Source organism: Dasypus novemcinctus, chromosome 2 (genome assembly GCF_030445035.2).
Source record: "Dasypus novemcinctus isolate mDasNov1 chromosome 2, mDasNov1.1.hap2, whole genome shotgun sequence".
NCBI lineage: Eukaryota > Metazoa > Chordata > Mammalia > Cingulata > Dasypodidae > Dasypus > Dasypus novemcinctus.
The window spans coordinates 74,707,016-74,851,194 of record NC_080674.1 but is presented as its reverse complement, the minus strand read 5'-3'; the positions used below and the strand labels follow the sequence as shown (position 1 = coordinate 74,851,194).

General features: G+C 40.4%; 1 long non-coding RNA gene across 1 annotated transcript; it reads left to right on the top strand.

The window, feature by feature from the left end:
* Positions 1 to 81,003: 81,003 nt before the first annotated feature.
* On the top strand, positions 81,004 to 140,834 carry LOC139436666 (uncharacterized). The gene is made up of 4 exons (XR_011646012.1): positions 81,004 to 81,180; positions 134,607 to 134,901; positions 135,804 to 135,944; positions 137,292 to 140,834. It is a non-coding gene; the product is annotated as an uncharacterized lncRNA (long non-coding RNA).
* Positions 140,835 to 144,179: the final 3,345 nt, after the last annotated feature.

Below are 144,179 nucleotides of genomic sequence, written 5' to 3'. Positions count from 1 at the left end.
CATGCAAATGTGATTTCAGTTCACCTTCCACTTACCAGCTTGCCCTGAATTCTTCTATTGAAGCTTCAGCTTAAAGCTCTGAGTTCCGCTAAGATACAAGTACTCCTAAAAGGTGTAACACTTTTAAATATCCCTTGTGAGAAGCATTCTGCCAGGAAGAAGGGAGGAATCACAAAGGCCCAGAAGGCTAGAGACAATCAAAGCTTTTCAATTCTAGACCTTTGCTAGGAAGGTGTATGACCTCAGGAAAGTTGTTAAATAACACTTTGTAGGAATGAAGTTGCTCCATCTGACAGAGCATGGTAGTACTTCCCCCACATCTTATCCTCCTCCCAAGTTCACTGAGAGAATGGAATTGAATAACAGAAGGAAAGTATTCTGAAAAGCTGAAACTCTTCTATAAACAAGAGCTATTAATTTCTAAGGCAGTTTCCTTGTCTTGTGCAAGGTAGATCTTCTGACCCTTTAAGGATAGTCAGATACCCACCATTAAACTCCAAGTGACCGATAGGCTTTTAAAAAGAAGAGTGTTGTTTATAAGCATTCTTGGGAAGTCTTATCTTCTTTAAGATAACAACAAAGCACAGTGGTTAACTGTAGCCAGTGTTTGCAATAACAGGCTTTACGGGGAAGATACTTTATGACTCAACCACAGTAGGCCAAACCCACCCATTGGTAGCCTCTAGTTATTGTTTGTTTGGAACTTAGCTTTTATGCTGTCTTAACTGACTTCCCTTCCAGGCGTCACTGAGCGGCAAAAAGAGCATTTGTTTCAAATGGTTTATTGGATTATTTCAGGTATCAGAAACAGAGAAAGCCCTGGAAATGATAAAGATTAAAAAGAAAAGTCTTTGAACGTGTTAGCCCCTGATCCCCAGAGTTTGTGAGGATATGGGTTTATTAGGCTCCTAATCCCCTCTGATCAGACCGTGGATTATCTGCACAATCTGAGGACTGGGGATGAACAGTACAAGAAGCATGTCCAGCAGAAATATGTTTCCACCTAGAAAAATGGCTCAGTTCCAGCCCTATTCCTTGTGGATTTGTTAATTGGATTTGTTCTTACAGTTAAGACAAATCAGCATAAGGCTAGTTAGTGGTTTCAGGCACTGAAAAACTGGAATTCTGTTCAAGAAAAGGTTGGCCAAGAAATAAAAGCACTTTCTCGAGAAGTATAATCCTACTGGACTGAAAGAAAACTTACTTGTTAAGCAGAGCCAAAAAGGATAGAATGCAAGATTCAGATGCTGTGTATTTAAGCATTTCCAAAAAGGCATTGAAGCAGGTAGCTCTTTGGGGAGTAGATGCATACAAAGATGTGTGACCACACATCCAGCAGCTCATGCCACATCTGAACACTACAGTCACATAATAATAATCATAGATAAATCATAGCGCTGTCCTCCTTATTGGAAGATGGTGCTACTGGGATTGCCATCAGTGAGAGCAGGTGTGCCTAATGAGACCCTCGTAATGAAGAGCTCTTTCCACACTGGATGTTTGAAGATTGTTCCTCAACTTGCAGCTGCAGCTGTTATTGTACATCCAGTACAGCTGACAGAATTGAAGTGTGTCTGGGGTTGCCCATCCCTTGGGAGGAGTCACGTGCCCCAAGCAGGCTTGACAGGGCCTGGATAAGGTCCAGAAGAAAGAATGTTGAAGTGGGCAGCTTAGATCTGCTGCTCTAGACCAGGGATTGTAAACCCAAAAGTCCAGGGAGCTGTGTCGTTGCATAGAGGAATGAAATGGGCCAGGTTGGGACAGATGCAAACTGGGCCCCCATAGTCAGCCTAGAGAATTGCCACTGTTCTCTTTTAGCCAGTTGTTGCTATATAGAAATGCAGGCCCCAGTACTACAGATTTTCTCACTTTTCAAGAGAATCCCAGAACCTTTGTCTGTTTGTTTTGTTTGGGTGTGAGGGATATCCTGATTTTAAAATGATGGCTCAAAACTTTTAAAAACACTTAAGGGCCAAAGAAAATGCAGTTGCTCTGTGTGCAGCAAGTGACCCATGGATGTGACCTTTTTTCTGTACACCAGAGCAGTGAGTATACAAGAAAATCATCTAAGGAACTTTCAAAATGCAGATTCCTGGTATGAACTTTGAGATTTTGATTAGGTAGATTTAGGGTCAAACCCAGGAGTCTGCATTTTAAAAATGAATCCCAGACGATTCTGACACTGGAGATTCACAGATTCTACTCTGAGAAATATTGCTGTAAGGAGAAGGAAGTACTTTCCTTTCAGATTCTTCACTACATTTAATTCAATGCTTGTTCTTTGTTTCATCATCAGTGATACAACTTCAGGGTCAGTATTAAAATACAGATCTAGAAAGTCGCTAAAATTATTAATTTTTGGTTGTATATATGTTAGCAGAATAGATATGCACAACACAAAGTCAAACCTGCTGTAAACAATGGACTATAGTTAATAATGTAACAATAACAATACCGTTTCATCAGTTGTAATAAAGGTACCACACCAATGCACAATGCTAATAATAGAGAAAACTGCACGTGTGGGAAGGGTATATGGGAATATTGTACTTTCTCCATGATTTTTCTGTAAACCTACAACTACTCTAATAAAAAATAAGCAAAAAAATTAATGAATAAACTTTTTTCCAAAATCACACACATACACTTTGGAATAAAACTAAAATAATTAACTTGGGACTCACTTTATGAAAGTTAGACCAAGGTTTTAAAGAAGATATTTAATTTTTTCCAAAGATACAGAATATAAATCCAAAAGAAATTATGATTGTGTCTCAAAACTTAATGACTTTAAATACTGCTGTTCGTAATAATTACAGGTACTATGATTTTGTATATGTATGTTCATCCTGGACATAAATAAAACACATCCCTTTAGTTGCAGCTAAAAAATAAAGAAAGAGAACAATTTAGAACTACGATGTCTCACATGGTAGCCTCTAGCCACTGTGGCTACTGAGTGCTTAAAATGTGGTGCTGTAAAGGTCAAATAAAAATAGGGTTTCAAAGATTTAGTAGAAATAAAATAATGCAAAATATCTTAATAATTGCTTTATATTGATTATACCTTGAAATGATAATGCTTTGAATAGGCTGGGTTAAACAAAATTTCACCTGTTTCTCTTCACCTTTTTTAATGTGTCTACTAGGAAATTTAAAATGGATATGTGCCTCCCATTTGTGACTCCCATTTTATTTCAATTAGATAGCACTGGCCTAGAACCTCAGAGTTTTCCTCTCAGGGTATAAAGGTAGGAGTGCTTCATGTTTATACATCCGTAGTTCTGCCCAAATCACCAGACCAGGGAATTCACACTGCATTTGGGGACAGAGCTTGATGGAAAAGAGTGCTAATCATGCCTGAGCATCACCCGCAGGGATACTGGAGCTCCAGTAAGCAGCTGGCTTTTATACAGAGCATGGAAGGGGTGGGGTTAAGAAGCATTTGGTGCAAAAGGTTCAAGTTTTGGTTTCTCGGGGTTTGGGGGCTTTCCAGAAACTAGGTAAGCTTGAATACACACAGCCATGTCATTCTTGAATATACATACAGCCCCCATCATTCCCTGCTTTGATGCCTGCTTAAATTCGTTAAGCTTCGGCATCACTACTGTCAGAGTCCTCCTGGACTGGCTGGTATGTATATAGGGCCATGAGGTGGGCGGCTGTTTGTGTTTTTACCACACTATTTATTAGGGCATGTACCCTGTTTATGATGAGGGGGAGCAGACACAGGAGTATGGTGCCTCCTCCTACCAGGAAGGCAACTATCCCCACTAGAAGTATGTCGTTTTCTGCTATTGATGGTCACCCCTCGTGGAGACTACCCAGGTTCCAACCATTTCAAGTTTGCACAGGAACATGGGCATCCTTTACCATTTTGTTTGTAATCTCTTTGATAATTTTTCTAGTGCTGTCTAGTTTGAGGCAGCAGTTAGAGAGATTGAATTTTCCACAGACTCCTCCTTCATGTGCCAAAAAGAAGTCTAGGGCAAAGCAGTTTTGATAGAGGTGTTCCTGAATTTGGTTTGTTGCTGGGCTAGCAAGGTTAGAGCACAGGCGGTTTCATTAGTTATTGTTTCTACTACTGCTTGTAGTAAGTAGATGATATGGTTTAGCATGAAAATGGGGGCATGGTAGCTCCACATGCCATCCTCTGACCATGTGACCAGCCCGTAATATTGGATTGTACATTCGGGAGGCCATTTACTACCTGCCCAGGAAGTAACAGCTTTTTTTCCCCTTTTTATTTCCTGGTACACAGGTTGGCTTAACATTTCTCCCTCCTCTAAGGAAATTAGGAAGAAGGAAGGCTTTATTATACCAAGCATGCACATGCCACGCCAGTTTTGGGGACGCTCTCAGAGTGCAACCTTCCCACAAATCCGGTACAGACTATTTGGGGTGTTAAAGGGGCCTCTTGCAGAGGAGCTCCATACTGCAATTAATTTGGGAAAAGCACAGTTTATGAGAATGAGGTTAGATTCATTCCACTTTCCCCAGGGCTCCATTCTATTGGTGGTGTGATTTTGAAAATTTCCCCCCGTACATGTTAGGTTTCTGACAGGTATAATGGATTTTAGGCATACCCTTGAAGCACAGTATCTTCCTATGACAGAAGTTTGCAGAGGCCACACACCATCTCAAGGGACTACCAGGAGGCCAGTTTCCTTATGTGATTGGCTGTAGTCATACTCCCTGGTTTCCCAGGGCCATTGGTTTCCCATATTAGTGCCTCCATGTACGCAGCATGAGGAAACATTTAGAGTCGCTCCTATAGTTTCAGCGAAGCTTAGGAAGAGGATTTTTCCCACCTGCAGAATGGAAAAGGGCTTTTCTATCTCTTCATAGAAGGAGTGGAACACAGAGTGGGCTTTACTTGTGAGTGAGTGTTCCTGATACCCAACCCAGATGAAGACTCCTGGGTCTACTCCTTTACTGTAAATGAAGAGGCCCATCTGAATTCCTCCCTTGAATTCCGCAGAGGTTTTTAGGATGGTAAGGTTTAAGGGGTTATATTGTCCAAGGGGGCAGTTGGGTGGTCGTGTTCCTTTGCTGAGGATGGCTTTATGCCCTTTGCTGGGCACATACCAAACATCCCCATTTGGGTGCCAGGTTGCCAACATGACACAGGTCCAGTAAGGGCAATAGAACTGCCTTAGCATTTCACAAGTTTGTTTGATTTCTTGGGATTGGGCACTGTTTGGATGATACAAATACTTACCACTATAAGTATACTCTCGCTCCCAGCTGAGCCTTCCACAATGGCTCCATTTATTGAAGTTTACGGCTTGACAGGCACTGAATAGGAGGGACACTTGTTGGTTTGGGCTAGTGACTGGGGTAGAATTAACCACCTTCCTTTATCGATTAGACACCCTCATTTCCCACTGACGGGAGACTGCTGGGGCTTTGGGGTCAAAGCAGATTATTTGGCCAGATATGTTACAGACACTGTAGGAGACTCCCTGTAACTGGCAGGTGGTTGTATGACCCTTACAGGTGTAATGGCTATGGTATATTAACGTATATTGACACGGACCCCCATTCGCACCTGTTGGATACATGGCCCACACTGTTGTGCACACCCGGGACCAAGGGAGGGTCAGGGCCAGAATTAGGGGGAGTTGGCAATGGGGTATTTTTAATCAAAATTGGACTGGACTCCTGATTTTCAACTGTGTGTAGACCAATCAGCTTCCAGGACTCGGCATTTTGTCCTTTGGCAAGATGATTTTGGTTGAGTTGTGGGTATCCGGAATACAGGTCCAAGACTCTGGGCAGCTCATTCGACCCAGCTATGGTCAATCTATGGGGTGATTTCTGCCCCCTTAACTGCAATAGGGATAGATAGAATGACAAAATAGGGTCCTCGCCATTGAGGGGTTAGTGGGGCTGCTTTCCAGTCTTTGACCCAGACTGCATCTCCCGGTTGGTACAGGTGTACGAAGCTGCTTAGGTTAATGGGGGCCGTTTCTTGGACCCAGTGATGTAAGTTTTGTAGGGTTTTTCCTAAGCTGATCATTTGCTGAGCTATTTATAAGTTCCCTCTTTCTCTGAGGTTCCCTTCTATATTTTGGATTAAGGTGGGGGGGGGGGGCTCCCAAAGAGGATTTTATAAGGAGTTAGGCTTAGCTTTCGGCTTGGGCTGGCCTGAACTTGGAGGAGGGCACTTGGGGGCACTTGCACCTATGTTAGTCCAGTTTCTTGGCAGATTTTGGCAATATACATCTTTATTGTGCAGTTCATTCACTCTACTTTTCTCGAGCTTCAAGGGGTTTGCAGTTTCCATTGGATGCACAGTGCTTTGGCAATCTTTTGGGTGATCTCAGAGATGAAGGCGGCTCCGTTGTCAGAGCCAACTAAGAGCAAGGGATGATTTCCCTAAGCAGAACTTTGGCCACTTCCTCAGCCTTCTTGGTTCGAGTGGGGACTAGAAGGTATGTGTAGCCTCTGGATTGGGGCATTTTTTGTGAAATCAACTACTAGATCTTCGAGAGGCATATTGCCAACTCGCTGGATTCCAGGGGCTCCCCTAGGGCTTGGCGAGGATTATTTTTTGCCCATGTCATGCACCACTATACGGCATGGGTGATAGCAGCCAGACTTGGGATATAGAAGAATCTTTCTAATACTTCTCTAGGAAGAGTTTTTCCTAAGTGTGAGCCTTTATGGTACACTTGTACTACAGTTGCATCTAATATCTGAGGCATGACTATTCTGTGATTGGGAGTGTCTACCATCCATCCATTCCCTGGGATCTATTCTTGGAGAGCATCCATTCTTTTTCAGCTTGAGCGTCCTGTAGTTGCCGGTCATTCAGGGGTTGGGGAACAAGGGCAGGTTGTGTATACTGAAGGTTCTGGTAATTTAGAGGTTGGGGGATGAGGGCAGCAATTAGGCCTTCGGTTGGTCTCTCTTCACGTGCTGCTTTCTTTGTCTTGGCATCTGCTCTTCGGTTTGCTTGGGCCACCAGACCATGGCCTGTCTGGTGTCTCTACAGTGAATCATGGCCACCTCAGCAGGTTCCCAAGCTCCTTCCAACAATTAAGAGTTTGTGCGCTATGTTTAATGTCTTTACCTCCTGAGTTGATAAGTCCCTTTTGTTTATACAAGGTTCCATGCATGTGTAGGGTTAGGAAGGCATACTTGGAGTCTGTATAGATGTTGACCTTGGCTCCAGCTGCAAATTGTAAGGCCCGGGTGAGGGCAGTAAGTTTAGTCTTCTGCACGGAGGTGTTGCCTGGGAGACGCTGGGCTTCTACTGTAGACTTGGAGGTTACTACGGCATAGCCCACCCATTGGTCATTCCCCTGGACAAAGCTACTCCCAAATGTGAAGAATTCCATGTCAGGGTTGGATAATGGCTGGTTCTGAAGGTCCGGCCTGCTGGAATATACTTCTTGCAATGTTTCGAGACAGCTGTGGGTAGGAGTTCCCAGCTAGACAACAGGAGAGTAGCAGGGCTCTGGGTCTTCACAAGTTCCAGTAGAACAGATGGGTTTTCTCATAGTAAGGTTTGGTATTTGACCAGGTGGCTGTTGATGAGCCAGTGTGTTCCTTTGGTTTCTAAGATTGTAACCACTGCATGTGGAACTCAGTCATAGGTTGCCCAAGAATTAATTTCATGGCTTCCATTGTTAGCATTGTTGCAGCAGCTGAGCTTGTAGGCACAAGGCCCATTCTTGGGCTACAGTGTCCAATTGTTTGGACAGGTAGGCTACAGGTCTTTGCCAGGAACCCAGGTACTGAGTGAGTACCCCTACTGCTATAGCCTGGTGATTATGGACGTAGAGATAGAATGGTTTACTGAGATATGGAAACCCGAGGCTTTGTGCTCCCATTAAGGCCTGCTTGAGAGCAGTGAAAGGTATCAAGCTGAGGAGAGTGTAAGGGTAGGGGACCACTGGGTGTAGGGTCACTACCACTGAGTTGACTGCTTACAGGTCCTGGACTGGGTGGTAATCCCCGTCGGCCTTTTTAACTGGGCAGAGTGGAATATTCCATGGGGACTGGCATGGCCTCAGTATGCCTTCATTCAGCAATCTTTGAATATGTAACTGGATTCTTTCTTGCACTTCATACAGAATGGGATATTATTTAATGCTTACTGGGCTGGCAATGGACTTTATTTCAACAACAATTGGGGGAAAGGCATGTGCCATCCCCATTGGGTTGTCTTCTGCCCATATTTCAGGCACATCTTCAAAGGGGAGTGATACAAGCATGGATTGGCCAGCTTTGGTGAGGCAGAACAGTCTCCATTCTTCCTGCAGAGGGAGGGTTAGCATCATTGTTGGAGACTTTGGTGGTCCAAGTGTTAGTGTAGATTGGCCAGTCGTGTCAAAGGTCATCTGAGTTTGTAGTTTAGACAGCAGGTCCCAACCCAGGATGGGGACTGGGCCTTCCAATAAATACAGGAACTTGTGTGTGACTTCTTTACCCCCAATGATACAGGTTCTGGCTTGGAGGAAGGGTCACTGGGTGCTTTTACCAGCCTTCCCTACAATAATGGCCTGCTTTTTCAATAATGGCCCAACTGGCCTGGTCATCACAGTGTTGGGCTCTGGTGTCGACCATCATATGTATGGTGTGGCCCCCAATTCAGACTCCTACCATAGGCCCTGTGGGGCCAAGAGAGTAAAAGCCCAGTCTGTTCTAATCGTCCTCATCAGAGCCCTCTTTTCCTGCAAGTCTGATGAGTTGATTTGCAGGCTTTCCTTCTGAATTTCTATGAGTCCAGGGTTTAGTTTGCAGAACCTTGTTTGCTTTCCTGGTCAATGTTTTGGCCACCTTCTTGGAAGCAATGGGGTCAAGGAGTATGTTGGGGCACTCCTGCTTCCAGTGGCCTTCCTCCTTGCAGTCCACACATAGATTTCATCCTAGGGTGGGCGGCCTCTCCTTGGGTCAGGAGCATCCCGGTTCATACTCCTTGACATGGGGTTGCTTCCTTCGACTATTGCTGCTGCAAGAAGGTCTGCTTTCTTTTTCATTTTCTGGTTTTCCTTTCTCTTGGTCTCTACATTGCAGTTGATGTAAACCCATCAGTAATCCTCATCTGGATACTGTACAGGCATATTGGTCACTGATCAGGGTTCCTACAGGTGGGTGCTCTTTGAGCCAGGTTAGGGGTCCTTTTGTGACCTGCGTTCTCTCCTTGAAGTTGAGTAAGTTGTTTGCAGTTGGCCCAGGTGGATTTGTAGGTTTGTATGATGGACTGGAAGAGATCTGACATGGTCTGAGGCTTCTCTGAGTATGATAGGGTGTGACTATTCCAGTTAAAAAGGTCAGAGGTAGTGAAGGGTTGATACACAAATGTTCAGTTTCCTCTTTGGACCTGGCCATCAGCACTGTAATAAATTGGAACTTGGATTTCATGGAGAGGTAGCTGTAGGACGGCCCTCCTCCCTGCTATACCTGTTTCTGGGGCTCCCTGTGGTCTGAGTTATCATCTTTCAGGGGTTCCTTCCTTCCTGACTGTCAGCACTTATGCCTGGGAGGATGACATTATGCCACTGGGGACAAGATTGGTGGAGACTGTGGCTGCAAGGGTGATGAGACCACGCTACTTGGAGAAGGCATCTCATCCTCAGTCCTCAGCACTGGCATGGTAGGAGTGGCCACATAAGGCAGCAGGAGAGCATCTTTATCTGGCCCCTTCAGAATGGGTGGGTTGGGACTAGATTTCAAGCTCACATTTTCTAGACCTTTCGTAAGGTGCTTGTTTAACCCAGTCCCCTGGACAACAACCCTGGGTCTTTATATTAGGCAAATCTTGGCTTCTTCAGTCATACATTTCTTTAACCAGGGTGGGCTTTGACTCATAGTGTCCTGCCAGGCATCAATGTATGGGAACTGGTCAGGGTGCCCTGGTTTTCCAGTCACCACACCATAGACCTTACAGATGATCCGGGGGTTGAAGGTGCCCTCTGGGGGTCAGCCCATGCTGAAAGTCAGCCATTCTAGCTCACAAAGGGTTCTGAATCTTCCTGGTTAGAACCTTATGCCATATATGTCTTCGTGGAAGGCCTGGGGAAAGTTTTTCAGCATGCAACCTAACAGGGTCCTAATTCGTGTGTTTCCCATATTCCTGCCCTGTGTCAATGCTGTGCAACACACATTCAGCCTTTCGTTTCATCATCTCCGGCCACTCCCCCGCAGGGACTTAGAGTGCCTCTTAGTATGGTGGTACAGTATAAGCCCCTGTCTCAGATGAAGGGCACTTAACAGAGCTCTTCCACTCCCTCTCACCATATGAGGTCACTATGGAACCACGGATTGGGACTCCACACTCACCCTGCAAAGGTTCTTTGCGTCTCACACACTCTTCTCAATCACGAGCACACAACCACCCTCCTTCCCTTTCTTTCTTAGACCTGGAGAAGATGGTTTACTCCCCTCTTAGAGGTACTCAGGTCTTCCTGGGAGGTGATCAGGCTCCCCTTCTAACTTCCAGTGTCAGGCTTTCCCTACACTATACCCCTGGGGGACTTACCCATCTGGAGGGTGGAGTTCCTCTACTTTGTTCCCAGGATCATTTCCAGACCTTTCAGTGCCCCTGGTTCCCCGGGAGGACCTTGGTGGACTCCACTACCTTATATTGGACAAAGAGAATCCAGGGGCGCCTCAGGCAGGGGTTCACCTGGACCCTCCCAGTCTCTGCAGGGGATCTGAGAAGGGCAACTAAATGTTACCAGCTCTGACTTCCTTGGCAATCCCAGACGAGCCCCCAGAAATGTTGCAGCATCGAGGAGGATTCTATGATTGTGGTATTGGAAGCCAGGACTCAAGACCTTCATGGGAAGGAAATTCATTACAGCTAGCTTGACCCAGCAGACTTGAGTCCAAAAACTGAGCCCCAAGCCAGGCATTTAGTTTGCTTTTATACCGAGAGTATGGGAGGGATGGAGTTAAGAAGCATTTGGCATGAAAGGTTTAAATTTCAGTTTCTCAGGGCTTGGGGGCTTTCCAGAAACTAGGTCAATTTGAATACACATATAGTCCATATCAACATCAGAGGAAGATTCATTTAGTGAAGAAGAGATTCTAAAACATCGACAACGAGAGCCGATAGGAATCCTATCATGAAAATGACAAAATAGGATTAAGAGAATCCACTTTTGGTTTAGATTGAGCAGAACATCTCAAATTCAATTTTCCATCTCGTTAATTCATCAGGTCTCCAAACGCATTATGTCCACACTTTCTCTTCTTAATTTCTAAAAAACTTCTGTATGCTTCAAGAGAAATTTTATCCAGGTGTTTCTGATTCCTCTATACTTACCTCATCAAAATGCCATTTTGTAAGAACAATTTGACGTCCAAGATTACTCCTAAGCCCCATTCATAATCCTATTTTCTTTTGACCTAAAGGTCTTGTGTCTATACAAAAACCTTGTATTCTAAGGTTCTAATTCAGAACCCATGCAGTTCAAGTAGTTTCACAATTTGTCAAGATGAACTTTACTGATTCAGTTGTGAAGAGTTGGCCCAGAATCTACATCTACTTGCTCATGTTTTGGGGGATGGTTTTTTGGTCTCACCAGCCTTGGTCATGTGTTTTGATCTTTATTGGTTTTTGTTTTTGCTTTTGTTTTTCATAATATATAGCTATTCAGCATCACCTTCCCTTTGGCGATTTCTTCTTTCTTTCCTGTTTCAACCATTTTTCCCCCAACAATCTCCAGTCCCCCAATCCTAGCTTTTGGCTTCCAGAGCCCTCTTCACCCTCTGAGACTTTGCACGACCCACCTTTCATCAAATGCAGTATCCCTTTCAAGTCAAATCCCCACTTGTAAACTTATGCCTTAACCCCAGTGTGGCTTTCCCTCTGCCTTGTTTTGCTGCCCAAGGGTTTGCAAATGTTTTGGGGACTGTTCTCCCTTTTTCCCTTTCTGTTCTATTTGTACGCAGCTCAGGTCTGGAAAAGCTACAGAGGATCTATCTTTCTTGTCAGTAGTATCACAAACCTATAGCAATCAGCACCCCTGCAGAGAGGGCTGTATGTTATTAGAACCATAGTTGAGCCTGCACATGTGTCTACTAATCCAGGAGACCAGTCAGGACTCTTCAAAGCCAACTGACCCATCAGTGCCTTCTGATAGAAGTATTCATGTCTCCATCTCTTACTTGTGATTTTTTAATGAGCAGGAAAAAAATTAAGGTACCAATAATAAGCACACTTTTGATAGCTTTAAAATATAGGGGGGTTTCAGCAATCTTTTTTCCTAAAATAGAAGTATGCGTGGTCTATATATTCCAAGTCAGAGCTGAAAGTTTTAGCAAATACATGACTACAGATTTGTCTTTGTGCTTCCTTCCTCTCACCATATCAGTCTGTTCAGTTTCTCAGCCTCCCCATTCAGACATCAATTTTCTCAAGATGCTTAATATAGCCCCATCACAGCCTGCTGCTTGGACCCAGATTCCTCTAGGAGTTCCCAAACCCCATCAACATATATATGATTTGCTTCTTGCTCACTGAGAACCTTCCTTTGGCAGGATGGGAGCTACCTGAGCCTAGGAATCAATAAACCTGAGACCATGAGCCTTGTGTGCCTCTGTCGATTTATGCCCAGTACACTTTCCAGCTTAAAACTTTACAAAAAAAGACACACGCCTTATAACCATAAAATAAAATTCCTAGTCAAAGGCTACAAATTAGAAGGGAGAGGAAATAAACAAATCAGAGCCCGAAGCAAAGGAGAATTGCTACATCTGAGTATTAAATTGCTCTCTTAGCCTATAACAACCAAAGGAAAAGGGGAAATATGTTGAGTTTTATAGTTTTCAGTGTATGATATAAAGAAGCTTATGAGTTCTTTGGTAGGGATTTTTTTATCCTGGCAATAAATTCTTGGAGGTTTTTGTTGAATTGATTTTTATATAAATGGCAATATAGACCAAAAACTGTCTTACAGAAGATATAGAAATGATTTTCTTATGGCCATTTCTTACGCTGACCTGCAATAAACACTGAGGGCAAGCTGTTTATTAAATCGTAACTCAGCAAAGATATTTCTTTGGGGAGCTTGACTAATGTGGTCCAGACCCATAACTTTCTGGTGATTTATCTTGACATAGAGATAGAGCTCAGAGGGCCTAGTGGAATGGATGGTTAGCATGACTCAGAGATGCTCAGTCTGGAGAATTCGGTTCTGCTGGTCCTTAGCTGGAAATCGGTCCATGTGCTTGAAGGCAAAGTGAGCCATATGCTGTCATGTACAGGTGTCAACACTGACATTTTATCATGAGAAATAAACATTTCTTTCATCTTGAAGGGAGGATTATCCTGCCTTTCCTTGGTTCTAACGTAGAAATCTCACTAATATATATAGTCAAGGCTAGAATTTCAAGGATTTGAATAATTATCACACTGAATACTGATTTTCCTACATAAAGCAGGGGTTGGGACAAGTCTGACCCGGAAACTTTTTTGTAATCATAAAATAACCCGCCTACAGCACCTTCAAAGGCAAAATTTTGAGCTCTTCTTCCTTGGATAGGCTACAAAATGTACCTTCACCTTTTTTGGATGCATAGCAGAAATGCTAAGCACCATTTGGGAGTTTTCTGGAGAAAGCCATTCTGCATAGTTCAGGTAGAGAAGCTAAATGCCAAGAATCCACACCCAAAAATATATTTTCCAATGAAATTACAGGCCAGAAGGATGGATTAGCGAAAAAAAAAAAAATGGAGCTTTCTAGCTACTCTTCAACTCATAAAGATTCGAATCACCAAATAGCACTGTTGGGTTTTAGCCTGATACAGAGTGTTGGGTGTTAGCTCAGTGATGAGGTGAGTGTTGGTCTGCTGGCAGCATCTGTGCAGCATCCACTTCCTCGGCATGGATGTGTTGGGTGATCTCCTTACAGCTCATCAGCAAGCTGCATCCCAGGAGCCAGTCTCTGATAACGACAACCATCAGCCAGGTTCAGAAGAGAGGTGGCACCATAACCTCAATTCTCCAGTGTGAAACCTTGAGTCTGGTTACTTTTCTACCCAGCCTAATACAGGGAATGTATTAGGATACAGGGAAGTGAAGAACTGTGGAGTTAACAAATGGATGAATGACAATGGGCTTAAGGGGGATTGGAGCCAGTTCTCCCATCCTGTAATCATGCAGAGAGGACTGCAGCAGACTGGAAAGACAAAATGAGATTGGATTATGGATTCCCAGCACCTGAGAACCTTGAGGTGCTTTTGACAAGAAAGAAGTGGGAGCTAAGAGGACCAGAGTCCTTGGTAGGACACGTACGCAGGTCAGACGAGGTTAGGTTCTCTGGCCATAAGCCTGGGAAAAGCCAATGGCGTTTCTCCCCTTCCACCTTCTCTTTTCCCAGCAAGTCTTCCCAGGGTGCTCCCTTTGTCATACCTATTTTAAGCATTTTCCCCCTCCCACTCTCATCCATAGTTCAAGGGAACAAAGGGTGGCAAGTGGATGGTTCTCTAAGGCCAGCTGTTCTCAGAGTTTTAAAAAACACCAATGTCCTGTCCCCACCCCCAGAGATTCAGATTTAATTGATCTGGGACAAACTCCAGGCACTGGTATTTTTTACAAGCACCTCAGGTGATTCTGAAGAACAGTCAGTGGTGAGAGCCACTGTCCTCCTCAAACATTAAGCTCTCACTTCCCCAGGGATGACTTACCTGTTAATGCGAACAGTTGAGGTGTGCACAGGCTGGCTCGTTTCCCTCCCTTGAGAAACCTGAAGGGTTATATCCCCACATACCTACTCACTTTTCAGTACAGCAGAAGAGCTTATCCGGAGTGGCTGGGAGCTGACTTAATTATTAAGAATGGAGGATAGTTCTGGTGTTCTGATAGCATAACTTCAAAATAACACTTTTGATTTTAAAACTACGTTTTCAAGTAATATTTTTACATGAATGCAGTTTTTTTCTAAATTAAAATTTTTTTTTCTCCTCCCCACCCCCCATTGTCTGCTCTCTGTCCATTCACTGTGTGTTCTATGTCTGCTTGCATTCTTGCCAGCAGCACCGGGAATCTGTGTCTCTCTTTGTTGCATCATCTTGCTGTGTCAACTCTCCATTTGTGCAGAGCCATTCCTGGGCAGGCTGTGCTTTTTTCACATGGGGCGCCTCTCCTTGCAGGGTGCACTCCTTGCTCATGGGGCTTCTCTACGTGGGGGACACCCCTACATGGCATATCACTCCTTGCAGGCATCAGTACATGATTGCAAATTAATGCTGTAAACCAGTTATTACTCACCCAAAACATAAACAGCTAAATGTAATAAATAACAAAAAACTAGAAATAAAAAAATAAATAGTAAGAACTCACGATTTATCAGTGAGATTGTGGTGACACCTGCACCCGCACTGTGCATGGCATTGAATCATCCGTCATTGGCTTCAGTGTGTGATTTTTCAAAAAATGGATCATCATTTCAAAACGTTCTTTTAGAATAATTTTGTGATTTGGGTGTTTTAGGTATTCTGAGTTCCAAGGTGAGTTAAAGAAGTGAGGAGTGATGAGAAAAGGAATTGGGTCACTGATTCAGATGCTTGAAATTGTTGTTTTGTTTTGTGGTCATATTCCCATTCTGTCTTTGTTTTCCCTAAGTGACTGTCTCAGTCTTTTAGCCCATTAAAATCTCTCCAGTGTGCTTGTTATCCTTGAACATCTTTCCTCATTGTGCTCAAAAGCAGAGGATTGATGCTAGACTTTCTCAATTAACATTTGCAAACAATACAACCTAATTCTGAAAACACATCCAAAGTAAGAATGGGTAACCACTTTTGAGTCATGAAATCCTCTACCCAGGAAATTTTGGATGGGTTCATTCAAGAGATATAAGATGGAGAAAACATCATCTCCTTGTTAATAGCTTCAAGACCTGACAGCATTCCTGGGTGTGATATTTCTAGATGAGAAGTTTTAGTTCAGAGAAAGAACATCCCTCAACTTTATTCCATAAAAGCTGGGTGATCCATGGTTAATTTCTTGGCCTTGCCTGGCTCCAGCGTCTGCATCTGGTCTTTTCTCCTCACCCCCAGGAACAATGCATTTGCTCCTTTCCTGGTATCAACCCTGACTTTAGACAGGACACCGGTGGGCGGGCTAGCATCCCTCTTGCGACCTAATCAGAGTAACTGTCGTTCTGCCTTGTTCTCCTCTACTTGAGTGTGACAGAGACTTACTAGCTACCCTGTGCCTTTCTCTTCCTCCTGGACACACATGGAGATTTACTGAGTTAAAGTGGCCACATGATCAAGTTCTGACCAGTGAAATTTAGGCAGAAACGATGCATGCCTCCCTTAGGACTAGCCTATTAAAAATCACCCTTGTACAATCCTCTATGCATTTCCCTTTCATCAGTGACCTTCAAACTCACATTTAATGAGCCACGAGAAGGAAGGAGCCTGGGTCACTGAATCACCCCTTGGAACAGAGCTGCCTACCAATCAACAATACCTGTTTTGAAATTTATGTGAAAACTTTTATTGAGTTGACTCACTGAAATTTGGAGGTGAGAGTTGCCCTAACTAATATAGCATATTCTTTATTGGTAATCTACTTCGTTTTCTCCCTTGAGGACTGTGGCTTGCCTTGCTCTTACCACTCCTCCTTGTGGGCTTGGAGCCCTACTGTGAACCCCAGCTGGGCCACCTGAAACTTGATATCTACTATCTCAGGGCTAAATATCCATCTGGCCAGCCAAGAATCTCTTGTCCTTGGATTCTCTCATCACTGGGATATCTCAGTGCCCATTGCCCTTTTTTTTTTTTTCTGTCTTCTTTTTTATCTCATAGCCCCAGTGCCTCTCAGACTGCTTCATGCAGCCACTGATGGGCATCTCCTGCCCAAGCTCTGGGCCAGTGGTTCTTAAAGGGTGGAGCTTGAGTCAACAGCATCAGGATCACCTTGGAACTTGGTAGAAATGCAAATTCTCAAGCCCAACCCTAGGTCTACTGTATCAGAAAGTCTATGTGTGGGGTTGGGCAATCTGTGTTTTAAACAGGCCTCCAGGTAATTCTGACGAATGCTCAAGTTCAAGAACCAATGCGTTGTATCTGACCCTGGCCCTTAGTCCTGACCCCCAGGACATTTTGCAGTGGTCCATTGTGATTTACATATATGGAATTTACCTATATAATCCTGGCTGTAAATTAAATTTACAGTCCCTCACACTGAGATAAAGCCTTTTGATGAAGTACATAGCCATAAATTGAAGTGCTTTCTCAAAAAGGAAGAAGGCTCTTCAAATCCCTTTACTGGTATTTTTTATTATACAGATACAACCATCAGAATTAGATTGCTGGTATAAAGCCAAAGAGAAAGATTTGTGTTTTCTAGCAGAATTTGCTGAGCTTAAATCCCAGCATGTTGCTGATAAAGTCACCATCCCTCTCTCAAAAGATTTGATGCTAACTAAATAATGATATGTAATGTTGCAGAACTAACCTCCAAAATACCAGTTTTCTTTTTAAAAATGCTTTGTCTAAAAGTGATCCCTAGGGATAATAATTCAATGATGAATTTCTTAGTCTATTAAACAAAGTCAACACAGTAAAATATGTAGTAGATCATCTTTGAGGCTGGTTTCCCATCTGGGTAAGGTGGCAACTTTGTAAAGATAAGACACTACAAATAAAATTGTCCTTCTACTCACAAGTTTAATTACTGAGGAATGACTTGATACATGGTATTTAAAAAATTAGGAACCACCTGGAGAAAATGATATCTGAAAGCCAAATAATCTTTGTAAAGCAAGCTGAAAAGAAACTGAAAATAAAATTGACAGTGTCAAAATGATGGAAAAAAATTCACACTCTCACTTAAATAGCTTGCAGCAATAATTGAGGGTTTTCGATTTGGTGTTTTAAATCACCAATGTTCTAAATGATTTCTAAAACTCAACAAGGCACAAAATAAATGGTGTTTTATCATTTTGTGGATTTTGATTAGGGTTCAAAGCATAGTCAGTGCCGTCCCTTGGTGATTATACCCCCCAATAAGCCCCCACCATCCTGATTTCCAGACTTTATCCCTTTGCCTCTGTTGAACTAGTGAAGCATTTAGCATGGAACGATTCATAACAGGTTTGACATTCACTTCCCAATTCTAACTGAGAAGTAAATATGTTTAGACCTGAAGGCTGTAATTTTTTTGTTTTGTTTTTGCACGTGTTGGAATGCTGATGCATTTTCCTACAAAGAGAAATCAAATAAACAATAAAGGGAAGGGAAAGGAAAGGCAGATGATATTCAACTTCTTTAAGACCTCATTAGCAAATGCCAACCAGTCCCTTCAGCTTTCTTTTTGGACAGGAACATGGGCGCTAGTTCTTATTTCCATGGTTGGCTTCTAGCCCAGATATATTTATTTCCAATAAATTTTCAGATTCTTTAAAACAAAAGATCAAGGTCAGTGTTGTTAACAGCAATATGACCAATCTGTGTGTGGTGTTCATACTCTTTTCCAATTCACTTGATCCCTCAGAAAGTGTGACCAAATGCTTTTTCAAACCTCGTTACATCTGTTTTCAGAATACCTATATCTTCTGAAAGAAGAAACTGCAGGAGTAAAACCATATCATCATCTCTAGTCTTGTTCAAAGATCATCTCAATATCCTTTGGAAGCTTCTGATAGTTAGCATCATTACCAAAAATTATTTTATGTACCTGGTTTACATGACACTCCCTGCTGTATAATAGACAACCAAATTATATTTCTAAAAACCTAAAACTTGGGATAGTACTGACAAGGAAAGATATTAAAGAAATGCGTGTTTGAACACAGGGACAAACACAACAAACATCTATAGGAAATACTAATATTATGAACAAGCAAAAGAGTCCGCACATGATTGGTATAAGGAGCAGTAGTGGGTACTGCAAGCTTAGAAGGAACAATTTTCTTTAATACACATGCACAGACACACATGCACATCTTCTGTGGAGACTCTCCTTAGGGGCAAGAAGGCTTCTCAAGTGCTTCACTCTCTGTCTTAGTTTCCCTGTTGCAATAAGTACCAACACAATGGGTTGGCTTAAACAATGGCAATTTATTGGTTAACGTTTTTGAGGCCAGGAGAAGCCCAAACAAGAGGCATCAGCAAGGTGATGCTTTCTCCCAAAAGTCTTTAAAATTCTTGTGCTGGCTGCCTGCAATCCCTGGGGTTTCTCAGTTTGTATTCACATGGCAATATCACCTCCTTTCTTTTCCAGTTTCTGTTGACTGCTAGCTTCCTTGGCTTTCTCTTTATAAGGCCTCCAATAATAGGATTAAGACCCATTCTGATTCAGTTGGCCACACCCTCAGTATAAATAACATCTTCAAAAGGTCCTATTGACAATGAGTTCAAGTCCTCTGTTGCTCTAATTGAACCTACTGTGAACCCTTGATTCAGGGTTCACAGTAAGTCCAAGGTGGGTCTTAATCCTCTTACTGGAGTCCTTCATAAGCAGAGGACTAAAAAGCTGCAGACACAGAAAAAAGCAACAGAGACAGAGAATCCCTGAGATGCTGAGAGAGAGGTACTGGAGGCCAGAGCCTGGAACCAGCAGAGACATGGAAAAAGGCCAAGAAAAACTGAAAGCGACAAGGCCAGAAGGAGATGGGAGAGACAAGCCATATGCCTGATCATCCACAACTGAACTCTGGGAGAAAGTAAGTCCAAAGGGGAAGGCAGAGACCCACAGAGCCACTATTATGCCCTATGATGTGCTTGATCACATTCAGCAGAGCTTAGAGAGAAAGCATCTTTAGACGGCACTGCCATGTGTCTGATTGCCCACAGCTATAATTTGGTAAGACAGCATCCCTGGATGATGCCTTGATTTGGACAGTTCCATGGCTTTGGAACTATAAACTTTTAAACTACTAATTTCCCATGATGAAAGCCAATCTACTTCTAGTATATTGTTCCCAGCAGCTTGTAGCAAACTAAAACAGTGCTCTTGGCTTAGAGCCTCTTATACATGTGGTTCGGGACCAACTGTGGAAGTCTGCTTTTGTGTAATCCCCTTCCTAGAATCTGGGCTGCCCTGTGACTCACTTTAACTTACACAATGCAGCAGAAGTGAAGCTGTGCCAGTAGTCAACCTAAGCTTTAAGAAGGCCCAGAAATTACTATTTGCTCTCTTGAACATCCTGAGTTGCCATGTAAAGGGTCGGAGAGGAGAGGAAAGGAGAGGAGAGGAGAGGAGACATGCCCCAATACTACATGAAGAGAGAGAGGGAAGTCTAGTAGTCCCAGCATCCCAGCCATGTCCAGACCCCAGGCTTCCTGCCAGCTGATGAATGCAGTGACAAGGTGACCCCTGGCAAGCTCACACTGCAGAATCATGAGCAAATAAAATGACTACTGCTTTAAGCCACTACATTTTCAGGTGGTTTTTTTTATGCAGTAATAAATAACCAGAGCATTACCACCCACAGACATATCTACAGGCTTGAGATGGGACCCCAGCCAAGGTGGCCACCACAGTTTTACTGTCTTCTGCCAAGACAGCCCTGATGGGCCTCCACGACCTCAGCCTAGGGACTCCATGCCCTCCAGACCCTGTACTCCTCCATCAGGGCCATTCTCTGACCTGTAGCCTGAAATACACCCTCTTCTAGATCCTAGACCATGTCATACCTAGTAGAAGCTTTTTCTGATAGGAACACCCCTTGCCCTACTTTCCCATCCACTCACCCAGCAGGAATCTGTGTCGCCCCTTCCCTCTTTAGAATCCTCCCTCAAAAGCACCAGTCCAATGTCCATGTGGGGATGGAGGATGCAGAAGGGAGTTCTAACTGCAGGTGGGTTGTCTTGCCCTGAAACCATGGCCAGGGAATTGAGTTCCCAGCGTCTGCAATTGGAATCTGGAGTACATTTTCCCATAAAAACAATATTATAGATGATTGTAGGTTCTGGGGTGCTATTAGTACTGTAGTTCAGCTACATTGCTAGTTAAAGAGACATTTGAGGATTGGCCCGGGAACATAACTACCTTTTATAACATTGTCCTAATGAGAAACAAGATCCAAATAACTGACTCAAGAATGAACTTTTGGAAGCAACCAGATAAGTAGAAACTCTTATCCTATATTATAAGCACCAATTATATAGTAGATGTTGTGGGACAAATAACAGAAAAAAATAGGATTGGGGTCTTTTCTCAAGAAAATTATAGCTTGTTTGGGACACAAAAACACACAAGAAACAGGCAAGGCAGTATATGAGCAAGTCCTAAATTGTGTGGACTGACAATTAAGGGCTTCAGAGTTGCAAAGACAAGCCCAGAAGGTTTTTCCATAGTTTATTTGCATTGGCTTTAAGTCACCTGTTTTGAGATATCATGGAAACATAGGCTATTCAGTTGCCCAAGTGTTGGTTCACAGATGCTGTTAATGGGAAATTGGTGGGCAGATATAGGGCAAGTGTATGGGCCTGGCTATTTTAGCAAAGAGAATAGATGAGTTCTGGAGCTTGGGGATTTACTACAGTTGGGAACAGATGGAGAGCTGGACAGGGACCTACAGGTCCTTACAGCTGGCCTCATGAAGGGCCTCCAAAGACTTCCCACCACTGTGTTTCTCAGCATGTGGTCTGGGAACACCTGTATCAGATTCACATGAAGTGCTTACTAATAATGTTAATTCTTGGGCCCCACCCCAGATTCAATGAACCAGAATATCTTGAAGTCAGGTCAGAAATTTGCATTATTGATAAACTCCCCAGATGATCTTTATGCTGATTGAAGCCTAAGAATTGCTATTCCAAAAAAACCACCCCACAGATGAAGAGTCCTGCAAAGATACTCAGGAGTATTTTCCCCTGGAAAGCTATTGCAGCTCCAGAATGCTGGCCTTAGCCTCTTACCTGCTCTGCTTTGGAAACCTTGTTACTGCCAGCCAAGTTTCAAGGAGAAAGCCAACATGTTCAAAGAGCTGCAAAAGGAGGACTGGGAGGGGGTGGTCAGGGGGCTTTTATACACTCTCCCACTACTCTTTGGCTCAACTTGCTTCCCAACCCTGAGTACCGCACATACACTGAAAACATGTCTAAGGCATCTGGGCTGAAACCCAGCATCTGTTGTAAGAAAAATGAGGTTTTCAAACAGGGCCTCTTTGGAGTAGGATGGTACCACGTGGGATGGGGCCTCCCAGGTAGACTCCATCACCTGGAAACTTAGGGAGATAAATTCTCCCAGACGAGAAAATGTGCTCTGAGCAAGATTCCAGAGCCAAAAGGAGAATATGTTCCACTCCTTGCTTGGGTATCTTGCCTCGAACTCTCTGCCATGGGAAACCTCCTTCAGCCCTGAAGGGCATCTGGGCTCTTTACTATCCACACATAATCCTGCAGTTACCACAGCATGCTGGGCATTGCATGGCTGTATTATTCAGAGTGAAATAATTTTTAGAATGAGGCATGCAAGCCCAAGTAACAGGATAGTTTTGAGGTAGCAGTGGCCCCCTGCTCTTCCACATTTCCCAGCCACTGCAGACACCTAGGCATTTTACCTCTACTCCTTCAGGGAAGGCATGCTGCTGCCAAGCTTGGATGACAAAGGAGTCAAATTCTTGGTTTTTCCCTTGAAGTGTCTTGGGTAGTCCCACCACTCCCTCAGGCCCCCAGAGATTGTGTGAGAATAGTAAAATATTTCCAGGAGCAGGAAATGGCTAAGAAGTGATCTGTTTGGATGGGGGTCACATATTGTGGATGGAACAATATACATCTCAAAGAATGTCAGCCTGGAAAGATACTCAAGCAAGGCTCAGACTCACTTCTTCCCACTCCCAACACCTCATAACTGTGTAATCATCTGAAAAATTGGACACAATCCTGGAAAGGGGGTGAGGAGGTCTGAATTCACAAGTTGGGGCTTTACCACTCAGTGGAATGGGAGCTCAAAATGGAAATGAAGTTCAGATTCAGAAAATTAAAGAGTTACCTTTTTTGCAGACCTATATTTCTCACATATTTATTACCAGGATTAGAAAGTTTCAAAATGGCACATGGGTCATACAAAAAGTACTTGGGTCCAAAGTGCTGAGGTTAGAAAACTCTTCAGTCTTAATTCTCTTAGATCCCCTTCTGTTCAGAGCCCTAATCTCTCTGTAAGGTTTTTAAGAGTCTCAGATCTCTGATAATTTGACATCTGCTGGGATTACAGTTTTGCTGAACAACTTTGGGTAAGCCAAATAATTTTCCTACACTTTCCACTCATCTGAAAAGAAGCAACTGAAACTTGCTAATACAGAATGGCCACAAAGGATGTTTTGTTGATTGTCTGAGAAATGATATAAAAGATCTTTTAAAGTGGAAAACACCATAAATATACTGTGAAGTGGCGTATTGGACCCACACGTAATTTGTGATTCAAAGCTATTCACCAATCAAAGCCTTGGATTTCCAATTGAAATTTAAGGTTTTAGTCATGACATTATCATTCACTTTAGGATGTAAACACTGTCAAAATATCTTCTGGTCAGATAAGATATTCTAAGAACAATCAAGTATTTATCAAAAATAGGGTTGGGTTTGTATTTTGAGGTGAGGATTACGATGTTGCATATTAGATTTCCATATTCCTTCTTTTTTCTTTATTTTCCCATTTGTATGTTTCTGATTCTCACTGTCCATATAATTATCTTCTCTTTTTCTCTCCTCATTTATCCCCGACTTTTACTTCCTCTCCTTCATTGCCTCTTCTTCTCCCACTTTACTTTTCCTTCTCATATTAATTCTTTTCTTTTTCCCTCTTCTTTTCCTTCCCTCAACTTCCCCCCATTTTTTACTTTTTTATTCCCTTCCTTTTTTAACCATCCTTAATGTTACTGCTTCATTCTCTTATTAGTTAGCATTTACTAAGTGCTTATTATATGCCATCCTCTCTGCTAAGCATTTTTATTTGGTGTCATATACTAGGGAATAAAACTGAGATGCAGAGAAATTAACTTGTGCAAAGGTCACACCACTAAAAATGGGGGAGTGGGGCCCAGTGGTGGGCATCTGCTTCCAGAGCCCAGGCCCCTCCTCGCTGTCTCCTCCAATCATGTCCTGCCTCCCACTCAACCTTGTACTTCCTGATCTCCTTTACCTAGAGCACCCCTGCTTTTACCACCTTCTCCCCTATGCCCCCAAACATACATGCATAAGGTCTCCTCTCTGCCCTAGTCTCTTGCAGCCCTTCACTATGGATGGTGTGGTGACAGGAGGTAAATACACCCAGCCTTCTCATTCCCTAGCTCACATATGTCACCTTCCCCCTTTTGGGTCATTCTTTGGTCAACAGTTTTCCTTTCTTCTCCTGTTGGGCGATTCAGAATCCAATTTTGCCTTCTGATGGTCAGAATTTTTTCCACAGTAGCATTCTGATGTCTCTTCCAACTGTTACTAGATTTCATGTAGGTTCTTAACTATGCTGCAGAAATGAATTTCAAGAGAAGGTCAGGTGAATTAGGCCAGTAATTTATTCAGGCAGGGAAGGACAAGAAATGAGAGAAAATAACAGACCATGGGTCCCAGGTGAAGAAGAAGGGGTTGAAAAGTGATAAAGAGGGCTGATTTACAGACCACAATTCCCCATCATAGGTTATAAATGCCCAGGTTTTATTTGTATGGCCACATGGCAGAGGAAAAATGGCGAGAGTGGTGTGCAGAAGTCAGGGACGTGTCTACAGGCGAGAGAGAGTGAGAGTGAGAGTGCTCGTTCAGGCCTTGCACTTGACTTTTTGAACTTTTAATTATTCCACCCTTTCACTAATGGCAGAGGAGGAGTTCCAGCGGTTTGCTGTTTAGATTGATTACCCCACCCACCAATCCTTTATGAGGGCCCAATGATAAAGTCCTTGGGGAATATCTGGGGCTTCTCCTGGCTTCCAGAGGAAGTCTTTGTTCTGGATGGCAGGATCTTGTCGCGGGGGTGGGGAGAGGGTCTTCTTGGGGTTATTGAATGTCCATGTGTACTTTCTGCCAGGTTCCAGATCCGTCTGTTGATTCTCTGTCCTACCAGCCTGCTTTACCACCTCTACGTATGCTTTTTCTGAGTTTGGTGTACGTGTGTGTGTCTTGGTAGAATGCATCGGTTTAAAGGTTCTCAGGAAGCCTTTACAAAAAACTTACCACTTTTGAGCCTTGCTAAGTCTGTGAGAATGACATCTGTGGGCCCTTTGCATTGCCTGTCAGTCATATTATTTCCCTCTTGTCCTTCTGTTCTCTTACTCTCTTAGACAATTTTATCTCTAATACTCCTCTACCATCTCATCTCAGTTGATGTTCTTGCTTCCAAAAGGACCGAAAAAGGAAGCAATCAACAGAACTTCTGCAGACGTACCGCCCACCTGCATCTGGCCCCTGTAATCCTCCTTCCCGCTGGTTACTATGAGGGAAGCAGTCGCACTCCTGGCTGAGCTGCCCCTTCTCTGGGGCACTTCATCCCATCTTCCACCACCTGGAAATGGCTCCTCCAGTTTTCTGCTCTCTCCTGAATCCTCACATTTCCTCTCTGTACTGTATCAATTCCAACATCATAAAAATATACTGCTTAAATTCTCTTCTGAAAAAAAAAAAGCTCTTTCTTAACTCCACTTTCCCCTCCAGTTTCTGTCCATTTCCTTCCTTACTTTTAAGCAAAACTCCTCCAAGGATTTACCTATTTTCAACGGTGTCCCATTTTGCTCCTCCCTGTCTTTTTTTTTTTTTTTAATAATCTTTTAAAAATTTATTTGCCTCCCAAGATGGCTCCCTTATCTGTTTTCTCATTGTTTTTGCTCACTGTTTTTTGCTCCTTGTCTGTTTGTTTTTTCTTTATGAGGCACTGGGAACCATACCTGGGACCTCCCATGTAGGAGACGGGCACTCAACTGCTCGAGCCATATCCTCTCCCCCTCCCTTTCTTTTTTAAACTCAGTCTAGCCAGGTTTTGTCCACATAATACTCCACCAAATTTTACCTAGAGAAGACACCAATGATCTTGTTTAAACAATGAGGCTGTTTAATCCAATGGACAGTTCTCAGGAGCAGGTGATGAAATGAATCAACTTTCTTCTCCTTATACCAATTCATTCACTTGGCTTCCAAGGTACCACACCCTCTGCTTTTCTTCCTCCTTTCTCCCTAATCCTTATCAGATTCCTTTGCAGGTTCTTCCTCATCTCCCTAATTTCCAAACCAATGGTTCTTAAAATGTATCAGGTAAAAGAATCCCCTGAAGACCTTATTACAGTGCAGGGTCAGGGCTGGGGAGTTTCAGATTTGCCGGGTATAGGTGGAACCCAAGATTTTTGCATATTTAACAAGTTTCTAGGTGATGCTGATACTGCCAATAGTTAGATCACATTTTGAATAGCTCAGCCTAAACTTTTCTGTCACTATTCACTTCAATAATATTATGCACATTCACAGTTTTTAAGTACTTTCTGCCTACTAAAAACTGCCAAATTTACATCTCCAGGCCTGCTTTTCCCCTGAAAATGGGCAACTCAAAGGTACATGCTCAACACTCAGCTCCCGAGAGACCCTCCCAAATCCTGCCCTTTCTGTTGTTTTCCACTAACCAAATAAGGGCACTTGAATCTTCTGATTGTTCAGGTCATAAACCTGGGCAACCTCCTGGATTTTCCTTTTCCTTTCACACTCCACTTCAGTCCTTCAGATAGCCCTATTGGCTTTCACTTCAAATTACTTTTGGAGACCAAACATTTCTCACCATCTCCATTGCTGCCATCAAGCCAGCACCATCTCCCTCCTGAATTGTCCTAATAGTTTCTTAACTGGTCTCTCAACATTCACCTTCTCATCAATCTATTTTTTTTGAGAGGAAATATACATTTATTGAAATGAAATTATTTAGAAATATAAAAGGTAGATTAAAAAACACAATGTTTGAAATACAAGTTTCAACCAAAGTTTTAATTTGAGATTAAAAGTCAGAGAAAAAAAATTAAACAAAATAACTGTTTTGTTTAAGCCCTTTTAAATAATGAAGCAATATAATGAAAGGCTATGTCTTATCTCAGATTTTTAGTATATGATTTTTTGGCATGAATTATATAGAATAATAAATATGTATTTTTTACTTCTTAGGAAGGTATTATATTTGTTTTGGAAACATCAATATTTTAGAGAACCAGAGGCTTTAGAATCTGAAAGAGAAATCAGATTTTAGACATTCAGATACTATTTTACTTGGGAATTTATAAGGAAAGATTTTGTTTTATTGCTTTTCTTGCTTCTTTTCTAGGGGAAGAAAAGAACAAGAAACAAAAATAATGGGTTTATATTGAAAAGTTGGGTAAGTATAATAAAAATGCCCTCCAAATACGAACGATCTATTATTTTAAGTATTATTTGGTCTGAACCTGGTTGATATTAAAACAATCCAAGATGAAAAATGAAGACATTTTTATCTTGGGCCAGCTGAATCATATTCAATTTAAACTATGTCCTTTCCTCATTCCATTTTAGTTCTTGGCTTAAGAAGTTGGATGTGGAGGAAAGCAAGTTTTTCATTATCTGCTTTACCTCATCAAAGTGACAATACTGATATAATTCAGTCAGTACTCATGAGAACTTGTTCATTCCTTCACTCAAGCAATATTTATTTCTGGGAACCATGAGAATCATGGGGATCCTACACATATGACTGGAGGTTTTCAGGTACCATAGAAGCAACTAAATGTGTGGATATAGTTTTGTGTGTGTGATTTTGTGTTTTGTTTTTAATTTTAATAAAAATTTATTGGAGTATATCACTCACACATAAACATACATAAACAATAAGTGTATAGTAAGAGTTGTGAACTTACAAAACAAACATTTATAACATCATACAGAACTCTTATAACTCACCCTACCACCAATACCTTGCATTGTTGTTAAACATTTTAAAATAATGATTAAAGAGCATTGTCAAAATATTTCTTCTAACCAAAGTATTTTCCCCCAACCCACCCTATTATTATTATCTCTATACAATTTATATATGAATTTACATAAACAATAAGTGTATAGTAAAACTTGTGGACTTACAAAGCAAACATGCATAACATTTTACAAGGGTCCCATACATCAACCCTCCACCAACACCTTGCATTGTCATGAGACATTTGTTACAGATTATGAAAGAAATTGTCAAAAATCTTACTAATAATTATAGTCATTATCTTACATTCGGTCTATTTTTCCCCCAACCAACCCTATTATTATTTTTTAAATATATTTTTTATGACAGAAGTTGTAAACTTAAAAAACAATCATGCACATGTGCAGAATTCCCAAACAACATCACCTATCAACACACCACACTATGGTAGAACATTTGTTACAGATAAAATAATATCATCTGATTGTTACCATGCCCATAGTGTACATTTGGCTCACATTTTCCATTCTGCCCCATTATCAACACAGTACATCTTTGGCATAGATGCAAGCATATTGCATTATTACTGCTAACCACAGTCCATAGGCCTCTCCAGTTGTATTTTTTCCATGCTTCTCCACATTCCCACCACCCAGCAGTAGTGATGTGCATTTGCTCTAGCTCACAAAGGACACTCTTGCATCTGTATCATCAACCACAATTCTCATCTACCTCTTGGTTTACTGTCCTATTCCATTCCTAGATTATTCTCAAGCATTCTGTCAATTTATATCTGTTGACTACCATTTTCAGCCACATCTCCATTTATAAACTAGCTGGTACCATTTGTTACCATCCACTCTATATATTTCCACACTTTTACATTAAAGCTAATTAAAACTTCTATATACATTAAATATCAGTAGTCCATCTTAGTCCTCTTTGTATCTCCTTTAAGAATCCACTACCTACCACCAAGGCTTGAAGATATTTTCCTACAATTTCTTCTAGAAGTTTTATGGTTCTTGCTTTTATATTTAGGTTTTTTATCCATTTTAAGTTAATTTTTGGATAAGGTATGAAATAGGCATCCTCTTTCCTTCCTTTGACTATGGATATTCAGTTCTTTCAGTGCCATTTGTTGAATGGACTGTTCTGTCCAAGCGGTGAGGGTTTGACAGGTAGTCAAAAATCCCTTGACCATACATGTGAAAGTCTATTTCTGAACCATCAATTTGGGTCCACTGGTCTATGTGTCTGTCCTTATGCCAGCACCATGCTGTTTTTACCACTATAGCTGGGTAATATAATTTAAAGTCTGGAGATGAGAGTTCACTTTTCCTTTTCAACATGTTTCTGGCTATTTAGGACCCCTTACCCTTTCCAATAAATTTGATAATTGTGTTTTCAATTAAAGGGAAAAAAAAGGCTGGTGGAATTTTTATCAGGATTGCATTGAATCTGTGTATCAAATTGAGTAGAATTGATGCCTTCATAATATTTAGTCTCCCAATTCATGAGCATGGAATGTTCTTCCAGTTATTTAGGCCTTTTCTTAATTTATTTTGACATCGAGTTGCAGTTTACTGAATACAAGTGCTTTACATCATTAGTTAAGTTTATTCTTATTTGAGTTTCCTCTGTCATATTTTATTTTCCCCACTCTTTTCATACTTTTGGTTACTTTAATTGATATAATCTTCATTTCAAGACTCTCTTCCAGGCCTTTCTCTATTGTCTTTTCTTTTCAGGTTCTAGCACACCCTTTAGCATTTCCTGAAAATCTGGTCTCAGTTTCTGTTTATCTGTGAATATTCTAACTCACCCTCATTTTTGAAAGACAGTCTTGCTGGATATAAGATTCTTGGCTGGAAGTTTTTCTCTTGTAGTATCTTAAATATATAAGACCACTGTTTTCTTGCTTCCATGGTTTCCGGTGAGAAATCAGCATTTAATCTTATTGGGAATCCTTTATATGTTATGCATTGCTTTTCTCTTGCTGTTCACAGAATTCTTTCTTTGTTTTTGGCATTTGACATTCTGATTAGTATGTGTCTCAGAGTTGGTCTATTCAGATTTTTTTGGATGGGAGTAGGTTGTGCTTCTTGGATATGGATATCTACAATCTTCAGTAAGGTTGGGAAATTTTGTACCATTATTTCTTCAAATAGTCCTTCTTCCCCTTTTCCCTTCTCTTCTCCTTCTGGGACACCCATGACACATATGTTTGCATGTCTTTTGCTGTCTTTAAGTTCCCTGAGACCTTTTTCAATTTTTTCCATTCTTTTCTTCATCTGTGCTTTTGTATGTTCACTTTCAGAGGCCATTTCTTCAAGTTCACCAATCCTTTCTTCTGCCTCCTCAAATCTGCTATTATATGATTCCAATGTTTTTAAATTTTCATTTATTGTGCCTTTCATTCCCATAAGATCTGTTATTTTTCTATGTATGCTTTCAAATTCTTCTTTGTGCTCATTCAGTGTCATTTTTTTTAATTTCCCCTTGCCCCCCCACTCCCAGTTGTCTGTTTTCTGTGTCCATTCACTGTGTGTTCTTCTGTGACCGCTTCTGTCCTTATCATTGGCACCGGGAATTTGTGTTTCTTTTTGTGTTGTGTCATCTTGTTGTGTCAGCTCTCCGTGTGTGTGGTGCCATTCCTGGGCAGGCTGCACTTTCTTTTGCTCTGGGTGGCTTTCCTTACGGGTGCCCTCCTTGCACGTGGGGCTCCCCTACGTGGGGGACACCCCTGCGTGGCAGGGCACTCCTTGTGTGCATCAGCACTGTGCATGGGCCTGCTCCACATGGGTCAAGGAGGCCTGGGGTTTGAGCCATGGACCTCCCATGTGGTAGGCGGATGCCCTATCCATTGGGCCAAGTCCGCTTCCCTCAATGTCTTCTTAATATCCTTAATCTCTTTAGCCATCTCATTGAATTTATTAAGGAGATTTGTTTGAACATCTATGATTAGTTGTCTCAACTCCTTTATGTTATCTGGAGGCTTATCTTGTTCCTTTAACTGGACCATAGCTTCCTGTTTCTTGGTGTGGATTGTAATTTTTTGTTGGTGTCTTGGCATCTGACTTACTAGAGTATTTATTCTGGGTGCAGTTTTTCTCTTTAGTTTAAGGCTTCCTGCCCTTTCTGCCTTATTGGTTGTGCAGTAGGAGCCAAGGATATAGTTGATGCTATAAGCTATGGAGGTTCAAGCTGCCCTCATTGCGCCAGGGACCAAAAGAAGCATCTCTGAAATTTCTCCTTTGCCAGGGTAGGACAGAGTCACAACTGTGTGGAATAATCCAAGTCGTGTAGGTCTAGACTGTAGTCACTCAGAGAGACTGACAAGGCTTCATGCCCCTTTCTCCCCTGCCTGGGGCATGGATGGAACTGCAGGTTTGGGCAGCAATCTATGCAGTGTGGGTCTAAGATGACCACAGTTACCCTGGTAGACTTCCGATTATTCAGTCTGCCAGCCAAAAGTACCTGTAGTTTCCTGGATAGGCTGGTATAGGGCCTGACAGCCTCCTCCCTGCCTGAGGTAGGGCTGATGTCTAGTCTAGGGCTGTGGGCTGCTCTAGGTGAAAGAAACTGGTTCTTTGGGTGAAAGAAATTGGTTCCTATCATCACTGTGATTTTTGGTCCTGGATTCCCCTCAGGCTGGGGGCAGAGTCAAAATGGCGGCCACCAGCCTCTTTCTGACTTGGACTGATTCACACCCTAGCTGTTCCTAGGGTTATTCCATAGCCAGCCACATCTACTAATCAGGAGCTGAAATCGGTGGCCAACCATCTCCTCCTCCCCTGTTTTTGCATAATGGAGCTTCCAATTCCAGCCACAGAATAGCTCCTGGGGTGACTCACGCCACCAAAGTAGGACAATCACTAGCTTCCATGGCTTGGCTGGTAATTTCCTGGAGAGGCTGGCACAGGTCCCCCAGCTTCCTGCCTCCCAGAGGTGGGGCTGGGGCTTAGGCTAGAGCCGCAATCTGATCTGGATGGAAAGAAGCTGGTCGCCACCAGCACTGGGATTTTCAGTCTGCCCTGCTGCCCCGTGTGCCAGCCATGAAGTTAAGATGGCACCTACCAACCTCTTTCTGACGTGACAGTCTCAAACTTTAGCTGTTCTCAGGATTATGCTTTAGCCTGGTGAATTTACTCTTCAATAGCTGAAGTTGGTGCCCAACCATCTCTTCCTCCCCCATTTTGGGGAAATGGAGCTTTCAATTCTAGCCATGGAACAGCTCCTGAGATGGCTTGTGCTTCCAGTGGAGGATGGGCACCAGCCTCCAGGGCGTGGAGTGCTCTACTTACGAGTCTTCTCTGTAGATGGGCAGTCTCCTCCTTCCATTTCTTCAAGGATGTTGCAGAATGTTTTTCTGGTCTCCTGGAGCCCCCAAACAGGTGCTTCAGCTAGCTCCAGAGAGCTCTGGGTGTTTGCTAACTGCCCTGTAGAAGGAGCTGACTCTATGAGCGCCTTACCCTGCTGCCATCTTGCTGGTTGCTTATGGATGTAGTTTTGGGAAAGGACAGGGATGATTTCTTAGAGAAGATTATATAATGTTGAAACATTACAACTTCCAATAAAAAGACTGTGAAAATAATTTTTAAAAAGCAAAGCCAAGCAAAGCTCCCCTTTCCAAACTTATCTGCATTTTCATCTATCATTTCCTCTCCCTTTCTCACAGGAAGATGAGTCTAATCTGTTCTAAGATTCTGTTCTTAACCTGGCCACTCTATCCTTGATTCTATTGGCTTTTCATTCCCTCAAGACCAAGTACCATTACTTATCACTTCTCTCTTACATAGTTAATCCTCTCATTTCCCAATGACTTACAATATTAGAGAAGTTATAGGTTTACAGAAAAATCATGTGGAAAATAACTATTCCCATATACCCTTCTCTAATTATTAACACTTGGCATTAGTGTGGTACCTTTGTTACAATTGATGAAAGAATAATTGTACTATTAACTGTAGTCCATAGTTTACATAGGTTATATTTTTTCCCATATACCACTCTATTATTAACACCTTGCATTAGTGTGGTACATTTGTTATAATTCATGAAAGAACAATTTTTAAATTGTACTAGTAACTATAATCCATAGCTTACAATAGGGTTCACTGTGTTGTACAGTCCTCTTTTATATTTTAATTTTTATTCTACTAATATATACGACTTAAAAATTTCCCTTTTAACCACATTTACATACGTAATTCAGTGCTGTTATTTACACTCACGACATTGTGCCACCATCACTTCCATCCCTTTCCAAAACTTTATAATCAACCTAAATAGAAATTGGGTGCAATTTAAGCATTAGCTCCCATTCCCTACCCCCAGTCCAACCCCTGGTAACCTATATTCTAGAATCCAACTCTATGAGTTTTCTTATTCTAATTTTATCATATCAATGAGATAATACAATATTTCTCCTTTTGTGTCTGGCTTATTTCACCCAACATGATATCTTCAATGTTTGTCCATGTTGTTACATGAATCAGGACTTCATTCCCTTTTAATGTTGAATAATATTCCGTTGTATGTGTATACCAGAATTTGTTATCCATTCATCAGTTGATGGATGCTTTGGTTGGTTTTACCTTTTGGCAATGGTCAATAACACTGCTATGAACATTGGTGCAAATAACTGTTTAAGTCCCTGCTTTTGATTCTTTTGGGTATATACCTAGTAAAGGGATTGCTGGGTCATATGGTAAGTCTATACTTAGTTTTCTGAGGAACTGCCAAACTGTCTTCCACAGCAGATACACTTTTTTTCTTCAGGTATACCATTTTTCATTTCTACCAGCAATGAATGAATTTCCTATTTCTCTATATCCTCTCCAACGCTTGTAGTCTTTTTTTTCATAGTAGCCATTCTGGTAGGTGTGAAATAGTATCTTATTGTGGTTTTGATTTGCATTTCCCTAATAACTAATGATGCTTTGAACATCTTTTCATGTGCTTTTTAGACTTTTGCATATCCTCTTTAGAGAAATGTCTATTCATGTCTTTTGCCTATTATTAAATTGGGATGTTTGCCTTTTTATTGTTGAGTTGTAGAACTTCTTTGTCTATTGTGGACAGTAAACCTTATCAGATACATGGTTTCCAAATATTTTCTCCCACTGTGTAGGTTGTCTTTTCACTTTCACAATGAAGTCTTTGATGCACACAAGTTTTTAATTTTGATGAGGTTCCATTTATTTATTTTTCTCTTGTTGCTTGTACTTTGGGTGTAAAGTCTAAGAAATCATTGCCTATCAAAAGATTCTGTGCAAGCAAGAAAGCCCCATCCTTCAGTCATATGAGATCAAAGCCCCCTCTCAATTAGAGGGGAGGTGGACATCACCATCCCAGAATCCTCAGGATTGGGGAATAAAAATGGACTAGAGTGGACTTACTGGTACTCTACTATAGACTTATTGTGATTCTAGCAATGGAAGAAATTATATCATTGATGTGGAGAAAGTGACCACTGGAGGTGCTGAAGTCAGGGAGAAGGGAAAAGAGGTGGTATATGGGGGAATTTTCAGGACTTGGAATTGTCTTGAATGACATTGCAATGACAGATACAGGCCATTATATATCCTATCATAAGCTACAGTATTGAGTGGGAGAGAGTATAAACTACAATGTAAACTATAACCCATGCTTAGTTGCAGTGTTCCAAAATGTGATCATCAATTGCAATGAATGTACCACACTAATGAAAGAAGTTGTTAATGTGGGGAAAAGTGGGAGTTGTGGGGAGTGGGGCATGTGGGAATTCCTTATATTTTTTTATGTAATATTTTATGTTCTCTAAGTATCTTTTAGAAATAAATTTTAAAATATATATTAATATAAAAGATCCTGAAGATGTTTCCTTACATTTGCTTCTAGGAGTTTTATATTCCTGGTTCTTTTATTTGAGTTCTTTGATCCATTTTGAATTTATTTTTGTATATGGAATGAGATAGGGGTCCTCCTTCATTCTTTTGCATTTGGAGATCCAGTTCTGCCAGAACCATTTGTTGAAGAAACTATTCTTTCCCAATTGAGTAGACTTGGAAGCCTTGTCAAGTCAATTGGCCATAGACATGAGTATCTATTTCTGAACTCTCAATTCCATTGCTCTCTATATCTACCCTTATGTTAGCACCATGCTGTTTTGACCACTGTAGCTTTGTAATAAACTTTAAGTCAGGAAGTCTGTGTCCTCCAATTTCATTCCTCTTTTTCAATATGTTTATGGCTATTCAGGGCCCCATACCTTCCACATATATTTGATAATTGGCCTTTCCATTTGTGCAAAGTAGATTGTTGGAGTTTTGATTGGGATTGCATTTTGGGTGGAATTGACATCTTAACAATAATTGGTCTCCCAATCAATGAGCATGGAATGTCCTTCCATTTATTTAGATCTTTTTTTATTTCTTTTAGTAAAGTTTTGTAGGTTTCGGTGTATAAGTCCATTATATCCTCGGGTAAATTTATTCCTAGATATCTGATTCTTTCAGTTGCTGTTGTCAATGGAATTTTTTCTTGATTTCCTCTGCAGATTTCTTTAGTAGAAACACAACTGACTTTTTGGGACCTTCTATATATAGGATCCTGTCATATGTAAATAGCAGAAATTTTTCTTCTTCCTTTCCAATTTGGATGCCTTTTATTTCCTTAACTTGCCTAACTGCTCTGGCTAGAATTTCCAGCTCTATGTTGAATAACAGTGGTGACAGTGGGCATCCTTGTCTGGTTCCCAATCTCAGAAAGAAAGCTTTCGTTCTTTCACCACTGAGTATGTTGTTAGCTATGGGGTTTTCATATATGCCCTTTATCATGTTGAAGAACTTTCCTTCTATTCCTATTTATGTGTTTTTATCAAAATCCTTTTCTGCATCAATTGAGAGGATTGTGTTTCCTCCCCTTCATCTTGTTAATGTAGTGTATTACATTAACTGATTTTCCTATGTTGAAACACCCTTGCAGGAAGTGGACTTGGCCCAAAACCCGGGCTTCCTTGACCCATGTGGAGCTGGCCCATGTGCAGTGCTGATGCACACAAGGAGTGCCGTGCCACGCAGGGGTGTCCCCCACGTAGGAAAGCCCCATGAGCAAGGAGTGTGCCCTGTAAGGAGAGCTTCCCAGCGCAAAAGAAAGTGCAGCCTGCCCAGAAATGGCACCACACACACGGAGAGCTGACACAACAAGATGACGCAACAAAAAGAAACACAGATTCCCGGTGCTGCTGATAAGGATAGAAGCCATCACAGAAGAACATACAGCGAATAGACAGAGAGCAGACAACTGGGGAGAGGGGGGAGGGGAGAGAAATAAATAAATAAGTAAATAAATCTTAAAAAAAGTAAAATAAAATATACAATACTCTTTTCTAAATTTCATATAACCAATTCCACCATACAGATTCAAAGGTGTAAATATCATCAAGATCATAATAACATGTAGTAAAATAATTAGGAAGTATATGTTTTGAGCATCGGGCATCTCTGCTTTTAATATAAATTACTTAATTGTAGTCAATTGCCATCTCACAAAATTCTCTAAAAATTAACAACTGCCTTTGGGAGCTGGTAAGAACTGGCTCCAGCACACCAGTGTACCCTAACCCACCCCTACACTCACCTCTACCAGCAGCTTTTTGGGAATGCCATATAGAGACCCTAGTGGTATGCTTAAAAAATGCTTAAACAACTAGCTCGCTGGGAAAAAATGTATGCCTGTTCCTTGGTACATAAGTATAATATAAATTTTACTGATATAAAGGCTATGTGGGTATATAATTTATGAATAATAAAATATACAGGGGGAAGTGGATTGGTCCAATGGATAGGGCATCTGCCTACCACATGGAAGGTCCGTGGTTCAAACTCTGGGCCTCCTTGACCCATGTAGAGCTGGCCCATGTGCAGTGTTGATGCGCGCAAGGAGTGCCGTGCCATGCAGGGGTGTCCCTGCATAGGGGCGCCCCACGTGCAAGGAGTGCTCCCCGTAAGGAGAGCTGCCCAGCGCGAAAGAAAGTGCAGCCTGCCCAAGAATGGCCCCATACACACGGAGAGCTGACACAAGATGATGCAACAAAAAGAAACACAGATTCCTGGTGTGCTGATAAGGATAGAAGCAGTCACAGAAGAACACACAGCAAATGGACACAGAGAGCAGACAACTGGGCGGCGGGGGGGAAGGGGAGAGAAATAAAAACAAAAAAAAATTCTAAAAAGAAACACCCTTGCATACCTTTGAAAAAACCCATTTGATCGTGGTGTATAATTCTTTTAATGTGCTGTTGGATTTGAATTGCTAGTTTTTTGTTTTTTTTTTTTTGCTGCTGATTTTTGCATCTATATATATATAAAAGAGAAATTGGTCTATAATTTTCTTTTCTTGTAGTATCATTAGCTGGCTATGGCATTAGGGTGATGTTCACCTCATAGAATGAGTTAGGTAGTATTCCTTCCTATTCAGTTTTTGGAAGAGTTTGAGAAGAATTGGTATTAATTCTTGGAATGTTTGGTAGAATTCACCTGTGAACTCATCTGTTCCTGGGCTTTTCTTAGTTGGGAGGTTTGATCACTGATTTAATCTCTTGACTTGTAATTGGTCTATTGAGATCTATTTCTTCCAGAGTCTGTATATTTCTAGGAATTTGTCCATTTCATCTAGGATGTCCAATTGGTTGGCATTTGTCCATTTGTTTATAATATCCTCTTATCATCCTTTTTCTTTCTGTGGGGTCAGTAGTAATGTCCTCCTTCTCATTTCTGACTTTGTTTGCTTCTTCTCTCTTTTTTCCCTTGTCAGCCTAGCTAAGGGTTTGGCAATTTTATTGATCTTTTCACAGAACTAACTTTTGGTATTCTTAATTCTCTCTATTGCTTTTTAAATTCTCAATTTCATTTATTTTTTCAATCTTTGTTATTTCTTTCTTATGCTTACTTCAGGCTTAGTTTGCTGGTTTTATTTCCAGTTACCCCAGGTATGCAGCTAGGCCTTTAATTTTATCTGCTTCTCCTCCTCCTCCTTCTCCTTCTTATTCTATTTATTATTTAGTTATTTATTTACCCCCTGCCTTGCAGCTTACTTGCTGTCTGCTCTCCGTGTTCATTCACTGAACGTGCTTCCGTGTCTGTTTGTCTCCTTTTTCATTGGGTCATCTTGATGTGCCAGCTCTCTGCGGATGCACATGCCATCAGCTTTCTGCAGGTGTGGACCAGCTTGCCTTCACAAGGAGGCCCTGGAATGCAAACCCAGGGCCTCCCATATGGTAGACAGGATTGAGCCACAGCTGCTTCCCTCTTTCTTCTTTTTAATGTAAGCATGTAGAGCTAAAAATTTCCCTCACAGCACTGCCTTTGCTGCATCACATAAGTTTATGTGTCCACATTTTCATTTGTCTCAAGATATTTACTGATTTTCCTTGTAATTTCTTTTTTGACCCACTGATTGAGTATTGTTACTTAACTTCCAATTTTGGATTTTCCATTTCTCTCTCTCTTATTGATTTCCAGCTTGATACCATTATCATCAGTGAAAGTGTTTTGTATAATGTCATTCATTTTAAATTTATTGAAACTTGTTTTTGTGAACCAGCAGGTGTTCTTTCCTGAAGAACCATCCTTGTGCACTTGAGAGGATTGTTTATCCTGCTGTTTTGGGGTGCAGTGTTCTGTAAATATCTGTTAGGTCTAGTTCATTTATCATAGTATTCAGGTTCTCTGTTTCCTTACTGATCTTCTGTCTAGATAGTCTATCTACTGAAGGGAGTGGTGTAGTGAAGTCTCCAACTATTATTGTAGAGGTATTTATTTCTCCCTTCAGTTTTGCCAGTGTCTGCCTCAGTATTTTGGAACACTCTAGTGTGCCAAATTTATGATTGTTATTTATTCTTGGTGGATTGTCCCTTTTGTTAATACATAGTGCCCTTCTTTGTCTCTTGTAACACCTTTTGACTTAAAATTTATTTTTTTATGATATTAGTATAGCTACCCCAACTCTTTTTTTTTGGTTACTGTTTGTATGGAATAGCTTTTTCTAACCTTTCACTTTCAATCTCTTTGTGTCTTTGGATCTTAGGTGAGTAAACAACATATTGTTGGCTCACACTTTTAATCCATTTTGCCAATCTGTCTTTTGATTGAGGAGTTTAATCCATTAACATTCAGTTATAATATATAAAGTCAGTACTCACTTCAGCCAATTTGTCTTTGGTTTTTAATATGTCACATCATTTTTGTTAGTTTGTTTCTCTTTTCCATTATTGCAACCTCCTTTTTTGTATAGTTGATCTTTTGTGATATATCTCACTTATCCCTTTCTTATTTCTGTTTCTGTTTGTATTTTAAATACTTTCTTTGTGGTTACCCTGGGGTTTGTATTACACAACCTACATTTATAACCTACTGATTTTAAAAGATACCATATTAACTTCAAAAGCATATATGTTCTCTGTTCCCATGTCCCTCTATTTCCTCTCTTTATGTTGTTTTGTTCCACACTACCTCTTTATATTTTGCATGTCCATTATCAGGAAATATGCCTTTTTCTTGTTCAATTGTATTCTGACTCTTTAAGAATTAAAGAGTTGAGTTATATATTGTGAATACAGTACTATTACATTTTGCATTGACCCACTTAGTTCCTGTTACTGAAGATCTTCATTTCTTCACCTGACTCCAAGCCACACTCTCCTGTCTTTTCCTTTCAACCTGCAGCACTCCCTTTAGTAATTCATGTAGGGCACTTGTTGATGAACTCCCTGTTTCTATTTATCTGTGAATATTTTAAATTCGACCCCATTTTTGAAGTATTGTCTTTCAGAATACTTTTTGGCTGGTTGTTTTCTCTTTCAATACCTTAAATATAACATACCACTGCCTTCTTGCCTCCCTGATTTTTTATGAGAAATCAGTACTTGGTTTTGTTGAGGATGCCTTGTATGTGATCAATATCTTTTCTCTTGCTGCTTTCAGAATTCTCTCTTTCTCTTTGGCATTTGGCATTCATCTTGCAGTAGGTCTATTAGGGTTTATTTTGTTTGAATTGTGCTGTGTTTCTTGGACATGTATATTTATGTCTTCATAAGAGGGTATTATTTCCTCAAATATTCCTTCTGCCCATTTCCCTTTTTCTTTTCCTATGGGATACCTATGATGCATATGTATTTGTGCTTCATTCTGCCACTCAAATCCCTGAGACACTGCTCAATTTTCTCTATTCTTTTCTCTCTTTTTCTGATTATATCATACTGATCGTCCCATATTCTAGTTCATGATTCTTTCTTCTGCCTTTTCAAATCTGCTGCTGTATGCCTCTAGTGTATATTGAATCCCCATTATTGTACTTTTCATCCCCAAAATTTCTGTTATGTTTCTTTTTATACTTTCAAATTCTTCTTTATGCCCACACATTGTCTTCATATCTTATAGTTCTCTATCCATATTTTCCTTCATCTCCTGGGATTGATTTAGGGGATTTGTTTGAACTTCTTTGATTAGTTCTTCCAAATTCTGTGTCTCCTCTGAAGTTTTAATGTGTTCTCTTGACTGAGCCATATCTTCCTGTTTCTTAGTATGGCCTGCAATCTTTTGCTGATGCCTGGGTATCTCAATATTTTGAAGTGTTAACTCTGAAGATCAGTTTCTCCCTCTTGCCTAGGGCTTTATTGTTTATCCTGTTTGTGTTAAGGTTCTCCTCTTTGATGCTTGGTCCAACTTCTTCTGGACTTATAGAATACACTGTTTTTGTTTTTATTTTTAAATACATTTTTATTTATTTTTAAAAGATACTTAGATTACATAAAATGTTACATAAAAAATAATAAGGGATTCCCATATGTCCTACTCCCTGCACCTCCCACTTTCCCCCACATTAACAACTTCTTTCATTAGTGTGGTACATTTATTGCAATTGATGTACACATTTTGGAGCATTGCTAGTAAGCATGGGTTATAGTTTACACTGTAATTTACACTTTCTCCCACCCAATTCTGTAGGTTATGGCAAGATATATAATGACCAGTATCTGACCTTGCTATGTCATTCAGGACAATTTCAAGCCCTGAAAATGCCCCCATATTACACCTCTTTCCCTTGTCTCCCTGACTTTAGCACCTCCAGTGGCCACTGTCTCTACATCAATGGTATAATTTCTCCCATTGCTAGAATCACAATAAGTCTATAGGACAATACTAGGGAGTCCACTCTAGCCCATACTTTATTCCCCAATCCTGAGGATTCTGGGATGGTGATGTCCACTTCCCCTCTAATTGAGAGGGAGCTTTGATCCCATATGGCTGATGGATGGGACTTTCTTGCTTGCAGTTGTAGACTCTCTCAGTTCCTTGGTGTTGTGGTTGTCCATCCTCACCTCCTTGTTAGTTGTCCTGAGTGAGTCCAATGAACAGAAGGTTTTGCAACTCCACTAGGCTCAGGGCTCAATTAGCACATGGGTAGCCCAGAGATTCAAGTCTCTTGGACAAACACAACTCCAGCACCAACTATATGTTCAGACAAAAGAGACAGAAGAGGCATGTGTAGAGAAGTCATATCTGAGTGCAACTCTGTCACACTCGGGAGCACAAACTCCAAAGTAGGAATTTGGCATGGCATCAAACTCCAGAGTTATTTGCCATGACCATATGACCTGGGTATCTCTGGAGCCTAGAGTAGCCTGTTCTTAACTGTTCAGATTTTCTTAGCTCTTCTTTACCTGATTCTTTCCATGGATATGGGGTACAATTTTTAAGATTGTACTTTTTATGCAGTTGTTTCACCTCTAGAAGAAAACATCATTTCCTCTGTTCCTTCTCCAGGAATCTTGATCTGTTTTGTTTGTTTTAATGTAGAATATTCTGTGTGGCTCCTATGATTTGTTTAAATACTCTCCTTCATTTTCTTTTTTCTTTTTCTTTGACTCAGCATTTTTGGAGTCCTTCTCCATTCTCTATCATCTCCAGAGTTCCAAGCAAGTGGGATATGTCCTTTTATTAATGGATTCTGAGGGAACACTTTTTCAGTGGGTACCATATGTTGCCATGTTGATGATATCATTCTCCAGTAACCTCTACAATCTATTCTTAATACAGTAATCAGAACAATCCTTTTAAAAACATAGTTTAGATCATATAATTTCATGCTGGAGTTCTCCAGTGATTTCCCATTGTGCAAATGAAAGTACTTACAATGTCTTGGAAGGTCCTTTAGGTCCCCTTACCTCTATCACTTCACCTGGTACTACTCTCCCTTGATTCACTCTAGATCCACTGTTCTTCCAACACACCAAGCACATGCTCAGGGCTTCCTCTTTTCCCTCAGTCTCAGGCTCACTTATTTGCATCTTTTAGATCTTTGACCAAATGTCATGTTCTCAGTGAGGCTGCCCTATCAAAACTTGAAGACTCCATCTCTTCTCATGCTTTTCTTTTTCTCTTTAGTGATATCACTCTCTAACCTTCTATGTTTTATACTTATTTATCTCATTTACTGTCTTTCTTCCCAGATTAGTAAGTAAGTTCTATGTGAGCAGGAATTTTGTCTATTTCATTTGTGTTCTATCTACAGTGTTTAGGGGAGAGTCGGGCAGATGGCAGGAGCCCAGTTAAGGTCTGTTGGTTGAATAAATAAATGAATGATAAGGTCCACAGGATGGAGGAATAGAGTATAGATTAGAGTGGACTTACTGGTATTCTATTCATGAACTATTGTGATTAGTAATTGAAGAAAATGTGGCATTGGTGTGGAGAAAGTAGCCATGGTGGCTGCTGGGGGTAGGGAGTGGGAGGAAGAGATGTGATGTGGGGGCGTTTTTGGGACTTGGAGTTGTCCTGGGTGGTGCTGCAGGGACAGTTACCAGACATTGTATGTCCTCCCATGCCCCACTGGGTAGACTGTGGGAGAGTGTGGGCTATGATGTGGACCATTGACTATGAGGTGCAGCGGTGCTCAGAGATGTATTCACCAAATGCAATGAATGTCTCATGATGATGGAGGAGGTTGTTGTTATGGGGGGAGGAGTGGGATGAGGGGGGTGGGGGGTATACGGGGACCTCATATTTTTTTAATGTAACATTAAAAAAAAATTAAAAAATATTTTAAAAAATGAATGAATCAATGTCTCTTTTTAGATTCCATCTATTTTACCTCAATTACCTCAATGAGTATTCACTGTGGACTGAGGACTGTACAAGACTTTAGCAAACATGGAGTGTGTGGGAGGAGTGGGGAGTTGAAGAGAGGAAAGGAGGTAAAACACTAAAGATATAAGAATACTTTACTGACATGGTTAAAATCAAGTTGGTGGAAAATGCTTCACACATATATGAAGTGCTTGCCATATTTAAAAGGTTCTTTAGAGAAGAAAATCCTTTTTGGAAGGCAGCTGCTTGCAGAAGGGCCCAAATGTTATTTGACCCCAAGAGCTCCCTTTTGCCCTTGTGCTTCAAGGCAGCCCCATCAGAGCTCCTGAGAGTAAGGCCAGTGCTTCCTGGGGCACCACAGTCGAAGATATCGGTATGTACTGGCTTGAGCTTTGGGGGCTGTTCCATTTGTATACAGTGTTTACTTTTTTGGTTAATTTATAACAAAGGACCATTACATGAATAATATATTAGGTATGTAGAAGTAACATGCTTTATTGTAAAAGTACTAACAAAGCATAAAAACTAGGTCATAGTGATTGAGTTTAGAAACACTTCTTTTCAATTGAGTCTTCAAACAGAACCTCTTCGCTCTCGTCAAGTCTGGACTTGGGCCTGGTGGTTAAGAGTGGGCCCTCTAGAGACAGACTGAAGGATTTGAAACTTGGCTCTGCCAATACCAGATGCTTCACTCTCAGTAAGTTAGTCTAAGCTAGTTTCCTCATCTGGTTGTGAGTTTTGGAATTAATTCATGTAAAATACTTAGAACAGTGCCTGGCACATAGCAGGTGTCACTCAGTTGTAGTTTAGGATGGTTAGATATTGTTAGGAATCCTGCAGAATTACATGTCCATTCTTGTGTACTCACTGTTTTGAAAATCAGAATTTTTTTTGGTCTCCTATGGTCACAGGGAGGGTTGCAGTTGAATTAAACCATGAAAATGTAAGCTCTTTTTAAAGAGGGAGTTTACTGGGGCAGACAATTTTTGATGAATTATTGTGTGGGAAAGCAACAGGCCTTCCTTCCCATTAGCACAGATTCCTTTTTCTGGCCTTTTCAAAGGGAAACTCTTATTGTTTCACAGATTTTCTTCTCTGACAGGGCCTTTCATGCTAGTCCTGATTTCTAGAGGTGGAAGACCATTCTTCTGCCTGAAGGACAGATCATCTGATTGAGACAATCAGTTTATCCGTAGACTTCCTGGGCCAATATTCCAAAAACTTGTGCAAATATATCCAGCAGTCATCTGTGTGGATGTGTATCTGTATGGACAAAGAGGAGGGATAAACTTTCCACACAGGAGCTGCTGCTTCGATAATGCACATTGTCTAAGCACATCTAAGATAATGTACTTAGAAAGTATGTGAAGTCACTTTCCGAGGCTTATGGAAAACTAGATTCCTTCAAAGTGGGCCCTCAGAGTCTGGGGGCTTTGAAGGTACATAGCTGGCACCTCACCTGGGCTCATTTTGCTTCCAGCAAAAGTTTGATTGACACTTACTACCAAAATGGCTCTTACCGAAAGGATATATTCGCTTTATAGATTAGTAGTTCAAAGTCACTTCACCCAGTAATGCAGAATAAAGCTGCAGATAAGAACAAGAGGACACAGAAAACACTTTGTTCAATCCCATGATTACTAGACCTTCATCCTACCACTTTTTTCAAGGGTGAACTGAAGTTGAACTGAATTTACCAGCTGATTTTTGAAAATTCTTTTTTTTTCCTACCTGAAATATATGCAGGTTCTTTGGCATTGCCAAATCAAACTAGAAAAATTGCAGGTAATTCAGCTGATTGGTTGCTGGGTCACTGTGGGGCTATATGCCCAGTGTAGGGATTGGTCAATAGCTCTTTGGGAAGTCTAGGGTCACAACCCTCCTAGAACTAAGCATTCTCTTTACCAGACACCAACATATCCACATCCACAAACATGCCTGAAATGTCTAATTTTATATTCTATTCCATTAGACCACTTAGAGATAATAATAACAATAATATTAATTGCTAAATTTCTTGAGTCCTGACTCTGCCTCTGTCATTAAGCTAAGAGATGTATAGGCCTACTTCCTTTTCAGGGACAATTTCATGGGTGTATGACCAGGGCAGTCACACAGGGCCCCATGTTCAGAAGGACACCTGGGGTTTAATGCTTAGCAGTTTCAGTTGTGAAATTCTTAGTAATTTTAACTCTGAGTTTGTGTTTAGTAAGTCAAGTTCAGTGGATAAAGGAGCATGCTCCAGGGTCACGGACACTCTGTTCAAATGCCATTTCTGTCCCCAACCATCTCTCTGCCTCCCAAAGAGGGGTTTTGGGACACCATTCCCCTGCGCCTTGGTGCCCAAGGCCCTGTCCAACCTCCCCTCCTCCACCCAACAATCTCTAAGACCCTCTACCCACTGGCAGGGAACTTGGCACAAGCAGGTTCAAGGTCAGGCTTGTGGGCCCCATGGTGTTGGGGGTGGGGTGTGGCAGCAACCACGCCTACCTTGGGCTGGCAGCACCATGCATATTCAGTGGGTCACTCTGCAAGGGTCAGCCTCGCATACATTCTTGGTTCAGTGGTTCATAATGAGTATGTCCCTGCATATAGGTTGTAGTTCCTTAGGGATAACCTCTCTGCTGTCGGACGGCCTATGCACAGGGGGGGATACCTGGCTTGACTTATCTGCCTGAGCCACACAATGTGTCCATCTGGCAGCTGCAAGAGTGGTAGCTGAGCAGTCAGAGGGCCAGAGCATGTGCTGAGTCATAGGGAAGAGCTCTCAGGCATCTGGGAGAGTCTGCAGTCAGCGAGAGAGTAACCTTGTGCTCAGAAATGCAGAAGAAAGGAAAAATTTTCCTATTTTAGTAATTTAATGGCACTTTTTTCCTGCATTTTGAACTAGAAGTCACACATCTTCAGTTTTCACTGGGCCATGCAAATTATGCACCCAGTCATGTTCCTTTTAATTTTCACAATAACCTTGTTATGGTAAAGGAGAAAGATCGCAAAGTCAGCAAATGATGGAAGTGGTATTCAAACTGATGAAGGCCAACCAAGACCCTGTTTTTAACAACTCTGCTGTACTGCTTTCAAGCCTTGGCCCACTGGATTATATATTAGTCCACTCAGTTGTATTAGCCCTGTCTGTTTACACAGCCTGAAGTGTCTTCTCATTTATACACATTATAAAATTTAGTCATGTTTCACTTCTAAATGGAGACTGATAGAATCAGCATTTGGCAAGGTGGGAAAAGAAATAAGATTGCATTTAAGCCTCACAAAGAGATGGGAGAATAATAAAAAGGCACCATGATGCCTGGGGAAGCAAGAGGGAATGCTTGGAATTTGTGGGTCTTTCAAATTGTACCCTTATGCATTGCCAACTGTCAGCAGCACTGCCTGAGCAGATGGGCAGGTGCAAAATTGTGATGGTGAGGGACATAATGACAGTTCTCTGCCAGCCTTATTTTCCTCACAAGGTGTCCTATTCATCTGTTAAATAGCTAAGCACTTTTTATTGGACATTTTAGAGATTTTCTAACCTATTGAAAACATTTAGATTTACATTTTTGAACAGATGGTAAAAATGAGGTGAGCGTGTGTGTTGTTAGGTATGTGTGAAGAGGGTGTAGTGATGAAGCAAGGGAGGCTTTATGATCCTGAGAGCAAGGAAAAGGAACAGCAGTGGGTAACCAGCTTTTCTTACCTACCTTTTCCCTCATTTACTCATTACCTGGGTCATACTTTTCAACTAAGTAAAATCCATATGCAATTCCTGAAAATTTGTGCTCTAACTGGAATTCATAAAGATCAAAATCCTCATTCTGGAGAACTATTGAGGGCAGCAAGAATCCTTTTCCTTCAAGGTACAATATTCTTTGGAAAATCATGTGGTAGAAGGAAGGCTATGAGGCAGGAAGAAGGAATTGCTCAGTCTGCTCTCTCAAGGCAAGAAGGAGAGGTTGCTTCTTGGGATGTTTTGTGAGATAGGACAAAACTTAGCTAATGATTCATATTAGCTAATGATTTATATAAAGACAGGTCACCAGAAGTTCTGAGGGGAGAGAGAGGGAAGAATAGGTGTAACATGGGGCATTTGGGGGGCATTGAAATTGTTCTGAATAACCATTGCAATGATGTCAGGCCATTATACATTTCGTCAAAACCTATAAAATATGTAGTGCAAAGGGTTAACTATAATGTAAACTATTGACCATGGTTAGTAGCATGCGTCAATATGTGTTCATCAGTTATAACAAATGTACCACACTAATGAAAGGATTTTATTAATGGGGGAAAGTGTGTGTGTGTGTGGGGGGGAGTGGGGTATATAGGAATCCCCTATATTTTCCTTTTTTTTTAAAGATTTATTTATTTATTTATTAACAGCCCCCCCCCCCGTTGTCTGTTCGTTGTCTGCTTCTGTTTTTGTCAGCAGCACAGGAATCTATATCTTTTTGTTGCGTCATCTTGTTGTGTCAGCTCTCCATGTGGGCAGCGCCATTCTTAGGCAGGCTGCACTTTCTTTTGCACTGGGTGGCTCTCCTTATGGGGTGTACTCCTTGTACTTGGGGCTTCCCTACATGGGGGACACCCCTGCGTAGCAGGGTACTCCTTGCGCGCATCAGCACTGTGCATGGGCCAGCTGCACACGGGTCAAGGAGGCCTGGGGTTTGAACAGCGGATCTCCCATGTGGTAGACGGATGCCCTAACCACTGAGCCAAGTCCACCGCCCTATATTTTCAATATAACATTTATGTAATCTAAAGCTTCTTTAAAAATAAAGAAAAAAACCCTAAGTTAATGGGTAGCATGGGATTTTTTTTTTCCCAGAAAGAATAAATTCAGCTTGCTTTGGGTTTCTGTTTAATTTAATAAATATTTATTGTGAACCTATTATTTACTGGCAAGTGCTTGACACAGCAGAGATATAAAGAATAAGATAGTAGTGTTGGTTCCAGTAGTGATAAAAGGGTCAATTCATTAGGAAGACACAAAAGCCATTGTGTGTGCACAATATGAGAACTTTAAATACAGGAAAAAATTGACAGAATTAAAGAGTGATTTTAACAATCTTCCATAGCAATTAACAGACAACAAGACCAAAACAAAAACAAACAAGCAAAAACAGCCAGTACATATACAAATAATCTGAACAATCCAATCAATCATATTAACCTTATTGCTGTTTATAGAACACCATACTTAACAACTGCAGAGAAGATATTATTTAAAATTGCACATGGAACATTCTATTAGATAAATATGCTAAACCATAAAATAAATCTTTGTAGGTGTAAAAGGATTGTAATCATGCAGAAATGTTCTCTAACCACAGTGTAATTAAGTTCAAATTAATAACAATAAAATATATAGGAAAACCTAAAATATTTGGAAAGTAAACAACATATGTTTAAGCAATGCAAGGGCTGAAGAATAAATATCAAGGGAACCGTTCACATTGAAAATATAACATATCATAATTTAACTTGTATTTAGTTAAAGCAGTGCTTGGAGTGAAATTTGTAGCTGGAAATGCTTGTATTAGAAAAGAAGAAAGATCTCAAATCAATGATCTAAGGTTTCCCCTCAAAAAGGCAGAATAAGAGTAAACCCAAAGAGTAAACCCAATAAGAGTAAAGCAAAGCCAAAGTAGAGTAGAAGAAAGGAAATAATAGGGTAAGAGCAGTAATCAATAGCATAGAAAAGAATTCAAAAGAGAGAAAGTTATCAAAGCCAAAAGCTTTGAGAAGATAATAGAATTGATAAACCTCTAGCTAAAGGGATCAAGAAATAAAGAAAACAGCCAATAATCACCAACATCAGTAGTGACAGAACCATTATATGTACAGGATATTATAGGATACTAAAGATTAAAAAAGAGAGAGAGTAATTTAAACAACTTTATGCCTACAAATTCAACAGCTTAGACAAAATAGAATACCTTGAAAAATAGGAGTTAAAAAATTGACACAAGATGTAAAATAAATCTGAAAAATCCTATATGTATTAAAGAAAAATATTTGTTATAAAAAAACTTCACATCAAGAAAACTCCAAGTTGATTTTCCTGATTAATTCTATCAAACATTCAAGGAAGAAATAACATGACTCTTACACAAACTCTTTCAGAAAATAGAGTAGGGATACTTCCCAACTCATTTTTTGAGGCCAGCATAACCCTAGTACTAAATCCTAACCAAGACATTACAAAAAAAGAAAATATCCCTTATGTATGTAGATGGAAAAGTCCTTAACAAAATATTAGCAAATCAAACCAAACAATATATAAAGAGAATAATACCTCATGAAAAAGCAATCTGAAAAAGAGATCTACAAAAAAGCTAGAGTAAAATCAAACTTAACTATGAAATATTCATTGCTTCTCCCTAAGTTCCAAAACAAGGCAAGAATGCCCATATTCATGATTTCTATTCAGGATTGTATTAAAGGTCCTAGCCAATGCCAAGAAATAAAAGGCATATTGATCATAAAAGAAGTAAAACTCCCTTTCTTTGCAAATGACATGTTGTTTACAAAGAAAATTCAAAGTTATTTACAAAACACCTACTAGAACTATTAAGGGAATTTAGTAGATTGCAGGATATAAGATGAAAATACAAAAATCAGTTGCATTCCTATATGCTAGCAGCAAACAATTAGCAAAAGAGCATGAAAGAAATTCTATTTATAATATCATCAAAAATTTAAATATTTATGGAAAATTTTAACAAAAGACATGCAGTACCCCTATTTTAAAAGATATAAAACATTGCTAGAGATAATACAAAAGACAAAAGTAAATGGGAAGATTTAATATTTTCATGGATTAGAAGAGAATAATCTAAGACATAAATTTTTCTCATATTATTCTTAGATTCAATGCAATCTCAATCAAAATCTTCCCAGAGTTTTTTGTAAAAATGGAAATCTTTTTTCTAACATCTATAAGGAAGAGTTAAGATCTAGTATAGCCAAAACAATCTTGGAAAGGTAAAACAAAATTGAAGGACTTACACTGCCTAATATCAAGACTTAGTATAAAGCTGCCGTAATCAAAATATTCTGGTACTGGTAGAAAGACAGCCAAATAGATTAATGGAGCAGAATAAAGGGTTTAGAATTAGACCTCCACTTAAACGGTCAATTGATTTTTTACAAAGTTGCCAAAGCAAATGCATGGGGAAAATTAAATCTTTTCAACAAATAGTTCAGGGACAACTGAATAAACATACGGAAAAGATTAATCTTCACCACCCACCTCATACCACTCCAAAAACTAATTCAAGCTGCATCACAGACTTAAATATAAAGCTGAAGCTATAAAACTCATAGAAGAAAATATAAGAGAATATTGTCATATTTTAGGGTGAGAAAAGATTTGTTAGAGGGACACAAAAAGTACAAAACATAAAGAGGAAAATGTGATAAAGTTAATCAAAATGAAAAATTCTTTGTTTTGAAAACACATTTATAAAATAGGAAAGTCACATAATGGGTGAAGATTATACCTATATATACATACATATATAGAGAGAGAAAAGGCCTTGTATCCAAAATACAAAAAGAGCTATTTATATTCATATCAGGGAATACTACTCAGCAATAAAAAAAGAATAATCGACTGGTACATGCCTCAACATAGTGAATTGCATAGACATTCTGCTAAGAGAAAGAATCCAGATACAAAAGGGTATATGTTGTATAATTCCATTTTTATGAAGTTGTATAACAGGCAAAATTAATGTATGGTGACAGAAATTTGAAAAATTGGTTGCTTCAGTAGGTGGAAGAGGAGGTATTGACTGGGAAGTAATATAAGCAAACTATTGGTGATAATGAATATAGTCTATATTTTGGTAGGTCTGAGAGTAGGTGTTACATGGGAGTATGTATTTGTCAAAACAGACCAAATTGTACACTTAAGATCTTGCACACTTCACTGTATGACTTTTTTTTTTTTTACTTGTCTTCAAGTTCCTCATAGCCCAGGGAATAGAGTACAGATTTATCAACCTGTTGACATTTCCTCTTAAGGAAAGCTGCCCTTCTTCATGCTTCATGAAGATCTGGAGCCCATTTTGTGGTATGTGACTCACCTCTCTCTGCCTGGTCACATTGGCACCCAGTCTTCTTTTGCTTCATCCATCTACATTGTGGAGGCAGTGAATAGTTAAATTTTGAGTGCCAAACTAGGTGAGATCATAGAGAGCTTTGCATCATGCCATGCTTAAGGATTTGTACTCTACCTTTTCCATGGTGGGGGTGGGGGCAGAGGGCATGGTAAACCATGAGAAGATGTTCTAAGTCATGAGTTTTCAGATAATCAAAGAAAGTTCCTTTCTGATCTATTTGATCTGGTTTTGATCTGCAATCCTCCCATACCAACAATGATAGCATCCACCAAAATGCACGGAGTCATCACACTAATTACAGGTTCTCCTTAGACATACGGTTCCCTAGCCCTGCAAGCACACTTATAAAGTGGTGTTCCTTAGTGTATCATTTGAACAATAAATAGGGGACCCTTGTTTGTTGCTTGTAGTGCTAAGAAGAAACTGAAGATCTGAAATCCTGTCTTCATTGTTCTAGCATTGGGAGGTCAAGTGGTTTTCAGAATTTTAGTTGGCAAGACTATTTATACTGTCACCCTGATAATCATCTAAAGTTTTTCTTATGTTTCACGCAGAAAAGTCATTCTAGATCCAAATAGGATTTTGATTTGGGATTGAGTTTGGCTTTAGACAGTGCTCAAATTAAGTTGGAGTTTCCAATATATTAATAATACCCTCTTCGCTTGGTTCTCAGTAGAAACCATCTCCAACTTAGCACCAAACAAGTTGACTTCAGAAATACCACCATCAGGCTACACTATGAACAGTGAGCAGGAAATGGAAATCATGTCAGAGTTCCCATTTATTGAGTTAGCCATGTACCCTTAAAGTACAATAACATTTAAAAGAAGACTTTAGCATCCACCTTGTACTTGGAAGCAAAATATCATACCCCAAAAATGGAGATTATTTAGACTCCATTAATTTGAGTTCTGCCTGCAATACTACTACAAAGATTTTATTAGCTTACATGGGTATTATATCTTTCTGAAAAGTGTGCGTTATTTGAAAACACAGAGGTAGTACTAAATGCTGCTAGGAAATATGACATACACAACTAACACATAGATGTGAAAGTCAAAGACATTTAAAGACAACAACTACTGTCAAATGGGGACAACTGATCAATATTAATTCATTATGTAAATATAAGCACGATTAACTTCTTTCTTGTTCATAGATATGAACTCAAGTTTCATCTGAACCACCTAAACTTTTTTCAATGTGTAAATTTTAGTGTTCTATGTAGTTATTATATGACAGTAAAACTATAACTTGTATCAGGAAAACTTGTATTTTTTGTATGAACAAAATATGATTTGAACTTCTTCAAAGAGGAACTTGGTATAGAATTGAAAAAAAAAAAAAGAATGCCATTGATAAAACTTACAAGCTTTTTATAAAGTGGCAATGTGGAAAAATAAGAATGTCCCAAATATTGAAATGGCTTGGCCATTTGTAGTAAAAACAAGCTTCATTTTAAAAGCATTTATTTTTTTACTATACTAGATGATTTGTAAATGTGTCTTTGTTATACTCACACTAAATCTAAGTAACCTGAAGCTTTGGTAAGGCTAGCCAGAAGCTCTCCATGAGGCCAGGCTCCTCTTCCTCCTGGGACCTACATGGAAATAGTGAGGAAGAAAATAGATAGTCCTCAAGGAAAAGGAAAGCAGTAGATGAAACATTAGCATTGGCATCATGCTGGGTGCTTCACATGGAGTATTTCACTTAACCTTCACAACAAGGCTGAGTGATAGATATTCTTAGTCTTCTTTTCAGACAAGTCTTGGAAAGGCTAAGAGAGTTTGCTCTCACTCACATGTCTAATGAATGTCTCTGCCAGGTTTGAACCCAGGTTCTGTCAGACTCTAAAGTTCATGCCCCTTTTCTATCCATGCTACCTTCTCATGCTTATCAGTCAGGGTTTTCCAGAGAAACAGAACCAACTGTGTGTGTGTGTGTGTGTGTAGTGTAAATATTATGAGATTTATTATAGAAATTGGCTCATGTGATCATGGAGATTGGCTGGTCCAAATTCCATAGGGCAGGCAGTAATTTGGGAACTCTAATGAACGTTTTGATAAATTCTCCAGGTGGAGCTGGCTGGCTGAAGTCAAGACGGAAATTCTTCCTTCCAACTGCTGAAGTTATCAGTACTCCCCTTAAGGCCTTCAACTGGTTGGCTGAGGATTCTGTCATTGCTGAACACAATCTCCTTGCAATCTCCTTCATGATCTTCAGTGTAGTCAGCCATAGATATGATCAACTGACTAATGACTTAAATCCACAAAATATGGTCACAGTCACAATCGGGCCAGTGCTTGCTTGACACCATAACCTAGCTAAGCCAGACACCATAACCTAGCTAAGACACCATAACCTAGCTAAGCCAGACACCATAACCTAGCTAAGACACCATAACCTAGCTAAGTTGACACATGACCTTAACCATTACATCATTCAGTCCTTCTTTCGATATGTATTTGTTGTGTACCGAAGGCATAACTATACCAGGCTGGAGGCTGAGTTTGCAGTGAGGGGAAGCCTTGGATTCATCCTTGTATTACTGAGTGTATTCCCTGCCTTTCTTCCAGGACCTTGCTGATGGTTATCCCTAGGGGCACCTGGATCTGCCTGTCAAATGCCCAACAGATTCCCACCAAAGCCGCAGCCCTCTGTGAGTGCTCCCACTATCCTCCCAAGCCAGAGCCATGTTTTATTTCTCTCTTTTCCAGCCCCAGCCACTTTAGTCACAAGGCCTCCTCCCTTCTCCTTCACAGCACCTCCCACCTTCTGCATCTGTCCAGGGGAATAAAGGAGAAAGGCATTGAAAGCTGAGCTGTCTTTTCATTCGGTGTGTTATCATTCCTTTTGCAGCACTTCCTCTCTTTAAGGACTATCTTTATCAGCCTTCAGCAGTATTTTCCTCTTACCGGTACTCAAAGGGTACAAAGGTGAAAGCTAGTGGGTAGAGTTTGGGAAAATGCTCAAATTGAACCTCTTTCAACTTGAGCCTTCCAATTTACTGTTAATTCCAGGGTTGAAATACTGGAGCAAGGCTTTTCCCATATCACCCTGATCTGAGTGCCATAAGGCAGGCAGGTCCTCTCACCTATCTCGCTGGCCCTGATCTGGGCCCCAAAGAACTAAAAGTGAAGGAGCACCAGCCTCCTCAGGCTCAAAGCTGTAGAGCTGGGCCGAAGACCATTAGCTGGGTAGGAGGCCCCTTGCCTGCTATTCGATGTAGTTTAGGCCCGGAAAAAAGATTTATGGTCCTAATGCAGAACTGGTGTTTGTGTTTGACAAGTTAATTACATTTGCAGAGAAGTTCTGGATTCTTTCTCTTCCTAAGCCCCTGTGGAAAGGTCTCATATCTTGCTTCACCGAGAAGTTTTATGGATTCAAAGGCTAGCCAGGGGGTCTTTTGATCACTCCTGCCTGAAGAAGTGAGTGCCTCTCAGCAATTTAGGCAATGATGGGGGAGAGGAAAATAAGATTCCATGACCCCCTTTCCTCCTCTTACTCTTCTATAATTAAAACCTCAAATTCTCCAATTGTAGGATTAAATTGCCTCCTTTCTAGGGAAGGGAAATTGATCATTTTTAATTACTTATAACTAAATAGTTTAGAGAAACAGAATCTCATGCCTGGTATGACTGGTTTCAAAATTTTTTCTAAGCTTTTTTTTTTCCTTTATAATTGAGAATCTGTGAGCTCCTTTAGTTTTAATTCAACGTTGTTGTCTGAAGTCAGTAATGTCTCCTTAAAAACACCAATAAGTCAAGTTTCTTCCATGGGTGTAGAGTTGGCAGGGGAACCTGAAAGCCAGGGAGCAGTTCTCTAAAAATGGGGCACATCCAGATTTCCCCGGTTGGAGTCCTTCTATGGAAATTCTGGCTCTACTCTCTCTACATGTGTTGGAGGACAATTTATAGCAGTCAGTAAGGCAGCCAGAAAAAGGGTTTCAGGTTTTTCCTCTCCCATGCATGTAGCATGATCACTTGGATTAACTGAAGATTTTTTTCCCCTTTTGGCTAAACTTGAAGACAAAAAAAAAAAAAAAAAGAAATATCAGTGATCAATTCAGCAAAGAAAATAGCCTTCAGGTGGCAGGTTGGCAGGCTGCCCTGTCCCTGACACTAGATCTAGAGACACTGACCAGGTGGCAATTACCAGGCTGTCCCCCAAATAGGATAATTTAAAGAACAAGTTTTGTTCTTAGAGTCTTATTCTCTTTTCTAAGCTGCAGTGCAGGCATTTTAGAGGTGGTACTGGAAAGTGACTTTAAATCAATTCTTAATACCAAGCCAACTCAGAATGTACCAGCAGAGCTGGCTCCAAGATGCACAGCTTCTTATGAAACATCCTAGAAAGTCCTTTTGAATATTAAGCAAAAAAACTCGTAAGACTAATTTATGTACCACTGTTGTTCTCCATTGGGTGAGGGAGGAAAATAGTTCTCTTGGAAAGTGAATTCTAGTGAATAAAATAAAATGACACTGATTTATACAGAAGTCATTTCCCTATAACTAAACTATCTGAGACACTGCAGAAATAGAAGTAATTGAGAAGAGAGTTCAGTAATGAAAAATTCATATTACACAGTGCACACACTGAATTTCATAAACTGAGTCACGGACCCTTATTCAGAGCTTATTTGCTCATACTGTAAATATAATTCTATTTAGTTTTAAGTTTCATTGGTTTGCAGATGAGATGAAGAGAACAGTAAAGAGGACAGGTAGGCGTTATCTGCTAGAATATAAGTTCCATGAAGGCAAAGTCTTGGCCTCTTGGTCTGTTTTGTTCACTAACAGAGTTCCAGTACCTAGAACAATGCTGAGCTCATAGGTGCTAAATAAATATCTGTGGAATTAATGAGAGAAGTGGGAAGCATCAGCTTTTAGGGACAGGTAGGGAAGAGTGAAAAGAAGAAGAGGGAAGTGGGAGTGGGAGGAGGGGCACTCACTAAGCACAATGAGAACAGGTTAAGATAGTGTTGGAGATTGAACATACTCTCCCCACCCCCATATAGACAAGTGCAAGTCCTAATCTGCATCCTGTGGTGTGTGTGAACTCATTTGTAACTAAGACCTTTGAAGATGGTATTGTTAGTTAGACACAGATCTGTGAACAGGATCTTGGAAATACTAGTTAGATGAGGCCAGAGTGAATCAGGGTGGGCCTTAATCCATATGGCTGAAGTCATCATAAGCAAAGGAATTTGGACCAGAAGTAGAAACCAGATTTCAGGAGAAGTCAGAAGTCAGTGAAAATTAGAAGAGCAGACACAAGCAGAGATTTTTCTTTGCTGAGTTGGTCACTAATTTTTTTGTCTTGTGCCAGAGACTTGCTGGAATGCTAAAGAGTCCAGGAGAAAGCAAGCCCCACCCATACCTTGATATTGGAGTTCTAGCCTCCAAAACTGTAAGACAATAAATTCCTGTTACATAAATCAACTATTGCGGTATTTGTCATAGCAGACCTGGCAAACTAAGACAGGTAGTATCAAATAGTTCTAAATAATTTGAAAGTTCTTGAAACATCATTGTATTATAGCTTATATGATGATAGCTGTTTAGCTTGATAACCCAACATCATCAAGAAATAAGAACAAATAGAAATGAAAACATCTTCATTTTCCTCTTTTTCAGATACAGAAAAATGTAAAATATCTGAAAAGTATTTTCCAAAAAGGTGATTGTTTTAAATTTGGGGTCTTAAACAGTATATAACACCTCTTTATAGCATTCACAAATGTAGAATTCAACCCATTATAATGAAGGCAGATCAGTGAAGTATTCCTCTAGAAAAATTATTATATTAGTAAAGGCACATAGCATATCTGCCACACTGTTATCATTGACTTGCATATAGCCAAGATGATCCCATCCTCTGATATGGACATACCCCTCCTGCTTTGTAGATAGAACTCAACATTATCTTACTGACCTTTCAGAAAGGTGAACAGCGTTGTGCATTGCAAGGGGTGGAAGTTTTCTCTGTGTTTCACATATATAGAGAGACTTCCTTCCTGAATTTATTTTTCAAACCAATATGGAAATCATGTGGTTTAAAAAACCAGAGCCCTAGAAATAAGGGGAATCTACCCAGAGTTAAGACACAGATTTGGCTGTTTTGTGGTTACTTTGGGCTTTGATTTCTTTGAGAACTGCTAATGATACGTGAAAGGAATTTTGAGAGAAAAGTTTAAATATATATTTTTTTAAAACTATGAATTATTTTGAACCCCTGGAAAGAGTAAACAGAGGAGAGAATGAGGCAAACAGTCAGAATGAAATAGTTAAGAGATGAGAAACAAGCAAGAAAAAGAGAGAGAGAAATAACTGGCATTATTTTCATTTAATCTCTTGGATCTAGCTTGGCCTGAAGCTAATTTCACTTCTAGACATCCTCCATACCCTGAAACAGCACAGGGTATGGTTATTTCCTTGATTAAGTCAGTTGTTATTTGTAAGCAAAATTTGGGCATGTCCTTCCCCTACAACGCACAGGTAGTCCAGCATACCACTGAATTACCTGGTAGAAAGGTGAGTTAGTTGTCTCCAGCCATGTCCTCTGGGAGGACTTGAGCAGTGCACCCAAACTGAACTGTGAGTAAGGGGAAAACTATGGCAATGAGTACTCCGAGCAAGGTTAAACATGCCTGGGGGAGCAGATATGCCTCAAGCTGTTAAGCTCCCACCTTCCACATGGGAGGTCCCAGCTTCAGTTCCCAGTGCCTCCTGATAAAACAAAAACAAACAACAAGCAAAACAAACGAAGAAACCAACTCAGGGAAGCCAATGTGGCTCAGTGGCTGAGTGCAGGCTTCCCACATACAAGGTCCCAGGCTTATTCCCTGGCCCCCAGCACCTCAAAAACAAAAAACAAAACAAAACAAAACAAAAGTACCCTGGAAAGAAACCAAGAGAATGCCAGATTCCATTCTGCCTCTTCTCATAGGGTATTAGCAATTAATTGCTGAAGCAGAAAACTGGGGATTCTTTCCAATTTCCTAACTGTTGAGAGAACAGGGCAGACATGGCCAGTAAGAGGGAACTCAGAGAGACCTTAAATCAGGCAGGAGAGGAAGGGCCAGGCAGGGCTTGGCCAGAAAGACAGGAGCGCTCACTGCCTGGGGAGAATATTTGCAGGCTGTGGATGTCCAGGGCAGAACCAGCCCCCTCCCCACCCCTACCCCCCCAGTATGAAGCAGCAGACCTGGCTGGACATTCAAGATGCATGGCACAGAGTCGGTACCCAGCAGTGGGATGGGGGATAAGTCACCAGAGGGCAAGCAGTGGCAGAAAATACCAGCACTGTGACCAGCTTTAGCAGAACCGTGGACACAGGCTGCTGGTAGAGGTGAGTGTGGGTGTGGGTTGGGGTACACTGGTGTGCTGGAGCCAGTTCTTACCAGCTCCCAAAGGCAGTTGTTGTTGATTTTTAAAGAATTTTGTGAGACAGCTGTTGCACACAACTACAATTAAGTAATTTCTATTAAAAGCAGAGATGCCGAATGCTCAAAACATATACTTCCTAATTATTTTACTACATGTTATTATGATCTTGATGTTATTTACACCTTTGAATCTGTATGGTGGAATTGGTTATATGAAATTTAGAAAAGAGTATTGTATATTTTATTATTCATAAATTGTGTACCCACATGGCCTTTATATCAGTAAAATTTATATTATACTTATATACCAAGGAACAGGCATACATTTTTCCCCAGTGAGCTGGTTGTTTAAGCATTTTTTAAGCATACCACTAGGGTCTCTATCTGGTATTTCCAGAAAGCCCACAGAAAGAAAGGAGGTTCCTTGAAAAGGGGGCGCCAGCATGGGGTGAGCATCTTTGTAGAATAAGAACATTGAGATCATTCACAGTGCATGTAAGACCAGGAGAAATGAGAGCCCCAGGCCCTGCAGGCCTGCCCCACGCCCGGCTGTTCCAGCCCACACCTAATGTTGCAACCATCCCCATCCCCTGCTTTTCTCTTTTTTGCTTTTAATTCAAGTCACATGTGTAATTTGAGAACCTATAAATTACAAAGGGTCTTTCAAACAAAGTTAGTATGTAAATATAAAACATAACATTAAATTCCCATCATTAATATTGAGGAGTAAGTCAATATTTGATAAAAATTGCCCCAGGGGAATGTGCCTTTCTGCAGGGTTTTATGCCTCGCAGACTTATTCAATTATTATTTAATTACCCGGTTAAATGGCATGGCTTACAAAGCAGGGATTATACTAATAATAACATGAGGTTTATTTTAAACCAGCCTGTGCTTTAGATAGAACCGATTTTGTTTTGCCCTCTCACGGAGCACAGAATTTACATTAGTCTTCTGCACCTGGGTTTGAATGAATGGATTCTATCTAAGCTTCTCCCACCCTTTAAAAAATCAACCCTCCTGTATTTGTCATATTTTTACTATTTTTCAGCTATTTCCCACCCCACCCATTCTTATCCACTCTGGGAGTCTTAATTCCATAGTAAATCGGATACCTTAACAAAGCACTGCGACTGAAACACAGAAACACAAATAGGTGCTCAGCCACAGGGAACAATCTGCTTTCAAAAGAAGGTGGTGCACCATGCAGAGCAGTTTCCCAGCCAACACCTTCTGACTGAATGATTTGCTGTTTCATTCATCTCTGTAAAGTTGCCATAGTAACAGCTCCATCTGAAAGATCTGCTGGCACCTAGACGAACTTTCTCTGACATTTGAAGAGGAGGGTGAAGACAAAGTGTCAATAAGAGGACCGAGTGACATAAAATTGCTTCCCTTCCGGCATCACCATGTTGGACCAACACTTGAGTATTTCTGAGCATGGCCTTTTATCAAGCAGTGGCGAAGGTGCTTTCTGGAGGGGAGAGAAGGGAAGGGAGAGGGAGAAGAGCCAGGAGGGCTGGGAGAAGGCTGGGAGAACAGCTGAAACGGGTGGACCAGGCAGGCCTTTTGTTCTCCACCATCTGTGTGCTGTGGTTTGGGAATGGAGCCAAAGCAGCGATACCTGCATTGTGCTCCTGGAAGCCGGGAAGCGGCCGCCAGTCCTGCCGCAGACACAAGGGCCTCACTGCAATGTCGGGGCCATCATAACCTGGCAAATAAACTATCTGAACATTTGGCTTTCCAAATACTGAGCAAAATTCTTCAAATAAATTATGAAAATGACTCTAAGGGAACAGACATCTGAATCCCATTTCAAGTCTAGGGCCACTAATTTGTAATGCTAAGTATGGTAACAGTTGGATAAATGAAGAGAATTTTCCAAAAACAGGTGAGCTTCAAAATCTAATGCACTAAAAGGGATAGTACATAGAATAGCTCCTAAAGGACCCCAGTGTCTAGGTGTGCAGCTGAAAGGAACGTAGCAATACTTACATGTATGTAGTGCCTTTTAGGTACTGAAAATAAAAATCAAGTCCTGCAGCCTTGAAATATGTTAATTTACAAAGTATCATATAGCCTTTCAGGAAATTAGTTTGGCAATAGGTATCAAAAGCCTTACATTTTTTAATAACTTTTGACTTAGCAGTTTCACTTCTAGTAACTTATCCTAAGTAACAATCACAGATGTATGCAAAGTCTTAGCAATAAGAAAGTCAATTTCAGTGAGGTTTATAATCCCTTAACCTTCAGAAACCTTCTCCATGTACAACTATAGGGAACTGGTTAAAATAAATTGTGGTATATCCATGTAACAATATTTTGTAGCCTTTAAAAATGATGCTGAAGCATAGTTGACTAAATGAAAAACAATATTGCTAATATTGTACTGAAGGAAAAAAGCAGGTTACAGGGAATATATATATATATATGTATATAGTTGATTTCATTTTTTAAAAATCACATATATGTTAAAAAGGTGTTAAAAAACACGTTAGTGGTTGTTATCTCCATAGAGTAGATGATTTCTTTTCTTTATTATGCATACCTGTATTTTCTGGTTTCTCAGTGCTGAATATGTATGTATCTGCTGTATTAAAAATGAATTTTTATAAAAATATTTTATAAATAAAATGTACTCTTTTTATATCCCTGCCTATTAATCATTCCTGTAATTGTTATCCAAGTCCTTTAAAAAGGAGAAGGAAAATCCTGGCCAGATGGTCTAGCCTCATGTGTCCTTAGAAACTTTCATCCATTAAGAAAATTAATGGGACACAGACATCCAGGTTGAATGCAGGGAGATGTGGTATTAACCCCCTAAACTGGTAAATCTTGATGCTGGGATCCATAATTCAGGGATGCCCTTTTTTCTGGAAAGACCAAATTGCTAGAAGCAATTGGCCCACTAAGGCAGGGGTAGTAAGAGGGGGAGGTGGTTCTATAAACAGGACAACAAGTGTTATAAATGTAATAGTGTGGTTATAAAATAAGGAGACTCTTTGTACGGCTGGCTTGTAGCAAACAGCCTCTCTATTTTATGGTCCCACTTAACACAATCCAGAAACAGCCTACCCACCCCATGAAGGGCCTCACATTTGAGCAGGAAGACAACCTGGGGACAATGCCCCTTCACTTCTTTCCAGGCAAGAGTATGAGGATAGCTGTCTTCTCTCATCTCCTTCCCAGCCCGCATAGGCACTCATCAGCTATCAACTGGAGTTTGTACTTGAGCTGAGACCCTTTTGCCATTGCTGACAAAAGTCAATCCTTCTAGGCTTTCATGAGAAAAGACCAGACTCTAGCCTACTAGGCTTGCTCTCCATTATGACAAATAGGATACATAGAACTAGAAAAACTTTACAAATTAGATATTTAAGTACTCAAGTGAGGCAATGCATTCATTGCATTTATTGTTATAGGAATAAAAAAAGTCATATAATAGGTTTGTCCTCATCTCCCTGATCCCCAAATATGGAATCTAATAGGTATGAAGTATTTTCTGATGGTTGCTATCATTTGTTACATGTGTTTACATTAACCTTGGCAACACTTGCATAAACTTATTACATTAATAGAGTTCCATGAATTTGATTTTAGAAAAAATAATCCATCCTTCGAAGGAAAGTGTCATCACCTCTATGTAGACAATATTCTTCTGCACAAAATGCCCTTTATTTTGGCACCGTGTCTTTCCTGCCATCTGCCTCGCAAAGCACTTGCCAGAGTTACAATAATAATTGAGTTACAGAGGGAATCAAGTGTAATGGAGGGGAAGGAAATTGCTTAATTTTTATTAAGAGAAAGGGAGAAAATTGTGGCGCCCTGCTGTGAACCAAAATGAAACAAAGAGGAAAGATACAGAGAGATGACTCCAGGTGGCAGGAATGTTCCCGCACAAACATGAGCAATCCTGTAGGGAGGCTGAGAGATTTGAACAGAGGAAACCGGAAGGGAAGGGAGAGGGCACGAGTAGCCTGGGGCTGAAGCGATATGGCTCTTCCTGCCCAGGAAAGGACACAGCACCTGGGAGCCCTGCTGGAAAGAGTAGTTTCACTCTCGCTGCATTCTCCCTGTCAGAAGGTCAAGTGTGCACATCTTGGCAAGGTTGAAGTAAGAGCCTGTGTGTGTACATCATCGTAGAATGAGTGGCTTCCTATTCTTGCCTTCCAGCAGGGAGACTGCTTTGTAGAGAACCACAGGTCGATGAGGCAATGGATGGATTCATGGGAGTCATTCAGACTTCACCAGGACGAGTCTGCATCCTCTGAGCAATTGGGTCCCAGGTGGTAAATTATGACACGGCTGCCTGAGCCGAACTAGTGCTCCTTTTATCCTGCAGGAAGCCCCACTCCATCTTCCTGTGAAGTCAGTTTCCTTCCTCTCTCAGGAGCAGCTGCTGGCCCCGATAACCTGCGCATGACTCCCTGAAGCCAACTCTAATCTGGGTTTCAGTTTCACATGTTTGGTCTGCAGGATGTGGGAAGGAAGTGGGCTTCCTGGATGTTGAGTGAAAGGAGCAATCTATGAAGGGAAGCTCACATGATAACATCATAGCATTGTTGTAGGCAATGCATTCAGTCTACTTAATGCTATATCACACTGTAAATCTCACATGGGATGTGACCACATTTAGTTCCTCCTGGGAAAGATGCTGAAAGCTTAAGTGTGGTGAGGAGAGCTGAGGCATTGCCTCTGGGCCCCTGCGGAATCCAACCTCCTGAATGCCCTCCTTGCTGACATCTTAATTCTGGGTAAGAAGTTCATGGGCTTTTTAATGAGAACTATAGCAAATGGAATCTCACCACAAGTGTGAGCAGAACATGTTTGCTAAAGAAAAAGACACAAATCACAATTTTTCCTTCTTCTGAGAAAACAAGAAAGAAGGAATCTAGCCATGTTCTATGCTAACTAATGGGAGTAATTTTTTTTCATAGGTTTAAATTATAATTTGGGGAGAATCTAACTAATAAATGGAACCCAGGAATGCAGCAAGGTAGTGGATATTATGAACCATAAAATAGGGCGAGAGAAAGTTAAATAAATTTGATTCATCCATATAATGCATTATTATACAGACAAAAAATAATGCTTTTGAAGTCGTTTTAAAAATGTGAAAATATTCACAATATAAAAGTAAGTAAAAAGAGAATTTAAAATACTATTAATACAGTCTGAATCAAATTATAGAATAAGAGAGAAAGATATATAGGTAAAAATCAAAAAGACTATAAAAAATTCTGCCAAAATGTTAACAGAAGTCAACTGTGGATGCTGGAATTATGGATGGTTTTATTTTCCTTTTTATGTAATTTTGATTATCCAGTATCACTAAAATGATCACATATTCCTTAAGAGTCAGAAAACAAATTTTTAAGGCCATGAGGTCAGAGAAATTTTATTTCTATTGTAACCAAGGGTTAAGAATTAACAAATAGTCATGATTACTAAATCATTGTATGAGTGCCTTTATATTACAAAATAGCAAAAGGCTAGTACCTGAAATTACTGAAGCTAGCTAGAGTGGTCTCACCCCTGTTTGATTGTTACTCTAGACTTAAAATTCACCCTGTGTATGTTTACCTTTGTGTGGTAATTCTAGATGGAATTTATCCTTGTTTATGGATTAGGCTCATCCTTGTGTATTCCTACTATTGGGATGGTAACCACTAACCTTCCTCTATTTATTTATTTATTTATTTATTTATTTATTTATTTATTTATTTATTAAGATTTATTTATTTATTTCTCTCCCCTCCCCCCGAGTTGTCTGCTCTCTGTGTCCATTCGCTGTGTGTTCTTCTGTGACTGTGTCTATCCTTAGCAGCAGCACCGGGAAACTGTGTTTCTTTTTGTTGCGTCATCTTGTTGTATCAGCTCTCCATGTTCGCAGTGCCATTCTTGGGCACGCTGCGCTTTTCTTTTGCGCTGGGCGGCTCTCCTTATGGGGCACACTCCTTGTGCGGGGCTCCCCTTCTTGGGGGACACCCCTGCATGGCACGCACTCCTTGTGCGCATCAGCACTGCACATGGGCCAGCTCCACACAGGGGTCAAGGAGGCTCGGGATTTGAACCCGGACCTCCCATGTGGTAGGCAGACGCCCTATCCATTGGGCCAAGTCCACTTCCCAACCCTCCTCTATTTAATATCCCTATGGAAAACCTTGTGACTGACCCCTACTCTGTACTTTCCTATTTCAGAACCTTGATCTCTGAAAATGATTGTAACTTTGTAGCTCCCGCTGGTTTGGGGTCCACCTCCATCTTGTTCAGCCCCTTAATATTTACTAATGAAGGCGCGTGTGTCCAGCTCCACCCCAATTATTCATTAGCACCCTGGTGTTATAAAGTATTAGAATTTCTGCAGATCAGGGAAGCAATTTTTGGGCTGTCAAAAGCAACTGACCTCCTTTGTTTGTACAATCAAATCAACTCTCTCTTTTTGAAAACCCAGTGTTTCAGGAGTTGGCTTTAAAGACACATCAGGAGAAAAGAACCCACTTTTGCTCAATATCACTATTACTACTTTTTTGAAAAGGTGGAAGGACAGTGAAGAAAAGTTATTTTTTTATTGTAATAATTTTATTGTAATATTGTAATAATATTGTAATAATAATTGTAATTCTCTATGATTCAGATAGTTATTGGGCTTCATGGAGCCTCCACTTACTGCACTTTTCCCCATGCTGTTTGCCTATTGTCAGGTTCCCTGGCTCAGTTAATTTTATTGTCTGCTTTTCTGAACACTGGAAGGTATGTAATTGGATACTTTCCAAAGACTAATGACCTTTAGAACATTCTTCATTTATGTAGTTCTTACTTACAAGCTATTCTGTAACTTAAAGTATGTAGTTTAAAATGCTGGCCATTCAAGGGTGTCTATAGCCAAGCCTTCCCTGAAATGTTTACAGCAGAAGGGAACATTGAATTTGTGGTCATAGAGTTTTACCTCAAAATGTAATCTACAGACCCCAAGATCCCCGTCTTCCAACTGTATCATGAAATTTGAGTGATCTGGGCCATTCATTATAATGCCCTAATAGCCTCAAACACCTCTGATGTAACACAATCTCCCCTGGGGCGGGGCAGAGATCCACATGAGTCTTGCTCACCAGAAAACATTGGGCTCCCACAATATTTTTGGTAGCATCTCAGGGCATTAAAAGAACCAAATTTCTTCCCACCTAGGCTTGTTCATGCAAAGAGTAGCTGCCTGAAACTAACGAGGCACAGTGGGCTTCCCAGGACTCCCTGATTTCTCCTGCTACCCCCAGGTATCCAGGAACGTTCGCCTCCCAAGCCTGGCTGAATCCAGGGCACGGCCATCATTCCAGAGTCCTAATTACTCAGCTCCTAGGAAGAGGTGTTACCAAATACTTTTTAAAAATGAAGGCATACCATTACTCTCTCAACGTGCATCAACTGAAGAACAGATGAACAAATTGCTAGAACCTCACAATGGTGATAGTTTAGGATAGAGGTTATCCTCACAGATGGGGAGCAAAAAGGGACTCCTAGGGTACAATGAATGTTCTATTTCTTGGGCTGGGTGCTACTTAGGACAAGTGTGTTCAGCTTGTAAAAACTCATCAAGCTGTATACTAGGATATGTGTACTTTTGTGTATATAGATTATGCTTCAATAAAAAGTTACTTAAATAGCAAATTAAAGCCTGTGGAAAAAGCTAAGTTTGAGAAAGTGGAGGCTTGGCCAAAGCTGATGCAGCAAATGCTAGTTAATTTTTCCATAGGGCAATTTGTCTTACAGGGTTTTTTCTGCAACTTGTTTGGGAGTTCATTTTAAATGATGGAGGAGCTCTTTCTACAGAAGAACAGACCTTCATTTGCAGGGACCTTTTATTCTCCAGCATGGGGCATGGTTTACCACCCCCCAGATTATGTTAAACAGGACCTTGATGAGTATTTCCAGAAGTGACAGCAGAAATGAATGATCAAACACAGCAAGGCACACCCACATACCTGCTATAAGAAAAATGATTGTCTTTAAAACAAGATGCTGGGTGGTCTTCTGAGCTGCAGGATTTGTCTGCATGTAAGCACCAACCTCCCTTCCTTGGTCCCTTCCCTATTGGCTTTGGAGCTACTCACCCTCATTTAAATCCCAGTTTTGCCATTTATGAGTATTGTGATCTTGAGAAGGCATTTCTCTGGGCTCTGGTTTTTCATCTCTAAGATGGTGATAATAGGAGCACTAACACATATGCTCAACCTACAAGATGCTCAAACTGTAGTAACTCTTTGTACTATTACCATCTCCATTCTCTTCCCCCACCAGAAACTGATATTTCCAGGCTGAACCACCAACGATTTGGTCTCACAGGAAAGCTGAAAGTCAGAAGGCTGGGTAAATTCAATTTCACCCTCCAAAGAGGTATCATTTGCAGTGAGCGATGAGGGATAAAGAACCAGCCTCTAAACTCTGTGCAGCATCAACCAGGGATTTCTGTCTTGGCAACTTGGGGAACACTGAAAGCACCATTTGGGGATTATGGATACAGACTGTGAATCACTGGCTTTCTTGAGCTTCTGCCTTATGTGATGCATTCACAAGAAACTGGCACGTAGACAAGAGCGGCTCCGGAGACAAGCCCAGGCCTTGTCAGGGTGCCCACATCTACACTGGGGAGGGGAGAGCTGAGCCCCCAGCATGTTCAGAGAACAGTTGACTGATTTTACTACAGTTCCATGCTACCTAAGCCAGCTGTGCATTTGCCTGTGAGGAGAAAGGAGAGAGGCCTTTGCAGAAAAGAGATCTTAGCGCGGAATGCTGGGCCAGCCAGGCTTGCTATGAGCTCACTGTCTTTGGCAACCCTCTGAAGCAGGACTCCAAGAACAGCAGCTGCCAGGAAGTTCTGCAGGAAGCAGCACCACCCACAGCATCAGGAGAAAGCCAGGAGGGTCAGGGTAGTCCCAGCACAGAGACTTTCAGTCTTGGAGGAGTCAAGATACCCTGTAGTTGCTTGGCTTGTGCTTCCTTTGGGTATGACGATGCCAGAGCAGTATTTGGCTGTCACTTGTTGATAGGTCAAAACTTACACAACATTACTTAATTACAAAAAAGAAAATATAAAATTAAAGTCTCTTCTAACTTAAGATTTTAATGTCATGAGAAGAGGTAATCACCCTTCTCCAAAAACATGGACTCTTTGCATGAGAAGGAAATTTCCAGATTGCTCCAGTCTGGTCCTGCATGGTATAAAAGTGGGGAATGAGGATTGAGGAGGTTAGGTGATAATTGGAACTAGGTACACTACATAGCCTCTGAGGACAGGGGAAGGACTAAAAGTCAAAGCTGGTTACTGGTCCAGTTATACTCTGTTGTCCTCACTGTCTCCTTCTCACTTAGCAATAAAATGCCTACAACTAAAATATCAGTTTTTGGAGAAAAAGTCTTCAGTGCAAATGAAACCTCCCAGTGGGGTGGGAAGCTGGAGAAACAGAGCCGACTCAGCCACTCCCTTTCTGTCCCAGTTGGGGCACGTTATTTCACCTCTGGTGCCTCAGCTGGAAAGCAAATATGCCCTTCAACCGTAGAGGAATAACTCGAGGATTAATAAGCTAATGCAGAGGGCGATGACTGCTGCTGCATGGTGTGTGGCTTTGTAAGTGAGCTAAATCAACATCAGCAGGCACTGCAACCGCGGAACGTGAACCCTGGTGAGATAATTTCCCTCTTCACGTGGAAGGCCCTCCAACCTAATGAAAAGCTATATATCCCTCCTGGAGACAGCACAGTCCACAAAAATGCTATAGCCCTTATAAAATTTGTAGTGACTCTGCACACACTTACTAAGAGCATTCTTTTGCCACCCCCGCACTGCCCCCCTTATTCAGAATAATGTCTTGTATTTATTAAGCACTGTTTTGGGTCAGGCACTGTCCTATGGGATTTACATGCATTAGCTCATCTGATCCTCACCACAGTCCTCTTATTTTCCTCACCATTGTACAAATAAGAAAATGGAGGCTTGGGTAGTGTAAGCAGCGTCCCAAGGTCACAGAGCTGCTAAGTGGTGGCACCTGAATGTGAATCAGATGAGGCCTGAGCTCTCCACCATGATTTTCCACTTCTGGTGTCCTATTCCCTCCCAGTACCCAGAAGACCCATCACATCGCACTCAGCAGGGAATGACCACCGAGCAGAATATCAGAGGCCCCAAATTTAATAGCAGGGGTTGGCAAATGGCCTTGCAAATGGCAGGAGGAAGAGCAGCTTAATAAAATAACACCAGAACACAAGTACATGGGAGCATGGGACGAAGGAGCAGCTCAGGAGTTTTAAAATCCATGTCCTGTTTAAAACCAATCTACTTCAAGGTTTTTTCATGGTATTAAAGTCATAGAACATAAAATTCAATCGCTCTTGTGGACAATTGGATGAAATGAATACAAACACAGCCTATTCCCTGAGCAAACATTCCCCACATGGTGTGGTTCCTGTGGAAACAATAAAAATAATCCAATTTAGTTATGCAGGGTTCACCTTCCCCTGCCTGTAATTAATGCCGCTACAAAGAGAGAAACGGGAAGAGAAAACGGGCATAAATTGCCAACATAGAATTATATCTAGTCCCCACTGAGGACCAATTCTTTCTCAACCACGATTTTCAAAACACTGTCTCCTATTATAGATATTTAACTTCCCCTTTCCCCAGCTGCTGGGGAACTGCTAAGGTCTCTTACAACTTCCCTTGTGATTCTCCTTCCATTTTCATTTCACTGTCTAGTGCATGGAATAAGTGATGAAAAACGTGTTTGTTTGTTAATTCACAGGCAGGCACTGCTTGTTCAAAAAGTATGGCTGAGAACTAAAGCTGAAAACAAAGCATGCTATGTACCCCTATAATCTGGCGAGAGCTACTCACATCTACTCAGGTTTTACTAATAGCCAGCAGAGACAATCCTACTCTCACTAGTCAAGAATTCCTCCCCAGCCTATATAAAGAGAGTGGAAAGAGCCACCTAAGCTTTGTAGGGCATGAGTGTAAGGCAGGGAGATGATTTGCCTTCCTTAATTTGAATGGGGAGTTAGGGAGTGCCAAGAAAATCATTTGTAAAGACTTGGCATGCCTATAAGATAAAAGACTGGCATTTCATGTCCCAGATTAAGCATCTGCTTAGCCAGGGGCCTGTGTCATCCGCCCTTGTGCTATCATAAGCAAAGTAAAGGGACTGGGGAGAGATGGCAAAGTGGGAAGAAGGGGCATCAGTGGAGCACTCTGCATTCCTGATGCCATATGAGACTCCCAGGTGTCCCGTGGGCACAGTAGAAAGGACCTGGACTTGACTTGCATGGTCAGTTTCCCACTTAAGAGGACCGTCTGCTGTCAAGGGGATCCCAGCAGCAAATGGTTGATAGGTGAAACACTGGTGTTGAGAGCTGGAGGTGGTGGACAAGGTCAAGCCCGAGCTAGATCTTTCATGTCATATTAACAGTAAGACCTGACAGGCTTCCATAGAACTCCATGTGTAACTCCACGGCAGAGTCTGCCTCTGACACTGGCCTTGGAGGGTTTGGGTAGTAAGCCAGTGATAGCCAGGAAAGCAGCCACAGCTAACCAAAAGGTGATTGTGAGCTCATACAGTTAATTAGCAAGACAATTTAAAACTCCATCCTATTTCCTTGCTCCCAAACTGAAACCAAGACCTAGACAAGGGAAAAGAGGTTGTAAAGAGAGACCATATACCCCTCCATTAGAAGCCCTTACATCACGAGTCTAATCCGGACTTGAGGAGGAGAAGACCTGTGAATCAGATAGCGATTTAAACTTAACCAAAATGAGTTTTAATCATTGAAAATGACCCAAAAGTTATGGGATGTGCCCAACGTATCATTAAAGTGATGGGAAAGTAGGATTTGATAGCATGGTTGAAAACAGGGATTCGAAAAATAAAACCACTTCATTTGTATAACCCCCTGTTCTTAACACACTTCAATAAACTGTTCACAATTACTAGAATGGCTAATATGAAAACAGACGGAAAATATCATGTTGACAAGCTTACTGGGCAACCCAACTCACAATACTTTCAAGAAGTATAAATTGGCACAAGCATTTTGGAAAAATGTTTGGCAGCATGTATTAAAGCCAAATATATGATGATGCTCTGTCATAATTTGTAAAGAATGTTTCACAGCAATGCAAGGTGTTGATGGTGGGGTGAGGTATGTGAGCCCTGTATGATTATGTGCATGTTTGTTTTGTAAGGTCATAATTTTTGCTATGCACTTATTCTTTATGTACATTCATGTATGAATGATATACTTTAATAAAATTTTATTAAAAATAAATAAATAAAGCTAAATATATGCATATCATATGATCTATTCATTTCATCTCCAGAGATGTGCCCCACAGAAATTCATGTTTATCAAAATACATACTATAATATTCACAGCAACACTATCCAAAATACCCCTAAAGATTGCCCAAATGGCTATCAAGAGTAGTATAATAAATAGTAAATTTTATTATGTCTATAAATGAAATATGATACAGCAATGAGGATAAATAATCCATAATTACATGCAACAATGTGGATAAATTTCACAAACACAATATTGAGAAGGAAAAATCCAGTCACCAAAGAGTACATGTTGATAAGTAAAATATATCTATGTTTTTGGAGTCAGAAGAGTTCCCTAGAGGGTGGGAGTTAGTGTAAATGAAAGGAACATAATAGAGCATTCTGGGTGCTGGGAATGTTATGTGTCTTGATCTGGGTGCTGGAAAAGAAAAAGACAAGAAATAAGGAGTTGGCTAAAAAGAAGTTCTGGGGCCTGAAACAGGAGATCTGTGGGGGTCTGCAGTAGCTCCAGGGACTATCTAGTCTCTCTCTCTTCTTGGCCCACCTGGTCTTTCTCATGGGGATGGGTCTCTGAGTATCTGCATCGTTCTCCTCTCACTGCTGACTAGCCTATTCTTTCAGCAATCTGTTGCTCCAATTTTAGAGGTTGAGTTATTTGATTCCCCTTTGCTAATTACCAATATTTTTAGAGACGAAGAGCTTCTTGTTAGCCATCCTGGATTAGGAGCACTGTTTATCAGGGGCAGGAGCCTCAGATGAGTCATTTTTAGCTAAAAAGGGATTATTGGTTACTGGAGGACTTGTGGTCACTGCCATCCCCAGTGTTCTTGCCCAACTAAGGTTCAAAGAATATCAAGGATGGAAATACAAGCTAATAATTGTACTTTTCTGTCTTCATTGATAGAAAAATTAGAGTGTTGTAAAGTTTCTATATATTCAGTAGTTTTTTTCTTAAATTATTGTATTTTAATCATCTGTTGCAGGACCTCTATGAATCTCTTACATTTGTACATATTTTTCAAGCAGAAGCAACTGGTAGACTATCTTTTCAAGGATGATAGTCCTTGAAATCAGTCTTGGAAAATAGAAATAATGTCTCCCTCTATAGCAAGAGGTAGAGAGGTAGATTTGTTTGTAGCCCACTATAAATATTCAGGTGTCCAGGTTTGAAATTCCTCTCCTGTAAAGCAACTATATATACAGGCATCCACTGGGCCTCATCATGTTGGCCCTGTGGGGCTTAAGAGTCAGAGAACTGACACAAGAATATGATGATACTCTAGCTGTTGCTATTTTCATGAGTAATAAAATGTCTTTTGTCTCTGAACCATGAGTTTCAAATCCTCTGCCAGCCTCCATGCAGTTGTAGCAGGCTAACTAATTAGTTTGGTAATAAAGTAAAAAGTTCGAGACCCTTTATGGTTCTTGACATCATCATGCTTCCATGTGCATACATTTGAAAAATAATGCATCTGAACTTCCTCAACTTGATATGGAATATTTACAAAAACCTACAGTTCACATCATACTTTATGGTGAGAAACTAGATACTTCTCTGCTAAGATTGGTAACAAGGCAAAGCTGTCTCCTCTTACCACTCCTGTTCAATATTGTACTGGAAGTCCTAATTGATATGATAAATAAGAAATGAAAAGACAAGATATATAAAATGGTAAGAAAGAAATAAAATTATTTTAGTTTTTAGATAACAGGATTAACTATGTAGAAAATCTCAAACAATCAACAAAACAAACAAAAACAAACAACAAATATGCAATGGTAGCAAGGTTGTAGGACACAAGGTTAATATACAAGTCAATTGCTCCCCTATATACGGGCAATAAACAGCTGGAATTTTAAGCTAAAAACACAATATCATTTCCATTAGCACCAAAAAAAAAATGAAGTATTTAGGAATTAATCTGACAAAATATGTATAAAACCCATTATACAAGGAAATTACAAAACTTGGATGAAAGAAATCAAAGGAGATCTAAATAAATGGAGAGATATTCTATGTTCATGAAAAGGAAGACTCAATATCGTTAAGATGTGGGTTCTTCCCCACTTGATCTATAGATTCACCAGAATCCCAACAAAATCTCTGCAAGCTATTTTGTGTTTATCAACAAACAGATTCTAAAGTTTATATGAAAGGGTAAAAGACTCAGAATAGCCAAAACAATACTCAAGAAGAAGAATGAAGTCAGAAGACTGATTATCTGACTTCAAGATTTATTATAAAGCTAAAATAATCAAAAGTGTGATATTGGAGAGAAAAGAGACAAATAGATCAATGGAAAAGAATAGAATTTGGAAATAAACCCACACAAATATATCAACTGATTGTTGACAAAAGTGCAAGGACAATTCAATGGAAAAAATAGTATTTTCGACAAATGGTGCTGGAACAACTGGACATCCATATGCAACAAATGGTTATCTAGACAGTGACCTTATACCTTTCACAAAAATTAACTCAAAGCAGATCACAGACCTAAATGTAAAACACAAAACTATAAAACTTCTAGAAGATAACATTGGAGGAAATCTAGACAAACCTGGATTTGATGATCAGTTTTTAGGTACAACACGAAATGCACAATCTGTGAAAGAAAAAATGGATAAGTTGGACTTCATTAAAATAAAAAACTTCTGCTCTGCAAAAGACACTGTTAAGAGAATGAAAAGACAAGCCACAGACTGGGAGAAAACATTTGCAAAACACATATCTGATTTTAAAAAAACAACAACTTGTATCCAAAATTTACAAAGAACTTTTAAAACTCAACAATAAGAAAACAATGCAATTTAAAAATGGGCAAAAGATCTGCACAGACATCTCACCAAAGAAGATATACAGATGGCAAATAAGCATATGAAAAGATGTTCAACATAATATGTCAAATTAAAACAAAGACATACCACTACAAACATATTTAGAATGATTAAAATGTCCAAACACTGACAATACCAAATGATAAGGATGTAGAGCAACAGGGATGCTCATTCATTGCTGGTAGTCAGGCAAAATGGAACAGCCACTTTATTTTATTATTATCATTTTTAAAAGATTTATTTATTTATTTTATTTATTTCTCCCTCTCCCAGGACAGCCACTTTAGAAGACAGACAGTTTCTTAAAAAGCTAGCCATATTCTTAGCATATGATACAGTAATCTCTTTCCTAGATAAGAGTTGAAAACTGATGTACACCAAAAAAAAATCTGTTCATGAATGTTTATAGAAGCTTTCATAATTTCCAAAACTAGAAGCAAACAAAATGCCCATCAAAAGATGAATGGATAAACAAAAAAAGTACATCCATACAATGAAATATTATTCAGCAATAAAAAGAAATGCACTATCAAGGCATTAAAAGAAATGGAGGAAACTTAAGTGCATATTGCCAGTCTGAAAATGCTACAAAGTATATGGTTTCAACTCTGTGACACTCTGAAAAAGGCAAAACTATAGAGACAGTAAAAAGGTGAGTCGTTGCCAGGGATTTGAGAGAAGGTATAGTACGGGGGATTTATGGGACAGCAAAACTATTGTGTGATACTGTAATACTGTAATGGTCAATCCATGGCATTAGCATTTGTCAAAACAATATAAAGAGGGAACTCCAAGATAAACTATGGACTCTAACTGTTAATAGTGTATTGATATTGATTCATCAATTATACCAAGTGTACCAGACTAAAGCAAAACATTGATAGTAGGAATAATTGTGAAAGGGAACAGAATGGGTATGTGGAAAGTCTCTGTATTATGTGCTCAATTTTCTGTAAACCGAAAATTGTCCTAAAAATAAAGACTATTGATTTTTTTAAAAAGGCACACAAGGGTTAAATTTTATTAATTCTGTATATAGATAATATTGGGGTGGGGGGAGTACAGATACCTATGAAATTGCAAAAATCCTACTTATCAGCCTTCTTTCCTCCTGCATACGTATATTTATTTTCCATTTCCTCTGTGCATCGACATCTTTAGCCATTTATAATATTGATTGCTTTTTCAGATTGGTCCCAGGTGTGGACTGCATGGCCACACCATCCACCCTAGAGTACCTCCAGACAGCAGCTGCCAGGGCAGGCAACATCATTCACGTGCATCCAGTTTATCACTCATCGTAAATCTCCCGTCTTTTCTGTGCCCCACTGACTGCTGCTGTACTGTGAATTTGATTATTCTCTACTTCATTAATATTTTACAGTTTGTCTTTTTGGCACCTCAATTTACTCATTTCAGTTTCCTTCTCTAATTTATCAAACTTTAGCTATATATAACCTTACCCTTCACTGTACAGATTTCTTTCTTGTCAATTATCTGCAGAAAGGATCATTGGTTTTTTCCCCCATTTACATTAAATGTTGATTGGAAGGACATCTAGCAGAATTTTGTAGGTTGCCACTTAGGTCTCCCCTCCAATTGACACCAAATCACTGATTTCTTCCCAATCAGCTTTAACAGTTAGTAATATATTCTTATTTCCTTATGAGGTCATCACAAGAACCAAGAGCCATTGTCACGTTTCACGTGATAAGCAGTATGCAAGTCTGCCAAAGAAAAATAGCCGATATTTTTCCCAAACCCCTGACCACTGTTTCATTGATGACCCTCTTATTCTATAGCACTTCCTAAAAGAGCAGTGTTTCAGGTTGTTTTAAAGGTGTCTTGCTGGTTACAGAGGTTCTTTTCCATATAACTGTTTTCTGTTCCAACTATAGTTCCAACTATCCTATCCTTGCGTCCCACTACGTGCAAAGGTAACAATGTCCGGATGGTAACTTAGTTTCTCCTCAATGAGATGAGTAATGAATCCAATTATACTTAATGTAGGCCTAATGATTCTGGTATAATTTGAGGCTGAGCATTTTTTAGGACAAATGTTTGGAGCTGAACATTTTTAGTCAGACAAACATAATTCTTTAACAGCTTTTTCTAACAAAAAGATAACTACTTAGTGTAATTTGTATGCTTTAGGCATGCCTTTAGCCCTATGGATGCTAGATAAATATGTACTTTAGGAATTGAATTGTATCTGAGACATAGAAAAGATAAGGCCCTTTCTCTTGCCTACCATCTCAGTAGCATTTCATTTATAGCTAAGATACAACACCCCTGCATTTGAAATTTTCTCTTCAGGAAGTTAGCTTAATTACCTGGTGGGCTTAAGAGGTCTGGCTGCAGTGCATGCTGGGGTTCAGAAAGGTTGAGTTAGAGCTGAGCTTTGGAGCCCTGCAGCCAATGTGTTGGACTAATTTATACTCAAGGGTAAAAATTAAGTCTAGTCCTTGGTAGCTAGCCAGACTGTTGCACAGGGTTAAAGCTGGGGATGTAGGTTCCAAAGCTGAAATAAGCTAAATGTGTTCTCCTATGCATGCTGTGTGGTATGGAAACTGCTTCTGGGGCTTCTCACCTGCATGTTCGTCTCAATCACTTACCACGTGACTTTTAAGCAAGCGGTGCAGTCATAAAAACAGGTATAAGTGGCTATTGAATTTGGGGTCCAAATTAATAGACACTTATTTCTCCTTTGAGTATTCTGTTTCTCTGTGAAGTTAATCTTTAAACAAAATCACTAGTAATTAGCTTTCACTATAACCTCAAGATACATCAGACCCTATTACAACATACTAAATTTCAAGGTAGCCAAGCATCATCCTGAGAAGGGTAAAAGAATGCTCTTCTCTCATGCTTCTCTTGGCCTTTCTTGTGTCTAAGTTCTGATGTTTCTACATCTCCAACGACTTTCTATTTCTCTCCATTGCGCAGCTAAGTTACAGGAGACTCTGCAAGACGTCTTTATTGAAGGGTCTTGTGACTGTACAAAGAGCCTCATTAAAGTGAGTTCCGGTAGATCTGAATCACGGAGGCGGCTGAGTCATATACACCAGCCCCATGCTTTGATGTCCTCATCATGCTGGGGACAGCATTACAATGGCACTGTGCTTCCTTATCTGACTCCTCTCTGACTCCTCAGCTCATAGCTTAATTAACCTCTTGTCTTATATAGATCCTTCTGCAGCTCTGAACAACTATGGTGACTACTGATACAGTCTGGGAAAGCTGACAACAAAAACATTATCCCTGGGACATGCCTGGCTTATATATAACAAGTTATACAGACAAAATAGCAAATTTGCATTTCTGGATGAAACCAAGGATTAAAAATAAGAAAGGAATTACTTTATTCCTCCACTAGAGGATAAGGCACCTCCCAAAAAGTTTTCTACTAAATGGATTTAACTCATTTGAAAGAAAATAAAAGAGCATCCAAATGGTTATTTGATTGTTATCCATGACACATTGTTAAGAAGTGCTTTCAGAAGCAGAAAAAAAATTAATGGGTAGTGTTAAGGTGATAAATATAAGAACAAAAATTTTGAGTAGCCATGAGAAAGTACATCATTATGTGGAAGGTAGTATACCAACAAGTATTACAGAGGGAGGCTTTTTTTTCCATCCCTGGATATACTAGTCAGGGTTCTGCAAAAGAACAAAATGAAGAGATGTATTAGAAGGGATTGGCTCACACAGCTATGGGGGTTGGCAAGTCCGAATTCTGTAGGGCAGGTGGCAAGCTGGAAACTCTGACAAAGATATTGAAGTCCTTTGTCCCAATTCTCCAGGGAAAGCTGGTCGACTAGAAATTCTGGGAAGTGTCAATGTTGAAATTCTTCTGATTTCTGAAATCCCAGTTCTGGCTTTTAAGACCTCCAAGTGATTGGATGAGGAGATTCTCCACATTGCTGAGAGCAGTCTCAGTCTCCTTTGCTGATTATAGATGCAACCAGTTAATTATAGATGCAAATCCCATCTATGAAATGCCCTCACAGTAACAAGCAGGCCAGTGTTTGACCAAACAACTCAACACCATGAGGTAACCAGGTCGACACATGAAATTAACCATCACCCTGGTTATGGGTTATGAGACAAAAGTAACTGATTAACTTCTAAATGTTATGGTTCATGAATTATATCTAGCCTGAAATACTTGGCTAATAAATATTTATTGAATAAATCAGTTGAATAAATCTAGAACGGGGAAACAAATAGATGCCATCAATCATGAAAGCAATCAAGAATTTTTAATCTCCTCAGGAACTAACTTCCAAACCCATATTTTTGCCATCTCCTGAACTCTCATTGCAAAGAGACACCCAAGGCTGCCCAGGCCTGATCTTTGCACAATGGAGAAGAAGGGACAAGTTCAGGGAGTTTTTTGAGGAGGAATGGTAATAAGATTGGGGCACAAGAAAGATCAAGGAGAAACACAAGTAAAGGAGATAATTGTATCCTTCTCATCTGGTGGTAGCAATGGGTCTTGTCTGTATAGATTTTGGTTGGAGGGAAAGGGATCTGTGATGAAACACAGATTCTAGTCATGCCTGGAAGGAGAATCTTGGCAAATTCTGGGCATCAGCTTTTGTGTTTCACATTGAGTTCTAGTAAAATTAATCCACATGCCAACTTGATCTAAGTTCCCTAAGTCCCGGTTGTGGTATTCTTCTAGTATTATGTGAACTTATTCTAAGATGTAACTATGGCTATCTTATAAATTATATAAATGGTCTAGACATTTGGCATAGTCCAAACCTATTTATTCAAATCCAAGGTGACAGCAACTGAGGTATAAAACAAGTATAAATAAGCTGACCTGATTATAGGATGGCACCTTGCTGCTTACACTGTTCTTAGTTACTCATGATAGTGAGGGGTTTATGCCATGATTCAGCAAACTTTCTAACCTCCTCTTTCCTTATGATAAACAGTTTATGTATACAAGATGGGTGGCTTGATGTAAAGCTATTTTCTGTGGTCATCATGTGACTGGTCCAGGCCATGCTTGACCTCATTATCTTGTTCTCCTTAGGAACGTATCTCCACCAACCAAAAACTTGGACCAACAGAAGCAGTTGCTACCTTGTGTCTACACAAAGATTCCAGACAATAATTAAATATACCAGTAAAATATGCAAGTCTCATTTCTCAGTGGCTAAGGATAGAACCTGGAAAATTAATTGTCATAGTTAATGCCAAAATTCAATTTTATCTTCAAGGGCCATCTGTCTTCAGGAGCTGTATCAACAAGTAAAGTATTGACCAGAGATATGGCTTCCTGTATTCCTTCTGCCCCTTTGAGAAAGGGTCTGTGAACAACAAGCTAGAGATCTGGGATAGAGTGATGGTAAAGCAAAGAAACTTGCATTTGAGATTTATTCAAACCTAGAGTAATCCAGAGGTGGTTTTTTGGTTTGTTTTGTCTTGTCTTTTCATTTGCAGGACACAGAGCAGAAATGCTTTGTATCTTTCTTAAGGAGAATCCCATTTTCAGGGGGAGCTGCCTTCTATTTCTAGTCCTAACTATGGACCACACACACTCAAAGCCTAGAGGGACCAGGCAGAAGATGTGACTGGTGGCAGCAGTTCAGGAGCATGCTCTCGCAAACGGGGGGACTACATTCCATCTGCAGTAGCCTGCCCTCAGCTGCTGCTAATGGTTATCCTGCAGGAATCAGATTTTCTGACTTGTCAAGGAAAGCCAGATATCTTAAATTTTAGGTCAAATTGTTCTATTTTTAAATCTGGTAAATAATTCAAAAAATATTTTGAATAATCTATGGGCCAAATAAAACACGAATGCACAACAGATTCAGCCCATGGGCAGCCAGTTTGCAATCTCAGCCTTAACTTGTCCTTGGAATTCCTGCTGACGCCCATATTTCTCACTCTTTGTTTTTCAAATGGTGATAGAGTTGTTATTTAATGTAGAAATACTAAGTCTTTGCTACCAGGGTAGCTTCAGCATTTTCAATAATTAGTAAGGATTATTTGTGTTTAAAACCTGTTAGCTAATACGAGTTTAAAAAACATCAAATTGCCAATTTTTAAATTCAATTTTAAATTATTCTGTTTTGTTTCTATCCAGCATAGAATCAATCTTTTATAAACATTTTTGGTTCAATAAAATCACAAACCCTCTCTGTAGGCATTCTCCCTTTAATTTTAAACCCTGTGTACTTTTAAAGGAAATACAATATATCCATTGCTGGTTCATTTACATTGTCATTATAATGTTGTTTGTATGACCCCTTTGATGTCTGAGATGCTTTTTGAAGTTATTCAAAAGACATTCTAATCCCCCTTTCCCTCTGCAGTGACATTTGACCAAAATAAACAAGTTCAAACAACAAAGGACTCTACTTCTAGACTGGAACACAAACCCTCCAAATTCTGTGAATTCTTCTCAGAGGCCAATGAATGATTTCCCCCTTAATTATCACTATCTCCATTTATTCCATCATATAGAGATGTGAAATAAATTCATCAAGCAAAGAGTTTTCATTTTCCAGTTGCAAAACATAGAATCTATCTTTTTAAAATATGACTCTGAGCTAAGGTCAGACCCTTGGTTTCTTAAAGTAAAATGAATTTGGTCACAAAGCTCAAAGCTACTGCTGGCTCTTCTGCATGCACATGTAGTGAGGGCTGAGAAGATGTGCCATATGGGAAAGGAATATATATTTATGAGATGATTCTTTATGCAGAGAAGACATACATTGCCTTCTTCGCATTCAAGCAGACAGAATAGATCTTCTGTGAGACATGTAGCTATCCCCACATTACCAAGAGCTGTCACTTAAAATACAATTTTGATGAATATCATTTGCAAATTGAATACTGACTTGGTTCTGTTCCTTCAACAGGAAATGCAGATCTGTAGGGATACAGGCAGAGAACATATGTAAACCCCTGGGAATGGGCAATGATGAAATGACCCAAAACATGATTATTCCTCGCTACTTCCTGAAATCTGTTCTTCAAATCCCCAAACTAACAGTTTTCTGAATTTATGGTTCACAAAAGTGTTCAAGGGTTTTCAGACCACTCGCCCAGCTCCACAGAAAGTGCGGAAGGGAAAGATTTCAAAGATGTATGCAAGCGGGTCAGCCAAGGTTCACTCCTTGAGATCTTCCAGATATTTATTAGAAGTTCATGGGAGGGGATGTTCCTTTCTGTAGACACAGGATGGATTTTCCCAAACATAAAGTGCAGGTACTTTTAAGTCTGTGACTAGACTGAGATAAGCTCGTCTGCTGATGATGGGATTGTTCAAATCTAGCCTGTTTAGTTTACCCAGAGGTCACCAAGCAAAGCAGGAGGGGCAGTGGGAGGTGTGCCAGTAAGCTTTAAATCGAAGGGAATTTCCCAGGCTGGAGAGGCTACCGTCAGGTGAACCCAGAGCTATCCTGACCAATACGAAGCTGAGCTTGGGCTTCAGAGCACAGAAAATCAAGGCGCTACGCTGAGCCAAGCACCTACTTCTGCATCCAAGGGAAAAAGAGGTCCACTAGAGGATCTCCTGAAATAGGTATGTGCATCTTGAAGCAATCATGCTTGTTTCCTTTGACTTTAACCTGGCCAAGTCTGTTTAAAAAGACTCAGTAAATCAGCAAATGTTGATTGGCCATTGTGTGTTGTGTGTGGAGAGCACTAGGGCAACAAAGGGCAGCCTGATGAGGATGGTTTCCTCTTTTCACCCTTCCACCACCTATTTTGGTACATACATGTCTCTCCAAATGTATCAAGAAACTCTCTTCCATACTCTCTTGCTTGTGGATGTCGCTCAACTCAATCAGAGGAATCCAAATTTCTTGGAGGAGAATTAAAATTGTTAAAGATTCTTTTAAAAGGGAAAAAAATATTTGAAGTGCATCTTAAGTTTCACAAATAGACTCCTTTTCTCTCTTTTTAAATTGAAGTATAACATGACTACAGTGAGGTGCACCGAGTATGTGACTCAGTGGATTTTTACAACTGTATACACCCATGTAACCATCACCCAGACAGAGATATGACAACACATCTCATTCAACATCCACCCACTCCCAAGAGGTAGATTCTAACTTCTATCTCCCTAGAACTCTTTTGTCTATTCCTGAATCTCATAGGAACTACTCATTTTTGTCTGGCTTCTTTCACTTAGATTTTCTTTGAGATTTATCTGTGTTGTTTGGTGGAGCAGCAGTCTGTTCCTTTAATGCTTAAAGGAACTTATATTGCTGTACTATATAAGTGTATCACAATTATAAAATTTTCCGCAATTTATTTATCCATTCTTGTTGATGGATAGTTGAGTTTTTTCCAGTTTCTGACTATTATGAATAAAGCTTCTGTAGGCATTCTTGTAAATATTTTTGGTGGATGTAAAAATGTATTTCTCTTGGGCATATATTTAGGAAAAGTACGTATGTTTAGCATAAATAGATATCACCAAGAAGTTTTCCAAAGTGATTGTAACATTTTAAACTCCCGTCAGCAATGCATGAGAGTTCCAATTGCTCACAACTTGCTGACACTTGATTTTATTCATCTTTTACAATTTTTAGGCATTCTGGTAGGTACGCAACAGTATTTCATTCAGGTTTTAATTTGCATTATCCTGATGGCTAATGTTATTGAGCATTTTTCCATGGACTTATTGGCCATTTAGATATTCTCTTTTGTGAAGTTACTGTTCAAGTCTTTCCCTATATTTTTAAAAAATCAGTTTTTCTTTTCTTTATTGATTCATAGGAATTCTTTATATATTATGGATTTTAGTCCTTTGACCAGTTACATGTATCTTCTTCCAGTCTTTAGTTTACCTTTTCACTCTCTTATTAGTGCCTTTTGATAAGCAGAAGTCTGAAATTTAAGAAATTAAGTCTAATTCAGCAAGTCCAATACATCCAACTTACTAGTTTTTTTCTTTCATGGTTAGTGCTTGTGTCCTGTTTACCAAAAAAATCATTCTCTGTCCCAAAGTCAGGAAGATACTCTCCTTCCTTCTTTTAGAATATTAATTAACTTTCATACTTAAAGCTATTAGTCATTAAATTAATATGTAAGTATAGTAAGATGGAGGGATCAAGTTTAATTTTTTTCATATAGATATCTAATTGCTCCAACACATTTTTGTTAAAAACAAACAAACACACACCAACATCCTTTCCTCATCGAATTGTGCCTCTGTCAAAAATCAAGTGGCTCTCCATCTCTGAGTCAATCCCTGGAAATATTTCTGGAGAGAAATATTTGAAATGCAGTTTTTAATTTCCAAAATAAGCTCTTGCAGCTCATACAAGAAACAATTATATTGAAAGCCAATATTTTTGTTATAGGTTAGAACCAGGTTTTGTTGAGAAAGGAAAAGCCCTTGAAAACTCAGAGGAAATGGGTTATATGTTAGCTTAGAATTTGGAAGAGGATAGGAAGAGTCCCTGACTAACTGCCCCCTACCCCTAGAGCATTACACTTGGACTGGGGTGAGGGAGGGAGGAGAGGTGGGTGGGCGTATGTACCCAAAGACTGGGGGACTGGACCGGAAGTATACAGAGAGAGCAAAGAATTCAGATGAAGAGAGATCAGCATGAACTGAGCAGGGATCAGGTCTTTGATTCTAGATCACCACATAAGAGAGCACAACCCACCACCAGCCTTGAGGAACCACATGAGCCCTGTACAGTATGAGGCTTTCCCTGGTGGCTACTCACGAATCACTCACATATTTCTTATTGAACACAAATGTCAACATCCCAAACCCTAAGATCTTCTGAGAGACCCAGATAGACATCTTCCTTTACATGGGCCAGAGTCTTAGGGTAACCCTCAAGCAGCTTCTCTAGAAGTTTTAATACCAGCCAATAAGATACTGAAAAAGGGAAAAAAGGGAAAACTTTCAGCTCTTTTACTGGTGTGGGATAAGACAACAGTGACACCAACCTTGAGTAAACACATTTTAGCTTCCTGAACTTGGGGAAGAGAATCATCTCCATCATTAGGCATTTGAAACTCAATGGAGGACTGCTATGTAGCGAATATTGATCTTCAGCAGTATCTTTGCCCTACTAAATTATTCCCTGTGTCACAGAGTTGGAAGCCTAGAAACTACATTTCCCACACTCCTTTGCAGCAATGTCTGTGTTCAGATTCAGCCAATGAAAGACACGAAGGTAAGATTTAGAAGGCTGAAAAGAATAAACCCCTGTTTATTCTCCTTCTGGCTACATTAGATAGACTTGTGGAAAGACGTGAGGTTTGCATTGGCTTCCGGGGAGTGCTAGTGATTTCCCTGTCTTAGAACTGCCAGAGGCACTTCCTGATTTCCCCAAAGGCAGCAAAATTTCCCTGTGACTTTTGCTCCCCCAGTCCTTCTAATAGTTTTATAGGCACATAATTCCATGAATTAAATTCCTTCCTGCTAAAATACTAAGGGTAGTTTTCTGATTTTATGACCAAACACTGAGTGATGTAGGAGATCATTTCCTAAAATAAGTTTCTTTAAATAATAAGCCAATGCTCTCCATCATTCAACTTATAACAATTAAATTTTGTGCATATGAGGAGTCCCATCTCTTGGGTGAATGGCAGTAAATCAGCTTGTCTACTTTGAGTCATGTTGATGGAGACCATTTCTTCATCACACCCAGTTCCATTTCACCTATTCTAGTACCAAATCAGTACTCAACAAATGCTGATTGGAAAGATAGGTAGAAAGTGAGGCAGCTTGATATAGTAGAAAGGGTATGAAGTGTGGGGTCAAAAGCCCTTGAATTTACGTTTTGGCTCTGCCACTTACAAATTTTTTGATCTTAGACAAGTCATTAAACTTTCTGAGTTCCTCCACATATTAGGCATAACAAAGCTCTCTGTTTTCTCTCTCTCACAGGATTTAGTGACATAGCAAATATAAATTTCTTTAAAATTGTGAAGTGTTAAACAAATGTTATCTAATGTTATCTATTGTTATTGTTTATAAACACCTCCTTTAGAACTGGCAGAATTTCAACTGTGTTATTCAATTTCAACCTTCCCAATAATAAAAATTTTAATAGCTAGCAATTATGTTAGGCACTGTAGCAGTTTGATACAGTTATGAATTTCAAAAAGAAATATTGGATTATGTTTATAAACTGATCTTTTCCTCTGGGCATATTAGATTATATTTGATTCAGAGGTTTACTTGATTAAGTAATCAGATAAACCTTTTGTGCCAGTAGGGCATTGAGTCCCCACCCCTTAGTGGGTGGGAACTCACAGATAAAGACATGGCAAAAGACAGAGTTGGGGGGTTCTTAATGTTGGAGTTTTGATGTTGGAGTTTGATGCTGAAGTCTTAAGTTGGAGCCCAGGGAAGTAAGCACACAGAGGAAAGAGAAGCATGCCCCAGGAAGAGAGGAACCCTAGGAAAGAAACAAGCCCTGGAAAGAGAAGAACCCAGGAAGCCTGAACCCTGGAAGATGTTGGCAGCCATCTTGCTCCAATACATGGAAATAGACTTTGGTGAGGGAAGTAACTTATGCTTTATGATCTGGTATCAGTAAGTTCCTACCCCAAATAAATACTCTATAAAAACCAGCAAATTTTTGGTATTTTGCATCAGTACCCCTTTGGCTGACTATTATAGGCACTATTCTAAGTTCTTAATATATATTAATTTATTTAATTCTGATAATAGCCCCATGAGATTAGTATTATTATCCCTGCATAGCAGATAAGGAAACTGAGGAACAGCAGCGTTAAGTAATATACCTAATATCAAAGTGCTTGTAAAATTATGGAGTCAGGATTTAAACTGAGGTAGCCTTGTTACAGGTTCTGCCCTCTCAGGCTCTAACACAGGAGTTCTTAACCAGGGGTCCACAGAGCTCCATAGGGTCCATGGAAAGATTTCAGGAGTCCATGAGCTTGAATTGAAAAAAAAATCAACTTATTATTTTTATTTTCTCTGCACGCTCACTGAAATCTAGAATTTCATTCACTTATGAATGTATACAATAGCTTATAGTAGTATTCATCTCATATCACATTACAGTTGTTGCACATCATGAAAAATCACTTATGGTCATCCATACTTTGAAATTACAGTAGTTATTAGATCCAAGGCTAGATCACAAGTGATCACAGTCCTTCTGTGTACAAACTATTATGTGACATAGTTGGCCAACTACCTGGCTACACAGAATAGGTAGCAAACAGGAGATCTCCCAAACAGTGTCTTTGATCTTTTGAAGTGTAGGGGCACCATTTTGTGAGGATAGATTACAGGATCAGCACAAGTTACAGATGTTGAAAATTTCACTCCGCAGAGTTATAATCAATGTAATTATAATTAAAAATTTTAAAACCCACAAAATGTAATTTTGAATAATACTAAAATTTAATTTAAAGACATGCTGATGTTGAGCATCATAAAACTATCTGCCACTCCATTCTGAGAAGGGGTCCATGGTTTTTGCCTGACTGGCAAAGGGTCCATGGAACAAAAAAGGTTAAGAACTCCTGCTCTAATAGGAGAACAGACACATGCACTCTCTGAGAAATTAAGGAAATGGAAAAATAATGTAAAAAGAAAAGTTGGACTAGGTCAGCTCTCCTCAGCATGCTTCATTCAACAAGAAGACAAAGAGCCAGTCAAAGTCAGCTGTCAGTCCTTATTCCCCCTCATGGCATTGGCATGGATAAAGACCATGGAGAATATGCTATCAGTGGCAGCAGCTGCAGCCACCCACTTGGCAGTAAATGGGTAGGAGAAGACAATGCATGGCCTGGGCAGGACTGGGAAGCACATGATATACTCAAATCCACATGACCAGGTCTAAGCCAACTTGTGAACAAAACCCCAAGGCAAGCAGTTGGTGGCTGTGCTTGGTGAAATCATCTGCATTCTTAGTGTCGGCACATAGCCATCCTGGCTGGAAACACTGCTGGCTTGGAGAAGAGTTACCACACCCAGAATCTTACTGTCCTCGGATTCTGGGAATGCGGACCACTGACCTCACCCTGAAATCATGGCATCTGTGGCTGGAATCCTTGCTCACTTATCATCTCAGCCAACAGCGATGGCAGCTTCCTTCACACTTTCTCCTGTAACCATGTTCTTCTGCTTATTCTTCAGCTTTGTTCCTTCCTTCAGAAGAACAGTATAAGAAATGGAAACACTTTCAACTTCAAGACTTCAACTAGGGAGAAAATAACATGTTTTAAAGGCTCCTACTCTTTGGGAAAATATGTACTAAGATCCTTGCACTAACTACAATTTCAAAATAGAATGAAATCAACAAGTCTGGAGAGGAGAGTTTGGGGAAAGGATAATGAGGAATGAGTTAGGTTTTAGACATTGAGCTTTGATTAAAAAAAATTTTTTTTAAAGCGAAAGACTAGTAGCTGTGGTTCTGGATAGTTGCTTATCCAAGGTTAAAGTTTAGCAGAGATCAAGGCTGATGACTGCGGCACCATTTTTGTAGTTGAAGCATAGAAGAGGATAAATTCTCTAAAGCAAGACTGTATCTGGCAGAACCAATAAACCAAAGGGAAAGTCTAGGTAACTCTTGTCCTAACTCTCTAATCATTCTTTTACAAAAGACTTTTTTGATGTGTGTGGGGGGTGGAGAGAGATAGTGGTCAGGCAGGGATTGTATAGCAGAGGAATGATGACTCTCAATGACTTCAACTTTTCATGTTCTAATATTCCATGAATTATTTTCCCTTAGCTTTCTGGGAATTCTTTCTAAACTAAAGTTTGGGAAATTGAAGTACTTTGGAATTAAGAGTCTTTAGAAAAACACATAGAGACAGAATGTTTTACATGTATTATTCATATGTTGACCTTTGAAATTATTTTGTCCTAATCTCTCACGCAAATGTTTGTCATTTTTCAACATTTTCATTTAAAAAAATTATCTCCACTTCTATCCTACTGCATACATCTGTCAGTGGGAGGCCAAGTTGACAGGTGTGTCTGCTCTGAAGATTTGATAACAGTAAAAAATCTCAGTCCATTGGCTCAAAAATAAATGAAATGTAACATTATTGGTTTTTTTCTAAAATTCATTCTAATTTCTATTTTAAGCTTTCATTCTACTGGACCATTTAAACTAAACTTAAATCAATTTAGGGTCTCCTTCTATTCTTTCCCATGGAACATTTCTAAGTTCTGCTGAAGGTGAGAGTATAAGGATTTCCTAGACCTAAGACATTTGAATTATAACATTTGCTGAGATATAATTTATCCCATATAGGCTTTGGTTGGTGAAACCAGCCAGATGCTGCTTTTTCATCTCTTGATCCCAACCCTAGAGTCTCCCCGGGCCTAGTCCTCTTAGTTATTTCCACATCTCCTTGTAGATACCACTCTGGTACCACTGGGAATTTAATAGAGCTATGCTCAGTGCACTGAGAAACTATTCTATTACTCCCCAAGCTGCCAAGGAACTCTACAAGGCGGTCTCACACATTCTTCTGAAACACTGCATGCAGTAATCTCTTTTGTTGCCAGACCATGTTCAGGGTTGGAGAACTCAGAGGTCTTGCTGGCTCTGTGGGTTTTCCTGGGAATTGGCATACAAAACATGTGGCTCTGAGATTCTCTGGATCCATTTGGCATTTCTATCATTCTTTCTGGGAACTCAGCTTAGAGGTTATACTAGGACAGAGGACCCCTTCTCAGGGGCATACCAACATCCTTACTATTTCCCTGCCTATGGAATCTTTAACAGGGGAAGGTGGGAAATGAGAGGTAGAGAAAAACTGATTCTACTCATTTTTTTCCTCTAAATTTATTGTCATCAGTTTGGACTTCAACTTTTTAATTCAAAATTTAAGATTTGACTGAAAATGTTATTGATGATTTTTCTAACTAAATATAAATAACAGTAGGAGTAAAAATAAATATCAGGGGTTAGAAAAATAGTTCAGAGACATGACACCAAAAGCACAGTCCATTAATGAAAAAAACAACAACTCTTCTTCATTGAAAGTAATAGCTTTTGCTCCATGAAAGACACTGCTAGGAGAACAAATATACAAGTTATAGACTGGAAGAAAATATTTTCAAGTTACATATTCAACAAAGGACTAGTATCTGGAATATATATATATATAAAATAATACTCAACTGTAAGAAAACAACTAAACCGATTGAAAAAAAATGGGCATAAGAAATTTCCAGCTGACCAAGATGGTGTCATAAGACACTCCAAGGTGCCATTTCCCCCATAGGATCTATCTTCAAACAACTTGCAAAAACTGGTAGAGTCATCTTCCTTAAAACCCCAGGAAACACTTACAGAGTTGCAATAACTAGGTGAGTGTCAAATCAAGAAAATGCATCTTTAAAAATATTCCTGGCTCTCAAGGAAATCTCTGTCATATCACTAGCTGTGTATAAACTTAAGCAACAGAAATCTCAGGGACTAAATCCTAAGGTTGACACCATAAAATATTAAAATGTACAGTGTGCCACAAAAGATTATAAGACAAATAAAGAAATAGGAAATGATCACCCATCTGTAAGAAAAGATAAAAATTCAGAAGCCATTAATGAAGGAAATCAGACTTTGGACATACCATACAAAGACTTTAAATAAATGTTCCAGAGAAGGGCGGGGCAAGATAGTGGCTGAGTAAGCTTACCTGATGATCTCTCCTGCAAAGAAGTGGCTGGGCAGCGTTGGAGGTTCTCCGGGACCAGGCTGTTTCGGGATTTTTGCAGGGCAGGAAGTGTCTGGACATCGATTTGGTGGGAAGGTGCTGCAGGGAACACCTCACATTTGCTGGGTTTTCTCATCCTCCACTGCCTCATTTCTGTGTGAATTGATTTTGACTAACTACACTATCCCCTTTCTCCTACATCTTGATATCCTCCATCATCTACTGTCTCTCCTATATTCCACCTCCCTTTCTTTGATCCACAAAGTGTCTAACTCTTTATTTCTAATACCTTTGTTTTGTTTTCTGTCTGTTATCCACTCTTGAAACTACTACTTTTCTTTTCTCTTTCCCTCTCTCACGAAAATACTAGCTTTTAAATTCATACCATATTCCTCCAATATTCAGTCGACTACCTCATTATAGGTACTCTACCTACTGCTATAACTCTACGCAACTTACATGAATCTAATATCCATCCTTCCAGATCTCATATTGTTGCTCTGTTAACATTTATCACCAATACTACTTTACACTTTTTCCTTGCTTACACAATTGCCTTTCCCCGGCCCTAATACTTTCCTTTAAAGTGAACTCAACCAGCAATAAGAAATTAGAATAAGAAGAACAAAGTGACAAAGAGAAGATAAAACACTTACGCAAAAGCAACAGCTAATTAATCGCCAAGAATAGACAAAGAAGCTAAGGAACTGATTAAACCCGTCAAGATAAAATGATGACCAGACAGCAAACCAAACCAGTAATCAGGAAAACATGGCTGAATCCAATGAACAAACTAAAAATCAGGAAGGGGAGCAGAACTTCGCAGAAGAAATGAAAGATCTCAGAACACTTATCACCGACAAATTTACTGAAGTAAAGGAAGAGGTTAACAACATGAAAACAACACTTGGAGGGGAAATTGCAGACATACACAAAAAGATAACAGATATGATGGGAATGAACACCACAGTTCAAGAAATCAAAAATACACTTGCAGCAAATATCAGCAGACTAGAAGAGGCAGAGCAGAGAATTAGTGATGTGGAAGACAGTACATCGGAAATCAAATAGATAGTAGAATTGGTCAATAAAAAGATAGAAAAAATCCAGCTAGGACTTAGGGACCTGAATGATAAAGCAAAACGCTCAAACATACATATTATAGGCATTCCAGAAGGAGAAGAGAAGGGAAAGGGGTCAGAAGGAGTGTTGCAGGAAATAATGGCTGAAAACTTCCCAAATCTACTGAAAGAGACAGATGTACATATCCAAGAAGCACAGCGCACTCCAATTGTCATAAACCCCAACAGGCCCACCCCAAGACATATACTTGTCAAATTATCCAACGCTCAAGACAAAGAGAAAATTCTAAAAGCAGCAAGAGAAAAGAAAACCATCACATACAAGGGAAGCTCCATAAGATTAAGTGCTGATTACTCATCTGAAACCACGGAGGCAAGAAGGCAGTGGTATGATATAGTCAAGGTACTAAAAGAAAAAAATTTCCAACCAAGAATACTCTATCCAGCTAAACTAGCATTCAAAAATGATGGAGAGTTCAAAATATTCACAGATAAACAGAAACTGAAAGAGTATGCCAACAAGAAACCTCCCCTTCAAGAAATTCTAAACGGAGTTCTGCAGGAAGAAAGGAAAAAACAGGACAGGCAGAGTTGGAGGAGAGTGTAAGAGCAAAAAAAAGACAAAAAGAGAAGGGGGAAAAAAAAGCAAACAAAATATGACAAACACAACTCCAATCAAAATATGGCTAACACAAATAATTCCTTGAAAGTAATAACACTGAATGTCAATGGATTAAACTCACCTATCAAAAGATTCAGACTGGGACATTGGATAAGGAAATATGACCCATCTATATGCTGTCTACAAGAGACACATCTTAAACCCAGAGACTCATGGAGGTTGAAAGTGAATGGCTGGAAAACAATCATACAAGCAAACAATAACCCAAAAAAGGCAGGAGTAGCTATATTAATATCAGACAAAATAGACTTTAAATGTGAAACTATTGTGAGAGACAAAGAAGGATACTACATTTTAGTAAAAGGGAAAATCTGTCAAGAAGATCGAACAATCATAAATATTTATGCTCCTAACAGGGGCGCCTCTAAATACGTGAGGCAAATGCTGGAAAAACTAAGTGAAAGAATAGATGCATCTACAATTATAGTGGGGGATTTTAATACACCACTATCAACTCTGGACAGAACATCTCAAAAGAGAATCACTAAAGAAACAAAACATTTGAACAGTATATTAGAGGAGCTGGATCTAATAGACATATATAGATCATTACACCCAAACACAGCAGGATATACAATTTTCTTAAGTGCACTTGGATCATTCTCCAAGATAGACCATATGCCAGGCCACAAAGAAAGGCTTAATGAATTCAGAAAGATCAAAATCATACAAAATAATATCTCTGACCACATTGGAGTGAAGCTGGAAATTTGCAAGGGTCAGAGGCCCAGATTTCACACCATGATTTGGAAATTAAACAGCACACTCTTAGAAAAACAATGGGTCAAAGAGGAAATCTCAAAAAAAATCAACGACTACCTTGAAACAAATGATAATGATAACACAACATACCAAAATTTATGGGATGCAGCAAAAGCAGTACTGAGAGAAAAATTTATAGTCATAAATTCATATATCAAAAAAGAAGAAAGAGCAAAAATTGAAGAACTAACTGCACATTTGGAGGACTTAAAAAAAACAACAACAAAGTAATCCAACAGGAAGAAGAAGGAAAGAAATAACAAAGGTAAGAGCAGAACTAAATGAAATAGAAAATAAGAAAGCACTTGAAAAGATAAACAAGACCAAGAGCTGGTTTTTTTAGAAGATCAACAAAATTGACAAACCTTTAGTGAGACTAACAAAGAAAAAAAGAGAGAAGATGCAAATACACAAAATAAGAAATGAGAAAGGAGATATCACCACTGACCTCACAGAAATAAAGACTATCATAAGAGGATACTTTGAAAAACTATATTCCACCAAAAATGACAATTCAGAGGAAATGGACAAATTCCTAGAAACACATAAGCAGCCCATATTGACGAAAGAAGAAACTGATGATCTCAACAAACCAATCACAAGTAAAGAGATAGAATCAGTCATTAAAAACCTCCCAACTAAGAAGAGTCCAGGGCCAGACGGCTTCACAGGTGAATTCCACAAAACATTCTGGAAAGAATTAACACCAATCCTGCTGAAACTATTCCAAAAAATCAAAACAGAAGGAACATTGCCTAACTCCTTCTATGATGCCAACATTACCCTAGCACCAAAGCCAAACAAAGACACCACAAGAAAGGAAAATTACAGACCAATTTCTCTAATGAACCTAGACGCAAAAATACTTAACAAAATACTTGCTAATCGTATTCAACAACACATTAAATGAATTATACACCACGACCAAGTGGGATTCATTCCAGGTATGCAAGGATGGCTCAACATAAGAAAATCAATCAATGTAATACACCATATAAACAGATTGAAGGAAAAAAATCACATGATTATATCTATAGATGCAGAAAAAGCATTTGACAAAATACAGCACCCTTTCTTGATAAAAACACTCCAAAAGATTGGAATACAAGGAAATTTTTTGAACATGATAAAAAGTATATATGAAAAACCTACAGCCAACATTGTTTACAATGGAGAAATCCTAAAATCCTTCCCTCTAAAGTCAGGAACAAGACAAGGATGCCCATTGTCTCCCCTTCTATTTAATATTGTCTTAGAAGTACTTGCTCGAGAACTGAGGCAAGAACCAGATATAAAAGGCATTCAAATTGGAAAGGAAGAAGTCAAAATTTCATTATTTGCAGATGACATGATCCTATACATAGAAAACCCTGAGAGATCTACAACAAAGCTTCTAGAACTCATAAATGAGTTTAGTAAAGTCACAGGTTATAAGATCGATGCACAAAAATCAGTAGCATTTTTGTACACCAATAATGAGCAAGATCAGGAGGAAATCAAAAAACAAATACCATTTACAATAGTAAATAAAAAAATCAAATATTTAGGAATAAATTTAACTAAAGATGTAAAAAACGTATACACTGAGAACTATACAAGACTGTTCAAGGAAATCAAAGAAGACCTAAATAAATGGAAGAATATTCCTTGTTCATGGATAGGAAGACTAAATATTATTAAGATGTCTATCCTACCGAAACTGATCTACACATTCAATGCAATCCCAATAAAAATCAACACAACTTTCTTTAAGGAACTAGAAAAACTAACTATGAAATTTATTTGGAAAGGAAAGAGGCCCCGAATAGCCAAAGACATATTGAAAAAGAAAAACGAAATTGAAGGAATCACACTACCTGACTTCAAAACATACTACAAAGCTACAGTAGTGAAAACAGCATGGTATTGGCATAAGGAGAGACACACAGACCAATGGAATCAAAATGAAAGTTCTGATATAGAACCTCATATATATAGCCATATAATATTTGATAAAGCCACCAAACCCTCTCAACTGGGAGAGAATGGCCTATTCAACAAATGGTGCCTGAAGAACTGGATAGCCATATGTAGAAGAATGAAAGAGGATTACCATCTCACACCTTATACAAAGATCAACTCAAAATGGATCAAAGACCTAAATATAACAGCCAAGACCATAAAGACCTTGGAAAGCAGTGTAGGGAAACATCTACAGGACCTTGTAATAGGAAATGGCTTCATGAATATCACACCAAAAGCACAAGCAGCAAAAGAACTAATAGATAAATGGGACTTCCTCAAAATTAAAGCCTTCTGCACCTCAAAGGAGTTTGTCAAGAAAGTAAAAAGGGAACCCACACAATGGGAGAAAATATTTGGCAACCATATATCTGATAAGAGACTTATAACTTGCATATATAAAGAACTCATATATCTTGAAAATAAGAAGATAAACAGCCCATTTAAAAAATGGGAAAAAGATTTAAACAGACACTTCTTCATAGAAGAAATACAAATGGCTAAAAAGCACATGAAAAAATGCTCCAAATCTCTAGCTATCAGGGAAATGCAAATGAAAACTACAATGAGATACCATCTTACTCCCATAAGATTGGCAGCTATGAAAAAAACAGAAGAATACAAATGCCGGAGAGGATGTGAAGAAAGGGGAACACTCATCCACTGCTGGTGGGAATGCAGAAGGATCCAGCCATTCTGGAGGACAGTTTGGTGGTTTCTCAAAAAACTAACCATAGATTTGCCATATGACCCAGCAATACCACTGCTGGGTGTATACCCAGCAGAACTGAAAACAAGGACACAAACCGATATATGTACACCAATGTTCATAGCAGCATTGTTCACTATTGCCAAAAGTTGGAATCAACCCAAATGCCCATCAACAGATGAGTGGATCAATAAAATGTGGTATATACACACAATGGAATACTACTCGGCTGTAAGAACAAATACACTACAAACACACGTGATAACATGGATGAATCTTGAAAACCTTATGTTGAGTGAAGCAACCCAGGCATTGAAGGACAAATACTACATGACCTTAATGATATGAAATTAGCAAGCTGCCTCAGAGAGCTAGAAGCTAGAGACTGAAAGATAGGCTTACAGGAAATCGGGGGGTGGAGGAAGGATGTGATTCGATGTCTGCAGGGGTGGAATCTATGATGAGCTGGCGGTAAGTATGAGCACAAAGAAGAGATAAAATGGGGGCAAGGGGTTGCCTTTGGGTGGGGCTTTGAGGGTTTGAGGGGGGCTGGGGATGGGTGGATGGGTAATATTGCCCAAAAATTGGGGGGAGGGAGGAGCAACATATGAACATAGGAGAGTGTCAGGTGTTGGTTAAGAGTAAAATGCTGAGAAAATCGTGTCAAAATATAATTAGGAGGGTTACCTGTTTAGGATGCTTGGAGGGGATGATCTGATGTGGAATGGACTCCTGGGGAATGTCTGAATGCTCATTTTGCCAGGGTGGGTTGTACCATTGGGTAGAGACCCAAGTAGTGAGAGTGGGGGTGGACCCACATCCTGGGGAGGACTAATGCCATCAAATAGAGGGAACTGTATCTTTCGAGAGAAAGGGTGGCTCCCAGGGCATTAGGGCAGTTGAGCAAGGCAGGCCCTGAACACTGTTGCAAGTATCTCTGGACATGGCTCCTTGGGAAATGGAGGTTGACTGTCACTGTGGGCCCCAAGGGGAGGGGAAAATGGATGTTGAATGGATGGAACCAAGGTAAATGTGGGGGTAAGAGAGGAGTTTCATGAGAGTACCCAAGGATGGATATAAAACATGTAATATTACACCATAAACATATAGGGGACGACAGACTAATAATGTAAACCATAATGTAAAACATAGGATAACTAAAAATTTAGAAAACTGTGTATCCTAAATTATGGACCACAATGTAAGCACAAATGTCACCTTGTTTGAAAGCTATTGTCTCAGAGTCTGTACATCAGTTTAAGTAAATATGATATGAATAAGTTATAAGAATATCGCTGTGGAAGGGAAAAGGTTTTATGGTGGATGTGTGGGAGTACTGTATATTGTATATATGAATTACTGTGATCTAGTGCTCTTGTGAAGAGAAGCTCAATAATTAGGAAAAAAGAAAAGAAAAAGATAGGATGTATAATTTTTCCAAATCAATACGTATTCTATATCTAACCTTTAAACCCATTGCTATATTCCAGTTTACTAGTAAGGGATCCTGACATTATATTGGGCTTCACTTTTCAGGAAGTTTAGGATCACAGAGTGGTTCAACAATGGCAGCAGAGGAATACTGGTATAGGATGTTATTGACACGTGATATATGGTTGACAGGGAGTTACACAGGGCATATGTCCAGGGTGCATGGTAATGTTTGGATATACTCATAGTGGAAACAATTAAAAACAACAGCTGGGGGGGGGTACTGGGTTCCTGGCCGGGGGTGCTCTGTCGTGGTCCCTAGGGGAGCAGCAGCAGTCCCCCAGGTTCAACGGTAAGGACCAGGAAGGAATGAGGGTCCAACAGTGAGCCCCTGATACTAATGACTATGCTTGTGAGCCTATATGCCTGAAATAAGAACAAGGCCTAGAGCAGCACTGTGCCTAGGAGTTTCCTCCTGACAGCCTTCATGTTACTCAAATGTGGCCAGTCTCAAAGCCAAACTCAGCATGTCATGTCCCCAGTGTGGGACATGACACCCAGGGATGAGCCTCCCTGGCACCGAGGGATCACTGCCAAGTACCAACTGATGAAGCAACTAGAAAATGACCTTGAATTCAAGGTTCAACACAGACCAGCAGAGTATCCCTGTCTACATATAATAACAGGAGTTAAAAATGCTGTTTGACCTAAATTAAGGGGGAAATGGAAAGGAGAAATGAGTTTATATGGCTATGAGTCTCTAAAAAAGAGTCTGGAGGATGTCAGAAGGATTGCCGTTATGCACACCTGAGCAGAGTCTCAGAAACAGATAAAGTAGATACAACCCCAGGTATTGGTCCTTTTTGAGGGCTAAAGAGATCCACAGGTTCTATGGTCATGGCAGATGGGGTTCACTGCCATGCCAGTTGGCCCTTCTTTGGAGCTGGTGTTTCTGCATGATGGAGCTGGACACAGATGGGATCTCTTTTCACAAGGCTTTCATGCTACTTTACTGGAATTGTAGTTGGTGCTGGGGTTTAAGATATATCTAGGAGATTTGAATCTCTGGACTGACAATATGATAGCCAGGCCCTGAGCATCAACAGACTTCAACTCCTACACTCTGATTTATTGGACTTACCCCACTCAGCTAACATGGAGTTTAAGAATGTCAACCACCACACCATGGAGCCTAGAGTGCCTACAACTGAAAGCAGGAGGATTGCATCCAGTATCCATGTGGAATCTAAGCCTCCTCTTGACATAGATGTGGAATGGACGCAACCAATCCAAAGTCCACAGAGAAAATGTGGCATTGGTGTGGGAAAAGTGGCCATGGTGGCTGCTGGGTGCGGGGAATGGGAGGAAGAGATAAGATGTGGAGGCATTTTCGGGACTTGGAGTTGTCCTGGGTGGTGCTTCAGGGACAATTATCAGACATTGTAGATCCTCCCAGGGCCCACTGGATGGAATGTGGGAGAGTATGGGCTATGATGTGGACCATTGACCATGAGGTGCAGCGATGCCCAGAGATATACTTACCAAATGCAATGGATATGTCATGATGATGAGAGAGAGTGTTGCTGGGGGGGGGGGGGGGGGGAGTGGTGGGGTTGAATGGGACCTCATATTTTTTGAATGTAATATTTTTACAAAATGAATTTAAAAAATTAAAAGATAAAAAAATAAAAAATAAAAAAAAATAAATGTTCCACAATATGCTCAAGGAGATAAAGGAAAACAGAGAAAAAACTAAAGGATATCAGGAAAATGATGAATGAGCAAATTGAGAAGTTCAATAAAGAGAAATTTTTCTAAGGAACCAAAGAGAAATACTGTAGCACAATAATTGAAATGAAAAATTTCCCAGAGGTGTTTCCAATAGCAAATCAGAGCTGGCAGAAGAAAGAATCAATGAACTCAAAGACAGGGCAACTGAAGTGATTCAGGCTGAGAAGCAGAAAGAAAAAAGATTGGGAAAAAAGTGAATAGAGTCTAAAAGACCAATGGGACTCCATCAAGAGTACCAATATATGCATTATAGGACCCAGAAGCAGAATATAGAAAGGGGCAGAAAGAATAAAGAAATAGTGGGAGACCAGCTGGTGATGCATCTAGAAAAAGACCTCAAATAAAAGAAGTAAATGGTAAAGACAAATGAGTTTATATGGCTAAGAGACTTCAAAGTAAGTCAGGAGGTCATCAAAGGGGTCACAGTTACACATGTCTCAGCAGGATATCAGAGACAGCCAAAGTACATACAACCCCAAGTAGTAGTGTTCCTGAGAGCTACAGAGACACCCAGGTCCTACAGTAATGATAGATGACTCTGGAGTCCAGTGCCTTGCCAGTGGGTGCTACTTTGGAATTTGTGCTACTGAGTGTGATGCAGTTGTACTCAGATGTGACCTCTCTACACATGCCTCTTCTGCCACTTTTGCTGAACCTGTGGCTGGCACTGGGGTTGGTGTATGCTCAGGAGACTTGAATCTCTGGACTGTCCAGAGATTTAGTCCAGTTTGTTGGACTCATCCAGGTCACCTAACAGGGAGGTAAGGATGGGTAACCAACACACCAGGGAGCCAAGAGAGTCTACAACTGCAAGCAGGAGAATCCCATCCATCAGCCACGTGGGATCTAAGCCTGCTCTTGATTTAGAGGTGGAGTGGGCATCGCCATTCCAGGGTCCGCAGGATGGAGGAATAAAATATGGATTAGAGTGGACTTACTGGTATTCTACTATAGAATTATTGTGACTCTAGCAATGGAAGAAACTGTATCATTGATGTGGAGACAGTGGCCATGGGAGTTGCTGAGGGTAGGGAGAGGGAAGAAGAGGTGTGATGAGGGCATTTTTGAGGCTTGGAGTTGTCCTGAATGATATTGTGGGGACAGATGCAGGACATTATATATCCTGCCATAACCTACTGAATGGACTGAGAGAGTGTAAATTACAATGTAAACTATAATTCACACTGTATAGCAGTGCTCAAAATGTATTCTTCAAATGCAATGAATGTGCTGCACTGATGAAAGAGTTTGTTGATGTGGGAGGAGTGGGTAGGGGAGTAGAGATATATGGGAACCTCATATTTTTTAATGTAACATTTTGTGTGATCTATGTATCTTTTTTGAAAAAAGATAATAAAAAAGGGGCAAAAGAAAGAAAGAGAAATAGTGGCAGAAAACTTCCCAAATTTAATGAAAGACATGAATTCACATGTTGAGCAAGTCCAACAAACCCCAAGCATGACAAACTCAGAGGAAACAATGCCCAAAAACATAGTAGTCAAACTGTCAAATGCCAAAAACAAAGAGAGAATTCTGAAACCTGCAAAAGAAAAGCCACATGCTATGTACAAGGGAGTATGGATAAGATTAGGTGCCAATTTTTCATCAGAAACCATGGAGACAAGCAGGCAGTGGGACCAAATGTTGAAAATGCTGAAGAATTTTATGTCCAGAGAGACTACCTTTCAAGATGAGGGAGTGATTAATATTCCCAGATAAACAAAAGCTGAGGGAATTCATCACCATTAGACCTGTCCTAAAAACAATGCTAATGGGAATCTTCAGACTGAAAGGAAAAGACACCAGACAGTGGATCAAATTGGCATAAAGAAGTATAGACCTCTAGAAAGGTAACCATGGGGCAATTATAAATGCCAATATGATTGCACTGTATCTTTTGTTATGTAGCTCCACTTTTTCCTCTTACAGGACATAAACTTCAAAAAAAAGTTATGACAAATCTATGGTTTGGGACATACAATGAAGAAAGCTATAATTTGTAAGAAGTACAACAAAAAGATGGGGGAATGGAGGGGTATAGGAATAATGCATGTATATGCTATTGAAGTTAAGTTGGTATCAAATCAAACATGATTGTTATAGACTTAGGATGTTAAATTAAAGCCATAAGGTATCCACAAAGAAAATTTCTGAAGCATACATGCATAGTTGTTCATAGTAGCTCTAATCATAAATACCAAAAACTGAAACACCCAAATGTCTTTTATGGGGTGAATAGAAAAACAAACTGTGGTATAGTCATACAATGAAATGTTATTCAGCAATGAAAAAGAATGAAATACTGATACACACAGCAACGTAGACATAATGCCTCCTTCAAAGACATTATGGTGAGTGAAAGAGGCCAGTCTCAAAAGGTTATATACATTGTGATCCCATTTGCATGACATTCATGAAAAAACACAACTATCATGGCAAAGAACAGATGAAAAGAGTTTTAATGGGCAATGAAACAGTTCTGTATTTTGATTGGGTGATAATTAGAAGAATCTATGTGTTAAAATTCATGAAATTGTATATCAAAAAAGTTGGTTTTACTCTATGTTAATTTAAAAAATATACCTAAAAGAGTTGAAAGCAGGGACTCGAACAGATATCTGCACACACATGCTCACATAAGCATTATTCACAATTGCTAAAAGATGGAAGCAACCAAGTGTCCATCAACTGATGAATGGATAAACTTGTGATATATACATACAATGGAATATTATTCAGCCATAAAAAAGAAATGAAGTTCTGATACATGCAACAATATGGATGAACCTTGAAGACATCATGTTGAGTGAAATAAGCCAGGCACAAAAGAATAAATATTGTATAATCTCACATATATGAAATAATTCAATTAAACAAACTCATAGAGTCATAATTGAGAATATAGATAACCAGGGAATAGAGGTGGGGAGAGCGTGAATGGGAAGTTAAGGCTTAAAATGTACAGGATTCTAATTTGGAATGATGGAAATGTTTTGGTAATGGATGTTGGTGGTGGTAGCACAACATTGTGAACATAATTAACAGCACTGAAATGTATATCTGAATGTGGTTAAAATGGGAAATGTTAGGTTGTATATATGGTAACAGAACAAAAATTTGTTTTAAATCCATGGAACCACAGTACACAAGGGACCCTAAGTTAAACCATGTATTAACCACGTATATAGTGAATAGTTCAATTTTTAAAATGTGCTTTTATTGTTTATAACAAATGTTCCATACCAATGCAAGGTGTGGAATAGGGTGGTATATGGGAAACCTGTATTTTATGCAAGATTGTTCTATAAACCCAAAACTTCTCTCATAAAAAAATAAAATTAGAAAAAAGAATTATCAGTGGAAATATATGTCTTAATATTTTGAAATATTATCCCAGCACACTTTGATTTTCTTTATTAGTATTCCTAGGTTAGCTGTTTATAAGGAGTTGACCTTCTGAAGCACATTACCTCATTGACCTTAACTAATTGAAGAAAATGCTAAAACAAATTATTATATGGCAAGGAACTTGGCTGGGCCAAATCGGGGGTTACTAAAGTAATTTGATTGTCAGATATGCTTGATACCACTCAACCTTTTTCTTTTCCCCATCACATCCACCCCAGTCCCAAATCTATTTGCAGCAACTAATTAACAGAGGAGTAAGTTGTTGCCTGAGAAAAGAATTTGAACCATATTCTCATTGGGATTCAAAGGTACATGGATACATTTGGAAGGGTGAGGCAGTAGATGATGTGTATGGAGGGGGGGTGGGGGGAAGGTAGAGCAGAATCCTCAATGGAGAATTCACTATACGCTTCTGCCTGTGGTTGGTCCCAAGGGAAGTAGAGGTTCCTAGAACATGCAGTATGGTGTCTGCTTGTGGAATCCTACCCATTCTTTCTGCCTTGGTGGCATTTGTCCACTCCTTGAAGAACAGGAGCTGTGTGTGTAAACTGACAGGTATAGGAATAAATCTTGTAATAATTAGAGGCTCAAGAAACTGGGCTGTGGGACCTACCACACTCCCACCCAAGGTGACATAGAGGTAGTGAACTTTTTTCCCTTCTAATTTTCAAGGAACTGCGAAGCTATCCCTATCCTGTGGTGACTGATAGCACTGGTGGCCAGGGAAAATTAGCTGAACTTTGGCAGGGCAGAGCTCCCCTTGGAAGTGGTCCAGGTCAAAGGTAGGAATGTGGCTTAGGGATGTAGGGGTCTGTAAGAGACTGCAGCTGCTTTATCAGTCAAGCCAAGATAGGGTGTTTAACTCAGGGTAATGGTGGGGCTGCAGGTAGCAGAGTCCCTTGGGGTCTGAACGTGGATAATGGAGACAGTGAGGAACAATGTTCCTGGGTTGATTTGCAGATGCATGTAAATCATTCTTTGGGAAGTTCCATATCTTATGTGGGCAAATCATGCAAGGTACTATATTTATAGTTGAAGACTTGGGGTTTCCAGCATATGGGCAATAGTCATGGCATTTCATTCAACTCTATTGACTGGTAATGTTGAAGAACTTTGAAATATAAATAAAAGTGTGGATCATAAAACAGTTGAAAAACAGCTGTTATCCTTACTTTCAGCTACATATACAAATACATTGGCCAACAAAGAATGGCCTGGTAGAATAGCTATAATGTGTTTACAGTTAACTTTAAATTACTTAAGTATTAATGGATGCTTTTAAGATGCTTGAACAGTTTGTCCTCAGGCATTTTAACGTTACCCTACTCCTCAACTCCCTCTAATCTTATTTACACTGTTCATTTGCTTAGCAAATATTCTCCAGCTAATGTGATATTTGCAAGTTCCCCTGGCTTAAACAACTGTGGGGACCCAACTGTGCTCCAGGGTAAATACTAGACACCTGGAGACTGGAGGAGTGAGGCCATCTGGCCCCATGGAGGTCCCAATCTTTTGGAAGAGGTAGCAGTCCATCTGACACAGCCTGGGAAGGCACCCTGTTGAATGAGGGTGCAGCCCCTATTGGCGAGAAATAAGTCCATCCTGACCAGCCAAGAGCCTTCTAATCTGTGGCTCTCAACCCTGGCTACACACCAGAATTGCCATGGAGTATTCATATGTCTGGACCTGTGTCTGGGAGCCCTATGACAATTCTTTCTGGTCAGATGCAAACTTCCTCTTTGAGCATGCAGTCTTAGCAACCTGACATCAGCAGAGCATAGTACCATGAGGCTTGGGCCATTCTATGCCCATAAAAATATAGTAGGAAAAGGTGAGGGAATCATCAGGAGTTCTTCTCTCTTTATATCCGACTGTATATCATGAGAATTTTGGCAGGCTGGCTACTGCATAATATTTCTGTGTACAAAAAGAGGAATCTGCCTCTCAGTACTAAATGAGAAAGCATGAAATGTAAATGGGGGTCATCACAGTCAGTCTTCATTATGAAAGATGGAGGCTGGCCACTTTGAAAACCAAAAAGTTGTGCTGAAGTCATTTCCATGGATCATGGTCTCACATGGACCTATTTTTCAGAGACCATCCTTAGAAAGGAGGATTCTCCAAACCTGCTTGGTATTTGCAGTGATTCAAGAGATGGCAACTCACCAGCAGACACTCCAAAAGCACTCACCCTTTTCCATCTTACAGAAATCCCCGCAAGGATTACTAGCCCCATTTTAAGGGTGAGAAACATGAAAGGACGCTGCCTTTCAAATCTTTTGCCTCCAGGATCCACACTTAACTTTGCTCAAAGTCAGGCCACTGCAGGCGCACACACTTGATGTCCCCTCCATTTCAATTACACCATTGGGCCTTGACTCACAGTGAGATGCCACGGAGAAAGCCTTCGGGAGAATTTAGGTCAGCAGAAGGAGCTCTGTCGAGATGCTAGAGGGAACCTCAAAACTGACAGGATGGGACAAAAACTATCGGGAAATATTTCCTCTCCCCCATCTTCCAAAGAGAATTGTGCACAGACATTCTTCATCTCTTGGGCCCTCCAAGGAGGATTCTTTACATCAAGCCTGGCCCTCTCAGTCTAGATTAATGCAGAATCGGGAATTGCTGGGAGAAAATGCAAAAGGCGTGAGAGTTAAAGCTGGCAGAGGACTTGAAGGGCATTTGCATCAAGAGAGGTGAGGGAAGAGGCATGGTAGAAGAGCAAATGAAGAAAACAAAAAGTTTGCTTGTTTTCTTAAAATACATATTTCTGTGTTCTCTTATTCTTTTTGTGGCATTCAACAAATTCAAGTAAAGAACTTCAATACCTTTGGGCTGGACTGTGTTTTATCGGCTGAAACTCTGCTTTAAGACTGATCAGTTAGGGTCACAGCTTTATAAAAAGCTCTTCTAAATATCCTCCAGCTAAATAATCCATGCATTCTGTAGATTTCTGTTTTTTCTCAATAAGTTCTTTTTTTAAAATATTTTTTTAATTTTTTAATTTTTTTAAAAAGATACATAGATCACACAAAATGTTACATTAAAAAATATAAGAGGTTCCCATATACCCCACTCCCCACACCCCCCACTACTCCCACATCAACAACTCCTTTCATTAGTGTGATACATTCATTGCATTTGATGAGTACATTTTGGAGCATTGCTACACAGCATGGATTATAATTTACATTGTAGTTTACACTCTCTCCCTGTCCATTCAGTGGGTTATGGCAGGATATGTAATGTCCTGCATCTGTCCCTGCAGTATCACGCCAAACAACTCTAAGTCTAGAAAATGCCCCCATTACACACCTCTTTTTCACTTTCCCTGTCTTCAGCAACTCCCGTGGTCACTGTCTTCACATCAATGATATAATTCTTTCCATTGCTAGAGTCACAATAGTTCTATAGTAGAATACCAGTAAGTCCACTCTAATCCATATTTTATTCCTCCATCCTGAAGACCCTGGGATGGTGATGTCCACTCCACCTCTAAATCAAGAGGGGACTTAGATCCTACATGGCTAATGGATAGGATTCTCCTGCTTGCAGTTGTAGACTCTCTCATTTCCTTGGAATGGTGGTTGACCATCCTCACCTCCCTGTAGCTGACCCAGTAAGTCCAACAAACCAGAGAGTAGGTGTTGCAACTTTGCTGAGGCTTAGGGCCCAGCTGGCATATAGACGGTCCAGAGAGTCAAGATTCCTGAGCATATACCAACCCCAGCACCAACCACAGGTTCAGTAAAAGTGACAGAAGAGGCATGTGTAGAGAGGTCACATCTGAGTCCCACATCATCACAACACTCAGGAGCACAGATTCCAAAGTAGGGCCCATTGGCAAGGCACTGAACTCCAGAGCCATCTGTCATGATCATAGGACCTCGGTGTCTCTGTAGCCCTCAGGAGCACTACTACCTGGGGTTGTACCTACTTTGGATGTCTCTGAGGTCCTGCCCCAGTCAGTTCTTTACTTAGCCATCATGGAGTTCTTTATATTCACAAAGTGCAGACAGTCATTCCAGATCCCTATTTCCAAGGAGGAAGGGAGGGAGGGAGAAGAGAGAGAGTCAGAGAAGGAGGGACAGAGAGGGAGACTGAGGGGGTGGAGGGAGGAAGAGAGGGAGAAAGAGAGAGAGAGAGATAAAACTCTGTGAGATCTTGACTTGCCTTAAACCCTGAAACAAAAAAGGGGCACTTTGAACCAGGATTCTGAGAAAGAATTAAGCTGGAATTCCAAAGCATCCTTTGCATGTAATGAATTAGCTTATCTCCTGTGCATCTAGGTACCAATATTTGTGTACTGTCCTTGGGAAAATTAAGAAAGCAGTCACAAAAATCATTTTCTGGGTTCTGTAGTTCAGATGCAAAAGCTCGTTCAAAAAGTCTAGTCTAGGGAAGCGGATTTGGCTCAATGGATAGAGCATCCACTTACCACATGGGAGGTCCAGTGCAAACCCAGGGCCTTCTGGCCTGTGTGGTGAGCTGGCCCACACACAGTGCTGATGCACGAAAGGAGTGCTATGCCACACAGGGGTGCCCCCCGCATAGGTGAACCCCATGCACAAGGAATGCGCCCCATAAGGAGAGCCGCTCCACACGAAAAAAAGCTCAGCCTGCCCAGGGGTGACACTGCACACATGGAGAGCTGACACAGCAAGATGATGCAACAAAAAGAGACACAGTTTTCCAGTGCCACTAACAAGAATATAAGCAGACACAGAAGAACACACAGCGAATGGACACAGAGAACAGACAACTGGGGAGGGGGGGCGGGGGGAAGAGGAGAGAAATAAATTTTTTAAAATCTTAAAAAAAAAATGTCTAGTCTATCTCAGAGTTTCTCAAAGTAGCACTAATGATCATTTGGGCTAGGAATTCTTTGCAGTGGGGACTGTTCTGTACATGTAGGATGTTTTGCAGCATCCCTGGTCTCTTTCCACTACATGCCAGGAGCACTCACTCCAAGTCGTGACAACCAAAAATGTCTCTAGTTGAGGTGGGAGGAGTGGGGGGTGTGGGGAGTGGGGTATATGGGAATCTCTTATATTTTTTAATGTACATTTTGTGTGATCTATGTACCTTTAAAAAAAAAGATAATAAAATAAATAAATACACATTTTTAAAAAAACGTCTCTTGACATTGCCAAATGTCCCCTGAGCAACAAAATCACTGCTGGTTGAGAACCACAGACCTAGATCCTTGCAACTCAATGTACAGCAGCATGGGTATCCCCTGGGAGCCTTTTAAATTTGCAGAATCTCAGGTCCTGCAGAGTCCTTATGAATCAGAATCTGTTTTAACAGGGTTTCTATGTGATTAGTATGCAGACTAAAGTTTGAGAGGTATTCTCATCTTGAACAGAACTGCTAATTAAAGCATTATTGAGCACCTGCTATGAGAAGGACATCATTTCTGGCTTTAAGGATAAACTGATAAAAAAGATAGGTATAACCGCGGCCTCACTGACCATCCAGTCCACACTTGCTCAGCTAAACTAAATGTTTCATACAATTATTCTCACATATGTCCATACAATTGAATATGCATACAAAAATTATGTTGCAGGTTTATGTTTCTTTACATATATTGATGCCCCTACTGTATTTTGCTAGGTGAGAAAAGCATATTACAATATAGTATATACTATATAAAATGATTTCACTTTTACCAACACAATTTAAATTATATGTATATAAGAATTCTTTCACAGTATAAAAACAAGAAAAATTTAGTCTCTCTTAGGAAAAGGGATTATGGGTGTTTTTTATCTCCTTCCTTAAACTACGTTCAACTTTTTTTCTGAGTTTGTACAATGAGCACATATTATTTTATTAATGAGAAAAGACAAGGACCTTTTTTCAATTTTGCAAAAATGACCTTACCAGCTGTTCTGTTCTGCCTCACAGTCTGTTCTCACAATATGGAGATCCAAGATTCACAAAATATGCCTGCACTATTCCTCTTAGGTGTAATCGATCCATTCATGCTCCCACAGATCAGACTCTGTACTAAGTGTAAGCATGATTATACTGAGAGACACTTGTGACCTCTTAAGTTAAGGCTGGAGCTGAGGTGGAGGAGATACAGGCTGCTGGCTCACCAAACCCACTTCCTCTTCCACCTGCGTGCAGAGCTGGCTACAGTCCCCAGACTTCTTGGTAGTTCAGTTTAGTTTTGCGAGGCTTAGCCAAAGAAATGTGAGCAGGAGTGAGATGTAATACTCCAGGGCTGGCCCTTAAAAACCTCCCAGATGTGATTCCCATGCTCCTTCTCCTTGTGCTGGGCTGATGCACATGAGCCCGGTGAGACAGATGGCAGAGGCACAGCTGAAATCCCTGGACCCCTGCACACCTCTTAGAGCAGAGTGGCCTGCCAATCAGAAACATGCATTTTGGCCTTTATATGAGCTAGAAACAATAAACTTTGATCACATTTTGGCCATTATGACTTTTGGGGTTTGTTTGTTACAGAATCTTTATGTTAGGTTTTGAATCAACTACTATTGGTGTGCAGAGGAGAGAGAGGCAGGAAGTAACTAATATGTAAGCAGTAGCCTTCTCAGGGAAGACTAGTTTGAATGAGCTGAAGTACTGTTGACTTGAGTCTCATTTCTAAACTTATGGGAGACCTTCCTGGCATAGATGATATAAATGGAAAAGGCCATGTCTTTTTACACTGCCTCATAACTAACTGATGAAAAGTGAATTAAAAAGGAATATTTATTCTCTAGAAAGATGATCTCTAGCAGGAATCTGAATTAATCGGTCATAATAGCAATAGCAAGTTATGAGTAAAGGACTATCAAGCAATTCCAGCTTTCCTGACTGCTTGAATTTAATAGTCTGTTCATTTCAAATGGTATTAGTTTGAAACTTGGCACCAGGTTTTTCAGCCCAGATGTGAAAGTTTATTGTCAAAAAAAAAAAAAAAAAAAAATTAAAGAGAGGATTTAAATCATTTCAGTCATCTTTGATCTGGTTTGCAAAGCACGTGTAGTTCCAAGGAGTTCAGGTTGTTGTGGTTTAAGGGTTCTTTTATTGAAAAATTGAGCCAATAGGTAGAAGCTTCAATATGAAAAGTAAAATTCTGCAAACAGCTAATACTTTAAAAATATATATGATTTGATATACTTTCAAGAACCTTGGAAATAACAGCCAATAACAAAAGTAAAAACTGTGCATGTCCATTAATAAACTGTTTGGGTGGGCATGCTTATATTCTTTTCCTGTCTCTCCATGAAAATGAAACTTTGATGTTAATAACAAACCATGACATACAAATAATTTCTCTATTTTTCATGGTTGACTTTCTTGCCCTTTAGGAGGCAAGAAGTACCACAGTTTGGATGATGTCTTGTCAACCAGCACTTCCTTTTGGATGAGCAACACAAATGTTATTAAAAGAGGAGATGACTTCTTGCTAACACTCCTGAGCACTGCCATGCCCAGCTACAGGTCTGAAACTCAGCATCACAGGATGTCATGTTAACGAAAAGCCAGGATGAGCCAGAGAATCTCACCCTTTGAGTGAAGGGCTACTTCACTCATACCAGAGAGCACTCAGAACACTTAACATCTTCAGTAGCTTAGCACTGGTAAAAAAGAGGACCAGGCGGGCAGGGTAGTGTCACAAGGGGAAATGAGAAGAATGACATTAAAATCTGGTGAACTAACAGAAGGCAGAGCCTAAGGAAATTATGAAGTCCATCTGGAACACAAGCAGTGACAATGCTATTGACAAAACATGACCATGCCTGAAGACCAGCCGGCAGACCCTGGAAATCCACTTCCCTGAAGGACCACCAGGGGAGCCTGGACCACCCTGGAGGACCCCTAAGCCTTTGGGTAATTCTGGGAGCACTGAGCTAGCACTCCCTGTAGCCACAGAAACTTTTATTGCCTGAAAAGTACAATGAAACTTACGGCTCATTCTAGGAATTTGTAGGGCTTAATAAATTCGTGTGTCTAGGCACTGAGAAGCTGGGATGAAAGACTGAAATTATATTATTCCTGGCTAGGAGTGTTCCTTTAAAATTGCTTGTAATTACAGTGCCACCCTTGTAGACACAGACTGCAGTGAGGTCCTGTGGTGTATTGTAAACTTATTACTACCTAATAAACTTCTTCACTTGGCATTTCCCTCCCTATTTTCTTTTACCCCAAAGATTTCTGTGCCATGACCTACCAACTTCAATAGGAATCTCCTAAGGCAAAAACTGGATGAGGACTAATAGAATTTCATGTTAGAAATGAGGAGCTATGGTTCAGAGACATGACATTGCACAGATTCAGAGCTGCAAATAGAAATAACACTCACAGGCTCCCCTGACCGGCCCTCAGCCTCAGCCATTTTCCAGCGCTCCCCAGACCCGGCTCCTTCAGAACTGTGGTGTTCCATGGGCTGTGCCTGCCACACAGTTAGACTGAAATCACATGGACATTTTTCCAATCTCTCTCTCTGTCTCAAACACACATGTACACACGCATAATTAGTTGAATTTTCTTCATTGTGTATGTGTGTGTGCACTTGTGCATATGAGCTTAAATTCTGGTGTATGATAATACCTGTCTGGATGAGGATCCTAGATAAAATATCACTTGAACCTTAGTTTAGAACCCCTCTATCAGTTATTATAAGCTCAATGTATCAGTGACTCACAGGTTTCGACGAAGAAAGCTGTTACTTCTCCATACTCGGCTATATGAGCATGTCTCAGAATCTCTGCACTCCCTCAGGCTTCCTCCCCCTGGATTTGGGCCCCTCATGAGAGAGCGTTTGGGATTGCGTGCAGGAGAGATAGTGGAAGACTCGGGACACACGAGGGCTGCTTCCAGGTCTTGGTGCCATGGCACTGGCTGTGGGGCCATCCTCCTAATCTCTTCACAGAATCCACTTCGGTCTGGGACCCTCAGAACTAGAAGTTCTGGGAAAACTGGGAACCAGCTTCCTTGGTGTTTTCCCCAGAGGCACTGTTAGCAGGCACAACAGTGCTATTGCCCCCAACAGTTTCTTGCATAGCAGAGACCGACAAAGGAAAGCTGTAGCAGAACATGAAAAGCTGTGACTATCCCATGGGTTTGAAATCTATGTGAGTTGATCCTTGAAGGTTCAAGAAATATGTGTGTGTTCACAGCAGAGGCGGGGTAAGTGGAGTGGTGGCTGGTGTTATTTAAGGAAAGGGAAGCTAAAGAACGTGTATCCTGCGCACAGGGACAAAAGCAACGGCTTTGTATTTTCAAATTAACAATAGCTCCACTGGTAGTGACTGGCTGGGCTAGTGAAGCCTGGGGCACACAAGTAAGACAAATAAGACACTTTTAGCAGGGACCACATTCTTCTATCAGCATGGAATAGTAGTATCCCAGAGACTGCAAGCGCTATGGTTCATCCCTCCAGGCCCAGCTTATCTTAGTGACCTGAGCTCTGAGGAAACCAGAGTCCAACTGATACATGCTAAAGTAATATTTTGGTGTAATGGAAAAGAGTCTGGGTTTGAATCCTGGCTCTTCTTGCTGGGTGACTTGGGCCAAATGAGTTACCCTCTCTGAGCCTCAATTTACCATCTGATAAATGGACATAATACCTAACACGAGATTTATGGGAGGGTCACCCATTTACTCAATCAACAAATATTTATTGAAATGAACTATGTGTCAGGCACTGGAGATACAATGACGAATAAAGAGACACAGTCCCTTCACTTATTGAGCTTATTATCTACCAATACATATGAAATAATGAATAAAAACTACATTAACACAATACTTAAGGGATAACAGATAATGAATAGACAATATGTTGAACTCTATTTGCCTTTGCTAGCATTTCCATTAAGGCTTTTGTGCCTAGAGATATTAACTCCATAATGACAAGGGATTGTATTCAATTCGTTCATTGCTAAGTAGCACAGGGCAGATGTTGGGGATTGCATCATGTCCCCCATAAAGTCATGTTCAAGTCCTAACCCCCAGTCCTGTGGGCTTGAAGACGTTCTTAGTTAAGGTGCACCCAAAATGAATGAGGTGGGCCTTCATCCAATATGGCTGGCGTCCTCATAAGCAAAGGAAATTGGGCATGTAGGTAGAAGCCAGAGAATGAGACATATTGCATGTGATGGAGGCAGAGATGCCAGCCAAAGAACACCAAGAATTACAGACAAGAAACTAGAAGAACACATAGACTCCAGGAGGAAGCAAGCCATGCCAATACCTTGATTGGGACTTATAGTCTACAAAAGTGTGAGACAATAAATTCCTGTTGTTTAACCCAACCAGTTTGTGGTATTGGTCATGGCAGCCCTGGTAAACTAAGACAGTGGGCATCCAAGAAATATTTGCTAACTGAATAAATACAAATATTTCTCACAGATTTTAGCAAACCTTTTTGGCTACTGTAAAGCAAACCTATTTTGGACTACAAATATATATATTCCCCCACATTTGCACAGGGCTAGTTTCTTAAAATGCACCTTAAAACAAGCCTCTGACAACATTTCATTAAAAAGCTTATGCATATGCACTTATTTACATATGAGCACATAACAATCCATTTTAGTTTATTGTTAATATATATTTTCCCTGCACTCTGAGGACCTGAGTGAGCTCTGCAGCTAATCAAGACCCATAGTATAGACTCCGACAGACTCTCAGCAGTAAGTGTGTTCTTCCTGCTCTCCTGAGTCGAGTTGCTCTGCAGCGCTTGTCATTTGCTTCACTGTCATCTCTCTCTCAGTCATTCCTCTTGTGTTGTGGGTAACCATTTTGCTCCCTGATGACTGACAAAATGAGTAGAAGTACTGGGGCCATAGCTCAAGTTTTAAAAAAAGGAAAATTCCCCAGGAGGGTGAAATGCAAGTTTTATAGAAGACCAAGGCACCTTCAAGGAAATGGTTCTAGAAATAGGAAAATGCTTTGGGGTTCTGATAGAAATCCTTAGCCATTTTGCAAAGAAAATATCACAGCAGCCTTGGAGGGCTGACACACACTTGTATACCTGCAGAGGCCATGCCCAGAGGCATGCCATGCCTTCAGGAGATTTGAAGAGCTAGAAGGGCCATTACTAATGATGAGAAGATATCTCTCCACAGAGATGATGTACAATGCAGCATGGATGCATTAATGCTCCCCTCTCTAGGAACGTAACCCCTACAAATGCATAGGGAGCTTAGAAATAACTCAAGCTTGCTTAAACCAGGGAAGAATTATTCAGTAATGTTTCTAAAAACTTAAGAGCAAGCATGCAGCAAATCTCAGAATAAACTAGAATCTGACATAGCAAAACAATAAAGAATGATCTACTCTTCATAGTGGAGTTGCTTTCTTCATCTCCCTCTTTTTATGTCTGGCTTCCTCTGCTTCTCTGGACAACACCACTGAAAACACGAGCAATAATGGAGTCTATTCACCTGGGAAAAAAACTAGCTCTCTTTCCACTCATTCCATCATCCTAAGAAGAGATATTCTGACTAGGTCTGGTGCCTCCGCTTGGACCAATCACCTTCAGTTAGGGGTTAATTCATATCCTACAAACATGGCCACCAGAAGCCACTCCAGTGTGATTAGGTGGGAGGGAGGATGTGCGGTGGGGAGCAGTTCCCTGAAAGGCTGGGACGGGGTGGTAGGATAAGCCAGTAAGTTTCTGGACAGATGAGCCAATGGGTTTCCACCACAATTCCTGATTTAAATCACGGGCTATAAAACATATCGTCCAGTAGTCTGAAATCAGGCGGTAGAATGCAGACTGAAGGAAGCTGTAGTAGCCTTCATGGTTCTTCATGGTTTGGAGAATTAGTTTCTTGTTTGTGCTTTGTGGCCCTGAGGCAAGATCCTTTCTTGGGACATCAGTTTTCTTTTCTGAAAAATGGAGAAATTATGTGAGGCCAGTTCTATGTGAATAGTTACATCCGATATGGAAGAAAAATCTAATGTTTATTACCCATTTACAAAAAGGTTGCTTGGGTAAAACTTAATTTTTTACCCAATGGTCTTTACCATTTACTGGGGTTATAGTAACTGATTTCACAGATGAGAAGCTCTGATTGTGTAACATTTATATTTCTGAATACTAAAAAAGAGCGTGAATCCATTATTAAAACATAAATATAGCTTTGTTAGCAAAGTCCTTCAAAATAAAGTCCATTCAGGGATGAATAATAATAACAACAATAATAGCTACTACCTTCCTAGGCAACGATAACCTTTACTATGTGCCAGTCTCTGTGCTAAGGCTTTTCATTTGATACCTCCTTTAGTTGTCACAAAAATCCAAAAGATACAGTGTTTTTATCCTCATTGTACAGATAGAGAAACTGAGGTCTGGCTCAGAGTGCTCATCCAGTAAGAATGTAGCAGAGTCAGGTTTCAAACTCACTTCTGTGGTAAAAGATCAAACATAATTGCATTAAATCATTTTTTTCACATTAAATTAAATGAGATAGAATTAATAAATTACAAAATTTTGAAATATATCTGGGTGCATCTATATCTTATACCTTCCCTTTCATCTCCGATATCCCATACAGTCAACACACGTGTCAGAGAGGTGTATGTGCATATGAATGTTTAACTGTGTAAATAGAACATACTCCCTTGCCCGAAAGGCATGAAAGTGTTTCATTCACAGAGCCAGACGTGCAGGGGATACTTTGCAAGCACAAGCTCCACCGTATCAGGGCACAAAGTTAAGTTTTTATTGGCCTGAGTGTGGAGATTCAAGCCTTGATGTTTTACTGCTCTGGCCATGTGGTTTGGGAGGTGCTGTTGTAGGGTGTTTGAGTTTGTGATTGCTCACGTGTGCACACGCTTTTGTGCATGGCTGGGTGTTTTCCAGAGTGGAACAAGAAGGATTTACTTTCAGCATTTGGTTTACCCTAACCTATAGCAGATGGGTATAGGCTTTAAGTTGCCATAAAATCAACCCCTGGAGACTTGTTAAGTAATTTATCCCCAATTTTGGAAGAGCAAAGGAATAAGGTGATTAAGAAAAATGGAAAGCCACATGATAATGTGCCATTGATGGAATAGAGTTGTCTTTCACTCTAGTGCATGGCCAGTTAGTAGTAACTAGACTTGGAAGGGGTAGGAGAGAGTTAGATCTGAGTTGGTGAAGCCCTTGGAGCAGGCAGCTCCTGACTTGATCTCCAGCAGCTGTAGTAGAGAAAGTGAGAAAAGCCTCCTTTCTCTATTCAGGGAATGGCCATGATGTCAAGACATACTGAACCAGGCTAATTTTAAGACTTTCCAAAATAGCCATTTTATTTCATCCAGCTGTGGGGCCTGACTTTTGGCTGGAAAGGAGAGCCAGAAAGAGAGTGAGAGCAGAGCTGGAAAAATAAATGCACAGGATCCTGTCAGTACCTGCTTTAAAGATAGGGTGTGGGAGTTGTAGCTAAGTCACATGGGTAAGTTAACATAGACCACCAGTTCCTGCTGCCTTCAAATGATCTTTCCTGTTCCCCACTACCAGCAGCTGGAGAAGTTGAGGTCCTTCAAGCCTCAATGATGACACTGTCCCACTCTCACTCCCTTTTTATTTAAGATTTTATTTTTTTAATTTCTCTCCCCTTCTCACCCATTGTCTCCTCTCTGTGTCCATTCACTGCATGTTCTTCTGCGTTGCTTGCATTGTCAGGAGGCACCGGGAAACTGCATCTCTTTTTTGTGGTGTCGTCTTGCTACATCAGCTCTGTGTGTGTGTGGCACCACTCCTGGGTGAGCTGCGCTTTTTTAACACACGGCAGCTCTCGTTGCGGGGAGCACTCTTTGTGCGTGGGACACCCCTATGCGGGGGCGCCCCTGCATGGCACGGCACTCCTTGCAAGCAGCAGCACTGTGCCTGGGCTAGCACACCACACGGGTCAGGAGGCCCTGGGTATTGAACCCTAGACCCTCCGTATGGTAGGCAGATGCTTTATCAGTTGAATCATGTCCACTTCCCTCTCACTCCCTTTTCAATAAGATGCCACAAGTGCAGTTCATTCTTAAAATACTCATTCAGCCATTGAAACCAATTTAAGGATACTGGGCTAGTCAGGATCTGTGGTTATAAGCAATACAAACAATTTCTAGGTAATGTACACAGTGTGGTAATTTGAATAATGTTGTCCCAAAATTCATGTCTACCCAGAATCTCAGAATGGGACTTTATTTGGAAATAGGGTCTTTGTAGATGTAATTAGCCAAGGATCTTTAGACTAAAGTAGGTGGACCCTAAATCAAATGACTGATGCCCTTATATGGAGAGGATACACACAGAGACAGGAAGTAGGCAACGTGGAGATGGAGGCAGAGACTGGAGTGACGCATCTACAAGTTGAAGGTCAAGGACTGCTGCCAACCACCAGAAGGTAGGACAGAGGTACGGGACAGTTCTCTGTCAGAGACCCCAGAAGGAACTGACTCTGCTGGCACCTTGAGTTCAGATTTCTGGCCTCCTAAACTGGGAGAGAATAAATGTTCTGTTGCTTGAAGATATCCCAGGAAAGCAATACAAGCAGAAAAGGCATTTATTGGAAGGAAATTGGGTAACTTGTAAAACCGATGAGAATGGTGGATGGAGAGCTAGGCTTGTATGTTGTAAGGTGCCCATGTAGGCCAGGCTCTGGAAGCATAGCCAAGGTCACACCACAGAAGAGTCTTGTCTGGATGTCCCCACCATATAGCAACTCTTAATGTGGCTGGTACTGTTAGAATTAATCTTTACCTATTCCATATTTCTCTGAATCACTTGCTTCAGATTCAAAATCCAGACAGTTGCATGCAGCCCACTAGTGGCCAGGTTGCTGACAGAAGAAACCTGCTTCTGCTTCTGAGGTAAGAGGCAAGCCCTCCCTCCAAAATACCCTGGAGAGGTTCCAATGCCAAGGAGGCAAATTTGCCAGATACTTAGAATAGGACTTTTCCTAAGATTGAGAAACCCCACCTCCCAAAGTGGGATTCTTGGGAATTGAATGATGTACCCCATAAGGACACGGTCAAGTCCTAACCCCTGGTCCTGGAGGTACAAACCCATTTGTAAACAGGACCTTCGAAGATGCTAGTATTTATTAAGATGTAGCCTCATTTGTGAAGGGGATTTTTGAAGATCCTATTTAGATAAAGCCAAGTTGAACCAGGGTGGGCTTTAATTAAATACAACTAAAGTCCTTCTAAGCAAAGGAAATTGGAAACAGAAGTCAGAAGAAGCCAGAAACTAGAGGAAACCAGAGACTGAGGCAGATTGCCATGTGACAGAGGCAGAGACATAACCAAGGAAATGCAAGGCTTGCATTACAACCAGAATGCTGGAGACTCCAGGAGAAAGCATGGCCTGCCGAGACCTCCAAAGCCCTGAGTCAATACATTCCTGCTGTTTAAGCCCACCAGTGTCTGAAATTTGTCATAGCAGCTCTGGCAAACCAATACAGGGATAAAGAATGAGGAGTTCCCGGTATCATAATGGTGTCAAAGACTCATATAGATGGTTTGCATTTTGTGCTTTTCGGGTAGTTTAGATTTCTCTAACCTGTGTTAAATGATGAATTGGTTTGGATGTTGCTTGTCTGAGGAAAGTTTATGCGAAGGTCTTCTGGCACCTGAAGCATAGGCCTTGTTGCTATAACATCTCTTGAAACAGGGAAGGAAACAAAAGCGGGAGAAGCTGCATGTCCATAAAGTGTTGGCGCCCACTTTACAAGTAGCTCAGGTGATTTCATCGTATGGAGAAAATCAAAAGCTAGCGTTTGTTGTTTTAGACTCCTTACCAGACATGGCAGGTGTTGGGTTGAAGATTTAAAGACAGAAGCCAGGGTGGGATTTGTTTGGCCCCATTACCCAGCAAGTATTAGACTGAATTCATGTCAGCCAAGACAGGCCTCCAGGCCCACACGAGGCACCGCTTTCAAGGGGAGTATTTCTAAGCTATTCGTCACCAGACATATCCATTACCATCTTCTGGAGGCACTGAGGATGTCGTGGAAGGAAAACTGCACTGGGTATTGGATACTCTTCTTCTGGTGAGCAATGTGATCCTGGGCATTTCACCAAACTTTCCTAGGCCTTGGTTTTGGGGAAGGTAGGAGAGGAAAATATTTCCAACTTTAACCAAAAGACTGTGGGTTTAAAATAAAAATTAGATACTTCAGTGGCACAAAATAGCCGTAGCCCTAAAGGGAATGAGGAACACTGCAAACTCAAAGATCACTGCCCTTCTGAGGCCCAAGTTTCCCATCTCTTAGATGCAGATTTGTTCTCAATTGCTGAAGTGTGTCTGACAGCTCAAGAGCTCCTCAGTGCAACTCGCCCGAAGCTAATCCCCCAAGAGAAGAATCCACATGAGGTAAGATGGTTCTTAATCAATTGCATGCCAAGTATGGTTCTGATTTAATAACAAAGATGACAATCCAGTAGGGGAGGTAATTTTTAAGAGTTCATTAACTTCACATGAGACCAAGTACAAGACGATGGTAAAGTAAGCACGGCTCCGCTACAGTTTGAAGAGCGCACTAGAACAATGAACAGGGGCAGCTTCCTTTTCTCGCCATTTCCCGCACCTGACCCCTGTCATCATCACTCTGTCCACCACAACCGACAAGCCTCTCAAAGTTTGCCCATCCTGTGGTCTACGAAGCCACCAAGGACTGACGAAATGGGTACGACTAAATCCAGAACGTCTGCTGTCACTTGATGTTTGGCAAAGACCCTGATGTTTATGGAGCACTGTGACCAACTGGCTGGATGTTGTTTGACTTAAGTGTTTTTGGTGTCCATTGACAAGAGCCAATTTCATGTGCTCTTTCCCTGTTTTAAGAGAGTGGCAGAAAATCTTAGCATTTTGATACATAATGTGTTTTGCAGACTGTCCTTTAAGGCCCTCAAAGCCCGGGGGAGACTTTCCCCAGGGCATGGGAATCAGGATTCTTACTTCTGTCCTTGGCCCACAGTAGGTGGAGATGGGATGATGTGGCAGTAGCTGGGAAAAAGAGGTTGGAAAGGAGGCAGTAGGCTCCCACTCACGCTGGTGTCTGGAGACACATTCTCCTCTGGTACTTAGCTCTCTAGCTGACAGCAATACCTTCCTCCCCTAGATCCATGCATCTCTTGGACTAGTTCTTATTTTAAATGCTCCATCCCTTGTACTCAAAAGTAAACTGATATATAACATGGCTTAACCTATCATTCAGATGGGATTGCTTTTCTCTTTTTCTCTTTTCATGTTATAGTTACTAGATATTACTTGTCTGAAAATGTTGGTGGTTCTTTCTGCCAGTGTGGCAGACTACATATTCTAAAAGTGTCTTCTGCTAAAATATCTACACATTTTGGATAAGATACAACAAAGTCAGAGAAATCCCAAGGGGATAAAAACAAAGAAATCGAAACGATGTAACTGCTAAAGCCTAGTTAGTCTTAGGGTGTTTTATGATTTGGGTGGCTTGGGTTTTAACAATTTTGCTAGACTAGGAGACAGGGCAGATGGGAAGGTGGAACAGAGACTTCTGTAAAAAGTGGGGACCCCTGAAATGAAAGTGTAGATTAAGGAGGAAAAATGGTTTATTAGCAGATGGAGATGACAGGGAAAATGTTTGACTTGATTTGTACTGTAAGTAGTGGGGAAAAAAAACTTCCTTGAAAATTTGCAGCCTGATGCTTGTCATTCTATAGCTTTGGGATTTGAATTTATACCACCTACATGGTTGAGAAAACCCTAAGTATAGAAATTAATGGTTTTCTAAGGGAAAAGCACTCTGGAACATCTGGCTGTAACAAATGTAAATCCTCTTTGGAGAACAGAGTCACACCTAGGCCTCAGAAGATTCCTACAAAAGAAAAAAAAATGTTAGTGAAGACAAGGGACATAGAGTGTGTTTTCCCTGGCCTGTGAGCCATCCTCCCCACCCCAACACACACACAACAATCCCCTTGAATGTCCCTGGGATTGTTGAGAAACTATCATTCATTATAGTTCTTTGAGAAAGCCAACTGTATTGGCACATTGCAAGTAGCAAGATTCAAACACCAGCCCACTTGTCTTTAATTGAGGCTTCTTTTCAAAGGCAGTTTGAACTAATACTGCTGTTGATTTGACAGTTTAGTGATTCAGGTTGAGCCAGGGGTCTGGAGTCAGACCTCATTTAAATTCTGGCGTACCAGTCATAAGACCTTGGGAAATCTAAACCTCAGAGTACTCCTGTGCAAATGAGGGTGGTAATAGCATCTATTTTACATGAGTATTTTGAATCCTAAATAATATAACACACGCCAGGTGTTAGGCTCAATTTCTAACACATACTAAATACAATACCCAGGAAACAAAGTATTATTGTTAATATTTCATTATTGTCTATTATTTTAATTTTATCAGCTTTAATAATTTTACTCTGAGGTCAGAGAAGCGGTATTACCGAAATCTGTGCTATAAGTACACTGTCCCACTTTATACAGAAAGGCCAGGATTTTACTTCTCTTTGCTCAAGCTACATCTGGATAATGGCAACTTATATGTGACTAGCTATAAATTTATACCCATTATCTCATTTTGCTCTATTGTATAAGTAGTATAAATTGAACCCATTCTGCTAATGATTAAAACTGAGACTTAGTCAGGTTGTGTGACAGTCCAGTTAGTACTTGATGGAGAAGGAAGCTCCAGGTTCTTTTTTTTCTTTTTAAGATTTATTTTATTTATTCTCTCCCCTTCGCCCTCCTGTTTTCTGCTCTGTATCCATTCACTGTGTGTTCTTCTATGTTCACTTACATTCTTGTCAGGCAGCACCGGGAATCTGTGTCTCTTTTTGTTGCATCATCTTGCTGCGTCAGCTCTCCGTGTGTGTGGCACCACTCCTGGGTGGCTTGCACTTTTCGTGCATGGCAGCTCTCTTTGCAGGGTTCACTCCTTGTGCAGGGGGCACCCCTGCGTGGCACGGCATTCCTTGCACGCAGCCACACTGCACATGGGCCAGTTCACCACGTGGGCCAGGAGGCCCTGGGTATTGAACCCTGGACCTCCTATATGGTAGGTGGACGCTCTATCAGTTGAGCCACATCTGCTTCCCAGCTCCAGGTTCTTTAACTCTAGTCCAGTGACTTTCCAATAGGGAGCCCACTCCACTCAGGGACAAGCAACATTTACTGAGCTCCTCCTGGACCTGGGACTAGGATTGGGGATTCTGTGCTGCTCCAGATGCAGTCTGCACCTGGAAAGAAGTTAAAAAGTATAACAAGAGTCAAACAGGAACCAGGCAGTGGGATAAGTGTTTGGGCCAAGAAGGAAATCCTTCGGGGACTCATAGGAGGGGCATCTAATGCAGAGGTGGGGGAGTCAGAAAAGGCCTCCCATAGGAAGGGAACACTGAATGGGAGTGGGAAGAGTTTTTCAGGAAGAAGACAAAATTGTATGTGTTTTTGGGGAAGGGAGTGGACGGTGCATCTGTGCACAAGTTCTAATGGTCTCATGTGTGGGGGGTTTTAAGGGAACTGCAAGCATTTTAGCACGGCTGAACGTAAAGTTAAGGGGTAGATTAGATTTCAAAATATTGGCAATGAGGCATTAGCCACAGAGTCCTCAGCAAAAATGTGAAGAACTGATGCTTGCTTGAACTCTCTGCCTCCCTTTCTGCACCATCTCCTCTTCTCCAGGGCCCCAGAGGCCCACAGCTTTTACCATGGCCTTTAGCAGTAGCAGCATCTCCAGAGCTCTCTCCCTTTGCTGGTACATCAGTTAGAAGATGTACTTGTGTACTTGCATATGCTTCTGCCACACATTTTTGCATAAGTGCATATGAAGTTTAAAAGGGTCCTTTAAGACAGGCTCACAGACAAAAGTCTCTTACTGTCTGAAAGTGTTTTTATCATGGACACCATATCAGGTCCTCTTGAGAGAACCACATAAAATAGGAAAATGCAGTCAGAAGATGTAGCTTTTAAAACATTAATCTTAATGCTTTTAGAAACCCTCTCAAATACTCCAATAGTGACATTATTTTATCAAAGGGTGACTTTTATTAAATCCTCTGTTATAGGATAACCATTATAATGCCTTTATGATTTATAACTTATACCTCACCTACTTCCAATAGGGTTTCAAAACAGCTCGGAAATGACCTCTTCACTCCTCCAACAAACCCCATGCCCACTCATTTTAACCCAGGCACAGGGATTCTGGTGTTCTGATTAAATAAATCACAAAGACCTACCAACGACTCTACAGGAGGGTGTTTGCCTGCACTGGGGTGAAGTTTCCCCACCTCCCCTGAAGCTCTAAATGCTGGAATGAAGGGAATTGGGACAGAAGGAGAGAACTTTGAAGGGGTGGATCAGGAGAGGGCAGGGTGGCACACCTTCACTCCTTCTTCCTTCCTTCTCCCATTCCCACTGTAGACTCTCCAAGTTGCATAAGGAGCTGTGGACTTACTCTTTTTTGGATCCTAATTTTCCAAGAGAAGAGCACTTTGTACTGGTCTCTGAGGCGAAAAGAGGATGCTGAAAACTTTCAAAGGAGAGCAAATTTATCTGGGTGCCTTCTTCCATCTCTTTTTGGATCCTGTCCTACCTCCCAACACCCAATCTAACCATCCTCCCCACACACACATACACACTCACAGTGGAGATACTTTGGGGACAGATGGAGATAGATTAAGGCCATCCTGGAGAACAAGAGAAGCTAAGGGGAAGGAAGATCTGGGAAGTCAAGGGAGAGGAAGTTTCCAAGGGCCCATCTATCCCTTGCCCCACACACCCAGCTGCCCCCTGCCAACGCCAGAAGCACCCTGCCTTCCAGTTCCTGCAGACTGCCAGGTGCTCCCAGGGCTTAATGCTCAGAGAACTAGGTAAGAATCTACATATTGTATCTGTTTACTTTGTGATTTGGGGGTATAAAAAAAAATATGCTTCAATTCCAGTAAGGTATAATTTGTAAGTAAATAATTTTTAATAAAATCCTTTAAGTCTATTTTAGTATTTGGATCAAATCATCTCTTCAAACTGAATTTAGATGATTATTGTTAGAGAAATTATAGTCAGAGAACCAAGTCCCTCAATTTTCTGTAGGCCTAATGTTTCTAGTTATAGGGTTTTAAATTAATCCAGCAGTGCTTGGATTTCCAACACAATTCCATTTTACAACTTGAGAGCCATGTCACCTTGTAAATACTCTTCAAAGAAATACAGGGAATGAATGAGTGTCAGAAAATCAAGGAGACTTTAAAAGGCAGATGGCGAGGGAGTAGGAGGTAAAGTCTAAATGGGCTACAGGCATTTTTGAGGATATCTGAAAAAAAAAAAAACACAAAAAAAACAACCTGATGGGGCAGAGAGGGTCAGGAGTCTCCTGGGGTGGGGGTGGGGGGCCTTCTGGAGGAAAGAAGCCAGTAGGAGCTGAAGCAAAGCCAGCACTCTCAGGAGGGCCAGGCAATTCTGTGTACAGCATTTTGCTCCTGGTGTAGCCCTATTGGACTCAATAGGAGGGCAAGAAATAAGTGTGGGCAGGAAATAAGAATGAAGAGCTATTGCTTGGAAACTGGAAAATATTGGGACTCAGGTAGTATGCTGTGAGAACGCTCCACCTGAGCGTGATACAGGATGTACTGTGAGATAAAACTGTGCAGCTTGGGCCTCTCGGGCCCACTGGGGCCTGCTCTGACACAAGGAGATGGGGGGCAGTGGGATGGAGACCAGTGAGAGAGGCAGAGTAGTAGTAATACTCATTGACACAGATAAGAGTACCTGAGGAGCACTTTACAGGGAACCAAGCCCTTAGCGAGAGGCCCTGGGACTGACCTAATTATCGTTAACAGACCCTGAGGCTTGGGGCCTGGGGAGACTCGACCTCCTCCGCAGGTAACTGCTCAAATGCACTGGAAGCCTCCAGGTCTGCATCTGGATATCGCCAGGCTTCTCTCTCCCAGGAAAGAGGAGCCATCATTCAAGCCCATTTTATTGATCAGATTCACACACATGCAAAGCCTATAAATATACAGGTCATAAATACATTCAAACTGAAAGCTCTAGGAGGTTGTATATTAACAACGCCCTTAAGAACAGGGAGAGATCCCATCTGCATAAAGCTCTGTGGCTGTTTTCAGCCCCCTTTTAGACCCAGTCCCCTTTGGTCTACATAACAAGCCGGTGAGGTAAGCACTGGGGAGAGCGCCTGATGTAAAACCAAACCTAAGTACAGCCAGGAGTTGAAAACCCTCCGTTCAGGGGTCTCGAGCTCCCACTAACAACTACCAGCTTCTTAGCAGAGCAAGGTCTAGCTCCTCCAGTGAGCCAGGCCGATGTGGTTCTTTGAGATCTTATCAGTTCTGGAAGGGGAAGAAGTTAAATCTACCGGGCCTGGAAAGGATCAAGTGTTTTGCCTTCTACCTGAAGATTTGATACTTTTTGACGAGGGGATGAACTTGATGAGCTAATGTAAGGAACCAGTTCTTACGACTTGGGCTTGTTTTGGATTGCATTTGTGAGGTTTGTTTTAAGATGTGTCTGCCTGCCACAATGACATATGCCAGTGCCTATGAGCTGAAGCAGCCCTTCTAAGAATCCTGCCCCCACAAAAAAGGCCTTAAAACTTTGTAGTTAACCTTTGCTCTTACACATGGAGACACTGTATGTCCCTACTCCCACATCCAACCATTTAACCCTGACTTTTTAAGTGGGATGGCAGAAAAGCACGAGAATAATATTATCCTTTAACCTCAGAAGCCTCCCAGCCCTCTGGGCCTAAATTCCCCACTTCTGAAGTGAGGGGGAAGGAGGGATTCCATGATCTCTCCCTTTCTTTCCCCACGCAATGAATCTGTAATCCAGTGGGATTGGGTCTTCATTGCTGGACTTCCGGAGGAATATTCCTTTGGGCGAAGAATGAGATACTAAAAACCTGAGGGAGCCCAGGTTAGAATGTGGTCGCCACCATCTGTGGTGGTCACCAGAATCCCTCCTTCTAGACTGTCAGGCTTAGTAAATGCTTTTGTGTGCTATTGGGCTATTAGCAGGGACCCATTTTGTGGGTTTTGGAGCTCTATTTTTTACTTCAGTTCCGAAGCTTGGGTGTATCACTCCTTCATTCACTCAGGACACATTTCATTGAGTAATTGTGCCAGACATCAACTACTAACTAAACACTAACATTTAAAGCATGTTTTTATGTGGCAGATACTGTAGTCAGTATTTTACATAGGTCACCCCATACTCCTCCTAACAACCTATGAGGCAGGTAGTATTAATATCCTCTTTTTAGAGGTGAGAAAACTGAGGCTGAGAGAAGTTAGAAGAAACACTGGAGCAGGGACTACACATTAGAGAGCCTGAATCCACGCACCAAGAGCCTGCCCACCCTCTACTGCTTCCCGGGAAATTCAGAGGTAATCACTCAGGGTCCCTAACCTCAAGAGCTCATGTTCAAAGGAAAAGACACAAATGTAAAATAAGCACAACGAAGTATAGATGTATTCCTAAAGGAGTGTTCTCTTAAAAGAGCATGGGATTAAAACATACTATATAGCCACAGTTGCCAAAACTACATGATACTGGCACAAGGATAGACTACCGACCAATGGAAATAAATTGAGAGTTCTGATATAGATTCTTATATATAGTCATCTGATATTTGACAAGGCCATGGGGAAGAATGGCCTCTTCAATAAATGATGCTTGGAGAACTGGATATCCAAAAGAACAGGAGAGGAATGCCATCTCACACCTTATACAAAAATCAACTCAAGATGGATCAAAGACCTAAATATAAGAGCCAAGACCATAAAGACCTTGGAAGATAATGTAAGGAAGCATCTACATGACCTTGTAATAGGAAATGGTTTCATGAACTTCACACCCAAAGCACAAGCAATGAAAGGAAAAATAGATAAATGGGATCTCCTCAAAATTAAAAACTTTTTACACCTCAAAGGAGGTTATCAAGAAAGTAAAAAGGCAGCCTACCCAATGGAAGAAAACATTTGGCAGCCATATATCTGATAGGAGCCTAATATCTAGCATATATAAAGAAGTACTACAGCTCAAAAATAAAAAGACCAACAACCCATGCAAAAAATGGGCCAGTGCCTTGAAAAGACAGTTCTCCAAGGAAGAAATACAAATGACTAAAAAGCACATGAAAGATGCTCAACATCACTAGTTATTAGGGAAATGCAAATGAAAACTACAATGAGATACCATCTTACACTCATTAGACTGGAGACTATTAAAGAAACAGAGGACTATAAATGGGATGCGGAGTAATGGGAACCTTCGTCCACTGCTGGTGGGAATGCAGAATGGTCCAGCCATTCTGGAGGACAGTTTGGCAGTTCCTCAAAAAACTAACTACAGAACTGCCATATGATTAAGCAATTCCACTGCTGGGTATATACCCAGAAGTATTGAAAGCTAGGAAACAAGTAGATATATGAACACCAATGTTCATAGTGGCATTATTCACTATTGCCAAAAGTTGGAATCAACCCAAATGCCCATCAACAGATGAATGGATAAACAAAATGTGGTCTATACATACAATGGAATATTATTCAACGGTAAGAAGGAATACGGTGTAACACATGGGATAACGTGGATGAACCTTGAGGACCTTATGTTGAGTGAAGCAAGCCAGGCATTGAAGGACAAATATTACGAGACCTTCTGCCAGTGGGCTCTGCTTTGGAGTTTGTGCTTCTGAGAATGATAGAGTTGGACTCAATTATGGCTTCCCTACATATGGCTCATCTTTCCCTTCCATTTGAATCTATAGTTGGTGCTGGAGTTTGTATGTGTACATCCAAAAGACTGGAATCTTTGGGCTGTCCAGCTACCAGCTGGGCCTAGAGCCTCAGCAGAGTTGCAACATCTACTCTCCAGTTCATTGGACTCACTCAGGACAACAAACAAAGAGGTAGGATTGACAACCACCATGCCAAGGAAATGAGAGAGCCTACAACTGCAAGCAAGAGAGTCCTATCTATCTGCTGTGTAAGTTCAAAATCCCCTCTCAATTAGAGGTAGAGTAGATATCACCACCCCAGAATCCTGCAGAGTGGGAATGAACTATGGACTAGAGTGGACTTATTGGTATTCTAGTATAGACTTAGTGTGATTCTAGCAATGGAAGAAATTGCAACATTGATGTGGAAGCAGTGGCCACTGGAGGCTCTGGGGGCAGAGAGAGGGAAAAACATGTGTAATACAAGGACTTTTGGGGAACTTGGAAATTGTCCTGAATGACATTGCAATGAAAGATATAGGTCATTTTATATCTTCCCATAACATGTAGAATTGTGCAGGAGAGAGTGTAAACTACAATGTGAACCATGGTCCATGCTCAGTGGCAATGCCTTAGGATGTACTTATCAATTGCAATGAATGTGGCACACTGAGGAAGGATGTTGTTTATGTGGGAGGGTGTAGGAGGTGTGGGGAGTGGGGCATATGGTAATCCCTATGTTTTGGGTGTAACATTTACATAATCTAAGTATCTTTTAAAATATATATCTTATTTTAAAAACAAAAGCAAAACAAAACAAAAGAGCATGGGAAAGGGGGGCATCTCAACCTGCATGGCTGGGAGGAAAAGGAATCAGAGAGATCACCAGTGGGTTGAAACAAAATGAGTACCCAAGATGAGACACAAATGTCAATTACTCTTTCACTCATAGATAAAATAAAGACAAACACATTGTCTGTTAGCCTCAGATCCTTTGTGGAAGAGGTTAGACCTCACCAGCAAGAGGAATAGAAGCTGTTCCCCAAGAATTCACAAATGAGAGTAACTTTGCTCTTGGAGAGTTAAAGCATCAGATAGAAGAACTTGAAAAGAAATATGCAATGGCTCAAGCATGTGACTCCGGCTTCCTTGCAGGGAAAAGACCTATCTGAAAGTGTTACTCCAGATAAATAAGAATCAGAACTAAAGGTTGGCACTACCCATCTCAGCACTCTTTAGGAGAGGGCATACCCTTTTAGGCCAGAGATAGCATCCCAAGGTGTCCACCCCCATTTGGCTGCCAATTCTTGATGGCATTAAATATTCCCATTACAGAACCAATTCACCCAGCTCAAATACTATGGACAAGCTTCTGCTTACTTGGCCCCTACAGGACCTTGTCTGTAAGGACATAGTCCAGCTAGTTTGTATGTCTGCTTGCATTGGCAATAATATTTCTCAGTGTAAAATAATAAATTAACACTCTGGCTGTGCATCAGCTTCTGTGAGTCTTAATTAGTGAGATGAATCAACCCCAGAGCACTGAAGATGTTTAAGTTTCTAATGGCTGCTAGGCTGAGCGTCAGATCTGGATTCAGCGCTCCCTAGTGAAGCCTCTTAGTAGCCATTGGGCCCCTACTTTTGCTGACACCTTGCTGTGAAGGGTCACTGCAATAATCTGTGACCAGCTGAAAAGAATTTAAACACTTTACTTTTGTATGATCCTGTCACAGTTTGCACACTCCTTTTGTAAAATTTCTCATTTCCCTTTAAACCCTCACTAGAAGGATTTGCTGAGATGTTCTCCTAGGGTAGCAGGTACTAGTCTCTCCATTTTATAATGAATGAAATGGAGAGTAAATGACCTGCCCAGGTCTCACAGCTGAATGTGGAAGAGTCTGTGCCTGGAATGTGTCTTTGGGCCTCAAGGTCGCGATTCTTTCCTCTCTCTACTGTGACCTCAACATTAGGCCTTCTGTTGTACCTGGACTATGGTGTTTATACAGAGCCTCCCTATATATTAGCTCATTTGATCCGCACAATACATCTGTGAGGCAGAGTAATGTCCAGCCAAATGAAAGGTGAAAAAACTTAGGCACAGAGAGGTATTGCCATTTCTGGGGAATTCTCTTTGTAAATCTTCTCAAGTTATTAATATCATCATCAAAGTAAGACCTCACCACTGGCAAGGCAAACCCTACCTTGCATGGGGCCTTCATCTATACAAATAACTTGATTTAAAAATATATTACAATGTAACATTTGTATAATCTAAGATTTCTTTAAAATTAATTAATTAAAAAAATATATATTACAGAATCCATATGAGGTACAGTGATTTATCATTGAAGATTGGGCATAATAGGCACAAAGGAGATCCTTCTGTCTTTGCATATTCTTCTGTCAGTGCAAATGAAGAGTCTTCATAGTGTCCTGACACCATCTCTTGCCCAATGCACTCTTTCTGGCTAATTTCATATCTCCCACCACAAGAAAAAGGGAGCAGTGCTGCAGCAGTGCTGTTATGCCTCACAATGCCAGGGCTCTTCAGAACCTATTTGTGTTGAAATAATACATACCTTCTTGCCTCAGCAGTTGGCTGATACTGTTGATTTAAGGCTGGCTGCACCACCCATGGTGCTGTTTGTGAATACTGGCTTCCAACGACTCTCAAATGTGACTGCTGTGCTTCATTGGTGATGACCACAAATGCAAATCTTACCCAGAGTATGCAGGAAAATGTGCATATAATTCATTTTCTGGTCATGTTAAATTCACTGGAATTTTATAGCATAAACACAGAACAACACATCTTCCAGCAATGTCTTTTCTTGAACTCTTTTGACCACAGTCAGTACAGTCCTAGAATGTGATTTCTTCCCATGCTGGCCTGCCTTCCGCATACTTTTGTCAGCAGGGAAGATGGGCAAGGGTGCCTGGTGGAGCAAGAGGAGCAATCCGATTCATACGAAGAATGCCCATCATTTGCCCAGCAAGGCTTAAGACCCACTGGGAGAACACAAGTTCACCACATCTATCAAAGGCAAAAGAGGACATAAAACAAGAAAGGCCAGTGTCATGAAGCAAAGGTCTTGAAAGCCTTGATGGAAACAGGAGTCACTCTTGGAGGACTCCCTGGGTTCTGTTGAGGGATGGGCTACTGCCTGGGCACCAGCAGCAGTGGTACAGAAGGTTAAAGGAAGCCTGGTACCATCCCTGCCACCATCAGGTCCTGTAGCCCAGAAGCAGGTCCCTGATCAGAACATGAATGGGCAAGAGAGAAGCATGAGCCAACCATTCACTAAATGCCAAGGGTTGCTGGTGGACCTCTGGTAGCCCAGAGCCCTGAACTTAACCTATGCTAAATGCAAGTGAGAGCTTCCCCAGATCAGCGCATCAGCGCCATCCTGGAAGCCCAGTCCCATGAAAGGAACAACATGCTGATCAGAAGGAGCAATCCGTTCACCAAGCCACGTTCCCGCACCTGAGGCTGGCCTCAGGGTCCCGGAACAATCCACCAGGGAGAGGCCTGCAGCTCCTTGGGATGTACATGGGGGGTGAGGGTTGAGAGAGCCCCAAAGGGGAGAAATGGGAGTCAGGACCCACATGTGACCCTTCGCCCAGACACTACTACTGGTCAGGATGATCTCAGAGCCAAGAAGGAGGCTTAGAAAATTTAGAGGTAGGTACACATAAGCACAGAGGTCCTGAGATATAGACCTGGGGCAGAAGCCCCACTTTTCTGAATCTGTTCTTTATTTCATGGGCTGAAAATATTTCCTGTAAAGAGCCAGGTATTAAATATTTTAGGCATTGCATGTCTGTGTCCCTGTCTGTGCCACCGTTGCACAAAAGCAGTCAGAGGCAACCATAAACAAAGGAGTGTGGCTATATTCTGAAAAAAACATTATTTACAAAAGCCAGCAGTAGGCAAAGGGTCGCCATATTTAGCAAATAACAATACAGGTTGCCCAGTCAAATATGAATTTCAGAAAAACATGGAGACATGACTATACTAAAAAAAGTATTTATCTGAAATTCAAATTTAACTGGGTGTCCTGTATTTTATCTGGCAACACTAAGTGAGCAGGTTTTGGCCCATAGGCTGTGGTTTGCAAGTGCCTGCTTTATTCTATTACATAAAGCTCCCAAAAATATATCTAGAGGTCAAATGTGTGAAAGTCATAAAATGAGCTGACAAATCATAAGGGGCAGTTCTTTTCTCAGAGAGCTAAAAAAAAAACATGAAGTTTTTTTGAGAGACAATTTCAATAAAGTAGTCCCAAAATTTCATTCATGTGTTTTAATTTTGTTCTTTTATTCTTCCACTCTAAGTAGAAGTAATCAACTTTATTAAAAGCATGTCTTACTGAAGCAAAGATTTGCCTCTTGTTACATTTAATGATTTTCATCCTTGTTTTAGTTGTATTGAGTTTATAAGACCTAGACTTTTTTTTGCTATACCAGCATTCTGCTTTTCTGGTTTTTTGTTTTTGTTTTTTTAATAAAGTTATAAGGACAAATATAATAACATATTTAAACAAATGCACAAACATTGTTGCACTAAGAGGGCAATGAGGCCAAACGAAACAGTTTGCTGGAAGGTTAGTAATGGTTTGAAGAAGTTTTTTTTTTTTTTTGTATTCATTACGTAGCAGAGAAGTATAAAGTTGGTAATATGTAAAACATAGAAGGGAAGCTGTTCAAAAGTGAAATGAAAGAATCTCAAGGTCTGCTTTACTTAGGGATATTCCAGAGTTTATGAATTTGTAAGTCTAGAAAGAAGCATGATGCTGGAGAAAGCATGAAAAGGCTACCCCAGAGCTCAGCATTTATTAACAAAGTCTCAGGAGCACTATTTCAGGAGTCTTTGGGGATCTCTTTTCACAAGAAATACTGAAGAAACCATCAAAAATGCATGCCCTAATGCTGTATTAATCTGCATTAGCTTTTAAGAACCTGTTTATAATATCCTTTCAGGTATCAGGCTTCTGAACTTCTACAGTATTAGATCTCTAGGCTAAATATCTTCCTCTCATCAAAGATGTCTGAATCACCAGTTTATGTTGTAAAATAAACACATAAATTACTCCCTATTTTAGATGTTAACATGGTACAAAGGTGCCTTTTTTATGGTGAAATATTTGGAATAAAACTGGATGTCTTTATTGCAATGGATGTTGTGGAAATTCTCCTTATTGAAACAAGATTCTTTTATATATATGTCTGTTCAAATGTTTTAATAAGCTTAGAGTTGTGTGTCTGGGATGAGGGCATATGGGAAAGGGGTAACAGGGTCAAAAAGAGTTTCAATTGCATCGCTGTTAAAAAGGTAGTCAACTCCCAAAAGGAAAAAGACAAAGATCACTGCTGTCATGTACTGGTTGGTGTCTGAAACCAGCTCCATGCTTTACCAATTTTCTTGTTTCCAGACTGATGACTGAAAGGAAAAATTGCTCAAAGAGACTCTTGGGATTTACTCACAGAAGAGTATTGGTTAAAGGGGCTGTCACATGGGGGATGAATCCACATGTGTTGAGTAAGACTAAGGTAGCCTACACTGTGCTGAAGAGTAAAGTACACCTACACTTTGGGGTGCTCAAGTTCTCCAACCTGTTTAATCGTAAATGTTATGGTTGTCAGTGAGGAAGTGTTGGGTTTCCTGAAGATTTCATCCTCATAGTCATCAGCCTTTGCATCTAATTCCATTGAAGAGAAATGGGTAATACTTCTATTTCCATACAAGGCTTAGGTTACATAAATGAAAACCTTGAGGATTTTGAAAAGATTCTTATTCTTAAATGTGTTGAAGTAGCCTCTGGTCTAGGAGTAAGGAGCCTTGATTATTTTATATTACTTTTTTATACATAATTTCAAATTTATAGGAAAGTATAAAAAGTAATTCCTAGACCTCCATATACTCTTTATATGATTCTCTGATTGTTTACATTTTGTCTCATTTGCTTTATAATTCTGCTATCTATCATCTACCATCTATCCACGCATATTTTTTCTGAAACCATTTGAGAGTAAATTGGAAACATCATTCCCCTAAGTACTTCAGTGTGTATTTCCGAAGAGCAAGGACATTCTCTTATATAAACACAGTACAATTATCAAAATTAGAAAAGTGTACATTGGTAAAAATACTATTATCTAATCCACATTCCATATTAAAATTGTGTCATTTGTTCTACTAAGGTTGTTTAACACTCTTTTCTGTGTGTGGTTCTGGATCCAATTTAGGATCAATCATTACATTTCATCTCTTTCTTTTTTTTTTAAGATTTATTTTATTTATTTATTTCTCTCCTCTTCCCCCCCACCCCAGTTGTCTGTTCTCTGTGTCTATTTGCTGCATCTTCTTTGTCCGCTTCTGTTGTTGTCAGCGGCACGGGAATCTGTGTTTCTTTTTGTTGTGTCATCTTGCTGTGTCAGCTCTCCATGTATGCGGTGCCATTCTTAGGCAGGCTGCACTTTCTTTCGCGCTGGGCGGCTGTCCTTATGGGACACACTCCTTGCGTGTGGGGTTCCTCTACGTGGGGGACACCTTTGCGTGGCACGGCACTCCTTGCGTGCATCAGCACTCCGCATGGGCCAGCTCTGCACAGGTCAGGGAGGCCCGGGGTTTGAACCGCAGACCTCCCATGTGGTAGACAGATGCCCTGACCACTGGGTCAAGTCCGCTTCCCTGTCACATCTCTTTATTCCCCTTTCATCTGAAACAGTTCTTCAGTCTTTTTTTTTTTTTTTTAAAGATTTATTTTTATTTATTTAATTCCCCTCCCCTCCCCCGGTTGTCTGTTTTCTGTGTCTTTTTGCTGCGTCTTGTTTCTTTGTCCGCTTTTGTTGTCGTCAGCGGCTCGGGAAGTGTGGGCGGCGCCATTCCTCGGCAGGCTGCTCCCTCCTTCGCGCTGGGTGGCTCTCCTTATGGGTGCACTCCTTGTGCATGGGGCTCCCCTACGCGGGGGACACCCCTGTGTGGCACCGCACTCCTTGCGCGCATCAGCACTGCGCATGGGCCAGCTCCACACGGGTCAAGGAGGCCGGGGGCTTGAACGGCCGGCCTCCCACGTGGTAGACAGATGCCCTAACCACTGGGCCAAAGTCCGTTTCCCAGTCTTTTTTTTTTTCTCTTTCTTGACCTTGAAATTTTTTAAAGGTACAGGCCAGGTACTTTGCAGAATGTCCCTCAATTTGGATTTGTCTGATGTTGCCTATGCATCTTTGGCAAGAGTACCACAGAAATGATACCGTGTCCTTCACAGAGCATCACATCAGGAGGCAGATGTCAGTTTTTCCCAATATTGGTGATGATAACTTTGATCATTTGGCTAGTGGTGTTCACCAGATTTCTCCATTATAAAGTTATTTTCCCCTTTGTAATTAATAAATAAATTGTAGAGAAATCCTTTGAGAGTTTGTAAATATCCTGTTTCCCATCAAAACATTCATTCTGTAGTTACAGCATCCATTGTTACTTCTAAATGTATTGTCATTCTAGTTAAAGAAGAACTTTCCCTTCTCCCCCATTTATTTATTTACTTATATAAGCATGGACTTGGAATTTTATTGTATTCAATGGGCTATAATGCACTACAATCATTTGTTTTGATCCTCAAATTTTCCCAGATTTAAGAGACTTGAATTTTAATAACAATTCTGACTCGAAAATGCTGTGAGACCTGGAGTGAATTGCATTGCTTTTTGAGTTCCAATTTTTTTGTACTGAACAATAGAAAATCTTTCATGTGTTCCTCCATGAGTACATCTAAAGAATCAAGATACGTAATTTTTCTTCTCTGGGAAATTTTGTTTTGCTTTGAAAGTATTAATGTTTCACTCAACTTGCATTGAAAATATTACTTAGGTTGTGGTGGTGGTTAACCCATTTAATGCAACACATGATTAATTAGTTCATTTATTTCTTAGCATGGGGGAGAAGGAGGGGTAGAGTTTTGAGCCTTTTGTATCAAAAAGGGATGGAATAATTTAAAGACCCCTGATGCTCAGCAGGAAATACTGCTGCTTCCTCTATCAATGACAGCTCTTCTCAGATGAACCATTGTTTTTGAAACTAACTAGAGAAGAAGCATTCTCACCCACCTTCTCCACCCCCACACTTCCCCTACCCACTGAGGTACCTAATGCTTAAAGTCCTGGAGGCTATTCTCTTTTTTCCTTACATGCTTTTATGACTTGGGTGGATTTGATTTATTCATGAGTATTGACAGGGTTATTTAGAGAGAAAGAAGTTACACATCAGGTCCACTTTATGTTCTCCAATGACTTCTATTATAGGCAAGCAGACTCAAGGTTTCTAGTAACAACTACATGGTTAAGGTATTAAGTATGTTGTGTATTTGTGTGCAAAGATCTCCATACAAATGCTCCACAAGGGATATCATTTAATGAATCCAAATTTTTATTACTTTTTAAAAATTTTAGATACTGTGGAATGTACATTGCCTATTGAGTTATAATCTTACTCTTTCTTTGCAATGCTGATAAAGCTTTGAAGAACTTTTAGGAATTAGAACTAAGACCAAGGGAACAAAGCTAACAAAAGTGAGGAACATTTATATGATCTATTTAAAGATGTTTCCCTTTGGTCATTTACCATAAAGGATTTCTAGCAGTTTTGCATTCACGGTCTTCTATCTCTTAACCAGGTCAATAATGGGCAGACCAAGTAGAAAATACTTGTTCTTTGCTTGTTTGTTTGTTTCTTTGTTTTGAATATTCTTATCAGCTCCTGGTACAATATTAATCTCATTATTAGAAACAGCTCTTCCTCATCTTTCCAATGACTATGATTTGAAAGGAAATATGCTGGGGATTCAAGGACCTAGGAAGATGTTATTAACTAAGGTGTGCCCAAACTGAAAAGGGGCCCAAGGACTTAGAAGCAAAGGAAATTGGACAGGGAAGAAAGAAAAAGAAGAAGATGCCACCCTGTGCATTGCCATGTGACAGAAGAGTCAAATACCAAGGGGCCAGCCCCACACCACAGTCTTCAGAGAGAAAGCATCATCTTACTGACACCACAGTTTTGGACTTCTCCTAGCCTGAAAACTGTAAGCTGATAAATTCCCCTTATTTAAGCCAATCCACTGTATGGTATTTGTTTTAAGATGCAGGAAACGAAAACAGTGTGTGTGTGTGAGAGAAAGAGAAGTCTATCTTAACTAACTCTTGACAATATTTCTAGGCAAAAATAAACCAAGTACAGCTTTTCCTTCAACCAGAATTCTTGTCTGAAAATACAGACTTTCTCCCTTTGCTAACATCCTTGGACATTTCCTTCTTTGAGGCATTCCATGGAGAAATCTACATTAACCTAAATATCAGTTGTATACCAGGGGTTAGCTTGAACCCACTACAAATCAGAGACCAAAGAGTATCTTAAAAGGTTAAGAAGAGGACAAAGAGAGAGCTTTTATGGCATTCACTCGGCATATTAGTGCTATGCCAGCAATCGCAGAGGCTTTTCTGAATGAAGAAGCTTCTAGAGTCTAATGACCCTAAGGAAATGAGTTATTCTTGTTACCAATCAGGGACAGTTGCCATTCATGCTGGAGAAGAAAGCAGATCTACTGCAGGGCATGAAATTAAATTTTTCAGGTAGCAGCAAGTAATTGATACCATGGGGTGACCTTTGCCTGCGGCAGCCAATTTCAATCTGTAGACAACAGCAATAGGGCCAGCTACCCTCTCTGACCCCCACAAGCTGAGCTCAAAAAACAACACGCCTGAGTAACTTCTATTTCTTTCTCATAAATACTCCCCATTTCCGCAACCTTTGTTCTCTCTCAGCTTTAGGTCTAATTCAAATATCCCTGATGGTTTTTATAAATTTTTTATGGAACTTATTAATTCACCCACCTGAGACACTACATGAGAATTAGATGGTTCCGTTTTTTTGTTGTTTTTTGTTGTTTTTTGTTTTGGCATGTGATATTAATATTTCTGTTTCCAGATCCAACCTTTAAAAAATTATCATCAGAGGGAGCAGGTATAGCTCAGTGGTTTGAGCACCTGATTCCCAAGTACGAGGTCCCAGTTTCAAAAAAAAAAAAGTTATGATCAGAAAGACTTCTGGAAAAAAACATTTTTTAAGGTAAGCACAGATAAGCCACTTCACCTTTTTCTTAATGAGCACTCATTTACATATTTAAAATTAATTGGCTTTTTCCTTGATTGTGGCAGAGCACTATCACTCAGAATGTGTTTTAAGATATGTATAGAATTTATTTAAATGACAGGTTAGGGTGGGAAAGGCAACCAATAGGAAAGAAATTATATGCTTGTCTTTCGGAATTGCTCAAAAATGAAATCGTTTTGGAAATTTACTTCATAACCTATTGTTGGTCTTGAAATGCTTGACGTTGAATATGCAATAGTTTCCAAATTTGGTTCAAAGCCCCAGACCTTTTTATACCCCTTAGGTAAGGAAAACAGACTGAAAGTTTTAATGTAGCAATTTTGGGCATTAATTATGTACCTGTAAAGAGCAAACAAGAAGACCATGGCTCCTTGCGCCAACTTAGATTTTAATCAGATTTTTCATTCCATTTTTAATTAAAGAGTTTGACTTAGAAAAATGACTACTAGAAAAACTGACTGCCACTAAAACAAAAAAGAAAAATTAATTGGAAAAAGTTGTACCTGACTGCTGTGAAGATTCATAGCATATGTCAGGACGGGGAGCAGGAGAACGCTTTAATGAACTATTTTAACTTATAGTGGCATTTCCCTTTCCAGACATATAGAAAAACGTGTTGTGTTTTTCTCCTTAAATGCTGACATAAGAATAAATAACAGAAAATTCCTCTTTTTAATTTAAAATCTAATGACTATGAGTCTTATTTTTCTTTTAAATAACAAACTACCCTTTGATCATTAACTTCTTATGTCTGGTTTGGTCAGGCTGATTTCTGTAGCAATTAATCACCTAATATTTGTTGAGTCTTTACTTGCCTGGGCACTAAGATTGTTTTTAAAAATATCAAACTGTTCCTGCTCTGGGGAAGTTTGTGGTCTATTGAGAAAAGAAAAGGAGAATGCCTAAAACAATCAGATCTCAAGTCCAAGAAAGTGGGTGGCACAGGTCAAATGCTGCAAAAACTGAGTTAAGGAGGACATGTGCCTGTATACAGCAGCTTCACAAAGCCCTGTGAGGTAGAAGATTGAAAGATGAACAGGATTTAGACAGGTACAGGGGAGTCAGGAGTTACTTCTGGGGAGGAGACAGTTGAATAGGGTGAGACAGGCAAATGGGAGCCAAGTCTGAGCAGAATGGTGAATTCATGTCAGGGGCTTCGGAGTTAGAGTTGAGCTGGACCTGGAACATCAGACAAAGGCATTTGCATCAGCTTTAATGAATCTTACATGTATTAAGTGCTACTTGTGTCCTTGCTTCGTACATTTCTATTATTTCTATATTACACTATCCCTTTTTCTATAGGTGCTGGAGGCCGAGGGATAAAAGGATGCATACAAATTTTTAAGAAGAGCAGCTGTGGCTTTATGCAAATGACAGTGTCAGAAGTAGACTGGCTGCAGGAGACTGAGGTCACTGTACCGTCCAGGGGTGATGTGGGCCTGTCTGGACTGAGAAAGATACAGCAATAACAGATGCAGAAAGGAGAACACTCAGCGGACATTACTGAGCACCTTCTATTGGCTGGTCCTGGGGATTAAATAATCAGTAAGCCTGGGGAGAGGGGAGCTTATGGTCATGTTGTCTCCAATGAACAGGAACCCGATGTAAGGCCTCTAGGAAGCACGGATGAAGGCTGTGTTACATCTGCCTTGAGACAGTGCCGACCAGCATGGCAGGTGTGAGCCAGCCGTGGCAGAAAAGGCTTCCCTGGGAAGGTGACATTTAACCGGACTTGGAAGGTGACGTCAGATTTTGTGAGGCAGAGAAGAAAGGAAACACAAAACTAGGGACTTTAAATGAATTGGAAAGTTAGGACAGTAAAGGAAAGACAGAAAATTAAAAATTGAATTAAAGAGCTGAAACTTTCTTTAATCTTATATATCCCATTTCTAGAATTTTCTTGAAGAAAAAAACAAGGAAAGAATCAAATAATTTGGCAAACACCAAAACATTTTTAGATATGAAGGGGCAGAATATTTCGTCCTGTAAGATTTCAGATGTATCTTGGAAGGTGCTCGCCCCCAAAAAAAAAATTGGGACAAGGTTAAGCGCTAAGGTGTTAATGCTTTACTGGGAAGTGCAATCACCGGGAAGAAAGAGTGCAGGAAAAGGAAGTGAAGAAAGGATGGCAAGCAAACACAAGGGCATGCATTACCCCATGGGCTGCTGCATCACGGCAAGTCACAAAGTGACCTGGCCAGTTACTTGACAGGTGCAGAATGTCTCCAGGCAAACTGTATGGAAAACCATCCCTCCCAAGGCTACCTCACAGAAGGGAATAAAAAGAAAGTTTTTCTGCTGACTCAATTCTGTCTGTTTCACCTGTGTCAAAAATTCACTCCATGGGGCGTTAACTCCCATATCCTTCCAGCCTGGGTCACCTGGCCCTTTCCTGTCACCTAAGGTAAAACATCATATGGGATCAAATGTGGAAGAACGGAAGAGCACAAGGGGACCCGTGCAGCCCTGCTGTACTGCACGGGCTCTTGCCCCTCAGCCGGCAGCTCAGAACCTGAGGGCCTGGGACACAGGTGAGGCCAGGAGATGCTAGGAGGCCCACAGGCAGGATCCTAGCCTAGGTATATTATTACCACACATACGTGTCAAAGAATTGTGGGCAGTCCTGCCCTTATACCAAGAAATTTCTAGGCCCACTGCTTCTTTGATTTCTCGATTCTGTATCCTTGTTTTGCCCAATTATTTAGATCTTCTAACAAGGTGCAGGTGAGGCAAGAAAACTCAAAATCCATGTCGGTTAACACTGTCACTTAGAAGTTCACTGGCAGAACTGGTTAAACAAGACAGAGAAGAATAAGGACAGTTGGCATTGACTCAAGGGGTGGAGGGAGAAGGAGGGACGTAGGCTCCCTGTCCTGTTTGCTTAGGCTTGGTTTGATTTTCAGAGAAATTTTTACTTTCTTTTAAACAGGGAAATGGAGTGTGTCCATTTCCTTGAAAATTGATCCTCTTCTCAGAGGGAGGAGCAGGAAGGGGAGGTAAGATTGACCAGGAAGAGGAGACACACAGACAGAAGTGTGAAAGCCATGGGTAAGGCTGACCCGAGAGGTACAGAGCTGTTTCAGTAGCAGCCTGATCTCACATACTTAGAAGCTTGAAACTGGTTTAGGACAACACCTCCTTAAAAGAGATGACAACAGAACACAAGGCTGAGTTTATATACACCAGGGGTCTAGAGAGCGACCCACCGGTGAACTGATCACAGGACCTCCCCCGCAGGTTGAAAACGGTGATATTATCAGCAATTGACCAGAGGCTCTGGGTCCATCTGAACTGTGGCTCTGCTGGTTCTCCCCTAATTAACCTCTGTCCTGCTGACTGTATAATTCAGCAGGCGCCTGCAGATGCTCCTCTTTTAAGTCAACTGGGACTGTCTGCTCATTCGAGCTAATCCTGATAGTGCTGTAAAAAGGATGAAAAGGAAAAGACTTCCCACACCTGGATCTACAAATGAGCTGGTTGTGTGGGTGGAAGAAGAGGAACCATTATCTTCTGTCTTTTGTCTGAGGCCCCTATTTTTTAAGCCATCCGGTGCAACTAATTAGAAGATAGAATTCTGAATGCACTTCCTTAAGTGCTCATAGTCAAACAACCAAGATTTTTTTTTTGTCTAAACAGATTTGGTATCATGTAAAATTTGTACATGATGTTTAACACCTTTCTTCAAAGTTCAATCATTTGAATTTACGCCACTTTCATAATTTTTGCTATGTCTATGGGCTACTTTTCAGTTGATTTACTTTAAAGAAATGAAATAATAACTTCAGCCTCGTCTAAGCAATAATATTGTGAAATTATAATTTTGGTGTGCTCTTTGAGTTTGTGTATATATTCTTGTGTATAAAACACTTTTTATATGTGTCATCCTGTAGCATCCAAATTTTCTAGGTCTTAGAGAATAATAAGGTATTCTTATGGTGCTTTTTGATTAGAGCACTAAAGCAATAAGATGGGGTGGGGCAGGGACATTATCAGAGGCCTTCCACATTCCTGGGAATTCAAAGGAGTCTAAAAGGGCTTGTTTGTTTTTAAAGGGAAATATTGCAATATTTGCCACCTGTCCTGACTCTTTAATGAAACTATGTGCTGAGAAGCCCTCTGTGGTCGTTTGGAGCTATGTATTTTACTATGCAGCTCAGAAAAGCATGTTCTTCTACAGTTGGTGCTGGAGCTGGTAGATGTACATCCAAGAGACTTGAATCTTTGGGCTGTCCATGTGCCAGCTGGGCCCTGACCCTCAGCAGAGTTGCAACATCTACTTTCCAGTTCATTGGACTCACCCAGGACAACTAACAAGGAGGTGAGGATGACATCTACCACACCAAGGAACTGAGAGAGTATACAACTGCAAGCAAGAGGGTCCCATCCATCAGCCATATGGGACTGAATCCCTTTCTCAATTAGAGGTGGAGTGTGCATCGCCATCCCAGAATCCTCAGGATTGGGGAATAAAGTATGGACTAGAGTGGACTTACTGGTATTCTACTATAGACTTATTGTGATTCTAGCAATGGAAGAAATTATATCATTGATGTGGAGACCGTGGCCATTGGAGGTGCTGAAGTCAGGGAGAGGGACAAAAAGGTGTAATACAGGAGCAATTTCAGGACTTGGAATTGTCCTGAGTGACACTGGAATGACAGATACGGGATATTATATATATACACAGCTATAACCTACAGAATTGAGTGGGAGAGAGTGTAAACTACAGTGTAAACTATAACTCATGATTAGTGAATGTTCCAAAATGTGTTCATCAATTGCAATGAATGTACCACACTAATGAAAGAAGCTGTTAATGTGGGGTAGGGTGGGAGGTGTGGGGACTGGGGCATAGGGGAATCCCTTATATTATTTTATGTAACTTTTTATGTAAATTAAGTATCTTTTAAAAATAAATGAAAAGTACATTTTAAAAAAAAGTAAAGCATGTTCTTAAACTCAATCCTTTACTATGGGTATGAATCTGTGGATCCAGTGTAGGTGGGCTCTTTTGATGCTGCTAATTCAATTAAGATGTGGCCCAATTCACACAGGATGGGTCTTAATCCTATTATTGGAGTCCTTTGTAAGCAGAATGAAATTCAGACAGATATGAGAGAAAACCAGGGTGAGAAGCCAGAAACAGAACATCAGCAGAACCCAGAAGAGAAGGAGAGGTCACTATGTGACAGAAGAGCCCAGGACCAAGGACACCAATCTTTGGATGGAGTTCAACATATGAATTCTTGAACATTAAAAAATTCATGAAAACAAGCAATAGGCAAGGCCAAGGGGAAGAAAATTTTCAAAATGATAGCACAAGCTGCTCCATGGACCCATTCCCCAACTAATCAACCATAACTGGTGCAAATTATTTTTAAAAAGCAACCATTTAAAGTCTCTGAAAAGTAAGAAACATTTATCCAAGAAAATCTATTAAATCTTGGTATGAACAGCAAGAGTCTGTGGCCCTTGAATCACAGCCCACTTTCTCCCTCGCCTCCTTCCTTCCCTGTCCTGGAGACAGCAGCTCCACTCTGGTGGCTATAGCCAAGAAGGAGCTCATCTCCCCTGGGGTGCCGGTCTAGGGATACAGTACTCACCAGCCAGAGAAAGCCACCAGCATTTCTCATTCCCTTCAGCTCTAAGTTGCAGAAGCTAATTTCCTGGGGAGTATGGCTGAAAGGTCAGAGGCTCCCTTTTTCCACTCAGCCCCCACTCGTAGGACAGAGGCTAACTACAAAGTTACAGTAATCAAGGCAGTGTGGCACTGGCATAAGGATAGACAGATAGATCAACGGTATAGAACTGAAAGTCCAGAAGTAAACCCTCACACTTAAAATCAGTTGATTTTCAACAAGAATGCCAAGAAAATTCAATGGGAAAAGAATAGTCATTTCAACAAATGGGGAAGATACACCTGGATATTCACAGGCAAAAGAATGAAGCTGGACCCTTACTTCACATCAAATTTAAAAATTAACTCAAAATCATCAAGGATCTAAATGTGAGCTAAAACTTTAATACTCAGAATTAAACATGGTACAAATCTTTGAGACCTTGGATTAGACAATGGTTTCTTATCTATGACATCAAAATCACAAGCAACAAAAGAAAAAAAAATAGATAAATTTGACTTCATCAAAATTAGAGATGTTTGTGCTTCTAAGGACACAGTTAAGAACTGGAAAGCCAATGCACAGAATGGCAGAAAATATTTGTAAATCATGTATCTGACAAAGGATTTGTATCTAGAATATAGAAAGAATTCTTACAACTTAATAAGAAGATATACAGTTGAATTTTAAAAATGGAAAAAGGATCTGAACAGACATTTCTCCCAAGAAGATACACAAATATCCAATTAGCACATGAAAATTTGTTGCACAACATTAGTAATTAGAACAATGCAAACTAAGATATCACTTCACATCCACTAAGATGACTAATATAAAAAAGACAGATAAAGTAAGTGCTGGCAAGAATGTGGAGAAAACAGAATCCTAATACACTTTTGGTGTAAACGTAAAATGGTGTGGCCACTTTGGAAAACAATCTGGCAATCTTTCAAAAAGGTAAACACGAAGTTACCACATAATCAGCAATACTTCTCCTAGGTATATAACGAGAGCAATGCAAGCATATGCCCATGAAAACTTGTCCACAGGTATCCGTAGCAGCATTACTCTCAATAGCCAAAAGGCATAAACCACCCAAATATCCATTAACTGAGAAATGGATAAACAAAATGTGGTACATCCATCCAGTGGAACATTAGCCATAAAAAGAAATAGATTACTGATACACGCTAAAACGTGGATGAACTTAGAAGACTTTATGCTAAGTGAAAAAAGTCTGTCACAAAAGACGAATATTGTATGATTCTATGTATATGAAATATCCAGAATAGGCAAATCTATGGAAACAAAAGTAGCTTTGTGATTGTCAGGGACTGGGGACAGGGTAGAATGGGTAATGACTGCTAATGGGTTTCTGTTTTTTATATGAGACTTTACTTTTTATGAGTTTTGTTTATAGGAAGTTCCCATATACCCTGCACCTATTTCTCCTATTTTTATCCTTTTACAATAATATGATATATTTGTTTCAATTAATGAATCAATGTTGATACATTATGAACTAAAGGCCATTGTGGGTTTTTTTTTTCAGATTTCCTTAATTTTACCTAGCATCTTTTTCTGTTCCAGGATCAATCAAGGATACTACAGTACATTTAGTCATCATGTCCCCTTTAGCTCCTCTTGTCTGTGGCAGTTTTTCAGAATTTTGATGGCCTTGACAGTTTTTTGAGCAGGGTTGATCAGGTATTTTGTAGGCTACTCCTCTATTGGAATTTGTCTGATGACCAGGCTGTGGTTGTAGATTTGGGGGAGGAAGACCATAGAAGTAAAATTCCATTCTCATCCCATCACTTCAACATGATTAATCATTGTTGATGTTGACCTTGATCACCTGGCTAAGATAGTGTCAGGTTTTTCAACTGTGAAGTTATCCTTTTCCCCTTCCACACTGTGCACTTTGGAAGGAAGTCACGAGGCACAGCCCACACTTAGCTAGGGAGGAGTTACGCTCACCCTCCTTGAGGGCGGACTGTCTGCATAAATTATTTGGAGTTCTTTTGAAGGGAGATTTGTCTCTTCTGCCTCATTTATTTATTTATATCAGTGTGGACTCTAGATATTTGTTTTAGACTTTGGGTTATAATCCAATACTACGTTATTTAATTTTGTTGCTTTCGTTGTTCCAGATTTGGCCATTGGGAGATCTTCCTGTTTTCATCTGGGTCTCTTTGACATAACCCATTAATGCAGGTTTTTTGGGGGAAGTGAAGTTCGCATTTATTCACTTTCTGGCACGACAAGATGCTTCAGGCTTATCTTCTATGTTTCCTACCCGGAGTCATTGGAATCCATGGACAATCAGCCATTTCTCCAAGTAGCCCAGGTTCATTTCATTGGTGAATGGTATTAGAAACCAAAATCTAGGCACTAGATATGCTCTGGAGTTTCTTTTTAGAGTGAAAAAAAAAAAGAAGCAAAGGAGAAATGTGTCAATGAAAACTGTTCATAATAACAAGTCTTCTGCCATCTAGAAATGAGTAGAGACAATAACAAAGTACTTTTTAAATATTGTTTTATCCTGATTACAAAAGCCATTCAACAAGGACAC